The 119,746-nt window shown below is 49.6% G+C and overlaps 1 protein-coding gene across 3 annotated transcripts; it reads left to right on the forward strand.

Moving 5' to 3' along the window:
* The first annotated feature begins 29,990 nt into the window (after positions 1-29,990).
* PPFIA1 (PTPRF interacting protein alpha 1) lies at positions 29,991-118,381 on the forward strand. 3 transcript variants are annotated; one of them, XM_060019460.1, is made up of 31 exons: positions 29,991-30,177; positions 31,432-31,695; positions 66,045-66,146; positions 66,661-66,825; positions 67,248-67,322; positions 67,675-67,776; positions 67,999-68,220; positions 70,568-70,714; positions 72,127-72,261; positions 73,143-73,217; positions 73,595-73,678; positions 75,754-75,885; positions 77,060-77,122; positions 78,196-78,275; positions 82,472-82,607; positions 85,637-85,860; positions 87,926-88,157; positions 93,330-93,481; positions 94,352-94,524; positions 94,930-95,023; positions 101,948-102,029; positions 102,122-102,322; positions 103,818-103,880; positions 104,389-104,415; positions 109,092-109,267; positions 109,367-109,464; positions 111,207-111,382; positions 112,092-112,160; positions 113,383-113,548; positions 116,211-116,279; positions 116,953-118,381. In XM_060019460.1, the coding sequence occupies exons 2-30, from the start codon at positions 31,432-31,434 to the stop codon at positions 116,267-116,269; spliced, it is 3,774 nt and encodes a 1,257-aa protein (XP_059875443.1). In that variant the 5' UTR covers positions 29,991-30,177; the 3' UTR covers positions 116,270-116,279; positions 116,953-118,381. The 3 variants fall into 3 exon arrangements, with proteins under 3 accessions (XP_059875443.1, XP_059875441.1, XP_059875442.1); XM_060019458.1 differs by lacking the exons at positions 73,143-73,217; positions 103,818-103,880; positions 104,389-104,415; XM_060019459.1 differs by lacking the exons at positions 73,143-73,217; positions 103,818-103,880; positions 104,389-104,415; positions 116,211-116,279.
* The last annotated feature ends 1,365 nt before the right edge of the window (positions 118,382-119,746 follow it).

Below are 119,746 nucleotides of genomic sequence, written 5' to 3' on the forward strand. Positions count from 1 at the left end.
AGACGACAAAGTTCTCGAGAAGGTTGGGATGATGGTTGACAACATTGTGAGTGAAGAGGGTGAATTTTATGTTGTGTATTATTTTACCACAAGTTTTAGAATCATCCTTCACATTAAATTAACCCTTTACTTATATTATTAATCTAAACTGTATTCGTTTCGTGGGCTTCCCTCTGTCTAATTTGAATTTTATTGGCGTTTTATAAGTTACGAGGGCTACAGGAGCATAAGCGTGTCTCTGGCCGATGTGTGTGTTGAAATGACATTATTACAGATAAAACCTTGTCCATCCCTGGGAGTCTGAGTCCCCGTTACTCCTTCCAGCGGGGTTTCCAGCTGGAGACACCCGTGTGCAGGGTACCCAGGCCGCTCTGGGCAAGTCCTGGGGCTCAGCGTCATGAGGAACAGGAGGGGCGCCGGGCCCTATGCAACTTGCTCCCCAAATGCCCACCTCCTGGGGGGCTGAGGACCGGCTCAGACACCCCGTGTGATGAGGCCTCGCCTGACCCCCGCCGCCCGAAGAGGACGCCCCCGCCGGCCCTGGTCGTGCCCCACCAGGCGCGGCTTCCTCATCACCGTGGCTTCCAGAGCTGCCCAGCGGCTCTAAGGGCAGAGGCTCACTGTGCCCGCTGAGTAGGTGAGTGAACTGCCATGATAAGAGACCAGGTCCAGGGGCCCCAGGGCAGAGACCAGGCTGCCTCTCCGCCCATCGTGCCCAGCCGTGACCGAGACCCAGGATTTGCCCTTCACGCCGCCTAGTCCCAGCAAGAGGTCCACCACGGACCCTAGGGTGGCTCCCCCACCCCATGAATCGCCACCGGCCACCCCAAGAGTCCCCTCCCCGGGCAGGGTTGATGCCACGTGCACAAGAACACACACCTCTTGGCTCTGGGAGCTCCGAAACGTGTGGTCCGTTCACGCATCCACACCTTCATTCAGTAGGTTCTCAGCCAAGGGCCAGAGGCTCAGGTGGGGCGGTGGGGAGGGGCCCTTCGCCTCCCTCTAGCTGGTGACCGCACAGTGGGGCCCCACCTCCCTTTCTCACCTGGCAGGACCAGCCCTCTCCCAGTTGCTGCAGGCTCCAAGAAGATGAGTGATGGTGAGTGGCTGGGAGTTGCTTTCACATGGTAAAGACCACGATGTCATTACTGTAATTTTTCCGGAGTGACGGCACGTGTTTAAAATGACTCGCCTTTACGCCAACTTGACTGGGTATGAAACTCTTCGATCATACGTTCATTCCCTGAGGTCTCTGGAGGCATCAGATGATACCTGGGGAACCTGCCCCAGTGCCTTGTCACCGAGGAGCACCTGACCCAGGCCCAGCCACCGATCCTACTGTGAGAAAGGGGAGTCCTCTGTCATCTGGTCCCGCTGATGTTGTCTGCAGCCCAGACCATAAACCAAGGACTGTGGAAGTTCAAGTGAATGTAAGTAGACGGACAAGACTAAGAGGCCAACTCTTCTTCCTCACACAGTGGGGGACCCTGTAGAGGCAAAGGAGAACAGAATTAATAAGGCAGATGTAATAGGGACACAGTGAGCAGTGCCGTGAGAGGCACGGCATCCCCTGCAGCCAACTGCCCGGGTTCAGGCCCTGGCTCTGTTTAGCGGCTGCGTGGCGCTGGGCAAATGAACCCACCTACAGAATGGATTATTATAGGACCTACCGCAAAGGAATGGGATGCTGGGGGCATTCTGTGACTTGCTTCTAAAGCACAGGGTGGGTACAAGGACGCCTGCAGCCTCTGTTCCGGGTGCTGTGTCGGAACCGTGATGACATTTGTGTAGCAGACAGCAGAGCCAAGAGATGTGTCACTGAGTTGCTGAATTGACTCACTCTGCCTCTGGGCTCCATCACTTGCTAACACTTCTTTTTACAATTCTTTAAGACACTTTGGTTGGATTTTCTGATATTTGATGCACTGAAAGGCATCATAGTGGTCAAAAGGGAATTTAGAACATAAAGATGGTGTTTCAAATCAGTGAGGAAAAAAATTCAATAATTGGGGTTAGGACAACTGGGAAAGATCGTTGCATCCTTACCTTCCTCCTTCTACCAAAATAAATCCCAGATGCACACGAGATTTGGATTTTTTTTCAATAGGAAGCAACCCTGGGAGAATTTCTCATCTTGGAGAGGAAGGAGAGGGCCATAAAATAAAAGACTGATCAATTCAACTACATAAAAACTAAAAATGTCTACCTGTCAGAAAATATTATAAACCAGTTTAAAGACATGACCCCTCGTGAAATGGTTGTAGCTGAAGGAAATGAAGTTTAGGGTGAAGAGCCTGCCCAAAGTCACCCACTCAGTCACCTGTCAGCTAGTGCTCGGTGAGCACCTACTGCGTACGGGGTAGACATCGCCAGGACGGGAGCTGCGTCCGGGAGCTACCTTCACGGAGCTTCCAATCCAGTGGGAGAGGCCCGGTGCTCGCAGCCTCCTCAGGAGGGCGACACTGGGCTTCCTGTGACACCCACTGGGTCCCCATAGCTGGGCTCTGGGTCCTCATGACTTAGCATCCAGTGTCAGGACCCATGTGGGGGATGAGGCCCCGCTGAGGAAGGGATCGCTGCTTTGCCTCCAGGCACTACTGCCCACCGGTGTAGAACTCACAACCTGCATTTCCCGTGAGTCAATTTGGAGGTACTCTGCCTTCCCCTGGGGCTTCCAGGGGACGAGGCCAATGCAGAGCCCAGTGAACTTGGTGCTGATTTGTTATTATCCTGGGATAGTAACTGCCTTAGGCGTTGGGGAGGAAGAAAAGGACTTGGGACAAATAAAGCATGGTGCTGACGTGGAGACAAACAGAAACAATTATAAGTGGAGAAACTGAAGTCCTGAGAGTTGCAGTGATTTGTCAAGTCACAGGCAGAGATAGGACTAGAACCCAGGCCTCCTGACTCCAAGGCCCATGCAATATCTAGGACATCTAACTGTGTTTCAGAGAAGGGGCCTTCTGAGCTGGGTTTCATAGGATAAATAGGAGTTTGCCAGATGGCGAGCAGTTTAGGCACAGGAAACAGCAAGTGCAAAGGCCAAGAGGCATGAAATTGGAGGGTTTGTTCAGGAGGCAGCAAGTAGATTAGTGGGGCTGGTTCCAGGCAGGTTCAGGAGAGTTACACGGAAAAAAATGTGGTGGCACACACATATCGTCCCTGAGGAAGAAGGTGGCGCTGGTTAAAGCTGTATAGCAGCTTTGGGGTTTTTTAAAGGGCTTTGGGGCTTTGCCTCTTGTTTTAGTCTCACGGAAACCTTGAATTGTACTAAGGGAGGTGTTTTCCCCTTTTGACAGGTAAGGAAATGGGGATGCGGAGGACTTCAGTGATTAGCACGGGGGTCTCACAGCAGGAAGGGGAGGAGTGAGGTCTCCAGTCACTCTGCCAGACTAAGAGAGCCAGCCTGCCCTGCAGAACTCTCTAGTCCCCAGACAGGCCCCAAAAGTGGCCCAGCTTGGGGTGGGGGTGGGGGCGAAGGCAGGACCCCCGGGGAAGGCTGTCCCGTCTCACCACAGGCAGCACCAGGGTGGGAGCAACCCCAAAAGCTAAAATAAGGCTCATGTGCTCCAAAAATACTCTGCTGAAAGCACTGCGGTCCTGGAAATGGGCCCGTCTGCTGGCTTCCCGCCTGGGGAATCAGGGTGGAGCACGAAAGCCACACTTCCGTCCCCACCCCGTTTATTTGGGGAGATCAAGCCCTCGCCACCGCCACCAGAGCTGCCTCGATCCATGCAACGCTTGCTGGAGGGAGTCTGGGCACAGACGCAGGAGAGGTCGGTCACCCACTCACCGTTCACCAGCACATCCCCGCGGTGGCCTTGCTGTGCCAGGCCCTGCTCCTGGCATCAGGGCACAGCAGGGAGCACAGCCGACCAAGGTGCAGGAAGCCTGGGGCGGGGAGCAGATCAGGGCGGGTTCATCGTGCTGTGGGGACGCAGTGAGAAGATGCAGACAAGGTCATGAGTCCCGCCCGTGTCAGCGCATTGTTCGTTCACTTATTCAGGACCCCCTGTGGGCTTAGCCTAGCTGACCTCGTGGGTTCCTCCCAGCAGCCTCTGAGCTACTGACTTCTGACCTGTCCCCCTTTAACTTCACCACCTTGGCTCCAAACCTTTCCCTTTCTTCTGAAACCCCATCAGGGGCCCCTGACCTCAGCGCCTACCTCCAAAGCAAACAGGCCGGCGGGAGCCTGCAAGCCTTCCTGGCGCTTCTCAGCAGGCAGGTGGCTGCCCTCACCCCACACTTCTGGCCTCCAGCTCCGCGGCCTGGCTCAGACCCTCTCAGCCTCTCTTCTGGAACAAGCACTTGCTTCCTCTCCGATTCTCCTGGGATCTCTCCAGCCGCAGGCCCCTGTCCACACCCGGGCCTGAGAGCCAGCCTGATTCTCAGCTTACACACTCACTTCGTGTTCCTGTCTTCACAGTGTGTTTCCCAAATCTCAGTGATCCCAGGGCCAGCTTGGAAATTTTTGCCTTAGCCATGTGCCACCTGTTCTTTTATTTACTTACCTTTTCCTTCGAAGTGACTCTCTTTCCTCACTGAATTTTAAATGAAAAGGGAATAGGATGTCTTCATCACAAAAGGAAAACAATCTGTGGCAGACGTGGCTGGTGTCCCCACTGTCTGTTCACACCTTCTCACTTTACATTAGAGCCCTGACTTTTAGCTGCCCAGATCCAGGCTATATTTCCCAACCCCACTTGTAGCAAGTTATGGCCATTCAACCGAAGTTCTGCACATGAGCAGAAGCGGTGGTTGGAACTTCCTAGAGGTATTTTTAAAAGGAGGAGGATGTGCACTTCAGCATCCCCTTCTTCCATCCTTCTAGCTGGAATGCAAACATGATAGCTGGAGCAGGGGCAGCTACATTAGACCATGAGGGAGTATAGCAACAAGATAGAAGGAGGCTGGTTTCCTGATGGTCATGGAACCTCCCTACTGACCTTGGAAGGTTTACCTCAGGACTGCATTTGTATGAGAGAAATAAACTTCTCTTACGGAGGCCACTGTGATTTGGGGATTTCAGACGTTTGCCATAAACCCAACACTGGTTGAAACACCATGTCACTTGGAGTAAGCAGAAGGTGACAATGAATGCAGTGAAAAATAATATTCTAAAACTGTGGCTCTGAACCCAAGAGCTGCTCTTTATGTTTAAAAAAAAAAAAGACATTAGTCATCATTAGACTGAGACTGAATCTGTTTGTTCAGGACTGATGGGTAATTGAAAATGGAATGTCTTTCTCACCATGTGACTCGGTGCTATTTAGTGCCAGGTCCCTTACCTCACTGCTCCCTAAAATCGTCCAGCTGATCACACCCCACAGGCTGAAAGCACAGCACAATAGGATGAAGCCTGCACGGCCGCCTATTGACACCCCTGCTCCTAGCCTGGAACCACCCTGCCATGCCCTCCCCCAGGGCTCCGCCGCCGTAAGCAGCAGCCCAGCTTCCAGCCTCCGCCCAAATGTTCCCCTGGGTCTTCCTTTAGTAGGTGTTTCTCAAGCACCCACCGTTTGTGGTTCTGAGCGACCGGTCCAGAGCCAGACAACCACGCCTTGCTCCCTGCTGGGTGGGTGACCTGGGCAAGTTATGTAGCTTCTCCCCACCTCAGTCCTGCTCATCTGTGAAATGGGCATAAAGGGTTACATCCATCAGTACATATCATGTGCTTGGAAAAGAGCCCAGAACCCACGAAGCCTGCCCACCCCCCACAAATTAGCTGCTGTTGTTACATGTCAAGCGAGGGGGCTACAGCGGCGAGCCAGGCAGGTGAGGATTCTGCTCTCCTGGGGAGGCAGGGTAACCTTCTAGAGGCTCGGAAGACACAGCTTCAGCCCTGCCAGCAGCATGACACCCTCTGCGTTGAGCACGTCCCGCTGTGATGGGGGTTGGATGGTGATGGACCGTTAGGGGCCTGTCTTCCTCACTAGACGGGGGCCCGTGACAATAGGGAACTCAACTGACATTTGACTTCTGAGCACCTAGCCTAGCGGGAGCCTACACACAGCAGGTGTTTCAGGAAACGGTATCAACAGAGGAATGAGTGTGTGAGGTACAAGATGGGCAAAGACAGCGAGGCTGAGGGCAAGGTGGCCCAGGTGCTCCTTCCAGCCCAGGTCTCCACCCCCAGCCCAGCACCGTTCCTTCTGCAGCCGCAGCAAAAGGCTTTGAGTGGCTTTCTTCCTGCTACAGGTGACCTCACTGACACATGTGTGCATATGTGCAGGTGGAGAAAATGTTAGCTGTGTAGAGCTCAGGCCTTGAAGTCATCAAACTAGGTTTGAATTCAAACTCTCCTGTGCATTTGCTGTGTGGCCCTGGGCAAGTTTACCCGAGCTCTCTGGCTTTGATGCCGTGATCTATTCCTGTGTAACAAACGACCCCAACACTTAGCAGCTTAAACTACCAGTTATGTCCTGTCTGCCAGGGTTCCTGTGGGTCAGATACTCAGGAGGGCTCAGTGGACTGGTTCTGGTTCCAGGCCTCCAGTTTGGGCTTCCTCCCAATATGGCGGCATGAGGGTGGCTGAATCACCTACGAGTGTCTCGGGGCTCATGGCCAGTGTGAATCCGCAGCCCATGCAGGTTCAAGGGCAGGGGAATTAGACCCCACTCCTTGGTGGGACAGTGGGAAGGTTCTAGAAGAGCCTGTGGGACAGGAGATGTTGTTGCAACCCTCTTTTGGAAAATACAGTTGCCACAGATGATAACACTCATGCTGGCCTCAGGGGGGCCCAGGAGGGTTTCTAGGTGGAAAACACCTGAAACAGCATAGGTGCCTAAAAAGTAACCTCTGTGGTGATTACAGCGATGATTGATTGGCTCCCTTCCTACCCTTCCTTGGTCAGCTTACATCCTGTTCAAAATCCACAGGCGTCAACTCCCATGAGACAGCTGGAAGAAGTAAGGATCTGTTAGTTCACTTGGAGTGGCCCTACGCCCGGCGGAAGGAGTTCCAGGGCACTTAGCCCAGGCCAGGTGAGCTTCAGCGACACCACATGGGAGCTGGGCATTCACAAGGGCCATTTCCGTTACACCGGGTGAGCACGTGGTGGCCACACTGCCCCACCTGGAGGGCTCAGCCTCCACCATCGGTGTGACAGCCTCTCCGTAAACCGTCCCTTCCAGGTCCTGGAGAGCCTTGTGGCTTGATTTCATCTCCCCTCTGACACAGCAGCACTGAATTAAGAATTTCTGCTGAAGGGAAACTGTCAACGGTAGGGGCCAGAGTATGTCCTTATTGGACGGCCTTCCCGGATCCATCTTGGCAGCCCTCTTTGTTGCCAGACTCAGGTTCGGCTAATCCAACACTGAGAGACAAGTGCTGGGTAGAAGGAAAGACAGCTTTACTGAGGAAGCTGGCAATCCTGGGGAGAAGGTGGACTCATGTCCCAAAGAACCAGCTCCTCCCTCCCCAGGTTTTGCTCAGAGATTTTATAGGGAAAAGAGGAAGGGGCTACGTGCTGGGAAGGGGTTGTGGGGTGTGTATCAGCTCGTGCACGCTCTTCTGATTGGCTGGTGGTGAGCTAACCAAGAGTCAGTGTCATCAGCCTTCTGGTTCCAGCCAGTCAGGGTCTCCACGCTGGTGGTCAGCACGCAGGTAACTTCTTCCACCTGCTGGGGTTTCAGTCTCTGCAAAATAGCTCAAAGGATGTGGCTCAGAATATGATCTCTAGCCCTTGAGGAGGAAGTAAAGGTCCTTGACTCTGTCTAATGGCTAAACTATTATTATTTTGTCTTGCTTGACTATTTTCCTTTGTTTCTGCATATTCTCATTTCCCTGATTAAATTAAATTTATTCTTTGGAACTCAGAAAATGCCTCAGAGGCTAAAGTTTTTCTACAGACGAGAGGCAGGTGGAGGACAGGGGTGCTGTCTGTTCCGGGGAGACCCCATAGAGCCCTCCTGCTCAGTGACAGCCTGACCCCTGATCACAGAGAGCATGAAAGGCCACAGAGGCAGTGGACCCTGGCCTGGGGTATCTTCCATGATCCACCCTCTACTGGGTTGAATAGTGTTCCGAAAAAATTCACATCCACCTGCGACCTCCAAATGGGACCTTATTTGGAAATAGGGTCTTTGCAGATGTAGCTAGGTTAGGACAAGGTCATATTGCAGTAGGGTGGACCCCAAGTCCAATGACTTGTATCCTTCTAAGAAGAGGAAATTTGGACAGAGAGACACATGGGGAGAACACTGTGTGAGGACAGAGGCAGAGGTTGGAGGGATGCAGCTACAAGCCCAGGAATGCCAGGGATTTTCCACAACCTCTAGAAGCTAGAGAGGGGCGTGGGACAGATTCTCCCCCAGAACCTCCAGAAGGAACCAGCCCTGCCAGCACTTTAATTTTAGGACTTCTCACCTCCAGATTGTGTGAGAATATGTTTCTGTTGCTTTAAGACACTCAGTTTGTGGGGTCATTTGTTACAGCAGCTGCAGGTCACACACATACACACCACCACCACTCCTAGCTACACCCACCCTAGCATCCCCCCTAGTTCTGCCCACACCCCCCTTGTTCAGGCGGCCCATTCAGCTCCTCTCTCTGACTTACCAACCATGGCAGAAAAAAGAAAAGATTTCACTCTTTAAAAAGTGCATGTAGGGGCTTCCCTGGTGGCACAGTGGTTGAGAGTCTGCCTGCCAATGCAGGGGACACGGGTTCGTGCCCCGGTCCGGGAAGATCCCACATGCCACGGAGTGGCTGGGCCCGTGAGCCATGGCCGCTGAGCCTGCGCGTCCGGAGCCTGTGCTCTGCAACGGGAGAAGCCGCAACAGTGAGAGGCCCGCGTACTGCAAAAAAAAAAAAAAAAAAAAAAAAAAAAAAAGGTGCATGTAAGACTTCCCTGGAGGTCCAGTGGTTAAGATTCCGTGCTCCCAATGCAGGGGGCATGGGTTTGATCCCTGGTTGGGGAACTAAGATCCCACATGCCACACAGAGGAATGGATAAAGAAGATGTGGTACATATAGACAATGGACTATTACTCATCCATAAAAAAGAATGAAATAATGTCATTTGCAGCAACATGGGTAGACCTAGAGATGATCATACTAAGTGAAGTAAGTCAGACTGAGACAAAATACCATATGATATCACTTATACGTGGAATCTATAATATGGCACAAATGAACTTTATCTACAAAACAGAAACAGACTTACAGACATAGAGAACAGACTTGTGGTTGCCAAGGGGGAGGAGGGGTGGGGGAAGGAAGGATTGGGAGTTTGGGACTAGCAGATGCAAACTGTTTTATATAAAACGGATGAAAAACAAGGTCCTACTGTATAGCATGGGGAACTGTATTCTATATCCTGTGATAAACCATAATGGAAAAGAATATGAAAAAGAATGTATATATATATGTATAACTGAACCACTTTGCTGTACAGCAGAAATTAACACAACATTGTAAATCAACTCTACCACAATAAAATAAATGTTTAAAATAATTTAATTTAAAAAAATTAAACGCTCATTTAAGACCAGGCATTTCACAGGTGTGACTTCTCCCCCCACTTTGTAATCTGCGCAGGTCCCAGCTGCGTTTGCTCTGTGTCACATCAGGGAGAAAGGATCAGGAGGAAGCCTCTCTCCTTGAGTGGGTGGTGGAGGGAGAGGTGGGCAAGACCTCTGGGCCCCTCTCTCTCTCCCACCCACCCCACCGCACCCCCGGCCATCAGGACAGGGTGGGCCTTGACTCCCCCGGACACTAACTACAGTCCTGTCACCCCGAACTGTAAAATCCTCCCATGGTCCCCTGCCGGCTCGACCTTTAGCATCGGAATCAGCGGTTCCGCACCTCATGCCCACACGTTTTAATTGTGATAAAATACACGTAACATAGAATTTCCCATCTCAGCCACGTTACACGCACAGTTCAGTGGCATTAAGTAGATTCACATTGCTGCGAACCATCTCCACCATCCGTCTCCAGAACTTTCCATCTTCCCAGACTGAAGCTCTGTCCCCATGAAACACTCGCTCCCCCTCCCCTCCCCCAGCCCCGGGCCCCACCACCCTCCTGTCTGTCTCCGTGGATCTGATGGCTCCAGGAACCTCATATGAGTGGAATCCTGCAGGATTTGTCCTTTTATGCCTGGCTTGTTTCTCTCAGTACCATGTCCTCCTGGTTCATCCATATGGTAGCCTGTGTCAGAATTCCAGTGCCAGCTTTTTATAACAAGCAACCCGTAAAGCCCTTTTCACTCTCCGGAAATGCAGTGTCTAGAACAATCTAGCACCTTGCCCCTGTCCCCACTAAATGCCCAGTAGAACCCACAATCACCATAACAAGCAACCCGCCACCCTGCATTTCCCAGACACTCCCTAGGGACGGTCCCCCCACAACCACCCTGAACACTGCTGTCTCAGATGACGCCGGCCCCTGGGGAGCCCAGGGCTCCTTGTTCCTCATCCCCTCCCCAAGTCTCGAGCCCCTGACACCCCTATGAAGTTTCCTCCTTGCAGATTTCATCCCCGTAAGCAAATCACACAGGCAAAAGGCTGCGGAGGGCGGAACCGGTGCGCACTCCGCCTCTGCGCAGGCTCAGCTGGCAGCGCCCCACAGCTATACCACCATCCTCAGCCGTCACCCTCATTTCAAAGAGGTGGAGATTGAGGCCCAGGGAGGAGGAGAGACTGGGACTAACGCTCACTGCATGCCTCCCAGGTGCCACGTGCAGTGTGTCCTTGCTGCTCTCGGCATCCCTGAGAGAGACATCATCCCATTTCACAGAAGGGAAGACCGAGGCTCAGAGAGGCAAGGAACTTTGTTCTGGGTCACGTCACCAAAGCTGTTTGGTGGCAAAGCCAGAACCAGGAGCTAGGACTCCTAATTCTAAGTCAATACACCCTCCCACCTCCGTGAGGAAGGACAGAGGGGCTCAGACACCCCTCGCCTCTCCCACGGTGGCCGCGGGATCCCTGTGAGCCTCCAAAACCAGACTGTGCACCCTGACCCTCTGAGTCAGCGCTCAGAGGGAGCAGCCGCCCTGGTGCCACCCGGTCTCTGCCAGGCGCTGCCGTGGCCCCATGGGCAGGGTGGCATGTGTCTTCCCTGGGCCAGGAGGTGATTAATGACCTCGCAGGGAGGATGAGCAGGTAGGACCAGGCGCAGGCATCCCAGCTGAGGCGAGTTTCTCTGTCTGGCTGGTTTCTCTGCAGCTGTTTTCACTTCGCTCCGGAAAATCAGCTTTCCTGCCTTGCCCAGCCTCCTGCCGCCCCTACTCCAAAAACACCACCTTTGCCCTTGTCCCCCGCCTGGTTCTGCCACTGCTTCCAGCGCTGTGCCTGCTCCCGAGCCTGGCATTCAAGGCCTCGTGCCAACTTCAGCTTCATCCCGTTTCCTGACACAAGCCCTCTCCTCTGGCCAAATTCCTCCCGTCCCCAAAACGTGCCCCAGCTTTCCTGCCTCTGAGCCTTTGTCTGTGACTCCCCCCATGTCCGCCCTCCTCCCTCCATTTCTCCTCCTGGGCTGAGAGGGCAGGTTTGGAGGTAGAGGAACCTGATTATAATCCTGACTTTGCCTTCGTATCAAGCTGTGAGACATCGGGCAAATTCCCGTACCTCTGTGAGCTTCAGTTTCTTCGTGTGTAAAATGTCATTCAACTCAATGCATATTGATTGAAATCCTGCTGTGTCCACAGCAGTCTGGGAACTCAGCAGCTTGGAAATCTTCTTTTTCACTGTCTATCCTTTCGTACCTTTTCAATGCTGTGTTACATGCAAGTGTTCGTTAATTCATTTTTTTTAATTTTTTAAAGATTTTTTGATAATTTTTTATGGTTTTTCTTAATTGAAGTATAGTGTGTTAGTTTACACTAACACAATGTGTGTTACAATGTGTGTTAGTTTCAGGTGTACCGCGAGTGATTCCGTTATATATACATACACGTGTGTGTGTGTGTGTGTGTGTGTGTGTGTATAGGAATATATGTATATTCTTTTTCAAGTTCTTTTCCCCTATAGGTTATTACAAAATATTGAGTAGAGTTCCCTGTGCTGTACAGTAGGTCTACTTTATATATTATTGTTTATCTATTTTATATAGTGTGTCTATGTGACTCCCAATAAAATTTTTATTAAAATAATAATTCCTAATGAAATAAGACTTAGAAAAGGGAAAGATATCTCGCTCCAAAGGCTGCCACGAGGATGAAGGGAAATTTTACATGTGAAGTACCCGGTCTAGTGTCCAGCAAAGAAGTGCTCACCAAATCACAGCTTCATCAAAATGCTGCCCTCTCAGCTCCTCTAATAAGACTTCTTCAGTTAAACCTGATCCCCACCTCCTCCAGGGTCTCATGACACCTTTGCTTGTCCTATTTCATCCATCCATCCATCCACCCATCCAGCCCCAATACAGCTATCCACTCATCAATTATTTATTGCATACTTACAATGTGCCAGGGCCTCTGCCGGGAGGGCAGGAGATAATGACAAAACAGTCCCAGTCCTTCCCCTCATGGGGACAGCTGTCAGGCGGGGGAGAGGCACCACCAGAAAATATTTACTATACAGCATTCGAGCTTTGCTAGATTATGTACAGAGTAAGTGCGCGCCATGGAGCACACAGAGGTGGCGCATGACTTGCAGAAAGGCAGCATCTAAGTCGAGACCTGAAGGTGGCACAGGCAGGTAAAGACAGGAGGCGTGTTCCCTGCGAAGGGTGGGAGGTAAGGTCAGTGCGGAGAACACGATGGAGCGTTGAGCTTGAAGTTGAGAGAAACACAGGCCTGGAGAGGTGACAAGGGACCTCGTAGTCACATGAGGAATTTGAACTTTGTCCCAAGAGCAGGCTTGGAGGGTGTCAAGCAAGGAAGGGCATGATAAGGGTTGGGTCGGGAGCCCTGAGTCTGGCGGCACTGTGGACAGTGGGCTGGAGGGATGGGAGGCAGGGGTGAGCAGAAGTGGTGCAAGGGAGCCCGCTGGAAAGCTGAAGCAGAGACGCCTGGGGCAGGAGAAGGTGATGGGGGCTGAGCAGGGCACGGGCAGCGGGGTCGAGAGAACAGGATGAGATCAGAAGATTGCCCCCAACTCTTTATCATGAAGCTCTTCATCCTGCAGGAAAGTTGGAAGAACAGTTGGCGACCACGGTCTCCACTTGGATTCAACAGTTATTACCGTGTTCCTCTTTTGCCTTCGCTCAGTAGATAGATAGCGAGACAGGTAGATTTCCTTTTTCTGAACCACTTGAAATTGCAGTCATGACGGTGCTTTGTCCCAGGGCCCTTCAGCTGCATCTCCCCGCGTAAGGTCATTTTCCTCCTTAACCACAAGACCAGTATCACACTGGAAGTTCGACAGGATGGCATCTGGTGTCCAGTCCGAGTTCAGATTTCCCCAGGTATTCCAAGAATGTCTTTCCGAGTTGGGTTTTGTTTGTTTTGAAATCCAGGGACCCGTCAAGTTTCCAGGATTGCATCTCTTTGGCTTTTAAGGAAGATTAGGGAGGTGGAACGTGCAGGGCTTGGTGAGTCATTGTATGTCGGGGTAGAGGGCAGGGACGAGTCCGGGGGACGGCTGGGGCTCTGGCTTGGGCAGCACGGCTGCGGTTCCCCAGACGAGGAGTTCCGGAATAGGAACAGATGTCGAGAGAGGAGCGTCTGGTAGGCAGGTGGAAATGCAGGGGTGACATTCGGGGTCATGGTGGGAGACAGATTGGAGCTGCCATAACAAGTGACCACAAACTGGCTGCTTTAAAACAACAGAAATTTATTCGCTCGTGGTTCAGGAGGCCAGATATCTGAAATCACGGTATCAGCATGGCCGTGCTCCCTCCATAGACTCAGGGAAGGATCCTTCCTTGCGTCTTCCAGCCTCTGGTGGTTTCCGGCGATCCTTGGTGTACCTTGAGTTACAGCTGCATCCCTCCGACCTCTGCCCCCTTCTGGTACTTGACCTTCTCCCCTTTGTGTCTTCACACGGTCCTCTTGCAAGGATGTCAGTCACTGGATTTAGGGTCCACCCTATTCTAGTGTGACCCCATCTTAACTAACTGCATCTGCAAAGACCCTATTTCCAAATAAGCTCACATGCTGAAGTTCCAGGTAAACGTGAATTTTAGGGGGGACACGATTCAACCCACTACAGGGACCATAGAACTGTCTAGATGGTCATTGAAACCTCAGGAAAGGATGTGATTCCCCGGGGAGTACAGATGGAGAGGAGGGCTCGGGATGGAGCCTTATGGGATCCCCATGTTTAAGGGGGTCGCCGTAGGGTGAGGAGCCCTAAAAAGCGACCAGGGGGTTTGGCCACAGCTGGGAGGGGGAGGAGGGTGTGGGGTGAACAGGGCAGAGTGCCGTGGGTACCAAGTAAGAGATGCGCTGAGCCGGGGCTCTGGATTCCAGGAAGAGAGCAGTTTCCGGGGACTGCTTGGGGAAAACCCAGACCGCACAGGATTTCGGTTTTAACGTTCGCACACTGGCCTTGGAGCAATCTTTGAGGCCAGTGGAGTAGTCATGGCTCTTCTGATGTATTGCTTCTCTGATGCTGTCAGTGCTTCCTGTAGGACCGGAAGCCCCTCCAAATTAGGGACCCACACCTGCTCTTGTTCACCGTGACACTCAGAGCCCCCAGGGCAGTGCCAGCATGTAACAGGCATTCGGAGTACCTGTGAAGTGAGCCGGTGACTGGGGCCAGCCTCCTGGCTACCGCTGGGCCTTTGATCTGGCCGAGGTCCCCAGTGTCGGAGAAGGGGCACCCCTGATGCTGTTCACCCCAATACTCACCACCTTCACGCTCCCCACGCAGGATGAGGCAACACGTGGAGCCACTGAGAGGGAAACCCGTCCCTTCCCCTACCCCCGACTCCCTGAGTGTGGAAGGAATGAGGGAGACTACATCGTAATAATAATAATCACAGTGGACCTGCACGGGCGGGCTGGGAATCCAGACCTCCGTGTGGCTGCCACGGTCCTTGTGTCTGCCCAGCAAGCGTCCCCCAGGCCCGGTGCATTGGCCCCGCCGGTCAGCCTGCCCTTCCTTCTCCACCGCCTGCCCCAGACGGCTTTAGCTCAGCCCAAAGCCCAGAGGAGCCACTCCTGGCTCGGCCTGGCTCGCCACGCCGCACCAGTGAGGTTTGCTGCTCTGGATGGGTTTGGTCTCTTCAGTTTTTACTCGGAGTCCTTAATCTCTTTCTCACAAGAGACTGTAACTTGTCATCCCCAGGCAGGTTGCCGCTTGGCCAGTGGGTGGGAACCTGCGGCTCTGCTCCCACACCCCTCTGGAGCCCCAGCTGGCACAGCTGCAGCGGGAGGAGCCTGCAGGCGTGGGAAAGGGGCAGAGCCACCCCACCCTGCCCCCGCTCCTCCTGGCGGCCGGCTGGGGGCCCGCCTCACTGTCCCAGGGGGCCCCAGGAAAGGGGCTGGGAGGGAGGAAGCCCCCTCTCCCTCTTTTTTTTCCATATATAAGTGCATCTTTGGGGCTGTCATCTGGGAATTCAATTTTATTTATTTATTTATCTATCTATTTTTAATTTTTTTGGCCGCGCTGTGCGGAATGCGGGATCTTAGTTCCCCAACCGGGGACGGAACCCGTGCCCCCTGAATTGGGAGCACGGAATCTTAACCACCGGACTACCAGGCAAGTCCCCCACCTCTCCCTTTTGCGGAATTTCCCTTCCCTCAGGCAGAGCAAATCTGAGTACCCCCCATCTTTGGGAAGAGGGGGTGAAGTGTCCAGTAGACGCCCCAGCCTCAGCGAACACCCTCCTCCCAGCCTTTGCGCTGCTGGTGCCTCTGCATGGACCTTCTTCCCCCACTCTCCTCACATGACTAACTCTTACTTGTTCTTTCTGTCCTGCCTTTGATGTTGCTTCTTCCAGGAAGACTGCCCTGCTTTTCCTGGGCCAGAGGTGGTGCCTTCCCCCAGGCTCCCAGACCCCACCACCTCCTTTCCCCTGCACTCTGTCTACACCCACAGGGGATTTAGGTTCCTCGAGGGCCGAGGCCATGTCCTCTTGCCCTCCCTGTGTCCTCGGCACCTGGGCCCACGGAACCTCATAGACTTGCTGTAGCTGGGACGGGAGTTGGCCTGGTGACCTCTCTCTCCCTCCTCTCCCAGGACCAAGCTCATCGCCTCACTGACTGAGGCTCCCGGCTTCCCCCTTCCCCACTGGGACCACAGCCAGGAGCTGCACGAAGAGCTGTGTGAGGGACGGGGCAGGAGAGGCAAGCAGGGTGAGAGGGGCTCCTTGGCGGGGTGACCTCCTGGAAGAGGTGACTCTATGGCACGACAACTCAGAGACTGGGAGACGTCAGCTGTGTGAGAGGTCAGGTCAGAGAGTTCTGGGAAAAGAGGAACAGCCAGTGCAAATGCCCTGGGGCAGGAACCAGCCTGGCAGGTTTGAGAGCCACTAAGGCAGCCAGTGTGACTGCTGCTGGGTGAGTTGTGGATTTCATTCCAAGTGTGTCAGAGACCAGGGAGGAACACAATCTGACTCAGCCTGGGCTGCTGCGGGCGGGCTTTCCTGAGCCAGGGTGGCCTGTTGGGTTGAGGCTGAGGGACAGGGCTCGAGGGGGATTCACAGTGGTCCCCACTCCTGCCCCCATCCTGCAGACGCTGGCCAGTACTTGGAGGTATTCCTGGAAGGCACTGCAAGGAGGAAAGCATCCACGTGGGGAGCAGAAGCACAGCTCAGCTTCCGGCTCCCAGAGGAAATATTAATCTTACACAGTGAGAAATAGGTCAGGGGCGAGAGAACCTGTTTTTCTGCCACCCACAGGGATGGAGACTGGGGCGCAAAGAGCACTGAGTGGGATCTCAGTTCTCCGACCAGGGATGGAACCCGTGCCCCCTGCAGTGGAAGCACGGAGTCTTAACCACTGGACCGCCAGGGAATTCCCAGGCACACAAGCCTTTAAACAAGGACAGCATGTCTTTTGTCTTAAACCCCATCTGGGTTTAAGATATTTGCACAAAGGTCTAAGTTAAATGTAAACAGGTGTTAAATTATTTGACAAAAAGGACCCGTCTTTTCCTCTCTTATTGGAAAGACCCTGCACTGCCATAGGGACCAGCTGTGTGACTGGAGCTGGCGTCCCACCCTGGCCCCTGGGGCGTCCAATAAGGTGTGCCCACCTGAGCCAAGCACTCCGATCTCCCCACCACCACTTACCCCCAAGTGAGCATCCTGAACCGCAGGCTGGAATGTGCAGAAAATGAACTCAGCACCTGACTCCGAATCCTTCGCCCTCTGAAAAAACGTCTATTATGAAATAGTTCATTTATACAGAAGAACAGAGGTGAAAATAACGAGATAACATGGACGCCCACGTACCACCGACCACTTAAGAAATAAAACAAGCCAGGACCAATCACGCCTTCTAGTGCACCTCATGCCCGGCTCCCCAGCACCCCACCCCACAGGTAACCAAGACCCTGGATTTCACTTTTATCTTCCCCTCTTCCTGGGTTCCTCCTGCCTCGTGCCAGCTGCTCTGTGGTCTTAGAGCGCACGTAGGACGTTGGTAGGGAATGTTTAATGTATTTGTTTCCTGTAGTAAACTGGACTGCTTATGACAACAGAAATGTATTCTCTCCCATCCTGGGGGCCCTAGACTTCTTTTTTTTTTTTAATTTCTTTTTTTATTTTTGGCTGCGTTGGGCCTTTGTTGCTGCGCGCGGGCTTTCTCTAGTTGTGGCGAGCGGGGGCCACTCTTCGTTGCTGTATGCGGGCTTCTCCTTGCGGTGGCTTCTCTTGTTGCGGAGCATGGGCTCTAGGCGCGCAGGCTTCAGTAGTTGTGGCATGCGGGCTCTAGAGCGCAGGCTCAGTAGTCGTGGCACGCGGGCTCTAGAGCGCAGGCTCAGTAGTTGTGGCGCACGGGCTTAGCTGCTCCGTGGCATGTGGGATCTTCCCAGACCAGGGCACGAACCCATGTCCCCTGCATCGACAGGCGGACTCTCAACCACTGCGCCACCAGGGAAGTCCCAGCCCTAGACTTTTTGATCAAGCACCTCCAACACCAGAAATCCAAAACGAAGACCAGAAATGAGGCCAGAAATCCGAAATGAAGGTGTGGGCAGGGTTGGCTCCTTCTCGAGGCTCAGAGGGAGAATCTGCCCCGTGCCGCTCCTCTAGCTCCCTGGGGTGGCCAAAACCCCTTGGCCCTCCAGGGCCTACAGCCGCATCCCTCCAATCTCTGCCCCCGTCTTCACACGCCTTCTCCCCTGTGTGTCTGCGTCCTCTCCTCTTTCTATAAGGACACAGTCATTCTATGTGGGGCCCACCCTAAATGCAGGATGGTCTCATCTTGACATCCTTAATTTGATTACATCTGCAAAGACCCTTATTCTAAGTAAGATTGCATTCACAGGGACCAGGACACATCTACCCGCCCACCGTTACATAGAGGAAGGTGCTTGATATTTACTTAGCGATGGAGGTGTTGATGCAAAAGCCTAGGGTACCCCGTAGAGTGGGAGTGTTTCTGGCATGGCCTCTCCTTTCAGGGCGGGACCACATCTTACGCCTTGAGGTCCCCCAGCTGCTCAATGGGATGGAGGAGATGGGGTCTGGTCGGGGCTGCTGGAGGCTCACTCAGGAGCCCTCTCAGGCTTATTAGGATGGGCCAAGCACAGAGGCGCAGCCAGGTCTTCCCGCCCGCACCTGGCGGCCACAGCACCGCCATCTTGCCCACCACCCTCCCCCATCAGACTAGGTTAGAGCAGCGCTGCCACTGCTGTCAGCCCTCCTTGCTCCCATCCTTTCCAGCGGGGCATGTCTCACCATGTGATTGAAGAAATGCTGGGGTAATTACTTCTTTAAGGCTTATCTCCTCCCCAGGATCCTGCCTGTCCGGTTCCTTCCTCCCCTGTAGGCCCTCGAGAGATCACTGTGCCCTGAATGAATGAGGTCAGGTGTGGGTGATCCGAACCCTTCCTGCCCTGGTCCGAGGGAGCCTGCAGGGTGGGCGGCGTCGCAGTGAGGCACCCGACCCGTCCAGGGGGAAGGAACTGCTCCACATGGGCTCCCTGGGACCCTTCCGGGGACAGCAGCTGTTCCACAGGTGATGACTGCCCACCTGCTCGGTGCTGGAGATCAAGGTAGAGAGCCAGGCAGAGGGGCAGAGTGCTGCCAGGCCCCGCCTCCCGACCGAGAGCAGACCCTGCCCTGGGCCCTCCCCCATGCCTCCTCCATCCTCCCTGTGCAAAGCCTCTGCCTACAACTCCCACGCTGGGAAGCCCGGTAAAGAGAGCCCACGTGTTCCCATCCTGCCCTGTGTGAAAGCCCAGACCAGCCAGCGCTGTGAATTACCGCGGACGGACAGGCCCTGGGATGGGCACTTCCCAGAACTCCGGCTGTGAGCCTGCCCGGCTTTTCTTTGGCGCTCAGCTCTTAGAAATCCCTGGGGGCAGCACCTCCCAGCACAGCGTGGGCGGATTTGTGTTCCAGTTGTCCGGCTTCTTCCGGGAATTGGCAAACTCCTTTTCACAGCCCTGCCCCTCACACCCTGCCTGGAGCCTTCATGGGTGTTCACACACTCTGCTGCTGCCTGGGTCAAGGAAGGCATTACTCAGGTCTAAATATTTTGATCCAAAAAAAAAAATCCCCACACCCACTGCCCAAGAAATGGGCCTCGTTTCCCTTTCTTCGTCCTGAACCGCAGCCAGCAGGTCCTGAGGACGCTGGGCCGGAGAAGACGGTGACCGTGCGCCCCGTCAGTCCCTGCCAAGCTGGGAGCCACCCCTGCCAACAGCACCTTCTCATCCGGGCCAGGAGAAGGTACGGCCAGGGGGTTGCCTGGGCAGCGGGCAGCGGAGGAGCTGAGGCAGGGTCGGGTGAGGAGGGTGGGGTGGGGCAGGAGCACCGTGGGGTTGGAGCAGGCGGTCAAGGCTCCATTTGTGGGAAGTAAGTTTGCCTCATGTGTGGGGATGCTTTTCCTTTCACCCTGGATCTGACTCACCTGCTAAAACCTGCTATTTTGACCTAAACTTACATGCTATCTAGAGAAGCGGCCTGTAATGAACATCAGATGTGTGAACATCTATACAGCACAAGAAAATCACAGGTGCCTCCCTAAACATGGTATAAACACACAGGATGATGGGAATTCCCTGGTGGTCCAGCGGTTAGGACTCGGTGCTTCCACTGCTGGGACCTCGGGTTCGACCCCTGGTCGGGGAACTAAGATCCCAGAAGCAACGCAGCGCAGCCAAAAAAAACCCCAAAACAACAACAAAAACCACACACACACAATTAGACAACGTCAGAAGCCAGGTTGAAGAAATCTTCCAGAAGCTACACGTAAAGGCAAATTGTCATTAACCGTTTACAGACTCACCAATGTGGGGTAAAGAAACGACTGTAGGTGTTCTTCAGGCATAGTAGTAAAAAATATCATTAAAAAATGGGGATTTGAGAACCCGCCCCCAGCTCGGGTATTACCAGATTCCTTTTTAAAACAAGTTTCTCAATGGGGTAAAATGTATGCTGCAGTCCTTGAGTCCACCCTGGCCGTTCCAGCTTGGACTAGTCAATGGTCAGACCTTGTAAATGGAAATGTGATAGGCAGGAAGTTAACACTGAAGGTGGGGGGAGATTACTGGTGTATCTACCTCATAACCAAGGACGCTGCTGAGGCAGGCTGTCGTGGGCAGATCTGTGTTCCCCAAATTCATGTGTCGGAGTCCTGACCCCCAGCATTTCAGAATGTGACTGTATTTGGAGTTGGGGGTCTCTCAAGAAGTGATTAAAGAAAAATGAGGTCACTAGGGCGCGTCCCAATCCCATAGGACTGATGTCCTTATGAGAAGAGGAGAAAAGGACACAGACACACACAGAGGGACGACCCCGTGAGGACACAGGGAGAAGATGGCCGTCTACAGGCCGAGGAGAGAGGCCTCAGGAGGACCCAGCCCTGCCCACACCTGGATCTGGGATGCCAGCCTCCAGGACTGGAGACAATAAATGTCTGCTGTTTAAGCCCCCCAGGCTGTGGAACTTTGTTACAGCAGCTCTAGCAAACTAAAACACATGCCAATCTCAAAGAAAAAGTTTTTCAGCTTTTTTTTTTGTTTTTTGGGGTTTTTTTGCATGAAATGCTAAGCCTTTGATTCCAAATTAACTTGGTGTTAGCAGTGAAGATGGACAACCAGACCCTCCAAGGCAAAGATCCAAAATGCACCTAAGAGCTCTGAGCTTGACACACGGACTCATCCGTTAATCGACGCTGAGTTCATGTCTGTCCACCTCTCTCTGGCTTCTCCTTGGGGAAACTCATTTCCCGTCCCATGTAATGGTAACGGTGGGGAGCAGAAGGGCAGAGAGGAGCTCTCAGCCACGGGGCAACCTCAACACTACTTCTCGATGTAGGGGATCCAACTGCTGCGAGCCCGTCTCCAGAGCCATTCATGGCTGCAACACGTATGACTTTCAAACCAGATGCAGTTTTTGTTTGCTTGTCTGTTTCGACGCTGGACACAGCTCTGCCGTCCTGATTTACTGTCTGATTTCAAGTGGCTCGACATGATCACGTCTGTTAAATAAATGAATGAAATGGATAAAAATGGCCACGCCCCACAGTTGTCATGTCATCTATCAAAGTTAAAGTGATTTTAAGGAAGTGTCAGGAAGAAAGAAAAGGCTTTGCCGGCTGCAGTGAGATCATTCATTCAATCAAGGAAAGAGCTCAAACAACACGCTCGTTTCTTGTTCTGACTCCCAGGGCCCTGGGCACGGGTGCTGGGTGGCACAGCCTCTCGGTGTGACCCTCCTTCCTCAGTAAGTCAGCAATCGTGGTTTCCAAATTCCCAACAGTCATCTTTGAGACTTGGGAATGAGGTATCAGAATTCCCCAAACCCTAATTATGTTTCAAAACACTGTATTTATATGATTTCAATAATGATGGACCCTAGTAAGCAGGTTCAGAGGTTTTCTGTAAAAAAAAAAAAAATCATACACTCGTGGCTTCTTATTATTATAAACTAATATATTCTGACAATATTACATATTTTAATAACATGTGGGAAGGATCTCTATCTGATGTAGATATTGGATAACAGAAAACGTAAAAAGAAGGGACTATTAGCAAAAGACAAATGCCAATTAAAAATCATTTTAGGGGCTTCCCTGGTGGCGCAGTGGTTGAGAGTCCGCCTGCCGATGCAGGGGACGCGGGTTCATGCCCCGGTCCGGGAAGATCCCACATGCCGCGGAGCGGCTGGGCCCGTGAGCCATGGCCGCTGAGCCTGTGCATCCGGAGCCTGTGCTCTGCAACGGGAGAGGCCACAACAGTGAGAGGCCCGCGTACCGCAAAAAAAAAAAAAAAAAAAAAAAATCATTTTAACATGGATGGACCTAGAGATTATGCTAAGTGAAGTAAGTCAGACAGAGAAAGACAAATATCATATGATATCACTTATATGTGGATCTAAAAAAAAATTGATACAAATGAACTTATTTACAAAACAGGAAGAGACTCACAGACTTAGAAAACAAATTTATGGTTACCAAAGGGGAAAGGAGGGGAGGAATAAATTAGGAGTTTGGGATTAACATATACACACTACTCTGTATAAAATAAATAAACAACAAGGACCTACTCTATAGCACAGAGAACTATACTCAATATCTTGTAATAACCTATAATGGAAAAGAATCTGAAAAAGAATCTATATCTATATCTGTATCTATCTATCTGTCTCTCTGTATATATCTGAATTACTTTGCTATACACCAGAAACTAATACAACATTGTAAATCAACTATTCTTTGATAAAAAAATAAATTATTAAAAATGTAAAGATAATTCCACAAATATATGATATTAGAAAGATTAATTGCCCTGGATAGTCTAGAGCCTTTGTTTCATGACAAATATGCCAGTTGTAGAAAAACTTCTTTCACTTGACAATGATGTTGGTCAGATTTTTAGGAGTCCAAAGCATTCTTCGAGTTGGGCAATAGGAGAGTACAGGTTGCTTTTTTTTTTATTATGGTAAAAAAAAAAATATATATATATATATATATAGAATATAAATTTATATTCTATTTTATATTCTATTTATATAGAATATAAAAGTTACCATCTTAACCAGTTGTAAGTGTATAGCTCAGTGGCATTAAGTACATTCATGTTGTTGTACAACCATCCCCACTCCCCATCTCCAGAACTTTTTCGTCTTCCTAGACTGAAATTCTATCCCCATTAAACTCTCACTCCTCATCCTCCTCCCCCTCCCCCTGGCCCCCATGTCCTACTTCGTGTCTTTATGGACTTGACTCCTCTAGGGGCCTCCTGTATGTGGAATCTGTCCTTTCGTGGCAGGCATGTTTCACTTAGCATCACGTCCTCAAGGTTCGTCCACAAGGTCACTTTTTTTGCCGTTTTTTCTTGTGGTTGATTTCTAATCTCATAGCATTGTGGTCGGAAAAGATGCTTGATATGATTTCAATTTTCTTAAATTTACAGAGGCTTGCTTTGTGGCCCAGCATGTGATCTATCCTGGAGAATATTCCATGTGCGCTTGAAAAGAATGTGTATTTTGCTGTTTTTGGATGGAACACTCTAGGGATATCAATTAAGTCCGTCTGATCTAATGCGTCACTTAAGGCCTGTGTTTCCTTATTGATTTTCTTTCTGGAAGGTCTATCCATTGACGTAAATGGGGTGTTAAATGGGGTGACTATTATTGTGTTACTGTCAATGTCTCCTTCTATATCTGTTAACATTTGCCTTATATGTTTAGGTGCTCCTGTGTTGGGTGCATATAGATTTACAATTGTTACATCTTCTTCTTGGATGGATCGCTCGATTGTTACGCAGTGTCCTTCTTTGTCTCTTGTAACAGTCTTAATTTTAAAGCCTATTTTTCTGATACGAGTATTGCTACTCCAGCTTTCTTTTGATTTCTATTTGCATGGAATACCGTTCTCCAGCCCCACGAGGTCACTTTTTTCGTGGTGAAACTATTTCATCTGCTCCACAAAACCATAGACTACGGTGAATATTCAAACACTGAGAAGTACCAGCAAGTATTGCCGAGTGGGATTCAAGTCATGGGACGCTGAGATCCCTGAGCGAGTTTAATAGCGCTACACAGAATCACAAACTCGCCAATTTAAGGGCTTTGTTTATTCCTCAGAACGCCACTCATAGGATTTGTGTGAAGTATCCTGTGTGTATAAGCTCATTCATGTTTATTTTATTCACATGAATGACTCACCCCTGGCACAGGCAGGGCCGGGAGCAGGCAGTTACAATGTGCTGCAGCCACAAGCCAGACTGGTTCCGTAGTGGCTGGTTCTTGCCCCTGTGCTTCTGTCCTGGTTCCCAAAATCTCAACCTTATCCTTCAACTCCACGTGAGAGCGCTTCCTGACTTCGCTTTTGACCTGACCAATGGATTCTTTCCAACCAGTAACCTCTTCATGTTGACTATTTCATTCTCCAAAGAGAATTTTAATGCTTTTCCCTTTGTCTCGATGTCTTGACGGATATCTCTATTTGGGATTAGGAAAAACATAACTTTCATGAGAAATGGTGGGAAAGAATTCCTGCCTCGAAACCCAATGGGCAGTGTCTCCCCTTGTGGCACTGCCACAGCTCCTGGCTGCATGTCCTGAAGGTCAGGGGGCAAATAGGAAGAAGAACCACAAGGCTTTCTCCCATGCTGTTCTCTCTTCTGACAGAGAGGAAAACCCCACAAGCCCCTGCACTGTCCCTTATGTGGAATTGACAAGATCAGGGTCCAGCCCCTCTCATAGCCTTTCGGGGGCAAAGGACAATGAGATACCAGAGGACTCAGCTCAATCCCGATTCTCTCCAGGGTGGATGGGCATGGCCTGGATGAAACGGACCCCCTCAGGTGATAATAGAGATCTTCTATATCGCCCTTCCCAACTAGCAAAACCCTCAGAGCCATCCCCATGAGGCGGTTCTATCATCCGCACTTCAGGAATGAGGAAACTGAGGCCCAGAGAGGATTTGCCTAAGAATACACAGCCATGTCCAAAAGAAGCAGGACCAAGACTTGAACTAGGCAAAAGCGCCTTTCAAAGAGGGGCCTGATGACTAGACTCAGCAGGGAACCAGCAGGGCTGCCAGGGTGGTCACTTCTCATGTCCAGCCATGAGTCTCACAACATCCCAGCGTGATAGTTAGTGTGGGTGTTATTATCCCTGTCTACAGATGAAGAGATCAAGGCTTCGTATGGCTATGGACTCCACTCGAGGTCAAGGTAAAGGTCAGGGCTGGGGCCCCAGCCGAGCCTTTGGAGAGTCTGAACTACCTGCCCAGGCCCTTCTTCCTCCAATTGCTGGGCGTTTTTATTAGATTGGCTCTATCTGAAGAGCATAATGAAGTTGTCAAGAGAAGCAAGTTGCAAGGAGCTTATGACTTGCTTTTAAATATAAGTACACGGGGACTTCCCTGGTGGCACAGTGGTTAAGAATCCGCCTGCCAATGCAGGGGACACAGGTTCGAGCCCTGGTCCGGGAGGATCCCACATGCCGTGGAGCAACGAAGCCCGTGTGCCACAACTACCGAGCCTGTGCTCTAGAGCCCGTGAGCCACAACTACTGAGACTGCGTGCCACAGCTACTGAAGCCCACGCGCCTAGAGCCCATGCTCTGCAACAAGAAGGCACCGCAATGAGAAGCCCGCGCACCACAACGAAGAATAGCCCCCACTCACCGCAACTAGAGAAAGCCTGCGCGCAGCAACGAAGACCCAACGCAGCCATAAATAAATAAATAAACTTACACGGATGAAAGGGGTGGACGTCTTCATGTCCGTGTGGGAGGCTCTGAGGTCCTCTAGGAGCTGGTAACTCCCTGTGCCCAGCGCTGTGTTGGGACAGTGGGGCGTGTTTCAGACCAGGAGGTGGAGAGGCACGTAGACCCTCGATGGGCATCAGGTTTAGTGCCTTGATGCCCTGGCCTAGGGGATTTGTCCCCAGCTTTGGCGGCCTGGGGACTCGTTCTGTTGTGGCAGCACGAAAACTGGCTTTGGAGGCAGTCTTGGGTTCAAGACCCCCAGGTTCTACCAAATCATAAACTGTGGGCCTTGGACAGGTGATCTGATCTCTCCGCGTCTCAGCGTTCACATCCATGAAAGGACGGAAGATACACTTGTGAGGCTTGAGTGAGGCTACACGAGTTAGGGGTTCTCTGTAAATGCTTTTTCTCCTTCCTTCTCCTGGGGATGGACACGCACCAACCAAGCTCCGGACAGCCTCGGTCATGGGCCAAAACGTCAGCTCACTGGTCAACTGTGGGCAACAGAACTGCCGTGGAAACTGGACCAGGCAGGCTGATGTTCTTCCTTGCTTGGTGGCCACTGGGACCTCAGTTTCCTCATGTGCATAGTGGGAAGGATACAGGAACAGCCGTGTGGGGAATTATCTTAAGAACGAAAGGAGACGAATAGTCTTCTTTCTTTCCCTTTCTCTGTGTCTGTCCACCCCTCCTCACCTCGGCAGGGATACATGGGAAACCCAGACAGGGTTGGTTCTAATGGCTAAAGTCATCAAGCTAATGAAGCCCAGGGCCTCACCTCCTCTGCAGGGGACTGGATTACTGGGCCAGCGCTGAGACCCACTGATAAAGTGCTTCCTCTTTGGGGGTCCCTTTAAGAGACCATCCTTGCTCACAAGCATAGTGATGAGATCAGCCATTAGGACCGCCCCCATTCATTCAAGGCTACAGTCCCAGCTCTTCCCAAATTAGCTGGGTGCTGCTGGGCAAAGGCTGTTTGCATCTCTGAGCTTCAGTTTCCTCCTCTTAAACGGAGAGCCACGTCCTCCATCACCCACGGCCAGCTCAGACCTCTCCACCCCACCCCAACCCCGAATAGTATTGTCCCACCACCATTCATTAGGTTGCTTTACATATTCCAGTAGACCTGGATCTCTGTGGTAGAGGCCAGGCCACATTCTGATCTCACCTCTCCTCCCGGGCCCCTTACCTCTCTAGAAAGGGGAGGTGGCCCAGGCCACGCTCAAGGTTGACAGCTACATCATCTGGAGAGTCCACGCTGGCGGGCACATTTGTGAAAACACAACTCTGAGCACAGTAAAAAACACTCTAGCCCCCACCTGTACTCCCATATTTTATCTAGCCTTTAATAGAAGAATTGGAGGGAAAACATTTCTCATGTTCATTGTTTTCCTGACTAAGCCTCTGAAATATTTTTCAGGTGAATACTTCTGGGAAAGAGTTTAGTTGAGTGATATAGATAACTACACCAAAATGTCATCTTAGCTTCCTGAAAGCAGTGTGCCATGGCTTGTTCTTGCCTAGGTTTTATGAAAGTAACGCTGGTGGGGTTTTTTCCTCTAATGATAAAAAGAATGCACATTCATGATAAAGTATCTGGAAAGCACAAACTAGCACAAAGAAGAAAGTGAAAACAACCCATTGTCCCCCTCAAAGACAACCCCTGCCAACAGGCTGACATTAACTCTTTCTAGGAGTATCTCTGTACATACATATATAGAGAAATGTAAGAAACTAACTGAACTCAGTAACAATGTTTTCACATATAGACATACATGTTTTTGTTTTACAAATTTGAGAGTTAAAATTGAATTTCACTTTTCAAAACTTTTTCATGTAAGACTCATTTTATGAAAATTGTATCACTTTGATTAATATCAATAATATTTAGAATTTTTCAGATACAAGCTAATAAATTTTCGATAATACAGACTTCAACTAAACACAAACTTTTCTTTTTTGAATTAGGGCTCACACTCTATATACTTGTGTGTAACTTGGTATTTTTTGAAGTTTTTTCCCCCATTAAAAAAATTAGGTATATGTTGATAAAATAGATAACCAACAAGGACCTACTGTATAGCACAGGGAACTATACTTAATCATTTTGTAATAACCTATAAGGGAAAAGAATCTGAAAAAAAATAGATATATATGTATGCATAACCAAATCACTTTGCTATACACCTGAAACTAACACAACATCGTAAATCAACTATACTTCAATTTTTTAAAGTTAGGACACAATTTACAATTAATGTACAGTTCTGTTAGATTTGACAAACGCATGCAGTCATGTACCTACCACCACAGTCAGGATAAAGAATTTTGCCAGTCATCTAAAATATACCTCTGAATGTCATCAAGCTTTCTGTCATTTGCAGTGCAATGATTTAACCAGTCTTTTTTTGTTGGCCATTTGAGGTTGCTTACAATTTTCCTCTTAACTGATTTTGCAATCTGAGGGAGTGAAATGAATGCATGAAAATGAGTGAAATCTGGGATTCTCATTTTCCTGCCGTTATACCAAATGGGCTTCTCCCTTCTCTGCTTGGAAAACTGCTCATCCTGAGACCCAGCTCAGACGTTATCCCTCTGTGAAGCCCCTGTGATGCCAAATGGAGAGTTGGTTCCTCCTTCCTCTGCAGTCCCAAGGCACCAAGTCACACGCAGTTTATAGGACAGACATTGTAATAGTCTGTTTCTCTTCTCCCCTCCAGGCTGTGAATTGATGTCTTTCGCAGTCCTGTGTTCCCCAAACCTAGGCCATGCCTGGCTCACAGTGTTCTATAAATGTTCATGAAGTGAACGAACATTCTACTCTGTTGAACACAATTTTAGTATTGTGCTGATTTTTTAGGAGGCAGGTACTTGCTGAGCATGATGCCAATATGGGCTGGATGAATTAAGCTGGTACACTTGAGGAGAGCTGGATGTTTTCCTCTGTTACAGACCCTGGATCAGGGATGCAAATTCATATTTATGTGGAGTCATTCAAATATTTATTGAATGAACAAATACATGGATGAAAGGTGTGGTCCTGGACTTGGGAGGTAAGAAAGCCAATCAGACATAGCACCTGTTCTTGGTGAGTTCACAACTGGGAATCAAGGAATCTACCTAGGAAGGCTTCACCCCCCTCCCCCACCATGCAACCTGTACTTAGACTTAGCGAGACAGCAGCCAGTGTCACTTGGCAACAATGCCTGGACATTTTGTTTTGCCAAGAGTTTGTGATCCAGGAGTCAGACCTTGAGTGGGGAGCATCTGCTTTAATTTATTAAAGGTGTATTTATTAATCTCTGCATCTGCAATATATAGCACAGGACTTGGCACACAGCAGGGATTTTTGAAAGCTTGCGCAAGGATGAAATATGGATATGAATAAGGATAACAATGTTGAGAAAGATAAAAATGACCACCATTCGCTGAGTACCTCCCCAGCCAGGTCCTTGACTAGGTGCTCCCTACACATTCTGTTTCTTATAACAGCCCTGGGGTAGGTCTGTATCACTCACTCTCCCATCTTACAAGTGGGTTCCCCCGCGGTGCCCAGGCCCACACCGCAGGGAGAAGTATCTGCTGGAAGGTGAACAAGGTGTGCCTAGCTCCAAAGCCTGCCTTCTCGACACAGCGCCCAGGAGCCTCAACATCAAACGCTGCCCATCTCTGCCTCCCCAGGTACTGCACGTAAAGCTCGGTAATGGGTCTTGCGTCGAAACCGCGTCCTTCCGAATCGTGCAAGGACCGGTTCCTAGGAGGCTCCGGAGGCCACACCGCAGGCTCCGACCGGCTGCGAACAGGTGACTTGCACTGGGGTGCGCTCCGGCGTAAGGTGTGTAGCCGTGACCTTCGGGAAGTGTCGGGCTCAGAACCTGGCACCCAGCAGACGCTCGATAACGGCCTTCGGTGTCCTCCGCGGCTGTAAGCGGAGAGTTGGGGGCAGCCCCCGAGTTGGAAGACGCTGCTCGGAAAGAGAACCAAAACCCGGAGCCCGGTGCCGGAAATCAGGAGCGGCGACTCGACCGAGGCTCACCCACCCGGGCGGGGCCGGGGGCGGGGCTTCTACTGTATCCAGTCAATCGGCGTCCGAGAGGCGAGCCCGCCCCCCTGAGGAGGCGGTGCTTGCACACTCGGCCGCCCCCTGAGTTCCTCCCCCGGGGGACGGGGCGGGGCGTGCCGGCGGCGCTCGGCGCTGACGCTGCGCCGACGCGCCCGACGTCGGGCACGTTGACGCCGGCGACGCGCAGCCGGGCCCGCTCCTCCTGTGCTCTGCCAGTGTCCGGCCGCAGGCCGGCCTTAGTGACTGGGGGCGGCGGGCCCGGGGCGGCGGGCGCGGGGCGGGCGGCGGGCGCGGGCTGCCTTCGTCGGGCCCCGAGCTCGCCTGGAGCGAGCAGCCGCCCGCGAGCCGCCGCGGAGCGTCCTCGCCCGCTCCCGCCGGCGAGCAAGGTAAGGGATAGGGGGACTGAAACAGGGTTGGGGCGGAGCGGGGCCCCGGGCGCCGGCGCCCTCCCCGCGGGGGCCGCGCGGCTGGTGAGTGTCAGCCCCGGGGGAAGGGTGTGCAGCGGGGCCCGGGGTCGCTGGGGCAGGGGGCGCTGCCCGCGGGACCCCCGGCGAACGGGCTCTCGGGGCCGTGCGCCCCCCCTCCCCGACCCCAGCGCCAGGTGACCCGCGCCCCCGGGGACCCCAGCGCTGGGCGCGGGGGCGAGGACCTGTAGCCGCGGGAAGTCCCGAGCCAGGCTGGGTTCCCGTGGTGAATCGTTCTCGCCACCCTGGCGTCCGGGCTGCTGCAGCACCGGGTGCGGGTGCGAGCGGGGTAGAGTCGTTGTCACTGTCAGGTGCGTGGTATGCGGTCCTGGGCATCTCCGTCCCGGGGGTCCGCCGAGCCCGGAGCACCGGCGGCAGCCTCGGGAACCGGCCCCCTGCCCCTCGCCCCGTCATTATATTTGAGACACTTAGTAGCCTCTCGTAATCTCACCTTTCACTTTTCCTTCCTTCCTAGCCGTGCACGTCTGTCTCGACCTGCTATATTTCCATTGTGGAATTTTTGGGGGGCGGGGGGGTCTGTTAATTTACGTAAGTTAGGTTGACTGACCAACCATTGTAGCCGTTGAAAAACACCTCTCGCGCCCTTAACGAGTCCAGTTCCGTTTATCGCTCACCAAATCCAGCCCAAGAATTCAGGGAGCCGTCAGTCCTTCCTAGGAGCTGACTGCACACATTCCTCTAAGATGCCTGATGGATTTTGTACTTGTCAGTTTTACTGGCTGTATGCTCCTTCTGTGCTTTTCCTGAAAAATGATTGGATGGCACGTGTTTTGACTTTCTCTCCCCCACCGGGAAATAGAAAGGAAAAAAAAAAAGGTTACAGAAGCACACTTGTTTTCAACAACTAGAAAGTACAGCTTTGCAGAGAGAATGCCACAGGGTTTGTTCTTTATGTGAGGGTTGTCTTCTTTGGTCTTTACCCCTTCACTGGATTACTGTCAGTATTAAATGTCTTCATCTTGTGTGTTCTGGGCACTTTGTATATGCATGTGTACGTTTTCCCAGTTTTTTTCTGTACAGAGCAGAGCAGTCAGATCTGGGAATAATGAGGCTGTCAGCCTTTCACTTATCAGCTACAGATAGCTATAAAGTTGCAGCTTTGGGGAAGCCTTTATTTTGCACTTGATGACTGTGGTCTGGGTCTTTCATTTCAAGATGATGTGCGAGGTGATGCCGACCATCAGTGAAGCAGAAGGCCCCCCAGGAGGAAGTGGGAGCCATGGGTCCAGCTCCCCTTCACAGCCAGATGCAGATTCACACTTTGAACAGTTGATGGTCTCCATGCTGGAAGAGAGGGACCGTCTCCTTGACACTCTGAGAGAGACCCAAGAAACGCTGGCCTTAACCCAGGGGAAGTTACACGAGGTTGGTCACGAAAGAGATTCCTTGCAGAGGCAGCTCAATACCGCGCTTCCACAGGTATGGGTGATTTTCACCTGAGTTTTTTCTAAACGCTTTTTTACGATGTTGAAATTTTTCGATGTGTATTTTGCGTAATCACTCGTGAAATGGTGGTTCTGTTATTTGTAAGTCTCATATAGATAAAATTCCTGAGGATTAAACTTCTTAGTGAGAACAAACTCCAGTGTACCATAAAGTTCTGTAAAAACACCTTATTGCCCTTGTTCCCCTTTAGAGCGGCAGAAGGAACTGCCTAGATTTGGAAGAGTGCTCCAGGGTTTTTGAAAAAGGGCTATGAAGCAGCCAAGCTCTGTGGTGCCTTCCGTTTCGCTGTCTTAAGCTATTCCTTGCCTAAATGTGTATTTCCATGGGTTGTGTTATGTATTTCCAATTTCCTAATGAAATTTACTGGACAAATAGGATTGATTTCACAGGAGAAATATTTTTACAGCCACCTTTCTCAGAACACCGGTGTTTTGTAAATCAGGTTTGTTTGAGGGGATAGAAGACGGAAGATGGATTCCTTTGGAGCTCTCTCTGTGGCAGATGAGAATTATAAAGCTTACAGCCACACTGAAGTTTTTCATCTAAGGATATTGTGTTTGGAGCAGTGTTTCAAGGCCTTTTCTTGTGGAGCCGAGTGAGGATCTAATGACAGGAGCAGGGAGAGGGTGTCAGCTAGAAGAGTGTGCACTGGGTGGCACAGAGCACAGTGGGAGATGTGTGTGTTCCTTGGGTGTTTACGAGGTGTAGGTGCCATTTTACCTATTCATATAGGTGCCTTTATGGTGCTTTCAGGTGGACATGAATAAGCATGCATTTATTCTCTCAGGATGGGTCTGCAGTGGTAAATTAGTAAATGAATAATTGCTAGCCTTAATGCATTTCTGGGCTTTAGTCAACTCTCCTGAAAGATGGGTAAGCTCAACATTTGGATTTCCTTTTTAGCAACAATAATCTGATGTCAGTGCTGTGATGTTCTGTCTTTGTCAATTTGAGAATCATTAAGTTTTTTCTCATTTGAATCTTGTAAATTACCAGGTTTGTTTGGGTCAGATTTTATTACCACAAGCTTAGAAGGGTTGGCCAAATTATGTTTTACTGGGATTTTATTGTAGTATTTGTAAATCTTTTCAGTACTTTGGGGTTTTTTGTTTTGTTTTGTTTCTTTCGTAGCTGTATTTGTCTTCTTATAATTTGAGGTACATACACTGAAGTGTAGTTTTTTGAAAGGATGAGCACAAGGGATTTGTGACAAGTAAGGGACAGGAGTTTTGTAAAGTCCAGTCTCATGCAGTGGAGGTTGTCACACCAGCCAATGGGACAGTCGCTCAGTGATTTGTTGCTAGCTGCTGCTCCTTGTTGTAGCCTGGAAATGCCTTGTTGAGTGGAGAATGTGATGACGTCACCAGCTCACCTCACCACCTGAGCACCTGAGTCCAGCGTTTTAGAAACACAGGAACCATTAAGTAAACATTTTTTGGATCCTTCCCTTTCTTGGCATTTGTCTTCTGTTTGGTGGCTAATTGTGTGACCATGTAGGCGTGTGAATAAACTCCTGCCAGGTTATGTAGGCAAGTAATAGTGTACTTAAGAAAAACTTAACTGTAACAGAACATACGTCAGAAAAATTCACAAAGCATAAGTGTACATCGCAGTGAATTTTTCATTAAGCAAACACACTCTTGTAACCACTGCCCAGACCAAGAAATAGAACATTACCAGGCTTCCCAGAAGCCCCCTCCCACCCACTCCCAGTAATTGTCTCCCAGAGCTAACTGTGGTCTCGACTTTCTGCCGTTGATTAACTTGGCATGTTCTTGACTTTGTGTAAATGGAATAAAGTAACGTGTATATTTTATTTCTTGATTCTTTCATTCAACATTATCTTTGCGAGCTCTATCCGTGTAGCTTTGTTCGTTCTCATCTGCTATTTAATAACCCAGTGTATGAATGTACCATAATTTATTCTTTCTGTTGTTCATGGGTATCTGGGTTGTTTCTAGTTTTTACAAATGCTGCCCTGAATGTTCTTGCTTTTTGGTACAGATATGTATGTGTTTCTGTTGGGTGTGTTCAAAGGAGTAGCACTGCCAGGTGATGGAGTATGTTCAGCCTTAGTAGGCTCTATCCAAGGTGGTGGTCGTGACCGTTGTCCTACCTCCCGCAGTGTGTGAGCCGTTGGTTGTTCTGACCCTCGGTATCGGCAGTTCTTTGGTTGTAGCTGTCTGGTGGTGTTGAGTGGTAGGAACTCAGTGGGGTGGGGACTTGCTCCCTGATGGCCAGTAAACATCCCTGGCGTTCGTTAGCCATTTGCTTACGTTCTTTGGTGAAATAATTGTCTTTTGCCCATTTTTTGATTGGGTTGTCTGTTTTGTTTCTTACTGATTTGAAGGAGTTCTTTTTATATATTCTGAGTACATATATGTATGGCAGGTTTTTTTGGGGGGGTGTTTGCCTTTTCACTTTCTCAGTGGTGTCTTTTAAAAAGCATAATTTTTTATTTTAATGTACCCCAGGTGATCAGTCTTTTCAGTAATATTTAATGAGCTTTGTGTTCATTGAAAGATATCATCACGAAGTTGCATGAAGATGTTATCCTGTAAAAGCTTTATTGTTTTATCTTTTACATTTAGATCTGTAATCCATCTGAAACTGATTTTTGTTTATTGTGTGAGATAGGGGCCAGGCTTCATTTTTTTTTTTTTTTTTCCTTTAAGTGTATGGCTATCCGGTTGTAATTTATTAAAAAAAGCATCCTTTCCCCAGTGTGCTGCAGTGTCATCTCTGTTGTAAATCAAGTGACCGTAAGTGTATGGGTCTGTTTCTGGACTCCCCTCTGCTCCATTGATCTTTTTGTCTCTTTTGCACAAATGCAACGCTATCTAAATTACTGTAGATTTAGTCAGTCTTCATATCTGGTAATTTAAATCCTACACCTGAGTCATGATTCAGTATTGCCTTGGCTAACCTTGACCCTTTGCGTTTTCAGATAAATTTTAGAATCCACTAGGCTGTCTTTCCCCAGAAAATGTGCCGGGATTTTAATTGAGGTTGAATTTAATTTGTAGACCAGTGCGGCGAGAAATGACGTCTTTTTAATATTGTTCTTAGAATCCATGAACACAGTATATATAGTCCTCCATTTATTTAGATCTTCTTTAATTTGTCTTAAAATTTTACAGTTTTCTGTATGTCTTATGCATGTTTAATTAGATATCTCATATTTTTGATGCCATTATAAATTACTAGTATGTAGAGATAGAATTAATTTTTCTGTATTCACTTGCTAAATCCATTTATTTCTAGTAATAATTCTTGTATTTTCTATGTATACACTGCTATGTCTGCAGATAAGTTTCTTTTTTTTTCTTTCCAGTTGCTGTAACCCTTTTTCTTTTTCTTGCCTTATTGTACTGGCTAGGATCTCCAATACAGTGGTGAACAGAAGTAATGAGAATAAATATCCTTGTCTCATTCCCAGTATCAGAGGAAAAGCTTTCACTATTTCACCATTACATATGATATTTACTGTAACTTTTCTTTAATTTTTAAAAACAATTTATTTATTTTACTTATTTCTTTGGCTACTTTGGGTCTTCGTTGTTGCGTGTGGGCTTTCTCTAGCTGTGGTGAGCAGGGCCTACTCTTCACTGCGGGCTCCTCACTGCAGTGGCTTCTCTTGTTGTGGAGCACAGGCTCCAGGCACACGGGCTTCATTAGTTGTGGCACGTGGGCTCAGTAGTTGTGGCTGCGGGCTCTAGAGCACAGGCTCAGTAGTTGTGGTTCATGGGCTTAGTTGCTCCGCGGCACGTGGGATCTTCCCAGACCAGGGCTCGAACCCATGTCCCCTGCATTGGCAGGTGGATTCTTAACCACTGCGCCACCAGGGAAGCCCTACTGTGGCTTTTTTGTAGATATTTTTATGAAAATATGAAAAATTTCCTCTTTGCTAAGAGTTTTTTAAAATCATGAATTAAAATTATTACATTAAATTTTCTTAAGTATATTTTCTGCAAATTTTAAAACAACCAAGTGATTTTTCTTTTATGTGGTGATTTAACTTTTTAAAAAATTTTGTGATTCTAGAATAATCCCAACCTGATCTTGATGTATTCTCCTTTGGTTGGATTTTATTTGTTAATTTTGTTTAGGATTATTGCATCTGTATTCAAGGTCTGTAATTTTACTTTCTTATACTTCTTGTCCTTGTTGGGTTTTGGTATCAAGGTTATGCTCGTCTCATAAAACAAGGTGGAAAGTGTTCCTTTTTTACCCCCAGAAGAGTTCCTGTGAGATTGGTGTTTTCTTTCTTAGATTTTTGGAAGAATTGATTGGCAAAACCAGCTGGTGTAGGATTTTCATTAAGGGATGGCTTTTAATTTCAGATTTAATTATTTTCATGGAAATAGAATTTTTCTGATTTTATATGTCTTCTTGTGTCTGTTTAGGTAAAGCATTTTCCCCTGCTAGGAATTTATTCAGGCCACCCAAACTTTCCAATTAGTAAGTGTAAAGGGGTTCATAATATCCCCTTTAAAAAATACTTGATACTGGTAATTTGTGCTTTGTCTCTTTTTCTTAATCAGTCTCTCTAGGGGTTTATCAATTTTATCAGTCCTTTCAAAGAACCAACTTTTGGCTTTATTGATTTTTTTTTTTAATTTCATATTTGTTCTCTATTTCCTTATTTTGTGCTCCTTTTTCTTCCATTTGCTTTGTGTTTCGTTTGCTATTCTTTTCTCTGGTTTCTTGGGATAGATGCTTAATTGATTTTTAGCCTTCTTTCTTTTCCAGTACATGTGTTTAAGGCTGTAAGTTACCCTCTAAACACCATTAGCTGCATCCCACAAATTTGAATAAGCCAAACTTTCATTTATCTTTTATGTAAAAGTATTTTCTAATTTTCATTGTGTTTTTAAAAATTATTATTTAAAAAAATTTTGAAGAAGTGTGTCGTTTAACTTCCCAGTGTTTGGGGAGGCTTTTCTCCTTATCTTTTTGTTGATTTCTAGCTTAATTCCATGAAGATCCCTATCTTAGTCTTTTTGGGCTGTTGTTACAAAATACCATAGACTAGCTGACTTATAAACAATAGAAATTTATTTCTCATAGTACTGGAGGCTGGGAAGTCCCAAGATCAAGGTGCCGGCAGATTCCATGTTTGGTGAGTCCTGTTTCCTGGTCCCTAGATGTCCAGCTTCTTCTCACTGTCCTCCCCGGGCGGACGGGGGCAAGGGAGCTCATTGCACTTAGGACCTAATCCCTCGCAGAGTCCGTGCCTCCTAATACCATCGCCTTGGGGGGGATGAATTTTGAGGGGGCATAAACTGTCTATCTACTGCAATCCCTAAAGATACCCTGCATTATTTCAATCCTTTGAAATGAGTTGAGCTTTCCTAATGGCCCAATACACATTCATTTTGTTAAGTGTTCCTTGGGCACTTGAAAGCAATGCGTATCCGCGGGAACGCAGTATTCTGTGTGTATCGGTTAGATCAGGTTTGTTAATCATGTAATTCAGATTCTGGTAGCCACGTTAAATAAAGTAGAAATAGGTGAAATTACTTTTAATATATTTTATTTAGCACAGATATCCAAAATATTATCATTTCAGTGTGTCATCAACATAAGAAAACGAATGAAATATTTTACGCTCTTTGTTTCGTACTAAGTCTTTAAAGTCCGCTGTGCGTTTCCTGCTTGCAGCACATCTCAGTGTGGAGCGGCCACGCTTCCAGCATCACTGCCTCATAGCTGCACGTGACTGCGTACTGGACAGCCCCCTTCCACTGAGAGATGCATTAAAGGCTCCCACTGTGATGATGAATTTGGCTGTTTCTCCTTTTCTACTTCTCTCCGTTTTTATGTGTTGATATTTTGAGATTATGTTATTAGGTACATTCGAATTTAGAATTCTCCTCGCTAGATTGAACTTGTATCATTATGAAATTTTCCTTTTTATCTCTAGTAACGCTTCTTACTTCAGACACTATTTGACAGTGATATCTGCACATCGGTTTCCTGTCCGTGTTTGCCTGGGTATCTTTTCCTTTCGCCTGACTGTGATTTTATATCTTAACATGTACCTCTGTGAATAGTGTGTAGTTTTTATTTTAATCAGTTTGATAGTTCTTATCTTTTTTTTTTTTTTTAGTTCTTATCTTTTAATTAGAGTATTTGCTCTATTTAAATGTAATTGCAGTCTTTCAGTTTATAGGTACAGTGTTACTATTTGTGTTCTGTCTGTCCCACCTATTCTGTGTCCTCTCTCTTACCTTCTTTGAGAAGTATGAAGTGTTTTTAACTCTGTGTTCCTGTGCCGGCTGTCGGATATACAGTCGCAGACACAGGGCGTGTTTTTACAGTTCAGCCTGGGTTCGCACCTGCCTTTACTGCCCCCCGACACTGCTGTTTGCTTTGATACTCAAACTGCCCTGAACGCCCTCCCACCTCCTGTGTCACTGCTATGATACTTTAAAATGTTAGATATAGTTTTGGCATTATCATCATTGTTTTGTACAGTTAATATTGTGATTTATTCTCATAGGTTGCTTTTCACTTGTTTTTTCATATTTCTGTCAGAGACTTCTTTTTCTCGAAGAACTACTTCAATATTTTTTTAGTTCATGTCTGTGGGTGATGAGTTGTCTCATTTTCATTTGCCTGAAACGGCTTTATTTTGCCTTCACTTTTAAAAAATAAATTTATTTATTTTTATTTTTGGTTGTATTGGGTCTTTGTTGCTGCACGCAGGCTTTCTCTAGTTGCAGCGAGCGGGGGCTACTCTTCCCCGTGGTGCGCAGGCTCCTCATTGCGGTGGCTTCTCCTGTTGTGGAGCACGGCCCCTAGGCGTGAGGGCTTCAGTAGTTGTGGCTCACAGACTCAGTAGTTGTGGCGCATGGGCTTTGTTGTTCCACGGCATGTGGGATCTTCCCGGACCAGGGCTCGAACCCGTATCCCCTGCATTGGCAGGCGGATTCTTAACCACTGCGCCACCAGGGAAGCCCCTATTTTGCCTTCACTTTTTTTTTGTTTGTTTGTTTGTTTTGCCGTACGCGGGCCTCTCACTGTTGTGGCCTCTCCCGTTGCGGAGCACAGGCTCCGGACGCGCAGGCTCAGCGGCCATGGCTCACGGGCCCAGCTGCTCCGCGGCATGTGGGATCTTCCCGGACCGGGGCACGAACCCGCGCCCCTGCATCGGCCGGCGGACTCTCAACCGCTGCGCCACCAGGGAAGCCCTTGCCTTCACTTTTGAAGCATGTTTTTGTTGGGTATAGAATTCCAGGTTGGTGGGTATTTGTTTTTCAGCATTTTATAGATGCCAATCCCTTATCTTCTGACTTCCTTTTTCTGGAAAAGTCAGCTCTCAGTGTTGTTGCACCATTAAAGGCAGTGCCGTTTTTCCTCTGGGCACTCTAACATTTTCTTTTTGCCTCAGACACCAGAAGAACTGCTGAAAACCAATGTGTGGTTTTCTTTGTTGAGTCAATGGCTTGATTCTTTAACCAACGTTGACCATTATCTTTATAGGTGTTTCTCATTCCCCTTCCTGTCTCTCCTCCACTGTGAGGAGCCCCATTTATATGTACACTAGATCTTTTTAACAGTGTCCTGCGGTGTCTTTTGGGCTCCTTGGATAGACTTTTTTTCCTCTAACTTCTATTTTCTTTTTAAAACTAATCCATCCTTCAGTTCATTGATCCTCTCTTCAGCTGTGTCCGATTTGATGTTAAGCCCATAGATTGAGTTCTTAAATTCAATCACTGTTACTTTCAAGTTCTAGAATCCATTTTGAATTTTGGAAAATTTTCCTTGTGTCAAGTATATTTTTGAACAGTTGAAGTTTGCGTCTGATAGCTCTAGTGTATGTGTCCCCTCCGGATCTGTTTCTATTTCTGTTCTTTTTTTCTCCTGGTCCTATTTGTTGTTACGCCCGTTTTTGTCTTTTTAGTTGAGTGTTGGACATTATGTGTGAAAAACTGTAGCGGTTCTGGGTGATGCTGTCCTCCTTCAGAGTCTCCTGTGACGCAGACCCAGGGTAGGGTCACAGCTCTTGGCTCAGTCGGGGGCTCAGTGGCTGGAGGCTGGGAGTCCTTGTCAGCCTCAGGCTCAGCTGCCTTCACCCACCTTCCCGCCCCCCCCGAGGGTGGAGCCCTGCAGGGTCTCCATCTGGAAGCTTCTCAGGGCCCCTCCTTGGCAGGTCCTGAGCACCGTGAGGTTCTACTGCAGCTCCGCTGCTCAGCCAGTTTGTGCGGAGTGTTGGGCTCATTTTCTGTGTCCCCCTTTTCTCGGGGAGCTTAGTCCCTAAAGTCCTGGCTGACTTGTCAGGCCTGTACTAGAATGTTTGTCTTCCCAGCCTTATGGAACTGTCCAGAGCTCTGTCAGCTAGTACCCTCTGCTTGCCTTTTCACTGCGTTTTCTTCCCAGAGTCAGCATGGGCAGATGCCCCGAGGGAGGGAGCGCCCCTCTCAGTCTCCCGCTCCCTCACTGGGTTTCCCTTTTCTTTGGAGTCTTGTACCCTCCAGTTTTGGCTGCCTCAGTACCTCTTTGATGCCTTCAGACAGACTTTAAAAATGTATTTTATTTAGCTTTTCTAGTTCTTGGCGGGCTGACCTACAAACTGCTCACGTACATAACTGGAAGTGGGGGAATAACTGGTGTGTTCTCTCCATCTGAAGCAACACGTAATAGTAAATATATTTGATCATCTCTATTTGATGGAGGAGAACAAGGACCACTGGTCCTTGCTTAGTCCCCACTATTCCGTTTCTAGTCAGAATCCCCAGTTTGCCCATGCTCGGCCACTTGAACTTGGAAAGAGGATGGAGCAAGCGGCCCACTCGCCCTGGAGACAGAGGACCTGCACTCTGGCTCCTCTCGCGGCCATTGTCCCAGCCCCGCACTGGTCTCCCCTCTTCCCCTTGCCCTGTGCCAGCCTGGCGGTGATGACGGGCTGGTGGTGGCAGAGGAGGAGGATAAGGAGGTGGGAGGGGTTATGTGACCTTTGTTCTGTGAGTTGATCACATGTGGGTTTTCTTTTTCAGTGTTTAAAAAAATTACTGCTTTTAGTCTTCCTTTCAATTTCATTTTAAAGTTGAAAATGAAGATTTTATTCTTAAAGTTGAGTGTAGTGATTTTACAGTCTTTTTGAAAGCAACAGTTGAGATTTTAAAAAGACGTCTCAGAGAACTCCAATACATAGAACCGAGAAAAGAGAATGTGTTCAGGTTGAATTGTGGGCAGAACCCCAAACTGTGCTGTCATCTCTCCCAGAGTCTGCTGGTTCCTGAGACTGGTGGATATGGGACTCCCAGCACCCTAAGGACTAAGGTCCTAAAATCACAGCTTAGTCTGCCTGTGTCAGGAGTGTTGGTTGTCACGGCAGAGGTTTGGGCTGAGCGGGGAGCAGTGTAGCCTGTGCTGGGGGGTCGGAGCGCAAGGAGGGTGGAAGCGCAGCCTGGCCAGGAGGGTGAGAGGGGACGGGAGACGATGCGGGACGGAGGAAGGGGTGACACCTGGTGGGGTCTGAGGGGCTGCGGCCGTCAAGGCTCGGGCAGGGATGCCCCTGAACGTCTGCGATGCCCCCTCCACGGCACCAGTTACCTGGCAGCCGAGGGCCGAGGTTGAGAGGCTCTGGTGGGAAGAATCCCCAGCCTGTCTCGAGCACCGCTGAGTTCACAGCGGGGTCCAGCACTCCACTGGCGGTTCACGGTCAGTGCCCCTACCAAGGTTGGATCAGTGCTGCTGAGCTGAAGTGAGTGAGTCAGGCAGGGAGGACTGACCTCAGAATCAGAGTGAGGTCAAAGGAGCTCAGTGACTCCTCTTCCAGGCTGGAGTCTAGGGATGCCCTTGACTTTAGGTGGGGCCCTTCCAGTGAGCTTCTTCAGCAGGTGCAGGTGGCAAAACCCCTCTCCGAAGACCATGGGTATTTCTAGTGTTTTTGGTTTCTGAAACAGTTAATACTGTTCAGTACTACTTTGAAACAGTATCCTTGAGCACGGGCGCCTTCCCTCTTCGGCACACACTCACTGCACCGTTGAGCAGAGCCCTCCGGTCTCCGTGGAGCCCCTTGTGACTGAGCTGGTTCCGGGTTCTGGGCTCCTGGGAGACAGTGGCAGAGGCAGAGCTGTATGCAGCCCTTTCGTCTCCAGATAGCGGTGAGAGTGGTCACAGTGGTGAGAGTGGGATAGGGGTGATAGTGGTCGTAGTGGTCATAGTGGGATAGTGGTCATAGTGGTGATAGTGGTGATAGTTTGGGCCTCAGTGGGGAAGGATTGACACCATCTGGTTGAAGGTTGTAAGAGGCCATGCTGGTGCTGTGTGGAGGATGGGTGGGGCGGGGCTAGAAGGGATGGGGAAGAAAGCACTGGCGGAGAGTCATTGGGGTACATGGGTTGAGCTGTAGAGTCAGTACTTTAGGCAAAAGTTTTAAACCCCTTGACATCACCCATCTTACAAAGCACAGAACAATGTATGTAATATTTTAATGAAGTGTACGTACTGCTTATGTGTATGATGTATACACTGATATTCACTGAGCGCCTGTTCTGTGTCAGGCACTGTTCTAGGTGCTGAATACTCAGTATGTAGGAAGGGTCATGTGGCCCAAGATCTCTTTATTTGTGCAAAGAGAAATAGAATGAAAGACTCTGTGTAGTTCAGTTTGACCAAGTTTGACGCGTGGACAGAACCGCAGCAGAAGCAGCGGCCGGTGCTGGGTGTCTGCACAGGAGGACTCGGCCCGGCGGCTTTCCTCGCGTTGCCACGACCCTCTGTCCTCCCCGCTCTACTGCTTGAGCTCACACACACGTCCTCGCCTGGCACACCTCCATTTGGGTGGACTTCGGGCCTCTTGAATTCAGCATGGGCCCAAACCAGCTCTTCCCCACGTCTGTCCCTCCCCCTGAGATGGTACAGTTTTCTGCCGAGTCAAGTGGTCAGAAAGCAAGAGACCACTCGTCTCACCCTCCCAGTCTCCAGGCCCTGTAGGAGGCACCTTTCTTGTCTCTCGGACGCCACCTCTGAGGTCCGCTGGCGAGGTCTGGACCCTCTTCTTCCACCAGGTTGATTCAAGGAGGGGTTGGCCCCAGCGACCTCTCTGTCCCGCGCCAGCCATACTGGGTTGTAGGTCATTCCTCACAGGAGATGTTCTGTTTTCCTGCAGTTTCTTTGTAAATATGCTGTTCTGTCAGAGAGGAAGGCCCTTCTTACCCTGTCTTCTGCTTGCTAGCTCTTGGCGCTAGCTCCTGCTGAGTACTTTGGTAGCTAACTCTCTTGGAGAGCCAGTTTGGCCCTGTGTAGAAAGAGCCTCAAAAAACTCCTGTTCTTCTTTCTTTTCCAGATTACTCTTCCATTTATTTATTTATTTTTTAGCATGGATTTTGCAGCTAGACAGGTCTGCATTTTACTTCTGTCTACAAAGTAACTGCCTGCTGTTAGGCCAGTGGCTTAGCTCTTTTCTCTTTTAAATTAAATTAAATTAATTTATTTTTTATTTATTTTTTGTCTGCATTGGGTCTTCATTGCTGTGCGTGAGCTTTCTCTAGCTGCGGCGAGCTGGGGCTACTCTTTGTTGCGGTGCACGGGCTTCTCATTGCAGTGGCTTCTCTTGTTGTGGAGCACGGGCTCTAGGTTAGTGGGTTTCGGTAGTTGTGGCTCGCAGGCTCTAGAGCGCAGGCTCAGTAGTTGTGGCGCACGGCCTTAGTTGCTCCGCGGCATGTGGGATCTTCCTGGCCAGGGATCAAACCTGTGTCCCCTGCATTGGCAGGCAGACTCTTATCCACTGCACCACCAGGGAAGCCCAAGGAAATGGTTCTTATCTGGAGGAAACTTACGCATAATGATATTCACCATAACAGCTTTAAATACGATTTACATTTTTTACTGGTTAGAAAATTATAAGAGCAATACACCAGTTAGAAACCATTTTAAAGTATAAATGATGTGTAGTTCGCGTTCCACAGGGGTTTAACGTCTCCCACTTTACCTCCCAGCCTTACCTCATTTCCCCCATTTTTGCCCTCACTTTGAGAGGGAACGATTTCTGGTGGTCCCGTTCTTGTGGTGGGAGGTGGGCTCACTGGGCTGAGGCGGTGGTTTCTGACCCCTCTTCGTCTCTCTCTCTGCACTTCCTCCTGCTCCCCAGGGACCTTCCTGGTCACTAGGGGACTTCCTAGGACCTTAGCATCCATTTGGCGTTCCTGCCAAATCACTTCTTTCATTGGAAGTTGAGTGATGACTTCTCCGACTCTCGGTCCTCCTTTGTTTATTAATTGATGCTCCTCTTTCAAGAGCATCCCTTTTTATTCTCTTTCTCTCTCAGTCACTGTGGACACTGGATTGGTATTTATTCGGTGTATTATAGTCAGTTATCATTATTCCTTAGATGCTTATATTGTCCCCCTTGGATTGGCTCCTGTGGCCTTTGCCAAGGCCCTGTTAGGCTTTGAATGTTTCCTTGTTTTCTGGAACAAAAATTTGTCCCAGGCCCACTTTGTGTTTTTCCTGCCTCAGATCTGAAATCATTCCTCTGAGGAGCCCTGGTTCCTTTTCGTGGGGAAGTATTTAGAAATCAGTATCTGGAGGCCAGGTGTGCTCATGTCACAGGGGTTAGCATCTTTTAGGTCCTCCTAGGGAACAGAGCTAGACAAAAATATTCATTTTTTAAAAACCGTGGATTTCATATTGGTATTTCCTTAACAAATTAAAATGAAGTCTTTCCCCTTAGTTTATTTTCTATTTATAATTCTTGTCTTACACTGTTTTGCTTTCTAATGATGTTAGCATTATTTTCTTTATCCTATGATATACATGAAATATTTTCAACATTTTAATACCATATTACTATAATCATCCTACTGTATGAAGTTTTATCATTTCTTTGCAATTCTTTGGGGTCTTAGAATAAATAAATGTATCTAAATAATATATAGTTAGAATAATGGGTTTTAAAGCAATGTGAAGTAACATAGCTGCACAAATAAAATTTGATATACAGTTCATTTGTTTCTGTTTATTTTTTTTTAATAAATTTATTTTATTTATTTATTTTTGGCTGCATTGGGTCTTCGTTGCTGCGTGTGGGCTTTCTCTAGTTGTGGGAGCGGGGGCTACTCTTCGTTGTCGTGCGCGGGCTTCTCATTGTGGTGGCTTCTCTTGTTGCGGAGCACGGGATCTAGGCACGCGGGCTCCAGTAGTTGTGGCATGTGGACTTAGTAGTTGTGGCGCAACGGGCTTAGTTGCTCTGCGGCATGTGGGATCTTCCCGGACTAGGGCTTGAACCCGCATCCCCTGCATTGGCAAGCGGATTCTTAACCACTGCGCCACCAGGGAAGCCCTCTTTTTATTCTTAATTTTAGGGTTTGCATTCTTCTTTTGGAGTTAATTTTTTTCGAATACATAAAGCATTTACATGGTTCAAAAATCGGAACTATAGGAAAAGGCATTCTCAGAAATCTTGCTTCTCCTGTCTCTGTCCCACCCAACCCTCACAGGTGGGTGACCATGTCTCCTAGTTTGCCTGAGATGGTCCTGGGTTTTGCCTGTTATCCTGAGCAGTTAGCAAGTGTTCCCTTTCACTCTCAGAAATGAAGCCCAGCTGAAGGTTTGTTGCTTGCTAATGCTAATTAGAGAAGTGACAAAATGTTTCCACTTCGTAGGTTTTCCCTGTAGCTGGAAGTGAGCTCTTGGCCCAGTTCTGCAGGCTTGGATAGCAGGTCCTTGGCAGGGAAGGTCCACCCAGAGAGTCCTTACGCTTGGCTTGCAGAGTCTCAATGTTATTCTGAGGGGGAAATTTCATTTTGCTCTGAAAATAAATTTGGGAGCTTAAAGCGTATCCTGCATTTCCAAGTTTTTCTGCTTTGCAAATGGGCTAGTTATCCCTTCTGCCTGTGTAATTTTAAACCCTTGTCAGCAGTAACATAATCATTGATTTCGCGTCGGTATAAAAGTTTCAGCTCTACTTGAGACTGGTCGATATTTCTGAGCCATTGATCTCTCTTGAAATCGGAAGGTGCTGCTAGAAGCTAGGGCCCGCTCTTCTCCCCACCTTGACAGTCTTTCATGGGAGAACGTGAATGCCAGGTAAGGTCAGGCATCCTCTGTGCTCCAAAACAGAAACAGATGTGGCAGGGGAAGAGTATTTCAAATAGTCTGAGTATTAATTTGAATAGTCTGATGCGGTATTTGTTTTCATGCCAATTAAAATCTAAAGGACTTTATTTGTGACCAAGTGTGAAATCCAGTTGAGGCCAAGGGTTAAAGAAGTTCTGTATAGCACTTTGCTGCTTTGTGGCTCAGCTCCTTTCCCTCCACCGCAGACACATGCTGACGGGGGACTGTCAGCACGCTGGCGTTTCACCCCTGCGCTGTCTGAAGGCATTTTATAAAACAGTAGCGCAGCTCCCTCCTCAAGCCGACAGTGACTTAAACGAAGAGCTTAAAGCAGGCCTGCGGGTGTGCCCCGCATCTCTCACTCGCGGGCCTGTCTCTCTGGGTAGATTCCATCCCACGCCTGCCCCACCACGGACCCCAGGTCAAGGTGGGTGCATTTTCGAGGAAAGCAGCCTGTTCAGGCAGAGTCGGCGGACTTCCGGGCCAGCCTTCCTTCCCTGGTTACTTTTGTCAGTTTCCTCAGAGGTGAGCCTTCAGCGTTGTCATCAGTCAGTGAGGAACAGTAACTGTTTGTTTTTATTTAGCAAGTATTATACTTAGTGTTGGCCATGTGTTAGGCACTGGCCAGGGGCTGTGTGGATGGATGTTTAGGGGGATTAAATGAGGTAATAGCCAACATGTTTTGCCTCTAAGCCTTTTTTTTTTTTTTTAAGTGAAGTATAGTTGGTTTACAATGTTGTGTTAGTTGCAGATGTACAGCAAAATGATTCAGTTTTACATATATATATGTATATATATATGTATTCTTTTTCAGATTCTTTTCCCATGTAGGTTATTACAAAATATTGAGTATAGTTTCCTGTGCTATACTGTAGGTCCTTGTTGGTTATCTATTTTATATATACTAGTGTGTATATGTTAATCCCAAACTCCTCATTTATCCCTCTCCCATCTTGCCCTTTGGTAACCATAAGTTTGTTTTCTATGTCTGTGGGTCTATTTCTGTTTTGCATATAAGTTCATTTGTTTCTTTTTTGGGCTGCGCCGAGCAGCCTGTGGGATCTTAGATCCCCGACCAGGGATCGAACCTATGCCCCCTGCAGTGGAAGCACGGAGTCCTCACCACTGGACCGCCAAGAGATTCCTGTATCATTTTTTTTAGATTCCACATGTAAGTGATGTATGATAGCCTCTAAGCCTCTTTGTGTGGATTGTCTCACTGAGGCCTCATAATGATACTATAGAGTATACTTTAATGATACTATAGAGTATACTTTAATGATACTACAGAGTATACTTTAATGATACTATAGAGTATACTTTAATGATACTACAGAGTATACTTTAATGATACTATAGAGTATACTTTATTTATTTTTGGCTGCGTTGGGTCTTCATTGCTGCACGTGGACTTTCTCTAGTTGCGGCGAGCAGGGGCTACTCTTCATCGCAGTGCACGGGCTTCTCACTGCGGTGCCTTTTCTTGTTGCAGAGCACGGGCTCTAGGCGCACAGGCTTCAGTAGTTGCGGCACGTGGGCTCCCTAGTTGTGGCTCGCAGGCTCTAGAGCGCAGGCTCAGTAGTTGTGGCGCATGGGCTTAGTTGCTCTGCGGCATGTGGGATCTTCCCGGACCAGGGCTCGAACCCGTGTCCCCTGCATTGGCAGGCGGATTCTTAACCACTGTGCCACCAGGGAAGTCGCCTATAGAGTATACTTTAAACAGTACTAGAAAGCAGGATGCTATTATGTACCCCATTTTATAGATGAAGAAATTGAGGTTGGGGAGCTCCCCAGAGCCCCATAGATCACAGGTGGTGGTCAGTGTTTGCACCCAGGCAGTCTGACTCCAGGGCTGCTCCCTGCAGGAGGAGATGGGGCCGGCAGGATGCCCCCAATGCCCGTGGGGGTGGTCCTGTGAGTGCCAGGGTTTGCTTCTTCAGCAAAGGGTCTCTGTCCCCGTCGGCTCTGCCTGTGGGCGGCGGGCAGCGCCCAGAACAGGAGCCCTCCAGTGGTCCCCACGGCACCTGCCGCCCTGCGGAGCCTCGTGGGGCGAATACGATGGTTTCCTGACACCTAATGCCCAGAATCTTTAAAGTCCTCCGCTCTCAGATGTCTTGTCTAATTCTGTTTCTGACTATTCTTGTGGCTCTTTCACTTGACGAATCCAGGACGTTTAGAGTTTCTCTTTTGTTCCTCATCACCTTCCCCAGAAGCTCTTGCCCGCAGTGTGTGCCCAGGGGTCTACGTGTGCTGTGGACGGCGGCTCCGGAGCGCGCGTGTCCCTCAGCCAACTCTCGGCCCCTGGTGAGATTCACATGCACCGAACTGCGCCACGTCTGGGTGGATCACTGCAACAGTGAGGAAGGAAAGAGCTGTGGCTTTGGAACGCAACAGGTCAGCCGGCAGTTTGCATGTCAGGGTGTGCAAGGCCCGTCTTCTGTCACTGTCTGTGATGCAGGTAGCTGGGTGGCAGCACGGCAGAGCCCTGAGACAGCTTCTGATCTGGTTCCGTCACCGGGTCACCTCTTGGAGCCTCTGGTCGCATCTCTATAGAATGGGGAGGGGCAAGGGGACTCGACCCTGTAGTTCAAAGCCTTATGGAAAGGAGCCTGTCTCTGGAGGGTCTCCGAGGGGCTGGCTCCCCAGGGAGCGCAGTGCCACCTAGAGCCTCATGTGCCGAGAACCTGCGGCCACACGGGGGTCCGGGGAGGACGGTTGGGAAGCCCTGGGAGCTAGATGGTCTCCATGTCCCTTTGGGCACTGTGACTGTCAGTGTTCTGTAGCTCCTGCACAGCCCTTTACTGTAAGTGGGAAGGAAAGTCGACGTTCGGCTGTGGTTTTCACCGCAGCTGGGGCCGAAGAGTGAGGAGTGATGCTGGGGGCACAGCTGGTCCTGAGCAGACGCTCTGCCCCTCCGGACGTCTCTCTCCCCGGGCCGAGGCCGCGTGCTTTAGCCACTCAGCGAGAAACATCCTGGTGCATTTGGATGGGATGTGATTCCTACCGCGAGTGTAAGAATGGAGGTTTTGTGAGAAGGGCAAGGAATCAGATGCTGGGAGGGAAATTGCAAGGACTTTCTTCACCGCGTTTGTTTTTGCCTGTGTGGAGGGAGCCGCTTTTTCTTACTGTGTGAGTTGGAGGCCGTGCTTAACTAAGAGCATGGGCTCTGGGGCTGGGCCCTCACTTTGCCGCCTGCGCTGAGACCTGCTTCACAGGCTGCGGTGACGCCACCCTGAGCGTGTCCAAGAAGCCCTCCCAAGAGTGCCTGGGCTCCGAGCAGAGTGGGGGGCGTTAGCCCGTGTTCTGCAGAGCAGCGTCAGGGAGTGCGGCGATGATGAGGGGCCCCTTCCTTCTGGGTTCCCAAAGTTACTAGGGGAAAAAAGGAGGCAAGTGAAAAAAAAGAAGTTCAAACAATGTCAGCTATAAGATGCACAGAGTAACAGTCTCTGCCCCCATCCAGCGTGCCCGCGGGGTGGGGTGACGTCAGAAAGGCAGTTGCGTTTCTCACGCTCATTCATGCTTCTCACTGAGGAAAATGCGTGAAGTTGCGCGCCGAGGAAAACAAGCATGCTAAGTTGGGGGGCTTAGTTGCAGACTGGGTGATCCATGCAGAAAAATAAATGGCTGTGCACACTCTGAGCAGCTCCCAGCGTCTCGGGGAAGGTGGGGGCGCCGGGCCCGGAGGCCACGAGCCCTGTCCTGCTGTGCGAGGCTCTGGTGAAGCTGCTTGTCCGGAAACTGCACCTGCACTGCCCACACCATCGCCCGGAGCCGCGGATGCATGACCACCTCTGGGCACCGCTTGTTGCTTCCCGTTCGGAGTCTGGGCTCCAGGCCTGTGATTGGTGGGCCTGGGGCTGTTCTGCACTGTCCCCGGATGTGGGAGAGGCCAGGAGAGCAGGGGGCTGGTGCTTCTGCCTCCTCCTCTGGGTCACAAGCCGTTCCTCAAGGACAGACCACTTCCCAGCCGTGGGAAGGGGGCTCCGAGGCTGCGTGGCTAAAATAGATGCCACGTGGCGACAGTATGACCATGCGCGTTGACAGTGTCAGAAAGCAGCGTGGCGTTTGCTTAGGTGGCGCACAGCGAAGACTGCCCGGCCGGGATTTTCAGGGCCAGTCGCCACGTCCATCTCTCCTCCGCCCTGACCTGCTGGAGAGAGAAAAGAACACAGTAAATAGAGATTGGAGTCGGGTGCCCCTCCCGGCGGCCTCCTGTGGCATCACAGAGACTTTTGCTGTTTTATTCCTGCCGCTGGTTATCTGTGCTCCATTTCAAGGAGAAAGTTCCACAGACTAGAAGCTGCCCTTTTGGCTTGCGTAGGAAAGGTCCATGGGGGGCGAGTGGTGGGTGGTTAGAACAAAGGGTTTAAGTTGGAAAGAATGTACATTCCAAGGTTGTTTTCTTATGCAAACCAGAGAAATACTTGGTCCCAAAAAAGTTTAACGATGAATTAAGAGATTGCTCGAAAGCACATTCCTGCTGATAGGTTCTGCGCGCTTTGTACAAACCCTTGAGTGTCCGGTGCTTTCCTCTTTGTTTCCCCGCTGAAATAGTGTTTTCACTATTAATGACTGTTATTAAAAGGGCCGGTGCTGCCAGGAAGTGAGATGTTCTCTGGTGTGCCTGCAGGTGCTCAGGCTATAGCCCGTTTAGTAAGTGACCTCCAGGCTGGCACCCACCCTGCTGCTCAGACGCTTTCACTGCACTCAACGAAGAAATGAAGGTCTTTGGTGTTGACTTGGAATGCGTGTTTCATGTGCTCTGAAACGCTACTGGTGTTGCTTCAGTTAACTTCATCTTAAGATTCTCTCACTGGAAGTTTTATAGTAATACTACAGAAAAACAATCTGACACACATAATCCTAGTTTAAAGTAACTTTAAAAATTGTCAGTCATGTAGAGGGAGCTCGTGTTCTCGTCTTTGTGTATTTCCTGTGCTCACTGGCAGGTGTTAGGTTCTTTTTTTTCCATGTTTGGAAAACCTCTGTGGAAAGAATTGAGGGAAAGGAAGCACTTGCTACCCAAAGATAGTTGGATAATTATTTTCATTTTATCCTAGTCATGTGCTCGTGACTAGGAAATACATTAAAATCCTAGCCTTCTTCTGCCCCTTTTCTGTAGTCGTGCAGATTCGTTCACTTCTGTGGGCTCGGCATCCCCCTTTTGGAGGTGACTGCCACGGCTGTGTCTTCATCCCCAAGTGTGTGATGCACCTTTCACGCCCCAGCCCCAAGCTTTGTCACATCCTTTAGATGTGACCCAGGCTCTCCTGCTGCGTCTCATATCCCGGGTTGTGCCACGCGTCCTCCTTGCTCAGCCTCCCCTCCCACCTCCCCTCCCAGCTTTCCGTGCCTCGCCTTTCCTTCCCTTCTCACCCTCCAGGACCACTCAGCGCTGCTTCGGTTTTTCTTTCCTAATGTTGTTTTTATTTTCTCCTGTATTCTGGTATCGCTGCTTGGCCCCTCCATGCCTCGAGCCTCTGTGATGCACCCTCTCCCCTTTCCAGTCCCGCCAGCACGCTTCTTACAGCCCCCAGGCTAACCTGAACCTCTGCTGTGTGCAGGTCTCTGCAGCGCCCGTCCCTGGTAGCAGAGGCAAAGCCCAAGCTCTTTGTTTGGCACTCGCAACTCCACGATCTGGCTTTCTTCAACCTTCCCACACCGTTTCCCTCTGTAAATACCCCTTCGTTCTAGCCACACCAGTCTTTTTGCTCCCCTTCCCTCACACCCTGGCCTACACAATTCCCTGCTTGTGGAGTCCCTTTCCCGCTCCCTTTTTTCAAAACCCCACCTGTGTCTCAAGGCCGAGGTCAACCCTGTGAGGTCTGTTCTCGCACCTCTAGTTCCTACTGGGATTCAGCGTCTGTCCCATCTCTAGGAGAAGATGGAGTCTGATGCCTGGGGCCGGTGTTACTTTTTATTCCTTTTACTTTTCTTCAGCTTTTAAAAATGTCATCAGCTTGAAGAAAAACACAGATGAAGTAGTAGGCTTGGGTATATATCAACGCCATCCTTGAGGGGGGCAAAAGAAATCACAGAAAGATATCCTGGGGGATATGTAGCTGCCCTCTTTCTTTCCACGTGGTGATGGTGGTGAAGTTATTGGTTGACTGTAACAGTCCCTTCCTTTTCACTAACTGCTGAGTGATATTTTTCTTGTCCACCCAGTCTTTCCTTCTCTCCACCCCCCTCCCCACCTGTTTCAAGTCTTCAATCCTCTGCTTACTAACATGTGGCCTTGGTGTTGATACTTACTGTGTTATCTTCCCCTGAAGATAACATATTGTCTGTATTGAGTTCTCAGTCCCAAGCCACTTATTAACTGAGTGACCTTTGCACGTCACTAACCTGCCTGGGCCTGTATTATAATTTGTAAAATGAGGTCATTGTGAGCACCTTACTGGGTGGTTGAGAATAAAATGTGATAACATATGTGAAAATACTTTGAAAACCATAAAGCAGCAAACAAAAATAGCGCTATTGCCATCAATATTTACATCTGCGTGTACTTAGAATAGCACCTCAGAAATGGCTGGTGTTGTCCAGCTGGTGTTTTCCAGGGCTGCTCATCCTTAGGCCTGTGTTCCTACCCTACTAAGCTTACTGGAGCCACAGAGGAACCCTAATAAAGTACCTTCAGTTATGGTTTTGTAGCTGGCCTTTGTTTCATTCTCAGGTGTCTTCTTGTTAAATTAGAGGGTAAAACTGTTGTAACAGGGGGCTCTTGTCAGACTGGTTTGCAAGACATGAATACACAGACCCACAAAAGGTTAAGAAGGTTACAGAGTAGTAATATTTGCTGTCAGAGGTAGTATGTTACTGATTTGTTTCCGTACAAAGCTATTGCCTGATCACTGGTGTTTTGCTAGACCCTTTGGGGGGCTGGGGTTTCAGTAGTGAGGGGGCACGTCTTTCCCCCGAGTAGACTGGGGTCCGCGCAGTGAAGCGGTGGCGGAGGCCTGGGGGAGCCTAAGCGGGAGATGGGTGGTCAAGCCCAGCCCGCGCGACCCTGTGTTCAGCCTGCGGGAGGGTGTGGGGCTGGGCCGGCAGGTCAGCAGGTGGGGAAGGAGGGAGGTGATGGGGGTGCGGCCCTGACACAGTGTGGGGATGGTCCTTCGCACGGGGGTGGGAAGAGAACGGTTGACAAAGGCCTTGAGAGTGTGGCCCCGGGGAAGTGGTGACCAGGAGCAGAGCTGGTTGTCTGACAGCTTCTGGGGGAGGATGGTGATGGACGGGCAGACTCTGGACAGGCGGAGGGGCGGATCTGCAGGCAGCCGAGACATTTTGTCGACAATCAACCCTTTATCTGTATCATTTCCACCAATCAGCTTTGTGGTCTTCTAGTAGGCAATGTCATTCTTGTTATGAAAGCTGCATGACAGAGAATCAGAAGCCTTTTTCAAGTTCATTTGTACTTATTACTTTCAGCCTTTGCTCTGTGGCCTGAAACACTGCAGCATTTGTGTTTCTTTGGCTCGTCAGCAGAATTTCAGGAAATGCTATAAACGTAGCCGTAGATACTCTGAGACTACTCATTCTTAAACTTGTATTTCTATTGACTAGGCAGAGTGGAGCCGCAAGAGGAAACCCCTAATAAAGTACTTTCAGTTATGGTTTTATACCGAGACCTTTGATTGACTCCGAGATACCTGTCTTCCGTCTGGTGTATCAGGAAAGCAGCCCGCTCGGTTGTCCTTGGTCTTCTGTGCGCTGAGCCTTGAGCTTTCAGTCGCGGTCCCCCGTGTCTGTTAAAAGGCGGCCATGATTCCCCATAACTGTTTTTTGAGTTCTTTCAGAGTCACATTGTAGCTTTAGAGCAGAGTCAGGTGCAGTGTTAGCTGACCCTGTTGCGTGTCAGAGAGCTGCTCTTCAATAGTACCTGCTGGGAATTTGGTGGAAAATTCTCTTCCTGTCGACAGTGCAGTCTCACAGGGCAACAGAGGAGGTTCTGTCTTATAACCCCTTCTGTGCAGTTGTGTTTGCTGATACTATGAGGGCCCTGGAAGGTGGGGTCCGAAGGCTCCTACACCTAATTTAACACATCTAGGGTGTTCTAAGTTAATAAAGGTCATGAAGTAATTTCACAGAGTGCTTAATCACATGTAAAAGAGTTGATTGTGGCTTTTTGGGTTTTTGGTTTTTTTTTTTTGCAAAATAGAGGTGCTACTAGGAGCTAATGACAAGCCTGAAATATTCTAAAATTGTGACTAAATCAGAAAAACCAGGAGCACACCACCATAAGGTTTTTCAGGAGACTTGCTAAGCTGTAAACTGTACGGCAGTTCCCGAGCGGAGCCGGGGAGAGCAGCATGATGTCGTCTCACCAGAGGAGTGGAGATGCTCCTCAGGTGTGCTGTCCTTCCCCCAGGATGGCACTGGCTTCCTTCTCAAGTTCAGCGCGCCTCAAACCCTGATGGCAGCCTCCCACCACTCCCAGACATTTCTCTGTGCCATGTTCTGATGGCGCCACCATTGCCAGGAGGCTGCAGCAGGATCTGGAGCTCGGCCGTGGGAGTGACGGGGCAGTGATCCACCTGGTGTCCTGCCGCTGGAGCGCGCCATGTTGTTTTCTTAACGTAGGTGCTCGGGGATGCCCACATGGTGGTTGGCGTCGATGATTCCCAAATGGCTCACCAGCAGGTGAACCACTGTTGTCCCAGCAAAGAGAAGAAAACATGGTTAAAGGACCTCTCAGAAGTGCTCTGAGTCCATGTGATGTGACTGCAGATAGAACATAAGCATATTAGGTATAGTAACTTAGCATGCAGCTAGAATAAGTAGTTCTGTCTATTTATTTTCATAATTGTGTAGGACTGAGCCTGAGTCAGAGCCGGCTGTTTAATCTGCATTCCTGAAAGCGTCTGTTAAAGTGGCCGGAAAACTTCTGGCAGTTGTCTTAATGGGAAACCAGGGGGATTGAATTTTACTTGAAATTGCCTTATATTTGGGCATGTATGCTATATATGTAATATTTAAATAAATAATTTGGATATTCAGGTATATAATCATAGGTTTGCGATTATTTTTACTGTTATATAATAGCATAATATTTTAATTTGCCCTTTATTGCCATGGGGAGGTTAGGAAAGGCAAAGATTCTGGGCTTCCCTGGTGGCGCAGTGGTTGAGAGTCCGCCTGCCGATGCAGGGGACACGGGTTCGTGCCCCAATCCGGGAGGATCCCACATGCCGCGGAGCGGCTGGGCCCGTGAGCCATGGCCACTGAGCCTGCGTGTCCGGAGCCTGTGCTCCGCAACGGGAGAGGCCATAACGGTGAGAGACCCGTGTACCGCAAAAAAAAAAAAAAAGAAAAGGCAAAGATTATAAGTGGAGAAATTGTGGTGATATTTGAACAAAATAAATGCTTAAAAAAATTTTTTTTTGCAAATAATGTTCTATGTTTAAAAAGTAGTAGTGCAGTCCTCACCTTGCCCAGGACTCTGAAGGTGACCATGCAGGCTGAACCTGTGCAAGCAGTCTTCCTCATCAGTGGACTTAGTTATAGTTGTTGTGATCTTCTTTTTGTCAGGACATCAAAACCCTGTAAATTATAAAATATACAAAGAGATGCCAAAAGCAGTGAAACTAATATTTCTTTAGTACACTGTAGTTTATCACATTAGAAACATTGAGAATTAAATTACGTAACCCTTTGACCCAGCAGGTCTGTTTCTAGGTGTGTACCTTAGAGCAATACAATAGCTCCTTTTTACAATATTTTAAATTATAATCTGTGCCATCATAAAATTATATCCATTTTAAAATGTACCTGAACACACGGTACCCCAATTGTAATATAAAGTGAAGTTTAAAAATCAGTTTGCAGTGAAGTATTTTGTTATGTACGTGTTTGGGCATGACTGCACTAGAGGACACAAGTCAGGTGTTTGTGTTCCTGCTAACGGATGTTTCGGTGTAAGAGATGATGATCAGAGGCCATTCTATAGGAAAGGACAGGGATGTCAGGATGCATCAGGATAAGTAAAAAACAGACCAGTCTCACTTGTATTTGATCCAAGAAAAATAAAAAACAGTAACCGAAATAAGGAAAATGTGCCGTTTGTGTTACAGATTGTCAGGTGAGAAAATGAGGACGTGTAATAACCTCACGAACGAGCTGAGCCTTCTTTGTAAGAGAAATGTCAGCATAATTCCCCGGCCGTGAGAGGGTCAGGGGAGCGAAGGATGCTCCAGAGAACGTGTTACCTCTTGCTCACACCGGGTGCCGGGCTTGCATTCGGTGTCTAGCATAGGAAAAGGTTTTGGAGACTTTGATGTGATAGGCAGGAGGGAAGGAGGATGGATCCAAAAAAGAAAAATTGACACCGAGGTTTAATAACACCCAGGATGGTGGGACTATAAGGAAACATGTTTTCACACATTGCTGGCCAGTGAGGAATAATTTAACAGTATATTTTAAAATGATCAACATCCTTTGACTCAGAAATTCTCAGATTATCCCACAGATATATCTGGCACACATGCAAAATGGTATATGCGCAGGATTATTCGTTACCATGTTATTTGTAATAGCAGAAGATTGGAAACACAAACAGATGTCCATCAGCAAGTGAATAAAAAATAAATTAGGGCTTTTGAATTCATTGGTATGTGCAATCATTGCAGCTATAAAAAAGGAAGAGGACATCATGAACTGATATGGAAACATCTTCAGGTTATATCCTTAAGCGAAGAAAAGCAAAGGGAAATGGATGTATTTATTGGCATATATATATATACAACTCTAGATAAGCAAGAAACCCATGACTTCAATTACCTATTGTGTGGAAGAGCAAACTGGGCTGCAAGGGAGACTTTTCTTATGTATACCTTTATTACTGTTTCAAAAATATATATATTTTTTGAAGGTTTGTGTTAAAAAAGCTCTGTCCTAAGCCCCCTTCCATTGCTGCTGCTATTACTGTTTTTTAAAAGTTTGTTACAGCTGAAAAGAAACATCTCTGTGGAAATATGGACTTTATGCTGTTGCTAATGGTGGTTTAGACAGTCAAGGTCAGACAGGCAGTTTCTGGTCTCATACTCTGAAGACAGTTTCTTTATGATTCAGTAATGTCTTGGGACACGCATAGATCTATGAAATGAAATATTTGAAGATGAAAACTGCTTTATACTCTAGTAAGCATGAGTAGTGCTAAAAACCACATAACTGGCTTTATTGGGAAATTTGAAACATTATATAAATACAAACTGGATGTTAACATACTTCATATTGTGTTCTCATTTTGTTATTTCCCAGTGTTTTAGAACTCAGAAGGTACTCATTCCTATTTGAATGAAGGATTTCTGCCCTTGATTTTTTTACTTCATTGGTTTGATTCTCCCTCAACCCCCAGGCTCAGTTTTTTAAATTTAATTAGAATGTTTTCGCCTGTGATATTTCACTGACATTATACACTTGTTTCTAAAACATATGAAATATGCATTCATACTTATATTCAGGTGGTTTTGAAATACACATGTGCATTTATTTTTCAGATTATCTTGACTAATTGTAAGAAACTATGTGTGTTTAAATACTGAAATGCTAATAACAACCAAAAACATTTTGGTTTGCTCTTTAGCAGAAAGATAAAAATATGTGAAGCAAAACTTATAATTACTGTCCATGAGGAAATCCCAATTTTTGCCTAAAAGAAAATACATTCCAAAGAAGAAAGGAGTGATGGCTGAGATAGCTGGATATTTAAATTGGAATTTAGAAACAGAAATGGAACAGTTCACTCATTTACATTGTGGAGAAGTATGTCTACTGCTCTGTATGCCCAAAAACCAAAGTATAGATCCACATAAAAACTTGTGCAGGAATGTTCATAGTAGCATGATTCATGATCGTTAGAAAGCACAAGCAACCCAAATGCCCACTAACCAGTGAATGGATAGACAAACCGTGCTGCATCCGCATAACGGAATTATTATTGAGGCACAAAAATGAATGAGGCACGACACACACTCCAACGTGGATGAACCTTGGAAACATTACACTGAGTGACAGAATCCAGACACGAGAGGACAGGTATTGTCCAAGTCCATATGTGTGGAATGTCCAGAATAGGCACGTGCCTAGAGACAGCAAGCAGACTGGCGGCTGCCGGAGGTTGGAGGAAAGGGGTAGCTCGGAGTGACTCCTAATGCGTCCAGGTTTCTTTGGGGCAGAGAGGCCGGCAGCCCAGGCGGAGGAGGTGGCGGCAGCGGCCAGTCTAGGAGATGCAAGTGTGAGATCGAATTAGCAGGCCCAGCAGTTGGCAAACATGGAGGAAAAGGAGGGAGGCCATGTGGTCTCCTCTACTCTGGGGGCCAGGAGGAAGATGATGAGGTCCTGGAAGACAGCCGAGTGGAGGTGCATGGTGGGCAGTTGGACAGTGACCCGGCACGGGGGGGGGGTGAAGCCTGACACAGGTCAGACAGGCATGGTGTGTAGGGTGAACAGGGGACCTCAGACAGAGCCCCCGGAGCACCAGCCGTTATGAGATGAGCAGAGAACTAGGGACCAGGACAAGGGGGAAGAAAGTGGGAAGGGGAGGGTTCAGAAACTCCCCCATAGGGCGGGGTAGGTGAGCACTGAAGCTGGACTGGGTTCAGTGGAGACAGGGGTGGTGCTGGTGTGTCAGCCAGAGCTCATTCAGTGAGGCTGGAGGCTGAGGCCACCTTGTAGTGATGAGTGGGAGAGCAGGAGAAAGAATTAGAGATTGAGATACGGCGACTTTGGGGGAAAGTATCTGGACAGCTTACGTCCACGTAGGCGGCCTGTATTTGCTCGTGCCCTGTAGTTTTAACCTTGTTTAGAAAGGAAGAAGGAAGTGAAGATTGGCCTTTTTTTTTTTTAATAAGTTGGGCTAATGATTTCATTCTTTTTGTTTTAATTTTTTAATTTATTATTATTATTTTTTTGGCTGCACCGCACGGCTTGTGGGATCTTAGTTCCCTGACCAGGGATTGAACCCGGGTCCCGGCAGTGAAAGCACTGAGTCCTAACCACTGGACTGTCAGGGAAGTCCCTGGTATTTTTTTTTAAAAAAAAAAAACAAAGCAAGTACGTACTTAATTGAAATTAAACAGGAATATAAGTTAAAAAGACAGACTCATTTCCGGCCCACTTTCGCATCCATAGTGGATAATCTGCATTAGCAGTTTGGTGGGTGTCCATCTATATTTTAAATAAGAAATACAAGTTGGGGCTTCCCTGGTGGCGCACTGGTTGAGAGTCTGCCTGCCGATGCAGGGGACACGGGTTCGTGCCCCGGTCGGGGAAGATCCCACATGCCGTGGAGCGGCTGGGCCCGTGAGCCATGGCCGCTGAGCCTGCGCGTCCGGAGCCTGTGCTCCGCAACGGGAGAGGCCACAACAGTGAGAGGCTCGCATACCGCAAAAAAAAAAAAAAGAAGAAAGAAATACAAGTTTGTGTTTGCTTTTAACCCAGTTGAGATCGCATTGCAGTACTGCTCTGCACCATGTTTGTTAGGTTCAGAGTATACAGTCTCAATTGCGTAATTGCCAAATGCTAAGTATGAGCATAAATTTTGTCAGTATCTATTCTTAGAAACGAGAAAAAATAAATCAGATATATTGGGACTTTTGAACTGCTTATGCATTTTGCTCTGTTGCTTGCAATAATCAGTAATTGAAAATCCAGTGCTATTGCATTCACGGCTTTAAATATGTCTAGTGAGCTCATGACTCAGATTTTGCACAGGTGTAAAGTTTGTCTTTTTTCCAAGTGTCCCTCTGTCCTTCTTCTCCCATCATTAGGTCGCAGAATAAGTAGATAGTTATACATAACCTTTCCAAGCATATTTTAATCAACACATTAGAGTTTCAAATATGATTTGCTGATTCATTTTAATGTATAAACTTCTAATTTTCTTTCAGTTCAAAATTTGACATGCTTTTAAACCTAGGACTGTGGCCAATATCAATAGCTTCCGTCAGAAGATAAACTAAGTCAGTTCTGCAAGTCAGTTTTTCAGGTGTTCATTTTAGTTTGCTAAAAATTAGACCCCATTTCCATTCTTTATTATACTCCGTGTCCCTACAGTAAGAGGACATATACTTTTTGCCTCCAGCGAAGCTTTAGTCTTGTTTCAGCAAGTTAGCAAAAATAATGAAACGTAATTTAAAAATAAAACAGAGCTATTGGTGGAGATTATAGAGAATAGAAGATGTAGAACCGTAACACGGATGGTCAGGTAAAGAACACGGGAAGGGTGTCGGGACCACGTGAGGGTAGGAAGTGGCCAGACCCTGCTGCTTCCCACTTCCCTTGGTGTCTGGGAAGAGAGAATGGTCATCGCTTCTAGGACCAAATGTTGCATCTGATCCATAGGACTTACTTTTTTTTTTTAATAAATTGATTTATTTTTATTTACTTATTGTTGAGTCTTGGTGCTGCACGCGGGCTTTCTCTAGTTGCGGCGAGTGGGGGCTACTCTTCATTGCAGTGCGCGGGCTTCTCATTGTGGTGGCTTCTCTTGTTGTGGAGCACTGGCTTTAGGCACGTGGGCTCAGTAGGTGTGGCTTGCGGGCTCTAGAATGCAGGCTCAGTAGTTGTGGCGCACGGGCTCAGTAGTTATGGCTCGAGGGCTCTAGAGCACAGACTTAGTAGGTGGCACGTGGGCTTAGTTACTCTGCGGCATGTGGGATCTTCCTGGAGCAGGGCTTGAACCCATGTCCATTGGCAGGCGGATTCTTAACCACTGCGCCACTGGGAAAGTCTCTTGATCATGGACGTTGATCAGTCATGTCTGGTTCATGTAATCTGATCCTATTATCTAGATCCAGAAATGATAATTATCGGCATTTTCACGCATTATGTGAAATCAAGTTCTTAAATTGATTTTAGTGGTTGAATGTTATTTTCCCTCGTCTCAGTCCTAGAAAATGTCAAATGGAAATACAAATCTGTATTGTGCAGACTTATATTTTAAACTGAAAATACTCCAGTGATTGTTGTATCTGTTCCGTTTCAAAGAATACTTCAAACTTTAATTACAGTAAATAGAATGTCACTTTTAACTGGCTTACAGTACTTTTTAAACAGACATTTTTTTCTAAAAAGAAAAAAATTTAGATGCTGACAGTTAGGTTCCTGTCATGGTGATAGAGTAGGTCGTTTATTGCACGTATTTGGGATTTATTCAGGCTCTACGGTTTTTTTCTGCAATGATAACACAAACACAGTGCACACATGAACATACTTTTGGGATCTTAAACTTTGGAATTTCCTGTCTAATGTTTATCTAAACTCCTAAGTTTAAATTTGCTTTGATACTTTTTCGGTTGAATTCTTTTGAGCAAAGAGAAAGGTTTTTCTTTAAGGAGTAAAAATAATTGTGAAGTTCTGTAAATTTTTTTTCTACCATATTCAAAGCAGTATATCGTAGAATGGTTTTAGCTGTTGAATTTATTGTAAGAAACACTTATATTTAGCCAAAATGTTGGGAATTAAATATTCTCTTAATAGGTGAATGAAGACAGTTTGGAGCTATTAGGAAAAACTTGAGGAAACTTTGTATGTAAAAGACATAGGCTTGCTTCTGGTGATGAAAGAGTTAAAGGAAAAGTGACTATGGAAAAAGGCTTGCGTGTGGAAGTGGGGCTAGATGGCGGTCCCTTCTAGCTCCAAGGGGGGTGAATGTGTGAATCGCTAGTTGGCGCAGCCGGCGTGTACAGGCGTCTTCAAGCTCCTCCCGCCCCCGCCAGCCCACAAACTTGCAGTGTGCACTTGTTATGCTCCGACTCCATATTTCACTTAAAGGCAGTGAAATGTATTCATGATAGATGGTAGGACTTTGGAAAATAAAACCCCGAAATTCAACCCTCCTGGGGCCTACAGGCTGCGACCCTACCACCTTGTTGTGGTCCTTCGCCCTTCCCATGTCTCCCTTGTCTTCTTTACCCACGGAAATTCCGTGGTCCATTATCATCACACACACACACACACACACACACACACACACCCTACCTCAGCACACACACACACACCCCCTACCTGAACACCCACACCCTACCTCAGCGCACACACACACACACACACCCCCTACCTGAACACACACACACACACACACACACACACACACACACACACACACACACACACACACACACACACACACACACACCACACCCTACCTCACCGTACTCGGAAACCCGCTCCCGTTAAGTCCGTTCCCTGTCCGTGGGTGTCGCTGGCAGCCTGCAGTGGACCCAAATGCCCGCGGTCGTGGCACTGGTGTCCGACCCCCTCTCTGCTCAGTGGCTACTTGGTGCCCGCCCCTCCTCCCCTCCCCAGTGTACCGCGTGCACCCTTCCACTCAGTGCAAAGGCATCTGTTTTCTCAGGGAGATTGGAAGAAATTAGAAGAGGACTTCCAGAAATTCCCACCACACATCTCCCTGTGTGTCTGGATCTGTGCCTACGTATTTGAGTGCCTTTCCCTTGACTGTGGGTGAACTGGGCGCCCCCGGGAAAGGCACCCTCTGCACGGCCCCAGCTGACTGACCTGCTCTCGGCTGCTCGGGTAGTGGCCATTATAGCTCCCACCTCTCCCCTGGACTCTGGCCGTCAGCGTGCGAGCCCCTGTCCCCTCCTGCAGCAGGGCTCTCTTGACCCTGTGTCTCCTTTAACCACTGCCCTATTTCTCTTCTCCTCTTAACTCAAAGTCCCTCAAAAGAATGAGAGTGTGCCCACTGCCGTCCTCCTCCCATCCTCTGTTGCCCTCTGTCCACCCAGGCTTTCGGCCCTGCCAGGGCTCCCGACCTGCTATGGTCATGGTCACCGCTGGCCTCCATTTCAGCAGACCCGCCCACCAGGGGCCAGTCAGATGACTCCCAGCAGCTGTTGACCCTGGTGACCATTGCTTCTGGAGCACTGGACTCCGAGGTGTTCCCCTTCCCTCCTGGCCCCCCGTGGCCGCCCTTGCTGACGCCTCTCATTTCCAAGCCGTCCAGCGTTGGCTTCTCACAGGGCTCAAGCCTCATCTTTTATCGCCCACGCTCAGTGCCATGAGATCACTCTTCCACCTCGGCCAGCATCCCCGAGAAGTCCAGACCGGGAGGTGCAGCTCCACTTGAATGCCTTAGAACCTCTCCAATTAAGCTTGTCCGAAACTGGACTTTTAGACCTCCCTTCAAAGCCTGCTCTTCCCGTAGACATTCCCTTCTTAGAGAATGGGGCCTCCATCCTTCCCTCGCTCCTGCCAGAATCCTTGGAATCGTCCTGGACCCTTACTTCTCTCAGATTTGTTGGATCTGTCGGCAAATCCTGCTGGCTCTCCTCTCCAGCGCGCCCTGCCCCCCCACCCCCCGCGGTGTGCTCACTCGCCTGGCCTCTCCTGCACTTTCCCGATGCCAGGCTGCCTCCCCACATCTGGCCTCACCCTCGTACAGGCTCTTCTGAGCACAGCATCCAGAGGACCCTTTGAAGGCTGATGACGGCCACAGCAGGGGCACATGGGATCCTTGCATTACGCCCTGAGAATTCTTCTGTGTTCTGCGTCTCTCTAGTCTTGGTCTCGGGTCAGACCCTCACTTCTCCCCAGGGTTCTTGCTGTGGCCTCAGCTGGCTTCTCACTCTTAACCTCCTCCAGCCCAGCTTCGGCCCTGCTCCCAGGGACTTTTGTTTACCCAGCAAACCCATTTTGAGCAGCACATCCTTTGTGTCAGGCACTGCCTGGAACTTTGAACAGTTTGGCCCCTTCCCTGTTCAGGGCCCCCAAAGTCTGTAAATAAGACAGCTCCCAGAGCCTTCAGGATGAAGCACAGACTCCTTACGGGGTTCGCGGGACCTTAGTCTAGCCTCTGCCCACCTCCAGCCTCACCTTACTCCTGCCTGCGGGTGCCCTTCTCCAACTTCAGCGCTGTACTTTCGTGACGAGGCTCTTGCCAGCTGGACAGCTGGGTCCTGCTTGCCATTCAGTGCAGGGGCCATCCCGGCAGCAAACCTCCCATCAGAGATGGCTTCCGCTCTGCTCCCACGGTGGCCTGGGTGACTCCCATGCAGAGCACGGGGGTCGTAGCTCGCTTGCCTGTCTGTGCTGTCGGAGCGCCCGGGGAGCGGCCAGGCTCACCTCCTGGCGTTCAGCCGTTTCTCGGATGCATTGTGACTTCCAGTTGGGATGGCAGCATAAACTCGTGCTTTGACATATGTCTTCTCCAGACCCAGCAGTGGAAAGATCAATTTAAACAGAGAAACATAGACCAGAAAATATGGCCAGGCCCCCAAAAGAGGAAAATACCCTTAAGGATAGAAGCGGGGTACCCAGTGTGGGGAGCTTGAGCTGGCTTGATGCCCCGGCCTGCGGTGCTCCAGGCCCTGAGCCGGTCGTGGCACAGGAGACGTGGCTGCCGTGGGTTACGGTGATAGGATCCAGAGTGTTGAGGCGAATTAGAACCAGATTCAGACTCACTTTCTGAAGCTGGGGTTGGCCTCGGTGTATAGAGGCCAACTGCCCTCTATACATTGGGGCTTTATAGGAAGTTGTGGGCCCGGGGAGGATAGAAAGCAATACCTGGAAGGCGTGGCTCTGTCTGGTGGTTGGTTCTCTAAGAGGATCTGCACTGTCTGTAATGGAAGCAGGCAGCAGGGGCCCTCGGTCACCATGGAAACGTAGTTCTGGCCTGAGGCCTTGGGAGGCTCAGAGGGGCAACCACAGGACCTAGGCTGGGTGGGGGGGAGGTCGGCACCAACAGCGTCACCTCCTACTCGAGGGGAGCTGGAACCCAGGTCCCACAACACGAAGATCTCGCGCTGAGAGACCCCCCCAGAGCCCGCGCCTAATGCAGCCGTGCCTTGACTCCATGTGAGAGTCGCGGATGGGGCCTGGCAAACCGTCAGAGAAGTGTGCTGCAGGTGCTTCAGACCTGAGCTAACATCCACGAAGAGCAACTGGAAATCACAGGACAAGAAGAGACAAAATGAAACAAGAGCGGGCGGGCCTGGCCAAGAAACAACTTGAAATCCAGTCAGTGAGAAACACGTTAGGACGATGAACTTTGGGCTGGACATAATCAAAGACATTTAGTGACAGGCATTTTCTTCATGAAACTGACTCAGACTGCAGTGCAGAGGGGGACAGTGTGATCAAAGAAAAATCCAGGGCCCTGAATTCAGACGACCTTAGAGCCAGCCCTGCCTTTGACCCTCACGAGTAGTAACTGCCTCTGAGCCTAGGCTAGTCTGAGTCAGGCTTTCTCTCACCTGTAGCGGGAAGAGTGTTTCTCATACAGGATCTTCGTAATTAGATGGAAACCTCTCCCTGATGTTAGACATTAGATGATCTGACAGTCAGCTAGTTATTTACCAGAGGAATCAGCTAGTCAGTGTAATTAACATGGGCACATCTGAAAGAAATCTCAGAAACTCAGGAAGGGAAAGAGCTTGCTGCCAGGACAGGGAGAGGAGACGTTGTCCACGTGGCTGCCCCGCCCTTCCTGCTTCCCAGCCACAGAGCCCAGTGCCGATGCTGCCGGCCAGGTCTCTGAAGATGTATCTTCAGAATCTTGGTCAGGTTGGAAGACACGTTGGATTATTTCTGTCCAGCGTTCCTGGGATGTCTTCGTGTTTGCAGGTCTGCGCTGAAGTACTGAAGTGAAGAGTTGTTCACGTTCTGTAGCTGATTGATGCTCTCTGGAGCAGCCTTGTCTCCAAACAGCACCGTGTGTACGTGCGCGCGCGCACCTGTGTAAATTGTGGTGACATATATACAACATAAATGTACCATTTTAACCAGTTTATTGACTGTCTGGATGACTTCAGTGGGGCCAGGCTAACAGACTGGCCTTGGGGTACCATTAGCCTTTTTCCCGGGGGACACTCCAAAGCCTGTTGCCTTCTAGACCTTTTTTCTTTACTCTCCCCAGTGGTTCTAGGTCACACGCCTGTGAGTCATTTAAAAAAATCTTTATCCACTTTGGCATTAGGATTTACGTTCAGGAAAGTATCTCGGACTTCCCTGGGTCTTAAGAAGGCAGGCTTGGATTCCCTTCCCCGCCGTGTGCGTGCCAGGCTCGGGGGTGGAGGGGTGAAGGTTGGTCGGAGTTGTGGTGTTCTGTGTGGTCTTGGGCTGCTCGGTGGACCCCTCGTTCTCTGGAGGGTCAGAGAGGCCCCGCTTATCCCAGGGCGGGAGTTGTCTCTGTGTGAAGCCTGGGGAGGCTTGACGGGAATTGGCCTTTAGAGACACTCTCTCGCTCTCTTTTGTATTTATATTTATATCTATTTACTTATTTAACTGTTTTCTAGGAGTTTGCAGCACTTACTAAAGAACTAAATGTATGCAGGGAACAGCTCCTCGAAAGAGAAGAAGAAATTGCTGAACTGAAAGCGGAAAGGAACAACACCAGGGTTAGTAGGGGATTCTGTGTGTTAACATTTGCCTTGGGGCCACGACTGGGCTCCGTGCTGCTGTCTTTAAACTCAGAAGATGATCCACTCTGTCTGTTTTTAAACACATTTTCGACATTTTCCCACTGAGTGGACTGGGGTTGATCAGTTCAGGGTTCTCATACCTTGCTTGAAATTTATGATGAGAGTTAATGCAATTTTAATACATTCGAGGGGGAATTTCTCTAACTTTCTTTATTTATTCTTTTTTGGCCACGCCGCACGGCAAGCGGGGGGCGGGTCTTAGTTCCCTGAACAGGGATCGAACCCACGCTCCCTGCAGTGGAAGCACGCAGTCCTAACCCCTGGACCGCCAGGGAAGTTCTCTCTGACTTTAGACAGAACCAGAGGGATTCAGGCCTGTCTTCACACGGTTTTGGCTTTAGTGTGAGATTGAAAGGAGTTATTGCCCCAGATTCAAATATGAGATTGAAAGTGCCCTGTAAACCGTGCTCACCTTGGCCTTGCCCTGCAGCTGCTGCTGGAACATCTGGAGTGCCTGGTCTCGCGGCACGAGCGGTCCCTCAGGATGACGGTGGTGAAGCGGCAGGCGCAGTCCCCGGCAGGCGTGTCCAGCGAGGTGGAAGTGCTTAAAGCGCTGAAGTCGTTATTCGAGCACCACAAAGCCCTGGATGAGAAGGTACCGCCGCCACACGGCAGTTCCGGGTTTGTACACGTGCTGCGTCATTTGGCGGACAACGCAGGTGTTTGTGCAACTTTAGTTGACTTTTGAGCTTCTTGAATTCTTGTAAACACGGTTTTTCTATAAGAAGCCAGAGTTCTACATGGTTAAAAAGTATTAGTTGGCATAAATGTCTCAAGATTTATTATATCCTGTGTATCAAGTGGCTATTAGGAATTGGGTAATAGAATTTATTTAGGGTGAAATTTTAAAGCTGTTAGCAAGCCGGTTTTCTTGACGTTAAGATCGACGAAAGACGTTAAAGGTATTCTATTATGTTATATTACACTAATAGTCTACTAGGATAGCTATGCAATAAGAATTGAATTAACATATCTACACATACACACACACACTAACTGAATCCCTTTTGTTTTCAGGTGAGAGAGCGGTTACGAGTAGCACTTGAAAGGTGTAGTTTGTTAGAAGAAGAATTAGGCGCCGCACACAAGGAGGTGAGCTCGGCGACTCGCCGCAGTCCAGCTGAGGGCTCCTAATTCTCAATCCCTTCATTGTAAAAAAAGTACGAAGACTGTAGTAGTCGGTATCAGATGTTACTTATCTTTCTGATTGAGGACCAGCCCATCTGGGTCATTTTAATGATTAGTAAACTAGACTTTTATTTCGGAGTTGCAGAATCTCTTAAGTACCCATGTCTCCAGTAGAAGGTAAATTCTGACTTTAATGACCTGGTTGTATTCAGGATGGATAACATCACCATGTGTTTTCTTTTCAGTTGTGTTTTTCCCAATGGAGTTTTGCTGTCTTTACTTATTTCTTTACTCTCATTCAATTGTTTGCTTTTAGCTAATGATTCTTAAAGAACAGAATAACCAGAAAAAGACACCAACGGACGGGGTGCTTGACATAAACCACGAGCAAGAGAACACGCCAAGCGCGAACGGAAAGGCAAGTCCCTGGTCCCCTCTGTGTGGTTCTCGTCCCACCCGTCCAGTCTGTGCACGCGTGTTGGGAACCTGTCGCCAACGCACCACTTCGGCCCGAGCGGCCGTGAAAGTTGTGTGAACCCACAGCGTGCAGAAGGCAGCTTTGACCTTACCGACTTCCCAGAAGTGCTTTATTTCCTCCCTCAGCAAACAAGGCTGTTTAAGGGTTCTTTCCCCCCATTAGAGATCTTCTGATGGTTCTCTAAGCCACGAGGAAGACCTGGCTAAAGTGATTGAGCTCCAGGAAGTCATAGACAAGCAGTCAAGGGAGCAGAGCCAGATGAAGGAGCGCCTGGCCGCCCTGTCCAGTCACGTGACAGAGCTGGAGGAAGATCTGGACACGGCCAGGAAAGACCTCATCAAATCTGAGGAAGTGAACACAAAGTTGCAACGGGATGTCCGTGAAGTGAGTGACAGTCGCCATGTCAGTGTTGTCATGGGGTTGAACGTGTGGACTGTTTTGGTTTGATTGTCACTTATTCTCCCAGTTACTTCAACCTTGGGGTGACTGTATGAGTAAGAGCAAAACAGAACAGAGCCCTGAGACTTTGACTGGCGGCTTCCCCGTTTCTGTGTCAAGGTCTTTAAAGGTAGGGGAGGCCTGGTCCAGCTGGTCCGTTGGCAGCGGCACGGACACGAAGCCGGCCCTTCCTGCTGTGCTGCCGTGGCTGTACTGCCCTGGGTGTGGACTCCTCGTTCCTATGAGTCCTAGGCTGTCGAATGTATTCCTGATCATGCTCAGATTTCCTTTTGATACACTTCGAGCGAGCGTGGTGGCCTCTGCGGCGGTAGTTCTCTCGGAGAGACGCGAGCATGGGCTGTGGGCTCTGCCAGGGCGGCACTGTCGGCTGTGTTTCTAGTTTTCTGATGTTCCGCGCCTTGAGGGGAATGTACGATATTGATGGTGGTGGTCAGACAGAGTGGCATTTGTTCACACTTGGGCCATCAGGCTCATGCTGTAAAAATACGGAGAAATGTGTGCATCTCTGGCAGACGTTTCTGCGTGTGGCATGATTTATGAGGAACTAGCCTGCTGTCACTAAAAACAAATGAGCGCTGGGTGCCTTCCCTGGCACCTCCTCCCGTTAGCGTAACCTCTCCTTTGTAAACAGACAGCTCCTACCCCCTCCCCCACACCTTGTGAGACCACCGCAGAGAGAACCCCTTTCACGTGTATGTAGAACAGGTGTACATTCTGTTTAGTAGCTTGGTGTGCGTAATTTTATGTAAGAATTCAAAACAGATCTTTGCATGTATCTGTATAACCTGTCTACATTATTCTTTGGCAACAGGAGGAGGTGAGGTGGCAGAGTTTAACATGCAGAGAATTTTGAAAACGAAAATTTTAAGACTTGCCACTTTTAATATTAAGACTTTGCTAATATTGGTTACTTAGTGAACAGGGAGGGACCTGAAGCGGATTTTTAGCTGGGGACGGGAATTGCAGTAGCAGAAAGTTCAGGTCCTAGTTTCAGCGTTTGATACTGTGTAATATAATTTTGCTTTAGAAGAATTAGGCTTTAGAAGGCTGCTTCCAGTTGTATGAAACTTCTTTTGTTTGTTTTCAATTTTATTTATTTTTGGCTGCGTTGGGTCTTCGTTGCTGCACGCGAGCTTTCTCTAGTTGCGGCAAGCGGGGGCTACTCCTGTTGCGATGCGTGGGCTTCTCATTGCAGTGGCTTCTCTTGTTGCGGAGCACGGCTCTAGGCGCGCGGGCTTCAGTAGTTGTGGCGCACGGGCTCAGTAGTTGTGGTTCGCAGGCTCTAGAGCGCAGGCTCCATAGTTGTGGAGCGTGGGCTCAGTAGTTGTGGCACTGTGGCTCACAGGCTCTAGAGCGCAGGCTCCGTAGTTGTGGAGCACGGGCTCAGTAGTTGTGGCTCGCAGGCTGTAGAGCGCAGGCTCGGTAGTTGTGGCGCATGGGTTTAGTTGCTCCACGGCACGTGGGATCTTCCCGGACCAGGGATCAAACCCACGTCCCCTGCACTGGCAGGCATATTCCTAACCACCAGGCCACCAGGGAAGTCCCCAGTTGTATTAAACTTTGAGTTCTGTTTCCATTTGTTAATATTATTACTTTAATTCTGTGGTAATTGGATGAGATTTCATCCAACTTTTACCCAAGAAAATGAGACACATATCTCACTGTTGTATCTCCACCTGTATCGTGAGGCAAACAGAGGTCCTGTCTTCATGGCAGATACCTTCCCCCTCCTAGAATTCCTGCAATCACAGGATATTTTATTATACTTTTTCTCTTTTTTTTGGTAATATTATGTAGAAAAGGATAAACTTGGTAAACTGAGTGGCCAGACATAGCATTAAGACAGATGAGTGCTGGGATTTCCCTGGTGGGCCAGTGGGTAAGACTCCGTGCTCCCAACGCAGGGGTCCAGGGTTCGATCCCTGGTCGGGGAAGTAGTTCCCGCACGCCACAACTAAGAATTCACATGCCGCAACAAAGATCCTGCGTTTCGCAACTTAAACCCAGTGCAGTCAAAATAAATAAATATTTAAAAAATAGATAAAAAGACAGATGAGTGTGAATTACTTGGGGAATATTTATGATCTTTGAGGTAGGTGCGTTTTCATTCACATCGGAGAAAACTGGCATGTCTGTCAATTTAATTTTGAGGACAGTAATTTTATATTTGATTTGAAACTTAGGATTGAGCCCAGTTTGTTCTCTCTCTGAGTACACCCGTCTGTTACGTATTGGTTACTTCCCTTCTCTCCCTCTGAAATGCCCGACATAGGCCATGGCCCAGAAGGAAGACATGGAAGAGAGAGTCACTACTCTCGAGAAACGCTACCTCGCAGCACAGCGTGAAGCCACCTCTGTGCACGACCTCAACGATAAACTGGAAAATGAAATTGCAAATAAGGAGTCTATGCATCGACAGGTAGTGGTTTTTATCGAATTTTGTCTGGGTTTTATTAATTACTTACTAATGAACGGGGGAAGACCTTTTCCTGTGACTTCCATGTTGGAAATCAAGTCCCAGGGTAAAGTTTTTATGATCTTAGAGTATTATGTTCAGAAGTGTGGTGTACATCGTAGATCAACTGTACTAGAATAAAATAAATTTAAAAAAAAATTGTGGGTGACTGCAATTTACAGGTTTTCATTTTTTAGGATTTGGTTCAGCCATTTTGTGGAGCTGCACTCCTGACTCTTGTTGCCTGTTAGCATTTTTACCAAAAGAGCAGAGAGTGGCAAAGAACTTCAAGGCAGCTGGCTGCCTGTTGGTAACTGGGGTCAGTGTGGTAAATGGCAGATTGAGAGACGCAGTCTGAGTAGTAAGGTCTGTGCCTCCTGTGGTTCGGTTCGCCTCACTTGCTCCTGTTTCCGTGTGGTCACAGATAACCAAGAGTTAACTAGGGAAACCAAACCTGGCTTCTGGAAAACAAAGTGAGTTTGTCTGGTGTGTTATGAAGTGTATCATTGGCCCCAGAATAAAAATAAAATACTAGAAAGCCATTAAAACTTACGGTGTGGATGCTAATTAAGAGCATTAAAATGTTCAAAATAATGACTTTAACAGGCAGATCAGAAAATACTACGCACCATGCGCTGTTATTTTCTGAGGGTTTTGAAGCATAACCTGTTGTTTGTATATGTGCGTAGAGATATGTGCACACAGAAAACAAGAGAGCTGCACAGAAACAAGCGTTAGCCTCTCAGGAGCTGAGCTTACAGATGATTTAACATGTTCCCTTTTCTAAAGAAAGAAAAATCTGTCTAAATTTTCTACATTGAAAATTTTTCAGAGTAAGAGGATTTTCTAAAAGAATGACCCTACGTTTACAAAGCTAAAACTTGCCCAGTATTCCCTTAGGCCCACTCTTAGCAGGTCTGGATTTCAAAGGAGATGAACGCTGTATTTGGCTTACATGCCCGTGGCAGCCTGTTGTCAGTAAGGTTCCCTTCAGATGATGATTCTGATGATGTTTTAAGAAGGGTTAGTACTGAACCCTTCTTTCCTTAACTTGTCAATAAGAATAAATAAGCTCCTACCGAAAACGGGTTTGCTTTCATGTATAGGAACTTGTGTGTGTGTGTGTGTGTGTGTGTGTGTGTGTGTTTTAAGACTTTGGAGGTATTTAGGAAGAGCAGATACTTTTGGCAAGAGGTGTTTTGCACGTTGAAGTCAAGCCCAAGAAAGTGGGTGCGCGCTCTTCACAGAAAGAAAAACTTCACTGTGAGGCAGCTGGCAAAACAGCTGTGCCCCCCTCGGAACGGACTTATTAGAGGATTGAAAACGGAAATGGCTGAACCATTCGCCCGTGTTGACGCTTTGCTCTCATTTTGTAGACTGAGGATAAAAACCGCCAGTTGCAAGAGCGCCTGGAGCTGGCGGAGCAGAAGCTGCAGCAGACCCTGCGGAGAGCGGAGACCCTCCCCGAGGTGGAGGCGGAGCTGGCCCAGCGGGTGGCCGCGCTCTCCAAGGTGCTGCCCTGGGTCTCCTTGTGGGGCAGACGCCGGAGTTGGGTGTTGAGGGTGATTTGTTCACGTGCCTTATCGTTGTGGTCTTGTCAGCGCCCCTAAATCCACCAAGCAGCTCAGACTTGTTTTCAGTGCTGTACTGTCTGAGACTGGAGCAAGTTTGAATGTCAGACATTATCCCTGCTTTCGTGTCATCCCCACATTCTTTTCCCTCCAGTTTTGTCAGATGTGTTCTGTGTGTCCCCAGGGTGCTTCAGCTCAGAGTCACCGCTGCTTGGAGCTACTCAAGTCAGCAGCTCCAAGGTTAGGGCAGAAGCTTTGGGGAAGAGCAGGGTAGTTTTTCTCAGAAGTAGGAAAATCCCATTCTCTGTCGAAGACCGCCAAAGTAACTTCGTAGTAAACAAGTTTTTGAGTCTTTATTCATTCACTGGTTCAACACATCATGGTGGGGCATGTGCCAGGCCCGGTCCCTGCCCTCACAGCCTCACCGTCCCTGGAGAGCCGGCAGGTGAGAGGGGGTGTCCCGGTGACGCAGCGGCGCTGGGGGCGGCTCGTCCACACGGCGGGGAGGAAGCGCACAACCGGCCACCGGCCCAGTCTTTCAGGCATATGGTCCTGCACTGCCAGTAGGCGCTGGCCAGGCCCAGAGGCCCTGGTGCATCCGTCAGGAGTTCTGTGTTGCCTGCCTGGAGCTTAGTGAGCTGCTGAGGGGGCCGGACAGACCCGGGGTGGGCAGATGGCGTCAGGTGCTCGCAGACCTTCCTTAGAGCAAGTTCATTGCTAACAGCTGTAACAGAAGCGCTCCTTTTCCTTCATGATCTGCATTTAAAGTCTCGGTTTCTTTTCTCCCCTGTCATCTCTCCTGTCCCTGGTTGGCCTTGTAGTCTGACCTTTTGTCTGCTGGAAACTCGGCCACTAAGGAAGCTAAACTGTTCGAACTTACCTCCCAGATTAGGAAGGTAGAACGTGTACATCGCTCTTGACTGTGCTTGCCGCTTCCTGCTTCCTGTGCTGACTCACCCAGAGCAGTCTGAGGCTGGGGCGAAACACAGCCCCCGGGTGTGGGACCTGGGGTGGGGGAGCACAGCTTCTCTCACAAGTCGATCGCCAGCGCCCGTCACGCCTCAGTCACCTGCCCGAGAGGGTGAATTGCCTCCCGGGGTCACGCATGGGGCCACGCAGGACGTGCGAGCAGGCGTCAGCGCGTGCCTTCCACTGAGCACGGGGTGCGTAGTCCACGCACAGCACGTCCTGCTTGTTGCTGCTGCAGTCGTACCCCGCGTGTTGTCAGGAAAGGGCAACTGTGAGCTGAACTGACACCATCCTTTGCTGGCAGGCCGAGGAGAGACACGGCAACATCGAGGAGAGGCTGCGCCAGATGGAGGCCCAGTTGGAGGAGAAGCACCAGGAGCTGCAGCGGGTACGTGTCCGGGCAGAGAGGCCGAGCGCCGGGCCGGGCCTGGGGCTGCTCCCCGCCCCCACCGCCGTGTGCACTCAGTGTGCGGCCTCATCTGCACGCTGTCTGCTGATTGGCGCACCCACCACGTGCTTGCCCGCAGGCGGTGTGTAGGGGGGAGGAGGCCGCCTGCCGCTCTGACCAGCCTATTGCGGGAGCTGCTCCAGGTACAGGTGGGACCTTACGGGCCTCCCTCAAACAAGCCTGAGGTGCCAGCCCGGGGTGCCCATGCCACTTAAGGCACAGCGTCCTAGGCGTTGGGTCTGCTTGCCTGGGGTGTGGCACTGGAGTCCCAGATTCCGGTCACGGGCCTGATCGCTGTCCTGAACCCCAAAGTATTGTTCCAGACACAAAGGTAGACGTAGGGATGGCCGTTCCTGAGCAGGAGGAAAACTCCTGTGCTCGGAGATGGGGTAAAAAGGAGCATCGGGAAAGCGTGGTGGTGGAGGCTCACATCAGCTGAGTCCTGAGGGAGCTTTCCTGGAAGATCTGGTCACACGGCGAGATGGAACCTCCAGGAAATAGAGCGAGTGGTGGCCCCAGGTCCAGGCGTGCGACATCAGTATTGTCACCACCAGAAAGCGGCGTTCCTGGGCCTGGACTGCAGAGCATCAAATGTGAGCTTCCAGGAAGGAAAGCGTCTGCCTCCCATCAAGAGATCTGCATGCCAGGCGCCCCTGCCCCCGACACAGGCATGCGCCCTCCCCTCTTAGGCGGAGAATTGGACTCTGACCGCTTGAGGGGTGCACTTCATTACTTCCAGAACTCGTTGCAACAGGGATGCAGTTTATGACTAAGGCAATTCAAAGCAAACTTTTAAGTGGTTTTGCTTTAGAAATATTTGAGGGACTTCCCTGGTGGCACAGTGGTTAAGAACCCACCTGCTAGTGCAGGGGACGTGGGTTCGAGCCCTGGTCCGGGAAGATCCCACATGCCGCAGAGCAGCTAAGCCCTTGCGCTACAACTACTGAGCCTGCGCTCTAGAGCCCGCGAGCCACAACTACTGAGCCCACGTGCCACAACTACTGAAGCCCGCGCTCCGCAACAAGAGGAGCCACCGCAGCGAGAAGCCCGCGCACCGCAACCGAGAGTAGCCCCCGCTCACCGCGACTAGAGAAAGCCCGCGCGCAGCAACAGACCCAACACAGCCAAAAATAAATAAATACATTTTTTTTTTTTTTTAATTTGGATGCTGACAGCCTCATCGTACGGTGAGCTGGGCCTCTTCTAGATGGTGGTGGTCGCTGTGTTTCGGGCGTGATTCTGAGCGCTTTGTATTTTGTGCTTCCAACAACCTAGGAGAACAGGGAGACCCGCCGAGGGGACCTACCTGCCCTGATGTGTGCTGCCTGTCAGCACTTTCTGTCCCCTCCACTTTTCTTCTGTGTTCATTCAGGGTGTGGGGTGAAAATAAGCTTTTGAAACCACGAAGTTGATGCTAGTTTTATAGAACACAGACTTACCAATTTTATTACATTTAAAAATTACTTGCGGTAATTATTTCTAGTTTTTTAGTATAAATTATCATTACAAAGAATTCAGGTGATGTTACGAGTATAAAGAAAAACATGTGAAAGTCTGTCTCCACTGTTTTTTTTCCCAAAATGAAATTTTTTACCTTTTGCTTTATAAGTTGAATTCATTTTACCCCCTTAATCCAGATTCAAGCTTCTGTTTACATGCTGGGAAGTTCCCCCTCCAGTGTGTGTGTACGCTGATCCCCTTTAAAATGTGCTTGTTTTCTGCGTGTAAATCTGCTCCTTGAGTCCATCAGACAGTTAATGGTTGGTGACACTAATGAGGCCCCCTGGGTGCTTTGTGGAACAGAAGCAGTGGGAGGGACCTTTCTCTGCACCTGCAGTCAGCTCTGGTGATCCAGTCGGTTCTGGTGACGGTGCAGAGTCCACCGGAGATGGCAGTGGGAGGGGCAGCCTGGGGAGCCAGGGCATAGGCCAGTCACGTCATCGCTCCTTGGCGCTTTTAAAATAATGACCATACTTGTTCTTGAAGTTTGTAAGTTTTTGTTTTTCCTGTTTTAGGCAAGGCAGAGAGAAAAAATGAACGAAGAACACAATAAACGTTTATCAGACACTGTTGACAAGCTGCTTTCAGAATCCAACGAGCGGCTTCAGCTTCATCTTAAAGAGAGAATGGCAGCTCTGGAAGACAAGGTGCGCTCGCACACCGTCCCCGAAGGCCCCTTTGCAAAAGGGGCGCCAGGGGCTACGTCCTTGCCCAGGCTGTGCGTGTGGGAAATTGCCTGTCATTCTTACTCTCCAGAACAAGAGTTAGAGAACTGTTTCCATAGCGGGCCAGCCACGTAGTAAATATCTTAGGCGTTTACCAGTCGCGAGTAATTGAGTAGAAGAAGTTCATGCTGATCAGTTAAGTAGCATGAAAGCAGCCACAGGCAATCCGTAAAGGAATGGACGTGGTTGTGTGCCACTGGCGGGCCGAGTTTATCAGCCCCTGCGCCAGAATTTTCTAGGTCCACCCTCACCCCTTCATTGCTCTTGCATTAGAGGTTTATTTCTGTCTCTTGTGTGTGATGTAATATAAAAGATTTAACCATCTAAAAACAAGCGTTCTCATATTCCAACTCCAGCCTTCTCTCTTTTCATTTGGTTTGGAAAATGTCTAAGCCTGGACTCTTGCTGCTCATCATGGAACTACTGTAGCTGTAACCAGAGTAAAGGAGTAGCCGAGAATCTATGTCAGAGAAGCTCTGATGGGCGACACTTTGGTTCGGGTTTGATAAAAAACCTGTCCCGACTGCACCAGTGCCCTAGAGATGAGGCCCAAGAATCTTCCCTGAGATTGGCACCTGGGCTGATGCTTGTTTGGGAGAGACCAGTGGTTACCACTAATTATGTGGCACGTTTCATTTTACACAAAACCCACGATGAAATGCATTACTAGAGACCACATAGGGCAGTTACCTCACTTCCTCCCTGATCTGCGGGCCGGCCTTAAGGTAGGACTATTTTTGTCTCAGATTTGAATTTTGCATGTGAAACTTGTGCCGGTTTCCCGAGTGACCACTGAACTGCAAAAGCTGAAAGCCGGTATAAACCAGTTTAACTTACCCCATGAACTTGACCTCCTTACATCTAGAAAATCAGTCGGTGAAGAAGGAAATTTTATATGTACAGGTTATGATTAAAAGGTGTCATCTGGCCTCGTGGCTCGCAGTTCACCCTGGGAGTGTGATCTGCCCATTAGTATGTTCACGTGGCCCATTCCTCCCCGCGGTGCTTCACTGTTTCAGACAGAACTGTAGCCGTCCTATAGTACGTGGAACATTTTTAAGAATTAACACTAAAAGGCTATTTATATCTTTTTCAGAATTCCCTCCTACGAGAAGTTGAAAATGCAAAAAAGCAATTAGAAGAAATGCAACATGATAAGGTGCTTCAATCTCTAGATTGTTTAGAAATCTGTTAAGAGCTGAATTGAGTTGGGTTCATTGTTATTATAATTATTACGGCTGTTTAGCAGAAGTTGAGTTACATTTTCTTTATGGCTAGTCCACTGCTATAACATATATAGCACGCCGGGATTTGTATGTTGAAGGCGTTTGCGTTTTACATGGATTTAGAGTCCAGCAGGTGTGTGTGCTTCAGAATTCTGAGTCCTTTCTGGGTTCATCTGAAAGCTGAAACAAAGCAGGAGCCTTTCATCTGGAACAGTGCCGTCCATCAGAAAGATAATAAGAGCCACATGTGTAATCTAACATTTCCTAGTAGCCACATTTAAAACCGTAGAAAGAAACAGGTGAAGTTAATTGTATTGTGTTCTACCCTATGTAATCAGAATGTTATCTTATCGTATAATTGCTCTAAAAACGAATGAGCTGCTTTACGTTCTTCTCTCCACCTGAGTCTTTGAAACCTGCGGTGTGGTTTCTGGTCACAGCACTTGGCGCTTTGGGGTGGCCCGTCCCAGGCGCTCAGTAGCCACATGAGGTGAGTGGCAGCTGTGGCCCACAGCGCAGAGCAGGAAGGCTGTCCGTTGACTCAGAAACTCTGGCAGTCTGCCTTGTCGCTTTGCCCTGTGAGGAAGTGGCGTTGGGAGTAGGGGTGGCACATGAGTGGATGTGTGCTTGGTGTAGACAGCTAGAAGCAATGCTGAGGAGCGAGTGTGATGGAGAGTGAATCCTGCGTGTGTGTCCCCCAGCCCTGCCCCAAGTACAGCTTGTCTCAGAATTCATTATTGTTAATGGCTTGGCGTTTCTCTTCTGAGAGCTTTTCTACAACCAAGATGTAACTTCTTGTTCACTACAGCTTATAAAGTTAATACTGGTCTGAGCGTTTATGTTTGCTATAGGACTCTTGGAGAACATTTTCTCAGAACTAAAATGTTTGGATTTTATAACTGCTAATGTAACCTGTTACGGTTTTGTTCAGCATTTGAGCACATTTTGATGCGAGTCATTTTATATCCTGGAAGCAACACGTGTTATGCCGTTTGCTGTTTTGTAGGATCAGCTCGTACTAACCCTGGAAGCCTTGAGAGCTGAACTGGACCAGACGGGGCTGAGAGGGGCTCCCCTACACCACAGGTAGGACGTTCCCCAGGCCACAGCTCTGCTCAGCACTGTCGTGTGTATACAAGGGCGTGTCATGGCTGCGTGGACAGTATGACTGGGTGGGTATAGCTCGTGGTCGCGCCTCCAGGAGCCTGTAGCTTAGTGGCAGGCTAGAGGGAAGAAAGAGTAGAATATCATTCCTGAGGTTAGAACTCGGTACCTAGGAGAGTGGCAGTCACATTACTGACAAGACTCAAAACCACAGGAGGCGGTTTGGAAGGAGGGTGGTGGCTCGTTAATATTTGGGTGTATTCATTTGAGGGACCTGACAGACTGTGACACTGATGTTTCTTAAGAATCGCAGAAGGTTAGTGACTTGCAGTCATTTTAAAATGTATTGAGACATGACTTGGCGTTGGCTGCCGTGGGAGGAACCACCTGGCTTGTGAGTGAGTTGAGCAAATGACTCAGCATCCTGATTTTTTTCTTACTTGTCATTATAGGGGCGATAATCCTTTTTAAGCTATTTAAATTTTTCTTTGCTTTCTTTGTGGAAAATGATCATCAAGTGAGAGTTAAACTTTAGCAAAAGTTATTGAAGAGCTTAACTGGTGACATTCATCCATCTGTAGGAAAGAGACTCCTGCTTGAATCGTGATTTAGGAGACAGTTCGGAGCCTATACAGATACTGCAGCATTTGCAAACGTAGGGGACCGTCAGGGTCTAGGGTCCTTGCAGAACCTCCTAGAAAAAAAGAGAAATCAAGGAAGATAGAGCCAGAGCCAGAAACTTTCCCTGTCTCCAGAACCACCGGGGGGTAGAATTTCAAGGAGAGTGTGTGAGCTTACGGACGGTGGGGGGTGGGGGGGTGGAGGGAGATCGGGACAGCGGCATCGCTGGACTTGCTGGCTAAGGTCCTCTAGGGTGAGGTCAGAGGTGAAGGCAGAGCCCTGCTCACGGGATAGATGAGGTGCGTGTGAGGACGGTGCGGGTACCTGGAGGAGGAGGTGGACACAGCCTGTTACTCTTTTGGGAGTTTGAGTGATGAAGGGGGCGCGGGTGCCAGAAGCGAAGGGCTGGCACAGTTGCGGGGGTTTTCGGTGGAAAAGCCTTGGGCACGGTCACCAGAGCCATGTGTGACAGTGAAAGTCAAGGACGAGGAAGCAGCTCTTGCTCTGATGGCGCAGGGGGGCGGGAGGGGGGCTCCGTGCTCTGATGACGCAGGGGGGCGGCGGGAGGGGGCTCTGTGCTCTGACGGCGCAGGGGGGCGGTGGGGGGAGAGGCTCGGTGCTCTGATGGCGCAGGGGGGCGGTGGGGGGAGAGGCTCTGTGCTCTGATGGTGCAGGGGGGCGGGAGGGGGGCTCTGTGCTCTGATGGCGCTGGGGGGTGGCGGGGGGAGGGGGCTCTGTGCTCTGACGGCGCAGGGGGGCGGCGGGGGGAGAGGCTCTGTGCTCTGATGGTGCAGGGGGGCGGGAGGGGGGCTCTGCTCTGATGGCGCAGGGGGCTGGAATGGGGAGGGCTCTGTGCTCTGACGGCGCAGGGGGGCGGGAGGGGGACTCTGTGCTCTGATGGCGCAGGGGGGTGGAGTGGGGGGGCTCTGTGCTCTGATGGTGCAGGGGGGCGGGAGGGGGGCTCTGTGCTCTGATGGCGCAGAGGGTGGGGGGGGCTCTGTGCTCTGATGGCTCAGGGGGGCGGGGGGGCTCTGCTCTGATGGCGCAGGGGGGCGGAGGGGGGCCTCCGTGCTCTGATGGCACAGTGGGGGCTGTAGGCGAAATCTGTGCTCTGAAGACAGTGGGCTGGAGGGGCTGGGTACTGCGGGAGGGGACGTTTCAAGGAGGCAGTTCTCGAGGTGTAATGTCAAGTGGCTTAGCAGAGAGGTGGTTGGGAGCTGTAGAAATGGGAAAAGACGGATCACAGCAGGTGGGGAGGGGGGCCTCGGGGTGCGGAGGGGGGACTGAAAAGATGGCTCGTGGGCAGGGCAGGCTCGGCTTGTTTGGCAGGACTTCACAGTGAAATCAGTCACCTTGTCTCTGAGATCTTCTGGGAGGAAAGCCAGCCTCTGTTGACAAGTGGGGGACAAAGATGGTGGCTGGGCTCCGTAAGGAGACTGGGAAATGACTGCTGCGGGGCGACAGAACCCGGGGGCGTTTGTGGACTTCAGAGGATCCGCCAGCCACCAAAAGCACGTGTGGGATTTTGTGTCGTAGCTTTCACCCGATTTTGAAGCGTGCTGTGGCCCCCAAGCAGTTGGGTAGAGGTCATGCTGAGAAAGGAGGAGCAGTTTCCTTAGGCATGAGGCCAGAGGGGAAGGGGAGACGGTTGCGGTTCAAGGGAGATTCCAGACTTTGATCTCCTGCAAACAAGGGATAAATCCTATGCAACACTTGAAAACATTTCTTTTTTTTTTTTTTTTTACATCTTTATTGGAGTATAATTGCTTTACAATGGTGTGTTAGTTTCTGCTTTATAACAAAGTGAATCAGTTATACATATACATATGTTCCCATATCTCTTCCCTCTTGCGTCTCCCTCCCTCCCACCCTCCCTATCCCACCCCTCTAGGTGGTCAGAAAGCACCGAGCTGATCTCCCTGTGCTAAGCGGCTGCTTCCCACTAGCTATCTACCTTACGTTTGGTAGTGTATATATGTCCATGCCGCTCTCTCGCTTTGTCACAGCTCACCCTTCCCCCTCCCCACATCCTCAAGTCCGTTCTCCAGTAGGTCTGTGTCTTTATTCCTGTCTTACCCCTAGGTTCTTCATGACATTTTTTTTTCTTAAATTCCATATATATGTGTTAGCATATGGTATTTGTCTTTCTCTTTCTGACTTCACTCTATGACAGACTCCAGGTCTATCCACCTCATTACAAATAGCTCAATTTCATTTCTTTTTATGGCTGAGTAATGTTCCATTGTATGTATATGCCACATCTTCTTTATCCATTCATCCGATGGTGGACACTTAGGTTGTTTCCATCTCCTGGCTATTGTAAATAGAGCTGCAATGAACATTTTGGTACATGACTCTTTTTGAATTATGGTTTTCTCGGGGTATATGCCCAGTAGTGGGATTGCTGGGTCGTATGGTAGTTCTATTTGTAGTTTTTTAAGGAACCTCCATACTGTGCTCCATAGTGGCTGTACCAATTCACATTCCCACCAGCAGTGCAAGAGGGTTCCCTTTTCTCCACACCCTCTCCAGCATTTATTGTTTCTAGATTTTTTGATGATGGCCATTCTGACCGGTGTGAGATGATATCTCACTGTAGTTCTGACTTGCATTTCTCTAATGATTAGTGATGTTGAGCATCCTTTCGTGTGCTCGTTGGGAAGACATTTCTTTTAAAAACGTCGAGCAGTGGGTGAACCAGAGGAGGCTGAGCCAGCACGTGGTCCTGGCCCGCTCTGCAGGGGGTGTGAGGAGAGCTTTACTCTCCTCAGGGGAGTGGGGTCTGTTTCCCGGATTTCAGGGCTCCTGCGAATGAAGGCGCCACCCTTCTTCCCAGAGACAAGGGCCGAGCAGCTCCTGGGCTGGGCCCGCAGTGCAGGTGGGCCCATGGTCAAGACTGGGCCACGCCTCCGCTGACCGGGGTGTCTCCTGACACCCACGCCCAGTTTCTGTCGTCATGCTCAGGGCCCCAACCACCTGTTCTGGGACTTCTTCAGCCTAGCGTCTTGATCGTTAATGTAATTACACCCAGGACTCTGCTTTTGATTCGGAAACACCAGTCCATCTAAGCTCTAAGCCGTGGTTCAGAGGGGTTTCTGCTGCGGGTTTGTCTGAGGCGCTGTGAGCGGTGTAGACGGTGTTCCAGGTAGAGGAATGTTTATGATTGATGGGCTTCACACTGGGCATCTTGGCCCAAACAGGAAAGGAGAGAACAGCTGAAGGCCAGAGGGGAGGTGTGGATGTCAAGGAAAAAGCAGGGCAGGTGCCGGGCCCAGCGCCCTGACCTGAGGGCGGGTTCCCAGGTGGACCACAGACCCCTGGGCGCCGCAGACAGCTGGGTGCCGTCCCTGTCACTGGCATGTCCTCGTGTCCGCGCTGGCTTTCCCGGATGTGGTGGGGCAGGCGGCGGGGTGCTGTTGGAGCGGGCGAGCGGTGCCCTCCTGGGCGACCTTCTCCTGTGACATCACTCAGTTTCCAAGTTGACAGGTTCCGGCTTGGCCAACAAAGTGAGGTCACTTTCCTCCTAATAATGACCTTTTTCTTCCCCCGTGTTTCAGCCGACCCCACTTGGGCAGCGTCCCAGATTTCAGGTTCCCCGTGGCAGACGGGCCCTCGGACTCCTTCAGCAGCAGCGCGGTGTTGCGACGCCCGCAGAAAGGCCGGCTGGCAGCGCTGCGCGACGAGCCTTCCAAGGCAAGCCCCCCCCCCCCCCCGCCCCGCCCCGCCCCGCCCCGCCCCCTGTCCCGGGGACCAGCGCTCTGTGAGATACTGGCCTCCTCACCCTGCGGTTCGGAGACTGTCTTGAAACAAAGCTTGATGGGTCGCTTCCTCTCTTCCCCTACCCCCGTTCTCCTTTTTCTGACTAAGAGTTTACTTTTAAGGCAAGCTTTTTTTTTTTTTAAGAACAAATTTTGGTAACATGTGACCTACTGTAAGGCACAGCACAGTGCTGATTAGCACAGGTTTGAGGTCATCCTTAAGAGTAAATGAATACGCACATTCATCATCTTGTAGTGAGAATTCTCATTTGGAAGTTCAACTGCCTTCATATTTTTGTGCATTTCACGGCATATATTTTTATATATGTCTCTGTATTTTGAGCTCCCATATTCAGTGAGCAGCTAGTTTGGGCCAGGCATCCTCAGACCTAGGGCTCCAGCAGAGAATTAAAAACAGACAAAATGGGCTTCCCTGGTGGCGCAGTGGTTGAGAGTCCGCCTGCCGATGCAGGGGACATGGGTTTGTGCCCCGGTCCGGGAAGATCCCACATGTTGCGGAGTGGCTGGGCCCGTGAGCCATGGCCGCTGAGCCTGCGGGTCCGGAGCCTGTGCTCTGCAACGGGAGAGGCCACAACAGTGAGAGGCCCGCATACCGCAAAAAAAAAAAAAAAACCAGACAAAATACCTGCACGCACGCACACTCCAACACGCACTCCCTAGTGAGAAGAGAGAGGCAGCAGTGAATGGAAAGTAAAATAAAACATGCTGTGTGTATTCTTTATCTACTGCTGCATAGCCAATCACTGCAAAGCTCAGTGGCTTCACAGTGAACATTTAATAGTCCACAGTTCGTGTGCACGTGGGAGCATCTTAGTGGGCTGGGCCCTGCTCAGGGCCTCCTGAGGTCACTGCCACCAGAAGGCTCCCTCGGGGCTGGGTGGCACGCTTTCAGACTCCCTCACCTGGCTGTTGGCGAGAGGGCCCCGGTCCTTGCCGTGTGGACCTCTTCATGGGGCTGGCTTTCCTCAGAACTCCCTCCGAGAGAGAGCGGGGGAGAGCCCTTTCATGCCGCAGTCCCGGAAGCTGCACACCTTTGCTTCCACTGTGTTCTGATCGTTAGAGTGAGCTGCGAAGTCCTGCCCTCACTCACGGGGGTCAGGGAGGAATTGCCCTCTGCCTCTTGAAGGGAGGAGGATTAAAGAATTCATGGACGTATTTTTCAGTCACCACAGCCAGATGGTAATAAGCAGGGAAAGGAAACCAAGGGTACCCGAGTTGCCAAACAAGGAGGGGAATAATAATTTTTAAACAGGGTGGCCAGCGAGGGTCTCCAGGAGGGTGGCGTTCGAGCAAAGACCTGAGGAAGGGAGGGGAAGTAGCCATTCGGAGGTAATGGTCGTGCCAGCCAGATGGGCCGGTGCACTGGACGTAGGCTACGGGCGCGGGGGCGGTCGCGGTCCGGGAGCAGCTCAAGGCTGGGGTCTGTTTCCTGCTGTGAGGGAGATAGCCGGGTCGGGGGAGGCTGGGATCTGGGCCTCGGTCCCGTTCAGGTGGACAGGTCGGCAGCTGGGTGTTCCAGGACCCGGGAGAGCTCTCAACTCGAGGTAGACTTGGGTTCATGGGCATACAGGTGGTATTTAAAGGCATGAGCCAGATAGGGTCACCCGGTGGGTGCCTGTGGAGAGAGAGATGAGGTCCACGGATGGAGCCGTGGGGCACCCCGGATTCAGAGGTCGGGAGGCTGAGAAAGGGCGGCGGGGGGTGAGGAGTAGCCCGGGAGGGTGGGGCTGCTGAGTCAGAGGCTCCAGCGCTCTGCTGGGCAGTGTGGGGGAGGGGACCTAGGCGTGCGGGCTCCACGGAGCCCCCTGGAGCCACACCTGCTTGCAGAGAGTGGGAGACAGATGGAGGAGGGAAGGGGCGGCGGGAAGGGGCGGCGTAGAGGCTGCCCTTGGGCGCTTTCAGGGAAACGCAGTGGTTGCTGGAAGGAGCCCTGGAGGGAGAGTTCTGTGGTTCCTGCTGTGTGCTTTTAAGGAGAGAGGAGGGAGTGGACATCCTGAGGCTGTTGGGAATGAGCCCCTAGGACGTGGATTAGCCACAGGGAAGGAGGAGTGATGGCAGGTGATCTTGGACCAGCTGAAGGGGGTGGCCCGGCCCTGGGGAGGGTCGGAAGACGGATTGCGTGGGCACAGGCCCCAGGGGCAGGGGGCTGGGGAGCCTGCGTCTAGAGGCTGCCCCGTGGTTACTCTGAGGTCGTGTCTGGCAAACGGAAGGCAGGACCCTGGGCTGAGCGTGGAGGTGGGGATGGGGAGTGGGAGGAGGTTTGGGGAGGGAAGGGGTGTGGGATGGCCCCAGAGGAGAGGCAGCGCAGGGCCCCAGCGAGCACGCTTCTTCTGTGCATGTTCTGATGACAGCGCAGAGGGCGTCCGGGCTCAGCACGGAGGTGTCCTTGCAACGCGAGTTGCAGTTCCCTAGCAAAGCCCCGCTGCTCTGCAGCTCCCTCGCCCCGAGGGCTGTCGGGGGCAGGCTCTCCCATCTCCCTTCTGCTGCTGCTCTTGTCTGCGCGTGTTGGGAGACGAGACTAAGGGACCTCTGAGAGCCCTGTCACGTGGTGGCGCTGGTAAAAGCTATGGCAGCCGAGGTGACCCCGGCAGCTTTGGATCTGAGGGATTTTTGTTTACTTCCCTTCAGCCTGGCTGATGGTGGCACGGAATTAACTTTTTTAATTTTCGGTTTTTGTTTCTGACGCGGTTGCCTCAGCCTTGCGAATAACGTCGTAGAATTGCCTCCCGTCCAGGCGAGGAAGTGAACGTGGCCAGGCTCTCTGAGAAATAGATTCTCCTCCTGCCCATTTCCTAAGTACTGCTCACTTCACAGATGTCAGTGGCTTCTAAGCGTGACCCATTTTTCCAAGGTCTTCTGGGTCTCTGTGTAAAGTTGTTCAAGTTGCTGGTAGCCTGCAGTTGCCCTGACTGTCGCTGCTGAACCGCGGCCTTTCTTGCGCAGGTGCAGACCCTGGACGAGCAGGACTGGGAGCGCGCGCGGCAGGCCAGCGTGCTGGCTCACGTGGCGCAGGCGTTCGAGAGCGGCGCGGACGTGCCTGACGGCGCCGGCGACGGGGACACGCTTTTCAGCTCGGCCACTCTGCTGTCGCCCAGCGGGCAGGCCGATGCCCAGACCCTGGCCATGATGCTTCAGGAGCAGCTGGACGCCATCAACAAAGAGATCCGGTGCGTGTGCCCGTGCCTGGCTTCCCGGAAACACGGTGTCTCCGAGGGGTGGTCGCTACTTAGAAAAGCCTAAGTGTTCCATAAATAAGGAAACGTACGTCGGTTCTGTTTTAAGAATTTTAAGTCCTGAGATTGCCCTTGCTTATAAAGCTCAGTTAAGCAGGGCGTTGTCTCCACAGTTGTGGGGTCAGCATACTGTGTGAGATGTCGTGGAAGGGGGAGGAGAGGTGTGAGGCGTTCAGCCCCTGCCCCCGGAAGCTGCCGACACACCTGGAGAGAGATGGCGGGGTGCAGAGAGCAGAGAGGCCATGCCCGTCCGGGGTGCAGGGCGGAGACATGGCGCCAGGGAGTCGGGGCGGAGTCGGCTCCCCGGATTCCTTTCCCGGGGCAGGGCTGGTGGGCGTGCCGCAGAAAGTGAGGGCACACCCTTATTCGGCCTCTGCCAGCCGGCTGTGTCCCCCCCAGCTCTGAGCTGATGCCCCCCTGCAGCCCGTGCGTCCTCCGGCACGGAGAGGTCGCCCTCTTGTGGGTCCCTTGGAGCCTCGCGTATTCTGTGGTGTGTCCCAAAGCCACCGGGAACAGAAAAGCTGGGGTTTTCGGGTTGGCAGGCTCCCACTGGGACTTGCAATTTGCTTTTAAATTAACATAATGTGAAAATCGGTTCTTGTAAGACAGGGGTCAGAGGATGTGTGCTTGAGTATTTTCTAGTCTCATCAGTACATTTAAGATGTTTTCTTTAGAAACTGTCGTAGCAATTGTAATAGTTACTTTGCAAAACAGGGAATAGAATCCAGAGGACGCCTTGTAGTGATCAGGAGGCCTTAGGTCTGGGGGCGGCAGTGTGGTCGGGTACCCTGAGGCCTGCCGGTGTCGGATCTGCCATGGCCACACCTCCTGTCCCAAGTCCACACGCAGAGCAGCCCCAGGCCGGTGACCCTGTGGCGGACCCGGTCAGAGCTGCTGCTCAGCTTGCTCTTGTCACATTAACACAGGCAGAGGTGCCCGTTCCCACCTGCAGAGAACGGGGGCCAGAGAGGAGAGGCCGCAGAATAAACAGCAAAAGTAGGTTGTGCCGCCTGCACTTTGGACTTCATAGACTGACTGCTTCGTGAGCCATGTCTGAACCCAGACGAGCTCTGAAAGACTGTCTTTCCCCATCCCTGCGGGAACTGTGAAACGATAATATACTTTTATTTTTGTAGCCAGGTAAAAATGATTTTTTCCTTATGCAACAGGTTGACCTGATGTAACTGGTAAATTCTGCCCATCGACTTTTTATCAAAAATGAGAAAATACTTTCAGTATCTATAAACAGAACTTAAATTGGAAAGGTTACGACAAGGATCCGGTATTTTAATATCAAAATAATTGTATTTGCATAGTCAGATATTTAGACTGCTATTTAACCATCCAGTACACATTCGGGGGGAGGAACATTAACCTTGAATTCCAGAGTAATGCAGCTGTGGTCGACGTGAATCCAGAAACTCACATGAGAGACTTCCCTGGTGGTACAGTGGTTAAGACTCTGCCCTTCCACTGTAGGGGGCATGGGTTCCATCCCTGGTTGGGGAACAACAAAAAAACCCCAAAAAAACAAACAAAAAAAGAAACTCACATGAGGCTGGTAGAGAACTTTATGAAATAATACTTTTGTTCAAATTCAACCTTAAAATCAACTCAGCATTTTCATCAGGTCTAGGGACTTGTGTTTAGAAACTCCACATTGCTTTGTGAATTGCTTTTTTGATTATATCAGAGTTCCCTATTTCCAGTTGAAAAAAATTGATAGACAGGTGTGCTGCTTTGCTGTAACAACAGGGAAGGTTGTAAATTTTAAATATTGTAAAAAAGCTGTAAATTTTAAATGTCTCATTATGCAGTGAGCGTTGCCACCCAGCCCCCATCAGAATTTAGTGTAAATAAGGAAAATCAAACGTGAATGATCGGAAGCAACTCAGTGCTAAGTCGTCAATCGTAACACAGAACACAGACCCAGATTTGTTATCCAGACACGTTCCTCTGTTTTCTGACAAAGGCAGGTGACGGTTTTATTCTGTTTCAGGTTGATACAAGAAGAAAAGGAGAACACGGAGCAGCGGGCGGAGGAGATTGAGAGCAGGGTGGGCAGTGGGAGCTTAGACAGCCTTGGTCGTTTTCGATCAGTGAGCTCCATCCCCCCGTACCCTGCTTCCTCTCGGGCCAGCTCTTCCCCTCCCAGCAGCGGGCGGCCCACCCCTCGAAGGGCCCCGCACAGCCCGGCAAGGGAAGTGGACAGACTAGGCGTCATGACTCTGGTAAGTGTCTGCCTTCTCCCTGCTGCACCCTCCCCCAGCACACCTGGTTTGCTTGCTTGCTTTCTTTGTTAACCTAGAAGAAAGTCAGGTGCATTTGCTATGTTCAGAGGTTCAAGATTTTTAAAGCTAGTATTTAATCAGTCCCCCCAATTAATGACAAATTAATTTTGATGTTTGGACCACCAGCTTAGCATGTCATCATGAACTCATCCAAAGTTCTCCTTTGTGTAACATTGGGCATGGCCTCTGCAAGGCGCAGCAGCTACAGAAAAGTTTTTGTTTTTCAGGAATAGACAGCTTAGCAAGAGTAAACATAGGCAGCCCTAATGGCATCTCGAACACTGTACAGAGAGTCGATGCTGTCTTCCTTTACACTAGGGATGTCTCACTGGAGGGGGTAGGGCATGCGGTCAAAACAAAACCGAAAAAGCTAAAGTGGTCCTCTTGCTGAGGCAGCTGGCCACGCACTCACGCCGGCTCTGCATGTGAAACCAGGTTAAAAGCCGGTGCCCCTGGGCTTCCCTGGTGGCGCAGTGGTTGAGAGTCTGCCTGCCGATGCAGGGGACACAGGTTCGGGCCCCGGTCCGGGAAGATCCCACATGCCGCGGAGCGGCTGGGCCCATGAGCCATGGCCGCTGAGCCTGCGCGTCCGGAGCCTGTGCTCCACAACAGGAGAGGCCAAAGCAGTGAGAGGCCCGCGTACCGCAAAAAAAAGAAAAAAAAGCTGGTGCCCCGCGGCTCCCAGGGAAGCAAACGGGCGTCCTCACTCTTCCTCATCTGGAAACGCGATGAGCACGTGGTGACAGCGTGCAGCTCTGGAGCACACGTTATAGCTTTCTGTGGATTTAGGTCTTCTGAGTGCATTGCTGTTCACCACGTGAAGTCGGATTTACAATATTCTGCTTTTTAACTGCACTTGTGTTATAACTTTTTTCTGTTACCACCCATTTTCATTTTAGCTGCATTGTTAGCGTATAAGTAAATCAACTGTGAATCATTTCAGTGACACGTGAAGTGGTGACTAGTCCATGTCGTGGTATTTGGGCATATACTGCTTCTGTAATTTACATCATTAGCTAATTAGCTGATAATTAAAACTCTTTGACGATTTCATTTGTGGTTTCATGCTTAGTATCTTTCAGAGAATTTGTAAAAACAGTTCTGTGTATTTTTTTCTTTGTTGTTATGTGGTTCTCTGTCCTGGCTGACGGTGTGTCTGCTTCTGTCATCGGTGTTGATTCCCTGTACCATCCTTTGTTTTATCAGTTAATCCAGACCCCAGCCTCCCCACCGCCGGGTCTGTAGTTTACCATCCAGCTCCGCTCCCCGTCCTCCCCACTCGGTTATCAGTCCCTTCCACAGCAGTGCTGTGCTCCACAGCGTGTGTCTATGCTTGTGGCTCATTAGTGGGGTTTCTTCGTTTCTCATTAAACAGTGTTTTTCCCCCATAGCGGTAAGTTTTATGTAGTGTATCACTGCATAATAGGTATGGCTACAGGCATGATGTAGATGGACCAGAGTGTTTTTGCTCACACTGTATAGCATACGTGTAATTCATAAGTGAGATGCTGCTTATATAAAGAAATGACCCGCTAAGTGTAGAATTCATGGACTCTGACACAACGTACTTTCTGGTTTCAGTGCTTGTATTACTTAAGACGGTAAATCTCATCAGCCTATTAAACATGCACAGTTAGTGTCTTTACTAGACTATTTTTAATTAAATTATCTTCTATGAATCATAAAATGTAAAGACTGTCTGCTATTATGCTAGCTTTTATTCTTACATATTTTCACAGGGTACCTGCTTTAATCAATAAATTTATTTTGAGAAGTTTTAAATCAAATTCTAGGTAAGGATTTTACGTTAATGTCCAATAGGTGGTTAGATTTGTTCAGTGTTAAAATAGGTATTGCAATTACTTCCTCATCAGTTAGATTGCTATTTTAAAGTATAACATGTTTCTTATTAAGAAAAACTAAGTTATAGAGAAGTTTGGCTTAGAATAGACAACTGTTAAGGCCCTTTGTTATACAGAATGCCATATTATAAGAAATGGAGTATGTTGTAATAGAATTGTATCTTCCTGAGGAAAATTTATACTGTTTCACTAGGAAATCTTGAATAGCTTATTATATTTAAACTTTTGTGGTCAAAAAAATGTTCTATTTCCAGTTACATTTTCTCTAAATCTTATCTCACTTACATGTGTTCTGTCATTTTCTTTTTAATATATTTGCCTGTACTGATCCTTGAATTTTTAACTTCAAAGTGTGCAGTAAATCTGGTTTCTCTTCATTTCTTTGCATGCATCTGTCAGCCTAGTGATTTAAGGAAGCATCGTAGAAAGGTAAAATATTTAGTAATTCAGCATGCCTTTGTTTCTTTGTGAAGTATTGAAGAGTCCCTGTCGTTTTACGTGAATGAACACTATGTGGTTGAGTACTGGTGAATAATTGACGTTTTAATGGAAGTGTTGAAACTCACCCTCCACTTAACATATGCTGATGGTTCCGCTGGAAATAGGTCGTTCACTGGGACAAATGTAAGAGTTTGCCTTTCTCGCGCTTGTTTGCCTTCTAAGTGTTGCACGCTTATTTACAATAGACATAGTGGTTTTTATTTTTTGTTATTTTTAAATTTTATTTATTTGTTTATTTACTTATTTATTTTTGGCTGTGCTGCGAGGCTTGCGGGATCTTAGTTCCCCAACCAGGGATCGAACTCGGGCCCCAGGCAGTGAGAGCACTGAGTCCTTAACCACCCTACCGCCAGGGAATTCCCCATAGTGTTTTTTAAAAAGAAATGATGGGAGGCTTCCCTGATGGCGCAGTGGTTGAGAGTCCACCTGCCGATGCAGGGGACACAGGTTCGTGCCCCGGTCCGGGAAGATCCCACATGCCACGGAGCGGCTGGGCGCATGAGCCAGGGCCGCTGAGCCTGCGCGTCCGGAGCCTGTGCTCCGCAACGGGAGAGGCCACAATGGTGAGAGGCCTGCGTACCACAGAAAGAAAAAAAAAAAGAAATGATGGAAGCGGAGCCATAGATGCTAGATTTGGGGGAAAGCAATTTTAATAGTCACAGGTAGTAGCATTCGGTAGGCTGTCACTTTGTGCCAGGCGTCGTGCTGAATGCTTTACGAGTCTGTTCCCTAATCCCACAAACACCCACGTGAGGTCCAGGTGCTGTTGTTATCCCCATTCAACAGACGTGGACGCCGAGGCTTAGAGAGGCCAGGTGCTGTGCCCAGGCTTGCACAGTCAGTCAGCAGCGCAGTGTGGATTTGTCTGATTTCAGAACCTGGACCCTCAGCCCTGGCGCCGTCTGGCCCGCTTTTCCACCAGGAGCTCTTGTCTCCTTCACAGCATTCCTGACGGAGAGCGCTCGGGGCTCCTTCCTCTCAGATAACCCTGGACTGAGCCCCTGTTCTTGGAGGGAATACGGTGCGCTGAGGGCCAGATCTGTTGACCACGATGTCTCCCTCCCTCTCAGGCTCACAACCCCCTGGGCGTGCACTCACCGCGCAGCCGTGCTGCGGCCCAGCCGCCCAGCGCGCCAGCGCCCCTCTGCCAGGCCACAGCAGTGCGGCAGTTTAAAGTCCCGGCTCTGTCACCGATTGGTTGTGACCTGGGTGAGCCGCTCGCCCGCTCTGGGCCCGGCTTTGCCCTGCTGTTAAGTGAGGACAGCGGTAGACCCGTGCCCCTCGGGGTGGCCACGCTGTGCCGTCCCTGCACAGTCCACAGGTCGGCAGTGAGACACAGTTCTGCTGCATACGTTCGTAGTTTTCTTGGTGGCAAGACTTTCTCATTAAAGGTAGTGGCCTGTTGATTACGTCCCGGCCGGGGGGCCTGGTCTGTTGCATGTGGTAGCTTGAGCTCGCTGGCTGGCTACTGAGAGGGCCTTGTTCTAGGTTTGGCGTGTGTGCGCCAAGAACCAGGCACCGGCGGACCTGCCGCCTCCTCCACGCCGCACGTGGATGCCGAGATGCCTGCCCAGCTTGCGTGCAGCTGCCCGTCCTAGTCACGTGGGCACAGTGGGGCGGGCTCTCATCCCGGGGGAGGTGCCAGGCTGGGTGGGCCCGGAGGACTTCCTTAGGAAGAGGCCCTTGGGAAGGGCCTTGTCGTGTTTACTGGGCTTCAAAGCAGCTGTTTGTCTCCACGGAGTCCCTAGTCAACTCAGGCCTGTGTCACTTCCCTGACCCGTTTGATTTTTGTAAAGGATTGTTTGAACTTGAACTTGAGATCGATCCCTGTTAAGTTTCACATTGATGATTTCTAGCCTTTCTAGCCTTTTGCTATCTGGAGAGGACACAGTTTATCCAGCTGTCGCTTAAATGAGTCCAGCTGTGTTTTACCCCGGGTCACTTTGTTGTCCCCAAGCCACTGTGGGGCTGCAGTGGATCAGTATTATTCTTTACAGAATCCCATTAAAAAGGCACAGGTCGGTTGCTCAAGTCGCATTGTTTCTACAAATGCTTGCCGTGCGTGTTTCGTAGAATCTAACCTGGCTTAACCACTAAACCCAAATTTATAAGGGAGATCTGCCTGGACCCTGAAGGGGTTAACCTGTTCCCCATACCGTAACCACCACCCTGCTTCCCATACTCACATCCCATTATAAGGCAAAAAGCTGGGAGTCTGGAAGAGATCGTCTTTTGATGAAGACCTAGAACAAGCTATTTCTTTTTTCCTCTCAAACAGAAAGGTCTGGACAGGTTTGCCTGAGAGGTTTCTTCCCCGTGCTAGTGTTCCTGTTGAATGGCATCAGGAGATAAACACAGCCGTCCTCTTCCTCGGGGTCCTCTTCATCGCGGTGGTTAACGCCATGCGTGGTTTATGGTGGTGGCTTCAGGCGGGGCTCAGCTCTCTGCTGCCCCTGCAGGCCTGTCCGGGTGGCCTGGATTCTAGGGACGGCAGGCCACGGGAGGCCGCTGTCCAGGTCTCCGCGCTCGTGCGGGTGCAGGCCGGCTCCCTCTGCTGACAGCCTTGCTTCTCATGAACAAGACAGCCCTTTAAGATGGCATTAGGCTAGATCAAGCCTTTTTGTACTGGCAGAAAGCATAGCTAATAGGTTTTCAGATAAGTTTCTCGTTATAACGTAGAGCCTCCGTGACTTCCTTTATCCGTCACAGTCTGTTGTCACCTAATTTTACACTTATCTCAATCCCTCAGCTGCCGGCTTCCCGAGACGAGGTACGAGACGACAAGACGACCATCAAATGTGAAACCTCACCCCCCTCGTCCCCACGATCCCTTCGGCTGGACCGGCTGCACACAGGGGCGCTGCACACAGCCAGCCACGAGGACATCAGGGACGCACGCAAGTAAGGGCCCTGCTCTCCTCCTTCCACTTTCAGGAAATCTGTTCGTCTTCTCTTGAAAAACAAGTCAGAATGATGATTTTAAAGAAATACCACTCAGTTCAGCGTGTTTGTTGAAGTGATAGACTTAGGGTGCCGACCCCTGCTCTGGGCGCTGTAGTGAAATCCGGCAGGAGGTGCCTTCTGTTTGGACAGAGTCAGCTTGGCAAGGAAAGAGTTAAGAGATATCAGCAATTTTAGAAACACCTCGTTTCTGCAGATTCTACAGATTAACTCCTTTGGGAACTTTCTTCCTATTCTGGCTGGAGCCTCCGCCCGGCGCGGGCTGTTTCTGAGCGTTACTCCTCTGTAGGACACTGCGTGGCTCTCGGATGCGTTCTTGTCCTTTCCGAGCTGTGAGGTGTCCCACCCCATCTTTCCATGCTCCCCGAGTGCCTCCTCTCAGGAGACTGTCAGTTGCAGTTCTGTGACGCTGGCCTTGTTCAGACCACCACCTGCTGAGCTCCTGTCCGGAGCCAGGCAGCACTCGATGCAGGGCACGTGTGGTCATCTCTCCAGCGCCCCTGCACGGTGACCATCGCTCTCCTGCCCCGGCCCCGGGGGCGTCTGCACCTGCCGGGCCATTACCTTGAGGGGCTCGGAGCACCCTCTGCACTGGGTGGTCTAGAGTCGGGCCCCTCCCCCTTCGGAGGAGAGCTCACGTCAGAGAGTCCCGGCCTCTCGGGAGCAGCTGTCCGTGGTGGGGAGCCTGCACCTCTTGTGCGCGCCGCGGTCCGCGAGGAGCCCCGTCTGCCGCATGGTGTGGGGAGCGAGCGTTGTAGGGGGTGTGGTTGCGCGAGGCCACCCGTTAAAGGTCACTTTCTGTCCCCAAAGCTCGACAGGCTCGCAGGACGGCCCCGCGAGCAACCCCAGCAGTAGCAGTAGCAGCCAGGACTCGCTGCACAAAGCCCCCAAGAAGAAGGGCATCAAGTCCTCTATCGGCCGCTTGTTCGGCAAGAAAGAGAAGGGCCGGCCTGGGGCCCTGGGCAAGGAGTCGCTGGGACAAGGTGGGTGGTTTCCAGCCGACCCTTCAGTGTTCGGAGTGAGCAGGGGGCTGCACGCACACCTCTGCGCGCCCCTCCGCCGCCCCGTCGCCACCGCGTGCTTCCTCTCACACGAGCTGGGTGTTCTCCCGGGTTTGTTTCCCCAGTGGGTCCACACACGGCCCAGAGAGCACGGGTAACGTCTGCCTGCCTTGAGCAGCTCAGCGTCTCCCAGGCGTCAGCCTTCCTGCCTCTTGAGCGTTTTCGTGTGCGTGTGTGCGTGTGTGCGCATGGGCCGTCTGGTCGGAAAGTTCACCTTTAGAATTTTCCTCACTCTCCCTACAAAAACTCCTCCACCTGTTTACAGAAACACCTAACTCGGCCGTGTTGATTTTCTCTCAATATTTCGACCACTCTGCTTCCTCGTAGCTGTTATTTCAGAGACGGAAAACTCATCTCAAGATGCCTTGGGACTCAGCAAATTGGGAGGACAGGCTGAAAAAAATCGTAAACTTCAAAAAAAGTAAGGTTTTTGTTTTTTGTCGATCTCACTGAACAGTTTTCAGTTGTTCCTGATGCTTAACTAATGTTTATTGATTAAATGTGATATCCAGCTCTGTAGATATACTATCTTCTGAAAGCTTAGCCCAAAGCCTTTATTAAACTGTGCTTCCCGGAGGACTTAGAACACCTGTGAATTCGGGGAGGCCTCACACGTGGGCTCCTAGTCCACTCTAGAGAGTTCTCTGGCGAGGACGTGTCGTGGCTGAGTCGTGCGCAGCCACGGAGCCTTCGTATCTGAATGCGGCTCCTGCACGAGTCAGCTTTGGGGCGTTGGGAAGCTTGGCTTTCCTGTGCTTCAGTTTTCTCATCTGTGAGATGCGAGTCATAGTAGTACATACCCCATGGGGCCTTTACGAGCATTAGCTGTACAGATACGTCTACGTATACGTCCACGAGGCTCCTTAAGCAGTGCCGGCGCTGGGGCAGACGCGCGTGTGACTGCAGCCACTACGGGGACTTGGCATTTGCGGCTCACGCTAGCCATCAGTCAGGAAGTTGTCACTTACCACGTTGCCCTTTTTTTCCCTCCTCTGGTAGATTTTGTATTTTTACCTTAAACAGACTCTCAGTTTTGCAATCTTATTAAATTTTAATTCTGAGTTGTCCTGATTTCTGAAAATAAGCGATAACAGTAGGGATGGTTTTCTGCAAAGGAGCTCGGGCGTTGTGATGCCCCAGGATGAGGCACAGAGGCACATAGCGTGTGCATGTGTCTCTGGGTCCAGAGACGTTTTCTGACCCAGGACGATTTGTGTGTCGGGTGACCACATCCCAAACGAGCGCTAAGTAGATGACCTGGATAGGCGGAGGCTGTCCCAGTGAACTGACAAGTGGGAAATAAGATGGAACGTTTTGTAGTCTCGGGTGAGCACGAACCTGAGAGTGGGGAAGGTGGTGATAAGGTGGTAATACTGGCCCTTGAGACGGGGGAAGCTGGGTGGGCTCTGTGATAAATCTGACGATGGGGAAGGTCATCTGGCCACTGTCAGGCACCTTGAGAAACCAACGCTGGTCTGGAATCCGGGGCCTGCAGGCACTGACCCCAGGACCACCCTTGAGCCCACGGGGACCCTCTCCACTAGAGGCCAGTTTGCCTTTAGCCCCTCAAGTTGCCTGTTGATTTTTCTTTTGTGAAATCTGCCTCGTTTTAGCTCTCTTCTTAGAAATCACAGTTATCTTGCGTGGCATAGTGTTGATTGCGTTCCGGGGGAAATGCTGTCCGTTCGGTCATTGCTCACGACACCGTAGGAATACTCGGTCTTTGGTTCCCTGGAAGTGGAAAACTGTAGAAACTCAACAGCAAAAGCTGATTTGAGTGTTGCTGTCTTTGAACTGTAGAGAGTGTCGTACCCGAACTCAGGTGACTGCCGTTCGCTTATGGGGGCTTAACGTCAGAGCCTTTTGCCCTTCTGGAGTCATGCCAGGACACTTCTGTGCCCTAGATTCTGCTGGGGCGTTTCACTTGACATCTTCCCGCTCAGCTGCTAGAGACCAGGAGGGGTTATGGCTGTGCCGCCAGCCCTCCCACCCTCTGCTCCTGAGCGTTGGTGTTTCACGTAGCGTCAAACGTAGTTTTCCACTGTGTTTTCTCCATTTGTCTTGTAATTCTCAGGAGGAAGCTCGAGTGGTGGGCTGCACGTGGCAGACGTCGCTGGGTTACTTGCCCGGCGTGTGATGAAGTTCCGTGCGCTGGTGTGTGTGCGTCTGCTAGGCAGGTTCCTCTGGAGCTCGGGTGCTCAGGCTGAACTTCTGACTCTGTGTTACCACGGCTGAGAGTGCGTGAGCAGGGTGTTCTCTGCTCCACCGTCACGCGCGGCAAGTTCTAACATGTACTGACGACTTGGAGAACAACGCAGAGTCCGAAGGTTTTCTGACTACAGTGGGTGATTTTAGTTCTGTCAGTTAACCAGAGATACGATTGGCTTCAGGGAGAATGCTTTACTTATAAATGTGAAAAAAATATTTTAGCTTTCCAGAAAAAGTACTGTTTGAATATAGTTTAACGTTTATGGCATTATCGATGGGAGAATCAAAATACGCTTGTCAGAAATATTTTCTTTTTATCAAGCCCCAATTTATCTCAGAGGTGCTCTTTTAACTGCTGAATTTACACAGCCAGTGCGTCCACTTTTTTAGAGAATTTTCAAAATTTGGTGAAGATGAGACTTTCAGGTTTCATGAAAGCTACATGAGAGAGCGCGGCGGGCACACTTGGTGCTGGACGTGCTCGGTGGGGCGTGGAGGCTGCAGCTATCGTGGGAGCCGGCGTCCCTGACCATCGTCGCGGTGGCCTGGGCTCTAGACGGGCTCCCCGTGTGCTCGGTGGGGCGTGGAGGCTGCAGCTGTCGTGGGAGCCGGCGTCCCTGACCATCGTCGCGGTGGCCTGGGCTCTAGACGGGCTCCCCGCGTGCGGGCACTTGCTCAGCGGCGTTTGAACTGGGCCCCATTAATAAGGACCTGGTGCTGTAAATGCTGTCTTTCCACCTCCCCTTGGTTGACGCTGTCGTGCGCTCACGGGGGAAGCTGAGTCGTGGGGTTTGCTGTGCTGTGGGTCCTGAAACCTTCCGCGTTGCCCGTTGCCAGCTACAGGCTCGGAGCTGCACTGCTTTTGACGGGAAGTGGCACCGCAGTCCTCCTGCCCGGGCCTCTCTCCGGCCCTGCACCGGCCTGCGTGGCTGCGTCGGTGAAGTGGAGCCCGGTGAGTCTTTGTAGGAGGTGCCGGGTGTGCAGAGTGTCAGTGTCAGAGAAATGAGGCCCTGTCTGTTGTCTGGATGATGCCACTCGTATGGTATTTGATCAGCACCTCACACAACTGTCTCGTTACGAAAGACGGCTTGACCGTGGTGCTTCTGTCCCAATTTAAAACGCATGTTGTCATTCACATATGACATGACCTTTCTCTCATAGGCGTGTCTGTTCCCCATAGAATTCAGCGTATTTCTGAATGTCTTTCTCCTGTGCCTCTGATTCTGAGGTTAGTAAGTGTGCCACAGGAGTCGACTACTAGAGCAGGTATTTAAGAAATCCCGCTTGGGGTCTAGAATTTGATCCTTGACGGGTCAGATCAAGTCCCAGCCGAGTAGCCCCGCACGCGTGGCCCGAGCCGGGTGGGCACAGTGCTGACCTCGTCCCAGCTGGCCCGCAGGGGAGGCAGCCCCCTTGAGCTCGTTTCCCCAGTCCTCTCTGTAAACTGAGGTCAAAGATGAGAGTGAGACAGTGACAGCAGAGAGCGTTGCAGAGGAAGGAAATCAATCCCAGCAGAAACGGAGCGAGTCCTCTGTTTGCTTCTGGACCGTGGCTCGGGGCCGCGGGATCCCGGCAGATGGCATACGCCTCATCCCGCAGGATACTGGCTCGTAGCTCAGCTTCTTCGGAACAGAGCTGGATGCTTTGGGGAGATTTAAGGCATTTGGAGTCCTGTCACCTTAGTGCTCGTGTTTTAGGCTTGGGAGCTAATGACTGGAAGATTTCTTGTTTTCTAGAAGATTGACCTGTGAAGGAATACCTCCTTCCCTTGCAGTTAACTTAGCTGAGGACTAAATGCCTGTCATGTTTATCTTGGTAGCTGTAGTAAAGAAGGAAGAAAAGACGGTTCTGTTGATTATTAGAAAGTGGTCGTGTGAGTGAACGGGCGAGTTGGTAGGCTGTACTTCACATTTATTTATTTCTTTGCTCTTGATATCAGTCCTTTTTTTTTTAAAGAAACACATTTGTTCCTAAGTGAGGGACTGAACAGATTTTATTCTGCCACTCAAGAGTTTTTTAAATACCATTTTTTGTCATCAAGTCTTTTTCTCTTGGCCTTTTGTTACCGATATTCCATTAGCGGAGACCAGGTGTTCTGCTTCTGGCAGAGGACTTAGCGATAGCTTCCCAAATAGTCTCCAGGTAGCTGCTTTCATCCCCTGGTTTCTCAGACTGTCTATGATGGGGTTCAGTGAGGGAGACAAAACTGTGTGCCGTGGCAGTCCCCAGATCTCGAACAGATAAAATGTCAGCAGTTGGTCGTAAGGCAGCCAAGAGCCCTGTGGTGCAGACGAGCGCGCCGAAGAAAAGCAGCCGCGGGAGCAGGTGGGCCTCCGCCGGGGGGAGCGTGAGCGTTTCCAGTTGAGAAGAACTGGAAACAGGAGAGAGTAGAAACAGAGAATCCCAGGGCACGCGGCATTCCATTCGGAGCAGTCGCGGGTTGTGTCGGCAGCAGGCAGAAGTGGGTTCCTAGATGAAGTGGGAGAGCGGCAGTGATTTGCTCCTGTGCCCCACTGGCGGGAGGGGCAGGAGTGGGGGCCCTGCCGCTGATGCCCGCCTGCGGGTGTGCTTCCCCCAGCGCGGGACGGGCACCTCGGGGAGGAGGGGGCTTGTGCTCCCAGGCCGCGGGCCTCCTCGCCCTCTCGCTGGCTTCCCGCGTCTCTCAGCCGCATTGTCCTGTCACCGTCACCGTATCCCAGTGTCATCAGGGTGCTGGACCGGAGCTCTAAAATCCCAGAAATACATCCATGGTAGGAAAGGCCTTTTATGAAAGCGAGCGACTCTTGCCTGGAAAAGAGTCAGAACAGTGTGCACCAATCTCCAGGTAATGGGATCAGTGGGCTCTTTTTAACCCTGAATTTCTCGTCTACAGTGAATATCTGTTGCATATTTTAAAAAAATGAAGCCTCTGGCAACGTGCCAAGGATTCAGTGCCTGTTTGGCTCCCTTCAGAGCGCGGGGTTCTGAAAGCCCCCGGCCTGGCAGGTGCTGCGGCGCCGCCTCCTGGCCAGCCTGGCGGTCCGGGGACCACACTCAGGCTGTCCCTGGCTGGCCTGTGCAGGCCTTGTCTGCGGCGCTCAGAGGCTTGTATGGCCCCCGTGAATGTTTACATAAGGTGTAGCTGCTGTCTTTGAGGAGGAGTCGTCTTCAGGGAACAGGAAGTAGCACTCAGTTCAGCGCTGATGGCTGCTCTGCCCGACAGGGCCCTTCTTGCCTCCACGACTCCTTCCAGCGCTGGGGTCCTGTGTCAGGGTGGTCACAGTCTCATGTGGACTCAGCTTTTGTTTTTAATTTACGAATAGTTTTGTTTGTTTTAATTTGAAAAGTTTACTGGGTTTTTTACTCTGCTTGAGCTGTTAAGATACATGTTGTGTTCTCTGGTATAATCATTCCTGGATAATACAGTATTTACTATTCCCAGGAAACCTAAGGTTGACTTCAAGGAACACTTACTTGAAATTTTATGTGAAACACTTTGGGCTTTAATTGTACATAGACGTCACAGTCTTAAGTCTAATGCTGCTTGAATAGAATGAAAAGCCGCTCTGTTTCTTTAGGGAGTTAGTTCCCTGGCGGCGCAGTGCTTAGGACTCCGCGCTGTCACTGCGGTGGCCGGGTTCAGTCCCTGGTCGGGGGACTAAGATCCCCCAAGACGTGCAGCGTGGCCAAAAAAAGAAAAAGAAAGAAAAGACACTAAGTATCTTTAGAAATAAAAGATTCCGTGGGGTGATCTGCAGAAATTATTACAGAAAAATAACTAAGAACGACCTAGGAATTTCGCAGTGACTCAGGGATGTCCAGTCAGGTAAATGGACCTGTCCTTTCCACTCCAGTCCCACCTTCTCTCCTAGACTTTTCATTTTTAAGCTAATTAGTGACTTTCAGAAAGTTTTGTAAGTACATAACGCAGAGAAGTACAATAAGGTTCATAAAGCTTCTTGTGTTACCTCTTACATAAGTATGTTATCCGTAGACAAAATCATTTTAAAAGATGTTAACATTATGGTTTGGGCATTTTAAAGTCAGGCACACAGAACATCTCTGATCCCATAAAGCAGCGGTCCCCAACCTTATTGGCACCAGGGACCGGTTTCGTGGAAGACAGTTTTTCCGCAGAGTGGGGGGGCCAGGCAGGGGGACGGTTCAGGCAGCAGTGCGAGCGACGGAGGGCAGCAGGTGCAGCTTTGCCTGCTCCCCCGCCGCTCACCTCCTGCCGCGCGGCCGGTTCCTCACAGGCCACGGACCGCCACCGGTCCACATCCCGGGGCTTGGGGAGCCCTGCCATAAGGATCCCAGGACTCCTCGCTGCCTCCTGCCCTGGGCTAGTTGGCATCGCCGTCAGTATCGTAGGCTCACGGCCTGCCTTGTGTGCACTGGTAGAGGTTGTTGGCATTTAAATTTTCTGGATGTGAAGCTTGTGGGTTAAACCAGAGATGACCCGGGAATTCCCTGGTGGTGGTCCAGTGGTTAGGACTCTGCCCTTCCACTGCAGGGGGCCCAGGTTTGATCCTTGATCGGAGAACTGGGATCCCACAAACCGCGCAGCACAGCCAAAAAAAATAAATAACCCCCCCCAAAAAAGATGACCCAATATCTTAATTTAGCAAATACCTACTTAGCTAAATAGCAGTGCAGAATAGAAACAGCCAAAATCCAGCCCTTTCCTTGCTCGCTGTATTAGAGCGTCGTTAGTGTTAAAGGTCTGCGTTGTTCTCTGTGTTTTTTGTTGTGAAATGTTGAGCATTTCTGAAGCTCTCTGAGGCAGACTCCTCTGTTCAGACCTAGGTATGGTTTCCTCTTCCTACGGATTTGTCCTCCTTGTTTAGAAAGGGATGAGTGATTATGTTTTGTGTTGAATATCCTACCTTGGATGTGAAGACTCTGCTGGGTCTTTTAAAGTTGGTAGTAATTCTTTAATCCTGGAAGGAGACGCTTCTGTAGAGAATCCTCGAGGGTCTTTCAGCATCTCATTACTCAGGCGTTCAGTGTGATGTGTTCCAAACTACCCTTCAGTGGACGGTTTAGAAGGTTGAAGGACAACGATGAGATGTGTGGCACCACACTCTGGGGGTTTATAGAGGACGCTTTGCCTGTGTGTAGTGTGGCTCCTGAAGGTCTGAACATCTGTCACCTGTAGGCACGAATTGCTCGAAGAAGCCCGGAGACAAGGCTTACCCTTTGCACAGTGGGACGGGCCAACTGTTGTCGTCTGGCTGGAGGTGCGTATGCCCCTCTCCGAATCCTGGCCGAGTGTGCGAGCCCGTCCGTACGCCACGCATAACCTTCTGGCCCCCGTGTCTCCCGTTTCCAGCTCTGGGTCGGGATGCCGGCCTGGTACGTGGCTGCTTGCCGAGCCAACGTGAAGAGCGGGGCCATCATGTCCGCCCTGTCGGACACGGAGATCCAGCGCGAGATCGGCATCAGCAACCCTCTGCACCGGCTGAAGCTGAGGCTGGCGATTCAGGAGATCATGTCCCTGACAAGTCCGTCAGCCCCTCCTACGTCAAGAACGGTACGTTTCCGTAAAAAGAGTTCATCCCCTATGCGTGTTGCTTCCGCAGTTCTTTAGAAACACATCTAGTGTTCCAGTTTAAAGGTTTAGCATTCAAAGACATGACAACTTTTAATTTGCGGCAATTGGGCTGTTAAAAGATACGTCATTAAATACTTTTATAACAGCTTGGCTACAGTGGCATTGTGATATAGAAATGGGAGTCTTTGAAAACGTAAGAAAGTAACCATCACAAATTTAAATATGAATTTAAAGAAAGTGAAGGAGAAAAAGCTTAGACCCCAGGCTGCATTGTAAGCAGTGGTCCCCTCGTTTGACTTGTTCGGCCTGTTGGCGCTCTCCGTTTCGGGAGCTGTAGACCCTGGGATTTTAAGAGTCCGTAAATCTGCAAGTGTACTCCAAGCAGTGTTTGTGCTCATCCAGTTTTGCTCCACGTGGGAAGACCTTGGGAGTCCTTTAAGAGGGTCCTCCTAGTTGAAAAAGTGAAAAACTAACGTAATGAAAACGTGAATGATAATTGGGAGATCAGGACGGGCCAGCCCTTCATTTCTCAAGGGCAGACTCTGTACACCGGCTCAGTTCCCACTCTGCTTTCAGTCTGTCTACTCCGGAGAGAAAAACCAATGCGGAAGCTAAGCCTCACAGACGTACTTCCTCTGAGTAGCAGGTCGACGCCTGATTCAGGGCTCACGGTTACTTTACACAAAAAGCGTGAAAGCTTTTCTGTTCGCTTGTCTTCCGTTGTTTCTCAGTGGGAACGTCGTGGTGATGACAGTAGCCCGTGTCCTCACCTCTTGCACAGGTGTGCGTGGTCTCAGTGTATCTGATCTGCTCTGTGCCCAGGTGTTTCACCAGAGTCGCCTTTTCAGAAATGAAGGTGCTGGGGGTTTTCCCGCAGTTTTTATCAAGTATCTCGGTAAAGGGAGCGTCTTATGAGTTGAGTTTAATGGACGGTGAAGACGAACAGGCCTCCCGTGAGGAACCTGCCCACCATTAGGCGGGGGCACCGCCCATGGGGGCTCGGCCGTCTGGGGCTGCGGGGACGCCCGGCGGTGCCGTCACTGGGACGCTGGCGGCCCCGCGCCCCACCTCTGACAGAGGCCCCGGTCCCCGGCGGGCGCCTGCTCGGAAGCGTCTCCCCAGAGCCCAAAGCCGGACTTCTGTCCTGTTCTTCGTTGTACTTTGCCTGGGTGAGACCGTCTTAAGTACAATGGCTTAACAGCTCTTTAGATCCCACGTAGCTCAGGTGTCAGCGTGGCACAGGAAGAAGCTCTAGGCTGTCCTCCTTAAGAAGGCGGGGTCCTGCCAGGAGAAGGGCCGAGCGCCCGCCCGTGTCTTGCTGTGGGCATCTCAGACGGGGAGGTGGGTGGGGACGGCCTCTGCCCCACCCGCTCCCCTCCCGTGCCCTGGCTGACCTGGCTGACGTGTCTGCCGCCTTTCCCCTCTGTCACCGCTGCCCTTGCCCTGGATGTGGCCGGTCACGGGGTGCCCCTAGACCACAGGAAATGTCTGGTTAACACACGAGGAGATGGAGACGCTCACGGCCACGCCCCAGACGGTCAGTCCCGCCCCGTGCTCACCCCCCACCCCCACCCCTCCCCGGGCAGCCCCACCTCAGGTTGGCGCCGTTCTTGGCCTTTCTGTGGAAAACAGAAATGTCGTCTTACGTTCGATTGTTCTGGACAAGGATTTCCTTTAGGTAATAGTTAAACGTGTGAAACACGATCCATGTTTCATCCTATTTTATATTCTTTTCAGGAACTTAGAGTTGGTAGACTCGCTCCACGTAGAATAGACTTAATTGCTGTCTTCTTTAGGGGAGCCCTCAGTTCAGCCCTCTGGCCCTAGTTTTCTCCTCTTCCGGGTGTGCTTGCCGTGGGAAGTCCGCTCCTCGCATGAGACGTGGGAATTGTTGGTTTTGCATGAGTTTTGCATGATGCTTTGATTCTCTGACCCTTTTCACCCCGTTAAGCTGCACCTCCCCTGCAAAGTTAATTTGCTTGCATTGCTAAGCTCGCCAATACTAATAGTTATGTTCTTTTGCATCCCTGACCACGTAACATCAGGAAGATGAGGAGGGAAGCTGGGCTCAGGTTGGAGACTTTCTATAACGTATTCTTCACTATATGTACAGCAACAAAAAGAATTGGAGTATGAAAACTTGTAATTTACTTTTCTTGACGTTTTTAACTTCTTGACACAGAATATTGTTAATGGTTTGAAAGCATTAGCCAAAGAAAGCACGGGATTAACGAGTGCGTCTCATGGACAACTTTGAACATGTCTCGTGTGGTGCCCTGGTAGTTAGTTCTCACTCAGGTAAATTACTTTGTTTGACACGTGGTCCTTCCTACAAAGCCCTGTTGGCTTTGGCAGCTCCTGAGATGATGTATTTCAGTCCCTGGTGGGGGTAGCGTTAGTTACAAGACCTACTGAGGAGGAGATCGTGTTCTAATAAATTTCCAACACAAGCGTTGCCATAGAGCCTCTACCTCTGTCGGCATTTGCTACATTGTGTCCTAATACAGTGTTGTTCCAAAGGCTTTCTTACTGGTGGGATTCTCAGAAATTGAGCCCATTCTCGCTTACCGTGCGTGTGGAATTGTTAGGTCCCCAGTTCAGCTCGAGAAAAGCCCTGTCACAGCTGTTTTGCAGCTTTACTTTGAGACCCGTTGATTAAAAACAGTGATTTCCCCACGTGTGATCCCACGACATTGCCCTGTGACTCATGACAAGTCGAAGCCTGCCGGCTGCGGCTGGAGTTTCCCTGAGGCGCTCACTAGTGGCACCTGTTCACGGACCTTGAGAGGATAACTGTTTAACCGAAAAGTCAAAGGAATTTGAAATCAGAATTTTCCTGATCACAGGTTGTTGGTTGAAACACCTGCTTCCCTCTATTTGTACTCCTGAAATAAAGCCAATTCTATCACTTTTTAACAGAAGAGGAAACGCTGTAATATGATGCTGTGAGCTCCCCCCGCCACCATTTAGGTATTCTGTGCCACTACTCCAGGTGAACATCCTCATTAATTTTTTAACCTGGTCACTAATGAGCATCAGTGAACTTGAAAGAGTGCATTTCATAATTACTTAAACATCAGTATATTTTACACTAAGAAGCAGAACTTGGTGAGCACTTGAATATAAAATTCCCTGCGTCATGGGGCACGAAGTGTAAATTAAATAAGCTGGACGTTTGCTTTTCGCAACGGAAGTAGAAACAAGGATGAGCCCTGCCGATGACACCAGAATTGCCAACGTTGAGTCCTCAGTGTAAGCAAGGACCGTTTTCACTCCACCCCTCTCCTAGAGGAAAGGAAAGCAAAGAGGCTTCCTGGTGTCCGTGAAGCTGCCAGGGGCAGATGGCGTACAGTGCGTATTCCCTGTGGTATTAGCACAGTGACCAGCTCCTAACCCAAGGGGAAGTTTGAGATTCCCTTGGGCACTCAGGGGAAGAAGACATCAAGGTGTCGTCAAAGCCTTGGATGCCTTCCTTTAGCAAGTAGCATCACCCAGCTGTCCGCGCGAGACTACACTGCCCACTGGTGGTACAGGATCGAGCAGGACAGCCGCATCCGTGCCATCACTCTCACCTTGTACAGAGTTCAGAAAACTGATTTGTATTTGTGGTCATTTCAGTGATGGAAAGATAGACCCTGTAGAGTCTCTTGTATCCCAGATGTTCTCTGACCATGAGAGAGCCCCATTGTGTGCTTTCTTTCAGAGGCTGTGATGACAGCCTAGGAGGTGTGGGTCTCCCTTGGATTGAGCCTGATTTTCCCAGAAACCTATATGATCGACCATTTAGGTGTGACCAGAGTACCTAAGGAGTAAACAAAGATACAGAAGCTTCTGCTTCCATGGAATTCTCTGTTTAGAAATGTCTTTGCATCTTGTTTCTCTTTAAGAACACATAATCCGCAAGCAAGGAAATAATACCAGGTATTCACGCTGTAAGTGTCAGGCTATGAGAGATATTCACGCTGTAGGTGTCAGGCTATGAGAGATATTCACGCAGCAAGTGTCAGGCTATGAGAGATATTCATGCTGTAAGTGTCAGGCTTGAGATGAGAGTTGGGTTTGAAAGAGTGAAGAAACGTGATATTGTGATGATGTCCCAAAAGTGTTTGATGTTTATCTCCACTCATGACTATTTATAGAATTTTTTTTTTCTATTAGAAACATTTTTTTTTCCTATTAGAATTTGAGTGTTCTTGCTGGAGTCTGAATCATTCCTTCCAGCTTTGTTGGTATTAATAATAGATTAGAGGGCTTCCCTGGTGGCGCAGTGGTTGAGAGTCTGCCTGCCGATGCAGGGGACACGGGTTCGTGCCCCGGTCCGGGAAGATCCCACATGCCGCGGAGCAGCTGGGCCCGTGAGCCATGGCCGCTGAGCCTGCGCGTCCGGAGCCTGTGCTCCGCGACGTGAGAGGCCACAACAGTGAGAGGCGCGCGTACCGCAAAAAAAAAAAAAAAAGAAAATAGATTAGAGGCCATATTTTTGAGACAGACCATGGTGGTAGTCGAGAGAGACTATTTCCAAGGATTGCATAATGTACGGAATTCCTCTGAATATACCTTAGTCTGCTTGGACTGCAGAACATCAAGTACCTGTCTTTGGTGCGTGTGTATATACATATGACGTGTTTATGTTTCATTGTGCAGACCTTGCACATATTCTGTTAGATTTATCCCTGAGGATTTCATGGGTTTTGATGATGTTATAATAAGTGGTATTTGTAAACATTTCAATTTCCAGTTTATTTCTAGTATTTACAAGTATTGTGCATTTTTATATGTTGACCTTGTATCCTGCAACTTTGCTAATAAACTCATTTTTATTCTTGTAACTGTTTTGCAGATTCATTTTCCACATTAATAACCAGGTCATCTGCAAATACCGTTTTATTGCTTTTCCAGTTCATATGATTTTGGTTTCATTTTTCTTGTCTTATTACAGTGACTAGGAGTTCCAATACAGTGTTGAATAAAAGTTGCGAGAGCAGGCATCCTTGCTTTGTTCCTGACCTTAGGGAGAATGCATTGCGTGTTGTCAGCTGTCCGTTTTTTGTAAATGCTCTGTATGTGAGGTTGAGGCAGTTTTCTTCCATTCCTAGATTGCTGAGGTTTCCGTATATACATGATGAATATCGTCAGCTGCCTTTTCTTTGTCTTTCGAGATGATATTATGGTTTTTCTTTTCAGTTCATCGATACAGTGAATTTCATTGGTTTTTCAAACATTGACCCAACCTTACGTTCTTGGGATAAGCCCTACTTGTCACGATATCCTGTTCGTTTAATTGATTATTGATCTCCTGATACTTCGTTAAGGAATTCTGCATCTGTGTCTCTGAGGGATATTGGTTTGCAGTTTTCTTATTATATGTTTCTCTGGTTTAGGTATCAAGATGATTCCGGCCTCGCAGAATGAGTTAGGCGTTTTTTTCCTTCACTATTTTGGAATAGTTTGTGTGGAATTGGTATTTTTTTCATAAATGCTTGATCGGATTCACTAGTGAAGCCATTTAGGGTAGAGATTTTATGTGTGTGCATGTATGGGTGGGTAGGAAGGTTTATAACTACAAATTTGAGTTTTAATAGATTCGGGTTATCTGTTTCTTACTGAGTGGCTTTCATAAATTGTGTCTTTCTAGAAATTAGACTACTTTATGTAAGTTGCTTAAAGTTGTTCACAGTTTACCCTTGTTGCTATCCTTTCAATGTCTATAGGATCTGTACTGATGTCCCCTCTTTCATTCTTGACATTGGTGGTTTATGTCTTCTCTTTTTTCTTGATCACTCTGGTTAGTCAATTTTATTGATATCTATGAAGAAATTGATTTTAGTTTCATTGTTTTATTTTCTGTTTTTTTGGTTTCCATTTCATTGATTTCTGCTCCTTTGTTTTCTTCTTTCTGCTTCATTGATTCCTAATTTAATTCTGTTGAGGTCAGAGAACATACTTTGTATGATTTCAGTCACTTTGAGTATGCTGAGACTCGTCTGCCTTGAAGAGTGTTCCATATCCCCTTGAAAACAACGTATCGTGCTGTTGGATGGAGTGTTACATAAAATGTCAGTTAGGTTAGGTTGGTTGATAGCGTTATTTAAGGCTTCTCTATCCTTACTGGGGTTGGTTGGTTGTCTGTTTTGGCTTCCTCGTTCAATCAGTTACTGAATAATTGAGAGAGGAGGGTTGAGGTCTCTGACTAATTGTGCGTTTGTCTCTTTCTCCTTTCAGCCTGTCAGTTACTGCTTTGCTTATTGGTTCTTTTAAAACTATTTTTTAATTCACTGGACTGACTTGGAAATTAACAGATGTTTTGTTAAGGAGATTTGGAAAACAAAGTGTTAAAAATACAATTAAAGACAGCCAGAGATATTGTTAATGAGTAGAGTTAGATGGATCCTTCAAACTTGTTCATGAGTCGTGATTATTATGTATAAAAGCTATTTCAGAAAAGTAATGTGTAGTCAGTTATGATTTTATCGTGGTTGTTAAATACGTTAAATTTATACACACAAGAGAGTCATAGAGTTTTAATGGCATAATTCCTTTTGTATAAAATTTTGCCAGCAAATTTATAAGGTAGTAAATAAGAGATCAAGTTATTTTGAAATTATAAGCAATCACGTTGTTGTTAGCTTATCAGCCTTTGAGAATATGTAACAGATTAAAAATCCAGTTTAAAGATGCTATAAACGGTCCTTGTGGCTGCTTTCATGGGCTTTTTCCTGAGCTGATCGTCCCTGATTATTGAAAGCAGACACTGGCGTACGGGGACATGAACCACGAGTGGATCGGCAACGAGTGGCTGCCCAGCCTGGGCCTCCCGCAGTACCGCAGCTACTTCATGGAGTGCCTCGTGGACGCGCGGATGCTCGACCACTTGACCAAGAAAGACCTTCGCGGGCAGCTGAAAATGGTCGATAGTTTTCACAGGTTAGTCGCCGTAAGTAGTTCTTGCTAATTGGCTGGGAGACGTTTGACTGTTGCCTGGTCTAAATTTTTTCTTTTTTTTTCTTTTTCTCTTGGAAATAGAAACAGTTTCCAGTGTGGAATTATGTGCCTGCGAAGGTTAAATTATGACCGGAAAGAACTGGAAAGAAAAAGAGAAGAAAGCCAGAATGAACTGAAAGGTTAGTACAGTCGTGTTTCTTGCTTCCCAGTGTACTAGCAGCCTCAGTGATTTCCTGTTCTAAAGAAAAAAATCAGGAAATGCTTTAAGTGGAGAAAACGTGTCTGGCATCGTTACAGAGGAGGGAGTGTTTTTAAGATCCTCCTCTGTGGCCAGAGCACTTGTGCCTGTGTCCTGTGCTCAGTCTATAGGTTAAGTGTCTCAAGGTAAACATTTTTCCCATGACTCTAGAGATTTCCTGTTACTATGACACGTGTCCTGTTTCACTCAGAAATGCTGCTACACACTGTAGATCATTCCAGAGCCGAAAAGAACAAGACCTGCTGTTCACTCATTTGATTTAAGTGTGAAAAACGCTGCTCTGGCCGTCTGTCAAAGGACTTGAGGAGTGCAGAGGAGAGCAGCGCGTGGCTCTCCTCCCAGGCTGGGGCGAGCGGGCCTTGAAGGTGCAGTGGGAGCCGCTTAGCCAGGGAGGAGGGCAGAGGCATTTCAGCTAGAAGGCGGGTGCGGAGGCCTGGGAGGACGTGGGCTGTCCCACTGGGAGATGTCAGATGCTTGTCTCCGAGGGGGAGCGTCTCACTCTGTGCGCCTCTCAGTGATCAGGTAGTGATTAAGCTCGATGCAAAACCTCCCAGCATTTTCAGAAATAAATCTAATAATATTAAGAGTAATAGTAATAGTAAGACTTAGGGAATGAGTCCAGGCACTTTCAAAGGTCACTTTATTTAATCCTCGCCACAGCACTGTGAGCGTCAGTGCTGTTTCCATCCCCAGCTTTTACTAAGAAGGAAACTAAAGGTAAATACGGTTGGGGAGACGCGGCCCGTGTGAAGGATGGTTGAGTCGTGATTGAGTTGATGTGAATCATGAGAAAAGGCAGAAGCCAACATCTATATATTCTATACCTTTATCCAGAAAAGGGCGTTGGAAATGAAATCTGTGAATCTGTTTCACTTGTTTTCTCTATGGTTTAAATGGTTTAAATCTCCTTACGGTGGATGGGAGCTGCCTTTGAAAGTAATCGGTGATCACCTGCGGCTCTGTGTCGCCCTCCGTCACCTGCGGCTCTGTGTCGCCCTCCGTCACCTGCGGCTCTGTGTCGCCCTCCGTCACCTGCGGCTCTGTGTCGCTCTCTACTAGCACAGACTTAATCATTTATGACTTGGCTTAACATGAAATCTTCCCCCCAAATCTCTAATATGCTGGAGGAGATCTTTAAGTTTCTCTCTTTTTAACAAAAGAGAGACAACAAAAATGGCTTCAAGAAAAAAGGCTTCACAATTATAAGCGAGAGGTTGATGCTGAATTGAGCAGGGTGTCCAGATACGGCGCCAGCTCCTCCTTGGGACGGGAAGAAAGTGTATCAGAAGACTCTCGAGTCTGTATCTGAAACGTGTTCGTACCTGGTGGGCGTTCACATCCTTGTGTGTCCTTTTATTTCTGATCCCTGGATCCTCGTTTTCTGTTCTCTAGAAACTAAGTGTACGTAATAACTTCATTCCTCTTGGGTTCACTTGAAGAATGAGTTCTAATGGGACAGTCTCCATTGGAGTGGGGAAGGGCCAAGCCACCAGCGTCTCAGTGCAGGAGGGGCTGGCTGCCCGCCTAACAGCGTCTCCCAGCTTCTGTCAGGAGCTGAAGGGTCAGTTTCGCGGCAGGGATCTTTCCGCCGTGCCTGCAGGGTGTACGTGATGAACACAGCTTTCTGAGGCCACTTTAAAAAGTGTTTTTATTCATCTGCAGATGTGCTTGTTTGGAGCAACGATCGAGTGATTCGCTGGATCCTCTCCATCGGTCTCAAGGAATACGCAAACAACCTCGTAGAGAGCGGTGTGCACGGCGCCCTTCTGGCCTTAGACGAAACCTTCGACTTCAACGCGCTGGCCCTCTTGTTACAGATCCCCACGCAGAACACACAGGTACAGCCCAGATGCCGGGCCTTCACTGGGGCGCAGTGTGTGGTCCGTTCTCCCCATGCAGACATGTTGCTGCCTATCTGAATGGAGACCAAACTTAACAACATCTCAGACCACTAGTAATCTCATTCCATACCAAATCCGTCATATAATAGTTCAAAATCTGTAATGCTTCATTCTGCAGTATTTTTGCCTATTGACTTTTCATTTTCCGTTGGAAGCATGAGAGTCTTACAGTAAACACAATAAGGGGAACTTTCACTCAAGTCAGTACTCTGGTAAGAGTGACGTGTATCGAGATTTAGTTCTTCCATGGAAAGAGAAATACTTTGTGTGTCAGATGAAGGTTTTATTAATTTTGTTTCTATGTGTAATTGCAATTCTTGTTGACTCGTGGGCTCATTTGAGAATGAGGACATTTTTTTATTCTTCTACGGAAGATTGTATATCTTTTGCCAGTACCCCGATCTTCCCACCAGCACCAACCCACAGAGCACACTTTTGTATGTAATTTCCAAGAGGTCATGGATCCCTCTCCCCAAAAGGCCATCCACGGACTCCATGTTAAACCCCTGATGTAAAATACTGTCAGAGTTTGAGTTTCTTTGTTTTGTTTTGTTTTTAAAGTCTTGGTTTAAAAAGCAGTCCAGAAATGCTGATATTCAAATGAGATTGTTGAAAGCTGTAGGGTGGTGTTGTTTTATGATTTCAGGCTCGTGCTGTCTTGGAAAGAGAGTTTAACAACCTTTTGGTCATGGGGACTGACAGAAGGTTCGATGAAGTAAGTTTTCAGCTTAATTTACATTAATGCAACTTTAAAAGTCATTATCTTATCATACTTGTATGAACCATGTAGTCAGGGTATTTCTTCTAAATGTGGAGACAATTTTACTTTACAAGTTAAGCTTTGCTCTTAAAAATTTATTAACAAATGAGCTATTAAAAAATTAATATCTTTGGACTTCCCTGGTGGCACAGTGGTTAAGAATCCGCCTGCCAATGCAGGGGACACGGGTTCGAGCCCTGGTCCGGGAAGGTCCCACATGCCGCGGAGCAGCTAAGCCCGTGCGCCACAACTACTGAGCCTGCGCTCTAGAGCCCGCGAGCCACAACTACTGAAGCCTGTGCGCCTAGAACCCGTGCTCCACGACAAAAGAAGCCCCCTCGGTGAGAAGCCCGCGCACCACAACGAAGAGTAGCCCCTGCGCACCGCAACTAGGGAAAGCCCGTGGGCAGCAACAAAGACCCAGCATAGCCAAAAATAAATAAATAAAATTAATTTTTAGAAAATGAATGGCTTCAGTAAGATAGGGGTTTGTATTTTTTTTTAATTTTCGCTATTTAACTTTTGATACCCCTCAAAGGTATTTTTTCATATCGTGAAACACTGCTTTCAGCTTAGGAGTGGGGTCCAAGTTGTGTTTTGGGGACCAGCGGGATGCCTTACCCTGATCCAGAGCCCCTGTGCCTTGGGGGACTGTTTCATAAGTATATTGGAAAGCACAAAATACTAATTTCCCCTTACACAAAACCATGACTCATTTATTCCCACACTTACCGTTATTCTCTTCATTGGACATTAAGGAAACCTGAGTTTGACAAAGAGAGTAGAAGGGCACCTAAGGCAGCATTTGCTGGCTCTGTCCCAGCAGGAGACAATTGTTTACAGCTCGAAAACTGTTTTTAAAGACAAATAAAGACGTGTTATATTATATAGCAAGAAGGTGATTCCTTCAAGATAAGAAGTGAAGCCTGGTAATTGTCAGGAGGAACGTACACCCGGGCGGCCCAGGCAGTCCTGGTTGATGCTCGGTTAGGGTCCCAGCATCAGTGGTACCGGGCCCCCGGCCACTCTCCACAGTTCCCAGCTAATCATATGGTTGTCACGAACGGGGTGAGATAAAGATGCGGTAACAAGCTCAGTCATTTTAAAGGGCTGGTAACTTTATGTTTTTGTCCTTTATTTTTAAATCTGTCTTGTTTTCTGTCCTTTAATTCACCAGGATGATGATAAAAGCTTTAGGAGAGCACCTTCTTGGAGAAAAAAATTTAGACCAAAGGATGTTCGTGGCTTAGCTGCTGGGTCAGCAGAGACTCTCCCCGCAAATTTCCGGGTCCCGTCCTCTCTGTCCTCGCCCTCTGTGCAGCCAAAGAAGATGCAGCTGGACGGTAGGTGATGCAGTGCTGCCCCAGCCGTTGGTAGGCAGCTTGAGCAGCTCCGGGACTGGAACGTTAATAATGATCTAGAATGGCCTACTTAGTATGTGACAAGGCACTTGAGTACTGTTGCATGCCCAGGTGTAAATGTTTAAAATTCATCCTAACATCTGTTTATAGAAGTTTAACAGTAATAGAGTCTTACTTCTTAAGTTCTTGTCTGGTTGAATATTAGCATACTCTTCTAACTAATAAAACTAAGAATCGTGTGTATTCTCAGAGCGTTAGATCGACACCCATGCTCGTCAAGATGTGTGTGTGGCAGGCAGCGCTCAGAAGCTGTTTCATAAAATAGCACATAGTAGTTTTCAGACCCCACCAGCTCCCCCTCGACTTCTCTTCACGCTAGAACGGTGACTGAGTCCATTTGAAATAACCTCCACCTTCCTGTCCTCCCTCCGTCCTCACTGTTATTTGTCCCTTGCACGCTGTAGAAGGCTGGGGAGAAGGAAGAAGGTGAGGTTGAGAGAAGTCATCACCCGAGCATGGCTGGGCCCATAGTCATTTCACACCCAGCTCTGCTCTTCCCTTTGACAACCGCTCTGCCAGAGAGCACCGCTAGTTAAGGGTGGGCCCTCAGCGCTGCTATGTCCCCACTCGGCAGCAAAATCAAGACAGATGGCCTGGGTCTGAGTCTGGCCCTGCGGCCTAGGAGGCGCCTTGAGCACCGCTCCTCAGTTTCCCATCTGGGAAAGGGTCGTCTTGGGGCACCCTCCTCCCCGGCTGCCCGTGCCGGTTACACAAGTGATTCACAGAGCGGGTCGCGGCTCAGGAAAGCGCCTGGCACGTCCTCAGTCCCGTGAGGGCGGAGCCCTTAGGGCCGCTGCGGCGCTGCTGTTACTCAGGCCGTGCCGTGGCCGGGCTGCAGGAGAGCGAGGGGTTTTCGAAGTGTGCTGACGGGGTTTGCAGTTTTCTCCTGTTATCAGCCCTTCCCATGCATAGGTTTGTAAGTTTTGCTCTCACTTGCCTGTATGAAAATCAGAGCAAAGTACATTTAGGGAAGCCTTTGCTAACTAAGCTGGACCCTTTAGTGAGGGCAGTTTACAGATTTGGGTTTTTTGGGGGTTTTTTTTTTGTTTTTTTGCGATACACGGGCCTCTCACTGCTGCGGCCTCTCCCGTTGCGGAGCACAGGCTCCGGACACGCAGGCTCAGCGGCCACGGCTCACGGGCCCAGCCGCTGCGCGGCATGTGGGGTCCTCCCGGACCAGGGCACGAACCCGCGTCCCCTGCATCGGCAGGCGGACCCTCAACCACTGCGCCACCAGGGAGGCCCCATTTTTACAGATTTTAACCGTAGCTTGGCCTTCAATTTATTGGATAGTCTAAGTGAGTGCTTTCTTATTTTCCTCACTGCTTCATTTCCATTCTCGTTATAAATCGCATTTCGCTGTTAAATGCTCACAGTGATGTTAACATTAGAGTTTTGATAAATTAAAAATACTCCTAGAAAGAGGCGTAGGCAGTATATTATATGGGAGATGACTTTTTACCCTTGTGTGATAAGGAAGGCATAAACTATTAAAATGGGTTGTTTTCATGGCTTTTGAAGGCAAAAAGTGCAGCAGGTCCCTGGGGTTCTTAGGATCAGAAGGATTTAGAAAGATGCTGTGCGGGACTTCCCCAGTGGCCCAGTGGTTAAGGCGCCACGCTTCCAGTGCAGGGGGCGCGGGTTCGATCCCTGGTCGGGAACTAAGCCTGTGTGCCACGTGGTGTGGCCAAATATAAATAAATAAAGTAAAATAAAATGTCCAAATCAATGGCTTTAAAAACAAAAAGATCTGCTCCGATCAGCAGCGCCAGCCGTCTTAAGCCCTTTCTGGAACCGCGGCCAAATATTGGTCAAATGTGTTCTGGGTGGACCTGTGGGGAAACGAAAAATGTTGAATTGGGAGCAGCGGATTAATGCTAGGGGTTATGGAAATTTCTTACTCAGTTTAAAGCGGGGTGAGGGCTTACCTATTGGGCCCCGCAGCCTGTTTCTTGACAAGAAAAAAATCGTCAGTGGTGACATCCTTTCGGGTGGAAGCTGACACTGGGCTTCTTCCGCTTTGTTAGCCACATCCCCGTCCTCTGCCCTCTGCCCTCTGTCGAAGCCGCTGCGGAAGGCTCCCAGGGGAGAGAGAGCAGGCGGGTCCCCCTGGGGCAACAGAGCGCGGGGCCTCCGGGCCATGCTGGGCTTCAGTCCCCTTGGCGGGGCCCGTCACGTGGCCGCTGTCACTGTTGCCCGACTACCGTCCTCGCGGATACAGCGAAAGAGAAGTCCAGGCGCTCTCTGAATCTAGAGGGTTTAAGGAGGGACCACGTGGTCACGCTGAGTAGTCGTCACCCACCGTGCAGGCGTTTCTCTGTCATCTGACTGCGGCTGCTGCTGTAGTGTGACCTCCCTGTGCCCCCAGGGGGGCGGAGGTGAAGGGAACCCTCACGTGGTGGCCCTTAGGCTCCCTTTCTCTGGCTCGTCCGCCCCTCCCCCTCTGGTGGTTTCCCCCAGAGCCCTCAGGAGGCGGCCGCTGTGGATGTGCGTGCGTGTCCGTCCTTGTGCCCCCGTGTGGCGTCCCACCACTAACCGCATGCTGTGTTTGCACGCTTCCTCCCTCCCGTGCTTGTCGGACCAGGCAGCGTGGCGGGAGCGCAGAGGCTGGACTCCGCTGCAGTCAGGACTTACTCCTGCTGAGCCAACGCCGGTGAGTACAGGGCGGCCCTGGCCCCGGCCCGCAGGTGCGGGGAGGCCACGCCCTGGCGCCGGAGCGTGCGGGGGGATGGGGCGGCAGGAGAGCGGAAGGTGACCTCGGCGCTTAGCTGCCGCCGGGAGTGGTCAGTGCACGGCCCGGGTCTCCGTCGCGTTGCCCTGCGTGGTGGTGTCGCTCCCGCGTCAGCGGTGCTGCAGCCCCGTGTCTTGCGTGCACATTCTCGAAGGGAACAAGCCCCAAAGCATCAGGGTTCACGAGGCTGCACCGCCGTGTGCCTCTCAGTCCAGAGGCCCGTCTTTAAAACGAAACTGCGCTGGCATCTCGGGGTCGGCCGCTGCTGAGGGGCCACCCTTGCTTTGCAGGTGGTGCTGTGGGTGGGTGTGGGCCCGGGAGCCCAGCCTTCCCCTCGCTGCTCTCAGGGTTCTGTTGTCACGTCTCAGGTGGAATGCATGATTGGTTTTCTTATTAGTAGCTTTTAGATGTGTGTCAAAAGAAAGTCAGTCAAGGAATTCTCTCCGTGATCCGCTTGGTCCTTGATACTTACCTACGTTCTAAAAGCAGCCAAAGCACAGAACGCAGGGCTTGGGGACGGGTCGTGGAGGGGTAGGAGCTCGGGCACTTGAAGCTGTCTCGAGACTGACTCGTTTGCTTTTACTTTATTTTCCAGTTTACCCACACTACTTCTACAGATGATTATGCAGCATTTTGAATCCAGCGAAGACTACATTTTGAGCTCAACGGAATCTTTAATCTGTTAATACTTGTTATATGGACCCTAAGATATTTTATTACAGAGTTTTTAATTAGTGAAAAATTCATGAATACCATAGAGAAAATATTTTAGAATTTAATGTTTCTTATATTTATGTAAACTTATGACTTCATTTATATAGTTACTTACTTTTTCATGTATATCCAGGCTATAAATATCCTTTCAGATCAATTCATGTTCTTATATCTGATTTTAGTCTTTCAAAGGAATGTACTGTAATGCTTGTATGTATAAATCCTATGAACAAATATAGGGCTTTTGTAAATTATGCATTTATTGTAATTATTCTTGTTTAATTTTTTAATGATAAACCATGACAGAGCAAAGGATTTTACCGCGTTTGTAAAATCATGACACAGTGTGCATTACCCTTTACAAAATGTAACCTAGCCCTACAACAATCATTTTGAAAGAAGCCAACTTACTTTCAAGCAATTGTTGTTGTATTTTAATGACTGACCTTAGCTATCCTTTTTCTAGCAAGAAATGCTTTACTCTGTAGCGTGAAGAGATTAAAAATACGGGGTGTTAAAGAGCAGCTTCTAATCAAATTTGGACTGAAGGGATCATTAGAACGCTCTGAAAATCCCTTCGGACCGGTGGTGAGCTCTCCCGTAGCCTGGCCTCTGTGGATCCGGACACCTCGTCTTGGGTGGCTGGCAGAAGCCGCGAGCTGGGGGAAGAGCGACTCCGGTGGGGGGGTGGGGCCTGGGCCCCCGCGGCCCGCCGCGCCCGCCCCCTTCCCCGCCCCCTTCCCCGCCCCCCTCCTGGGAAGCCGGGTCAAGGGCGCCGACTCTTAGAGGACCAATCACGAAGCACTGCACTCGCTGAGGAGACACTGGCGCACGCGGAAGGTGAAGGCACTGAGATGCTGAGAATAATGTAGTGCGGCTCTAATCAAGGCCTTATTTTTCTGATGTAAATCATCCTTTTACATTTGTCTGTAAACATGTTTAAAGAATGGACCTAGCCGTACATTTTTAGATTTTGACGATATAGCCATTTTGGATTGCATAAGTAGCAAATGTAACTTCTACTTTTTAATGGCATATTAAAAAGCCAGCAGGAGACGTGTTCAGATCATGGCGCATTCGTTATTACGCAGCTGCTGTACCGGCGGACAGAGATGGCGTGGCTTTTTACATTCGGGCTCTGCCTTTAATTTACTTGTACAGTTCGCTGTTACCGTTCTGTTTTTCTATTCATCTTTTGTGAACTTCCCGATTATGTAACAAAGTATGTACAGTCTACTTTTGAACTATTTTTATCACAGTATTATTTATTGCTTTCTTTCAATAAAGTACTGAAGCAGAATTTTCCACTGCCAATACAGAGTACGAGGGTAAGCTGTGCTCCTGCTGAGAACTGACCGCAGCTGTTGCGTCTCCCGCTCCAGGCCGACTGATTGGAGCCGGTGTCGTCATATGGAAATTCTGTTGTAGGAATGGACGGACAGACTGAAAAGGCTGGACGATGGGAGTGTAGGGTCAGGTGTCCTCCAGAGGGGGACCAGGTGTTCGTGCCCTCGGTTCTGGAGGCCAGAGGCGCCCTCTCATCAGTACCTACGGGGAGCCGGGCCCTGGAAGCCTCTGCTGCCACAGGCACCGGGCCGATTGTCGGCAACAGCGTGGCGCTGTGTAGGCTCACCTGTGGAGTCCAGGGATGGGGCGGCCGAGGGCAACCCAGACCTGGACCCGAAGGAGGACACCCGGGGCTGTGCGTGTGCTCGCGTGCAGGTGTGTGGGTGTGGGTGCTTTTTAATGTTTTTTTTTAGTCAGCAAATTTTATTCACATATTCCATAGAAACAGGAATGTAGCAAGGGAGTTAGGGAAGTATGAAAAAAGATGTTTAACGCAGAATCGTAATCACAGCACTGGGTACATCTGGGAGCAGGCTCTCCCCCCGCATCAGGCTCCCCCCGCATCAGGCACGGCAGCCACACCTGTCCGATGCCCCTGTGCCGCCACAGCCCTGGGCGCGCTCAGGGCAGCCGGAACAGCAGCTCTTGCAGGAGGTGCGTTCTTAGGAGCCACTGGTGGGGCAGCAGCAGCTGGGATCTGTTCCAAGCTGAGGTGAGGCCAGAGCCGGAGCCAGTGGCGAAGCAGAGGCACTCGTGCTGGTGGCGGTGCGCGCGCGCGTTCCTCAGTTCCGCCGCCTCTGTGCGGGCTTGGTGTCCTGCTCTTCCCACGTGGCCACACAAGGGTCCCAGGGCTGTGTCCTTCCAGATTCATGGCCTCTGTGATAACCCAAGCCAAGTCCCGAGTCACATCCAGGGTCAGTGTGGCAGAGGGGTGGGAACGCCCAAGCTGGAGGGCTGAAAGCGGATCCCCAGGGGGCAGCCGGGCACTAGTGGGTGGCAGGGTGGGTGCAGGTGGCTGCTCCCGAAGGGCCACTGCAGGCGGCACTAGGACGAGAGCACGGACGCCTTAGCTCACTAGGTGACGTTTCCCGCCCTCACCACCACGAAGGTGTTTCTGCCATCAGGTCTGAGGACGCAGCAAGCCTGGTGACTGCCACCACCCTACTTGGGCCCTGTTGGGTGGGCACTGCTGACCATGGCCTCGGTTTCATTCCTGTCCCGACTGTCCCTCCAGGGCTGACGGGCTCCCTTTCTGAATGGCACATGTGTTGTTTATGTGGATGAATGCATTCCTGCTTGTTTCTGTGAACATAGCTGTCAGGTCATGG

Source organism: Delphinus delphis, chromosome 8 (genome assembly GCF_949987515.2).
Source record: "Delphinus delphis chromosome 8, mDelDel1.2, whole genome shotgun sequence".
In the NCBI taxonomy this organism is placed as follows: Eukaryota; Metazoa; Chordata; class Mammalia; order Artiodactyla; family Delphinidae; genus Delphinus; species Delphinus delphis.

What these genes read in the sequence shown, in the direction of transcription:
- PPFIA1 (XM_060019460.1), top strand. Translation starts at nt 31,432, where the DNA reads ATGATGTGCGAGGTGATGCCGACCATCAGTGAAGCAGAAGGCCCCCCA. An exon ending in TGCAACGGGATGTCCGTGAA is followed by an intron (nt 68,221 to 70,567) that starts GTGAGTGACAGT and finishes TGCCCGACATAG; the next exon opens with GCCATGGCCCAGAAGGAAGA. An exon ending in GGGTGGCCGCGCTCTCCAAG is followed by an intron (nt 72,262 to 73,142) that starts GTGCTGCCCTGG and finishes TTGGCCTTGTAG; the next exon opens with TCTGACCTTTTGTCTGCTGG.